At 44.5% G+C, this 121,896-nt stretch overlaps 3 protein-coding genes across 3 annotated transcripts; 1 reads left to right on the top strand and 2 right to left on the bottom strand.

Moving 5' to 3' along the window:
- The first annotated feature begins 4,466 nt into the window (after window positions 1-4,466).
- On the top strand, window positions 4,467-27,442 carry LOC116986996 (guanine nucleotide-binding protein G(i) subunit alpha). The gene is made up of 9 exons (XM_033042879.1): window positions 4,467-4,948; window positions 16,244-16,286; window positions 18,693-18,834; window positions 19,704-19,861; window positions 21,187-21,315; window positions 23,345-23,474; window positions 24,009-24,162; window positions 25,052-25,264; window positions 25,487-27,442. Exons 1-8 carry the CDS (start codon window positions 4,831-4,833, stop codon window positions 25,240-25,242), a joined length of 1,065 nt encoding a protein of 354 aa, XP_032898770.1. The 5' UTR covers window positions 4,467-4,830; the 3' UTR covers window positions 25,243-25,264; window positions 25,487-27,442.
- Window positions 27,443-33,322: 5,880 nt separating this feature from the next.
- On the bottom strand, window positions 33,323-53,951 carry LOC116986627 (guanine nucleotide-binding protein G(t) subunit alpha-2-like). Its single transcript, XM_033042205.1, is given in 7 exon segments — window positions 33,323-33,463; window positions 33,466-33,530; window positions 33,858-33,943; window positions 33,945-33,988; window positions 42,941-43,070; window positions 43,995-44,123; window positions 53,875-53,951. Coding segments are annotated over 7 exon segments (672 nt in total).
- A 5,684-nt stretch (window positions 53,952-59,635) lies between these two features.
- On the bottom strand, window positions 59,636-76,006 carry LOC116986626 (EF-hand and coiled-coil domain-containing protein 1-like). Its single transcript, XM_033042204.1, has 7 exons — window positions 74,744-76,006; window positions 66,430-66,656; window positions 65,038-65,161; window positions 63,833-63,995; window positions 60,889-61,047; window positions 59,942-60,011; window positions 59,636-59,847 (listed from the first exon to the last, which is right to left on the bottom strand). The coding sequence occupies exons 1-7, from the start codon at window positions 75,754-75,756 to the stop codon at window positions 59,717-59,719; spliced, it is 1,887 nt and encodes a 628-aa protein (XP_032898095.1). The 5' UTR covers window positions 75,757-76,006; the 3' UTR covers window positions 59,636-59,716.
- Window positions 76,007-121,896: the final 45,890 nt, after the last annotated feature.

The following is a 121,896-nucleotide window of genomic DNA, read 5'->3' as shown; positions in this document are numbered from 1 at the left end:
CCAAACCAGGAAGTAATGCCGTAGGTCAATATACTCTCGATGGTGCCCCTGTAGAAGGTCCTTAGATAAACAGTAGGGAGACCTGCTTTCTTTAGTCTCCGGAGGGGGTGGAGCCGCTGCTGATCTCTTTTTATCACTGCTGTGGTGTTGGTCGTAGAGGTCAGATCATCCGCCAGGTGAAGTCCCAAGAACTTCACATTGCTGACCCTCTCCACAGCAGCTCCATCAATATGCAGTGGAGTATGATGTTGTTTACCAGCCCTCATTGAACAGATGATCGACGATCAGCGTAGACACTATGGTCCGAAGGGCCTGTTCCCATGTTGTATCTCTAAATAATTGTGGGAAAATGGAACTAATGGAATTGCTCCAACAGAAGGAGAATGGATGAAGAATCAGGTGGCCTCCTTCGGTGCTATAATAATTGAATGATTTTATTATTACGACCCTCTCACTAATCATCTAGAGATTGATAGATATGATTCTGTTTATATCATTTCCCAGACGTGTAATAATACTTATCTGCTGCATCAATGCATTCTCTGGCGGCTGCACTGGCAACGCTTGATTTAATGCAATAAATTGCACCATTATATTCATGCAATACTCACAACTGTACATATAATTTTTGTATTTGCCAGCTGATCTCTGATTGCACACTGGCAATCAAGGCATGCCAGTTCAGAGTAAAGGAAATCCAGATAGAATTCAATCCACAATTTAAAATTCACTTATTTACAAGAATTCTATTATAAACATTCAATGTCTGCACGTGTAATTAAAATGCCAAATGCAAACTCAAGCAGGTTGTAATTAGCATCGCCTTCTTTCTTTCAATTCCCTTCCTCTCAAAACAAACTCTTCTTTCTCAGTGCATTGGATATCCTTCTCTAACCATCATTCTTTATTAACTGTGTGCAGAGATTCCTATGTATAGAAAGGAAGTACAGATGCTGGTGTGTCCCGAAGATAGACACAAAGTGCTGGAGTAACTCAGTGGGTCAGAAAAAGGATGAGTGACGTTTCGGGTCAGAACTCTTCTGAAGTTAATGTCTTCAAAATTCAGAGTCTGAAGAAAGTTTCCGACCCGTAACATCACTTATTACTCTAGCACATTGCGTCTATCTTCATTGTCCTATCTGGGACACATGACAATAAACTCTCTTGACTTGACTTGACTTGACTTGACTTGAGTATCTGCAGAAATTCCTATGTCCTAGATGTGCTAGGAATGGCTTGTAGGTGCACATGTGTAATTGGGAAGCATAAGCTGACCAAAATATTGTGTTCTTACGTAAACTAAGAATTATGTCCTTCACCCAAGTGACATTTCTTACCAAAGAATTACAAGGGATAAAGGATAATTTAACAGCTTACATTCAATTGCGCTATTGTGAAACCACATATTTTAAAGTAGGTTAAACCCTTATTTAGAACCTTTGGAAAAATATGAAAGTCTTCTGAAAGAATTCTTGGAAGGCAGCAGACAGATTTCATGATCAGCCTAAAAGGATTATATTTGCATTTTCCGCAATAAATGCGTGCCTGAAAGTAAATAATGGAAAATGTTGATAAAAAAAAACATGTGACCAAGATAAGATAACCGAATGTCGCACGCTCTGAAAGGAACTATGAACATTGCATTTAGTTTGACAATACAAATCAGCAATCTTAGAAACAAGGAACAGGCAGGTGGTGGTTTACACAAAAGGACATTAAGTGCTGGGGTAACTCAACGGGTCAGGCAGCATCTTTGAAGAACATGGATAGGTGACGTTTTCTGTCGGGACCCTTCCTCAGTCTGAAGAAGAGTCCCGCCCTGAAACGCCGCCTATCCATGTCCACCAGAAATGCTGCGTGACTCGCTGAGTTGCTCCAACACTTTGGAGCTGACAGACGGGGAAATAAAATGAATCTAGGAAAGGGGAAGTAGGAAAAGCAACAAATGCTGCTCAATATTGTGTCCGCTCACTGGTTCTACAAAAAAAATGTATAGGTGTTGGCCGTAGTTAGGATTTAGGCTCATTTCTACCAATCTTTTAGTTTAGTTTAGTCTAGAAATACAGCATGGAGATACCGTAGGCTCTGCAGATGTGTCGAAAGGGACTCCAGATGCTGGTTTACACCGAAGATAGACACAAAATGCTGGAGTAACTCAGCGGGACAGGCAACATCTCTGGAGAGAATGATTAACAGCTGGACAAGCAGCATCTCTGGAGAAAAGGAATAGGTGACGTTTCGGGTGGAGACCCTTCTTCAGACTGAGTCAGGGGAAAGGGAAATGAGAGATACAGATGGTGATATAGATAGAATGGCTTTTTTAAAAAACATATTGTACCCAAATACAGTTTTACAAGAATAGAATTGCCATACCATGGTGTTTCGTTGGCACCTTCCTCCAGCTAACAATGATCTATGCTACATTTTCCTTGAGCCTCGTTCCCTTTGAGGTATTGTTTTCACACCTTACCCTTCAATTTATCCCTTAACTCTCAGTCTGAAGAAGGGTCTCGACCTGAAACGTCATCCATTCCTTCACTCCAGAGATGCTGCCTGTCCCCGCTGAGTTACTCCAACATTTTTTGTCCATCTTCAGTGTAATTCAGCATCTGCCGTTTATGGGATAGCTGGAAACGAGTTACAGAACTGCAGACGAAATGTAGAGGGAGGAACTGCAGATGCTGGTTTAACCCGAAGATATACACAAAAAGCTGGACTAACTCAGCGGTACAGGCAGTATCTCTGGAGGTGACGTTTCAGGTAGAGACCCTTTTTCAACTGAAGATGGACACAAAAGATTGGAATATCTCAGCGGAACAAGGGTCTCTGCCCGAAACATAACCCATTCCTTCTCTCCAGAGATGCTGCTCGTCCCGCTGAGTTACTCCAGCATTTTGTTTCTATCTTTGGTTTAAACCAGCATCTGTAGTTTCTTCCTACACTGCAGTTCGGTAGATAGACACAGTTCTGCAGTTCTGTAAAGGTAGCATCTCTGGGGAGAAGGAATGGGTGACGTTTTGGGTTGAGACCCTTCTTCGGGAAAGGGAAACAAAAGACGTAGACTGTGATGTAGTGAGATATGGAATTGAATGAATGATATGCAATAAAAGTAACGACGATAAAGGAAGCAGGTCAAATTATAGCTGTTTAAGAAAGAACTACAGATGCAGGTAAAATCGAAGGTAGACACAAAATGCTGGAGAAACTCAGCGGGTGAGGCAGCATCTATGGAGAGAAGGAATTGGCAAGGTTTCGGATCTGAAGAATGGTCTCGACCCGAAACGTCGCCAATTCTTTCTCTCCACAGATGCTGCCGCACCCGCTGAGTTTCTCCAGCATTTTCGTGTCTACCTTCAAATGATAGCTGTTTAAGAAGGAACTGCAGATGCTGAAAAATCGAAGGTACACAAAAATGCTGGAGAAACTCATCGGGTGCTGCAGCATCTATGGAGCGAAGGAGATAGGCAACGTTTCGGGCCGAAACCCTTCTGAGTGCCCCCCATCCCCCCTGGACTGTCTCCCTCGGATGGTCACGTCGCACAGACACATCTGCACTTTAGTCTGTTGAACTGTTTTGACTATTTTACTAGGTACACAAAAAGGTTGGAGAAACTCAGCGGTTTTGTTTTGACTATTTTACTGTTCTTTTTACAATCCATGTTCTCGGGGTATCTAAATCTAAATTGTATTAGTTATTTATGTTACGACATCGGATGGAAGCTGCATACCAAATCTCGTTGCGCTTATGTGCAATGACGATAACATATATTATTATTATAATTATTCTTCAAATGATAGCTGGTGCACAAAAATCCTGGAGAAACTCAGCGGGTGCAGCAGCATCTATGGAGCGAAGGAAATAGGCAACGTTTCGGGCCGAAACCCTTCTTCAGGCTGCACCCACTGAGTTTCTCCAGCTTTTTTGTGCACCTTCGATTTTCCAGCATCTGCAGTTCCTTCTTAAACACTTCAAATGTCAGCTGTGTTCAAGAAGGAACTGCAGATGCTGGAAAATCGAAGGTACACAAAAACGCTGGAGAAACTCAGCGGGTGCAGCAGCATCTATGGAGCGAAGGAAATAGGTAATTTCGGGCCGAAACCCTTCTTCAGACTGGCAGTCTGAAGAAGGGTTTCGGCCCGAAACGTCGCCTATTTCCTTCGCTCCATAGATGCTGCTGCACCCGCTGAGTTTCCCCAGCAATTTTGTGACCCTTCTTCAGACTGATGCTTCTTCAAACCCTTCAGACTGATGCTTCTTCAGTCTGAAGAAGGGTTTCGGCCCGAATCGTTACCTTTTTTCCCTTCGCTCCATAGATGCTGCTGCACCCGCTGAGTTTCTCCAGCATTTTTGTGTACCTTCAAATGTCAGCTGCCTGTTTGCCAGAATTGCACCGGCGGGTGACTACAACTCCCGTGGTGCCCCGCGTGGCTTCCGCCGTGTGGGCCGGATGTGAGGTCAGTGCAGGGCAGGGTTTCCGTTTTCAAACGCTGACTGTCAGGGCTCGTGGCGAGCGGTCGCTTTGGTTTTTAAACCGCCAACGGTCCGCTCCGGTCCGGGAGCTCGAGCGGCCGCTGAGCCGCTGGACGGCGGGAGCCCTCGGCAGGTCGGCTCCCCTCAGGACTTACTCCGTGAGGAAAAAAACTCGCCTTTTTATTGTGTGTTTGTGTTGCCTTTCGATCTCCGAGCCAGGGGGGGGGAACCTCAAGAGCCCGGTGGAAGCAACAGTAGCCGCTGTACCTTCCTTCCTTCGCTCCCTCGGGGGGGAAAGACTCCCGTTGCCTCGACTCGCTCCCCTCGGGAGGAGAGTGACTCCCTCCCCGGTCGCCGCGATGGGCTGCACCATGAGCGCCGAGGACAAGGCGGCGATGGCCAGGAGCAAGATGATCGACCGCAACCTGCGAGAAGACGGCCAGAAGTCGTCGCGGGAAGTCAAGCTGCTGCTGCTCGGTAAGAAAAAAAACAAAGACTATGGCGAACGGCCGGGTAGGGGGGGGGAGGGAGGCGTCCAGTCGGCGGGTGGGACAGACCTGCACTGGCGGTCGCGCCTGCCCCTTCGCCGCCTGTGCCCCAGGGGACGCTGTGTCCGGAGGTCCGCTTCCCCGGAAACGGTGGCAACATTTAATTCCGCAAAGTTGTGAACAACCCCCAGCTCAGTCCGCCTAAACCTTCACGATCTTACCCATTTCCTTCGCTGCATAGATGCTGCTGCACCCGCTGAGTTTCTCCAACATTTTTGTGTACCTTCGATTTTCCAGCATCTGCAGTTCCTTCTTGAACAAACCTTCGCGGTCTGCTGGTTGCGAAACACTTTTAACTCTCCCCTCCCATTCTCACACTGGCCTTGTAAAGTAAAGTAAAGTAGCCTTTATTGTCATTCAGACCTTGCGGTCTGTGTGCAGGGAGGTACTGCAGATGCTGGTTTAAACTGAAGTTGGACACGAAAAGTTGGAGTAACTCAGCGGATCGGACAGCATCTCTGGAGAAAAGGATTAGATGACGTTTCGGTTCTTCTCGATCCGAAACGTCACCTATTCCTTTTCTCCGCAGATGCTGCCTGACCCGCTGAGTTTTATTTCAGCTTTTTGTGTCAACCCACACTGACCTTTCTGTCCTGGGCCTCCTCCTATGCCAGAGTGAGGCCCAGCGCAAATTGGAGGAACAGCACCTCTTGGACAGCTTACACCCCAGCGGTGTGAATTTTGATTTATCTAACTTCAAGTAATCATCGATTCCCCTCTCTTCATGTAAGCCGCCCCCCCCCCCTGATTAAATTTTAGCTCTGCTTCGGTGTTAATTCTTGCTAGCATGGTCTATTCTACATTTTCCTTGATTTTTCATCCCCTTTTGATGTCTCGTTTTCACACCTTACACTGCCTTTTCCCTGTCTCCCCCTCCCCTGACTGAAGAAGGATCTGCCTGTCCTGACTCCAGTCATGAATTTCCTGCTTAAGTAGGATCTGCAGATGCTGGAAAATCGAAGGTAGACAAAAATGCTGGAGAAACTCAGCGGGCGAGGCAGCATCTATGGAGCGAAGGAAATGGACCACGTTTCGGGTTGAGACCCTTCATCAGGTCTCCTCATCCGCTGAGTTTCTCCAGCATTTTTGTCTACCTTTTATTTTTATTAATATGTTTTTGTTCGTCTTTTATTATTTTTTATTTTCATCTTAAATTGAACGTATTTAAAATACCAAAGCGTAAAAGAAGATTCAACGAAATGATCCTCCCCGACTGACGACCACAATTAAAACGTTAGTAAGTCATGAGGGCTATTTTAACACGTGTTATGCTCATGATTTAGTTCTAATGCGACTCTAGAATGTACGTTAACCTCCCTCCCTGCCTGACTGGCGCAACCACCGCCTGAAGCTGGTTGACGAGAGGGAAAATGTCGGGGAGCGTCCGCTGGAGAAAAGGATTGGGTATGGGGGGGGGGGGGGAAGGGAAGCCATTTAGCGATATAGAAATCGTAAAAGAATGCATTGTCGAAGTTGTAGGATTCTTGGTTCTTGGTTTTTTTGATCCTCCAAAATATTCCAAATGGAATTTAAACTGGAGGTGGTGAAGGGAGGGCTTGGTCTCCAAATCTGAGGAAGGACATTATTGCCATAGAGGGAGTGCAGAGAAGGTTCACCAGACTGATTCCTGGGATGTCAGGACTGTCTTATGAAGAAAGACTGGATAGACTTGGTTTATACTCTCTAGAATTTAGGAGATTGAGAGGGGATCTTATAGAAACTTACAAAATTCTTAAGGGGTTGGACAGGCTAGATGCAGGAAGATTGCTCCCGATGTTGGGGAAGTCCAGGACAAGGAGTCACAGCTTAAGGATAAGGGGGAAATCCTTTAAAACTGAGATGAGAAGAACTTTTTTCACACAGAGAGTGGTGAATCTCTGGAACTCTCTGCCACAGAGGGTAGTCGAGGCCAGTTCATTGGCTATATTTTAGAGGGAGTTAGATGTGGCTAAGGGGATCAGAGGGTATGGAGAGAAGGCAGGTACGGGATACTGAGTTGGATGATCAGCCATGATCATATTGAATGGCGGTGCAGGCTCGAAGGGCCGAATGGCCTACTCCTGCACCTAATTTCTATGTTTCTATAAGGTTTCAAAGTGCAAACAACTGCCTCTTTCAAGGAGAACTATAACTGATCGGCAGCATGAATTAGCCCTCAACGTAACAGAACGTTTTTCCTAAAGGAAAATATATATTATTCAATCGCTTTCGATGAATCAACTGATACTACTGACTCGGCGCAGGTTTTATACTTAATTCGGGCCATAACAGAAGATTTTCTTTGCTATGAAGTTACTTGCTTTGGGCAGTCTTACGGGTAGATCGCGAGGAATAGACTTTCAAGATAAATGTCGTGCAGTTGGACTGGATATGGTTAATTTAGTGAGTGGATGTACAGACGGTGCACCTTCCATGACTGGAAAACGTGAAGGGTTTTATTGCACAGATAAAGGTATTATCAGATCCAGATGCTCATTTCATTTAATTATATCTTACATCAGCAAAATCTCTGTGCTAAATCTACTATTTTAAATGACACTTTGCAACAAGTTATGAGTATTGTTAACTATTTTCGTGCAAATGCAACACGGCACGTCAATTTCGTAATGTGCTAAAGTTAGACGATGAGGGATTCAGTGTGGATTTGCTGTATCATTGTAAAGTGTGTTGGCTATCGCAGGGACTGGTGTTAGCAAAAAAATTATCGTTGCGAGAACAGATAGTTAAATTTCATGAAGAACAGAATCAGCTATGCGAATTATTGAAAGAAGATTTCTATAGAAATACTGCATTTCTGTGATATCATGTCAAAGCAAAATGACTCGAATGTTTCTTTGCAAAGTAAAGCTAAGTCTATATTTGATATGTGGCAAAACAATCCAAGCATTTCGAAAAAAGCTATCTTTTTTCAAAACTGCTTCTTCAAAATGAAATTTTGGATGGACATTTTCCCCAGTTAGCAAAGGTCATTGATGAGCAGGAGGATTCGTGCGAATCATTTGAAGAATACGCAGCTGTTATAGACTTATTAATTAAAGAATACAATGAAAGGTTTACTGTCTTTTAGAATCATGACATCACACTCAAATTAGCATTTGAACCTCACCTAGTTGATGTCTCCCAAAGAGCTACAGATGGAATTGATTGAGCTCAGAAAATGAAATTTTAAAGTCCATATTTGACGCTAAGAAAGATCCGATTAAAATATGGAGAAATGCAATAGAATACCCACGTCTTCGGCAACATGCACGATAAATGCTTTCTTGCTTTTCAACCACTTATTGCTGCAAATCTACATTCTCCTACCTAACCCAAATCAAGATTCCCTGAAGATCACAAATTACAGATACCCATCTAGAAGATCAGCTGAAACGGCGTACCTCCATCTTGCAGCCAAATATTTAAATGCTTTCCCACAAAAAGCAGTCACACCAAATTAATTAAAAGGTTTGTTACCTTTAGAATAACTTTTTTTTTCATTTACTTGAAGTTAGTACATAGTAGTTAGATTTTTACTAAATAATGTACATTTTGAAGTATATTTAAATGAAGTTTCTTGGATGCGGCATTCCAACATGAACAGGTTCCCCATCCCTGCATTGTCAGTGCTAGTAATTCTGGGGTAAAACTGAATAAAATCTTTAAGCTAGACCATGTTGCACAGAGTTGCACAGTGTAGAAATGCACAGCTTGGAGCATTTAAAGAGGAAGTCCTGCGAGTATAGCAAGTTTGTAATTTATTGCAAAAACCTATTAAAATCACGAAACTGCTAACTTGGCATTTTTTCACTTGCATATTTGAGCCATTTGTAATATTTTTGTAAAGTGCAGTGGGTACATGAAAATAAGAGCATTTACTCGGGCACATTTATGACCATTTATGAACATCTCTAAAATATATATTTGGATTCCGATGGCAATTGGATTATGGTGATTGATTGCATTCTGACCAAATATGTGTGAGAATGTCTGTTCAGAAGCAGTTCACAAATTAATCTTACTAGCGCATAGGTTAACATTGGTTTGCCAATGAAAGTGGTGGATCTGTGGAATTCTTTGCCACAGAAGGCTGTGGAGGCCAAGTCAGTGGATATTTTTACGGCAGAAATAGATAGATTCTTGATTAGTACAGGTGTCAAAGGTTATGGGGAGAAGGCAATAGAATGGGGTTAGGAGGGAGAGATAGATCAGCCATGATTCATTAGGCCGAAAGGCCTAATTCTACTTTTATTCCTTATGACCTTATGAAAGTTGGCTGTAAATATTGACCCTACTATGGCAATTCTATTCTTGTAAAACAGTGTATTTGGGAACAATATGTTGAAATAGCCATGCATTATTGTTTTGTCTTCCTAATTTGTGACAATTTGGTCTGCCTGAACAAACAATTAATTATCTATACTCTTGGGTATTATATGTTGCTATGAATTTTGTCATTGTATATTTTAATTCATCGACTGAGCATTTATTTCTTCCACCATCTACATTTTGTTTTATGAAGTGGATCGTGCATGTGTATGTGAGAGTAGCAGGAAAGAAGTGAATGGATTTCTGTGAATAAATGCTTATTATGAAATGAATGAAGCACTTAGACTTAGTTCCTCCCATACTGAGTACATTTGGCAGCAAATTTTTGCCTTTCTGATCAGTTATGTGCAACGTCTTTCACCCTCGATAGGCTTGCACCCCGGGCTTCCAAATCTTTCTGGAATGTTCTCCATGTGAGTTTTGGTCGGTTTCTTTTCCTTCTTCCGTCAGGTTGCCATGTCATTGCTATCTTAGGTGCACGTTCTGGTGACATTCTGAGTACATGTCCTGCAAATTTCATCCTGTGTACCTCTATATCCTGGCTGAGAGGCTTTGTTGTAGTTGCAGAATGAAGCACAACGTGCTTTAATGTAAATTATCGTATGGTATAGTACTCAGAAAAGGTATACATTCGTCAACCACTATCGATTTATTATTGTCATGTGTACAGAGATGCTGTGAAATTTACATGCTCCCAGGGTAAACCATACCATACATTCAAATCATACAAAAGTACAACATGTAGTGCAAGGAAAAAATAGACAGAATACAAAATATAGTGTTACAGCTACAAAGGAATTAAAATAAATCGCTCCGTAATGAGCTAGATTGGCACTACAACCTGAGGGGTTTCTTCAATAGTTTAATAACAGTAGGGATAGGGGAAAGCTGCTTGTGAGTCTGGTGGTATGTGCTTTCATCTTCACAGCAAGAAGGCCCTGAAAATTATCGGACTCGCTGCAAGGCCATAAATGGGCCCCGACCTCGGGTGTTTCACAGAGGTAGGGGACTTAACTTTCTGGTGCCTTTCCCCACAGTGGAAATTTTTGATTCTGCTGTGGGGGGACGTTTGTGTTGAACTCTATAATGTGTTGTGTCCATTTTCTTTATTTTTTTAACCTTTTTCTATGGTTTGTATGGAAACTTATTATCTATTTTATGTAAAGCACTTTGGTGTCAATCTGAGTTGACTTAAAACGTGCTATATAAATATTTATATAGCTTGCTTACTTACTTACTTACTTACTTCTATGCACTTACTGATGAAGACTGTGATGTCACTTGCATACTCATTTGATTCGCTGCAGGCTCCTTGAATATGGACCAGTCCACCGACTCAAAGTATCTTATCTGTTTCCTTATGACACTCTGTACTGGATACACCAACGTCAGCATCAGCTGTAAGCAATGAGTAGAAGCTCATCCTGTTTGTCAGATTTATCAAAGCGCAGTGGGGGAAGGTGGGGGAAGGAACAGTGTGTATTGATGATTATGTAGCAGTGGTCGAGTTAGTTCAAGCTCCTGTTGGCCATTGCTTATCAATTTCCATCTGGAGGTTCCACATTACCTCCAATAGAAAAGCCGACTATTATAGGGCTTTTTGAATTTATTGTATGAGCATTTTATTGAATTGTACAGGTGTGATTGTATGTCCCAATATTTGAAATGGCTGTGGGAAATTAATAATTGAGTTGTCTGAGATGTGTTTTCTGCAAGAAAATAGCTTGAAGCTGTAACTTCAGAAATTTAAATGCGAAATATAAAGCAATAGGCTTGAATGAGTGCTCTGAAAATAATTGCTGACTAGTAAATTTTAGGTGCTAAATTCATATTCTGATACTTCTGTTGAAGTATCCTTGCCAAATCAGTGAATTCTCATTAGTGCTGAGAAGATAAATGTATTGTAAAAGTTATGACTGTATTGATCATTTGCTTTCATTACAATGAAATAGTTTGCAAACGATACATAGCTTACCTGTAATTCCACATTAAATGTCCAAGAAGAAAGATGGTTTATTTGTAAAATAACAATTTCAACATGTTTCCTGTCTTGGGCTAATAGCTGTTTTAGGTTGCATTTGTGGTTCCATTTACTTTGTGCGTCATTTTGAGATCTTACTTCCCTTTTGTAAACAGTAACAACACCAATGGTCACATGATCTAGTTTGTAAGAAAGAAAATGAACTAACTGCGTATTACAAAATGGGAATTGTCCTTTTTTTTCCTCACCACCGCTTCACCTCCCCCTGATCTCTTTCTGGGACGTTGGCCATAAATGTCTTCTATTTAATCAGTCACACATGAGAGGGATACAGGAGGAAGGGAATTGTAGAAGTTATTTTGAAACTTTGCACGTCTAATTTTCACATAAAGATTGCCCGAATATATGACTCATCTTTGGTGTTCACTTCCTCTCTGCTGAGACCAGTATGCACTCTTCCTCTTCCATACTGGCTGGCTAATCTGCTGATCTCTTTGTGGTTTGGACTTGAAGCATCAAGACAGTTCAGTTTGGATAAACCTGAGGGGGGGAAAAAACTCTTTCCAGAAGGTAATTTCTATTAGATGAAGGATATGTAATTTTGCAAATAAAACTATTTGCAACAAGTTTCCCTCATCTTGCGTTATCTGGCTATCTGATTGAAATAAAAACAGAAAATGCTGTCAATATTCAGCAGGTCTCGAAGCAAGTGTGGAGAGACGAGCAGAATTGCCCAATGAAAAGGCATTGACCTACAATATGTACTCTGTTTCTAGTCGAGTGTTGTCTGACCTGCGTATTTCCAGCATATTCTGTCCCCCCCCCCCCCCTCCCCAATTTTACAGCATCTGTAGTTTCAGTTTTGTGCTTTTCAATATATAGTTATTGACTTTGCTTGCTGCTTGGAGATTTGAATGCTAGGCGTTCACATTTAAACTACACCAGTTCTTTGTATGGATGCAGTCTGTCCTGAAGTATCTGTTTCTATTGTACAAAATAATATGATGGTACAATGTAAGTGTCCAATAACTCAGTAGAATGTTCAACCATTGTGAATTCTATAACAGTCCGAGATGAAATGGACAATTTCTCTTACATTGGAGTTCTGGAGCTGATTGTTAAGCTTGCCTTTTTTGGTTACAATGGTGTCATGTGAATGTTTCCTGTGTCTGAGAGAGCATATTGTGATATCTCCATATTTCCAGATGGAAACGGGTTTGATAAAAAATGAGTCTTGAAACCTATGAAATTAGTTATTGATTTATGACATTTCCAACAAAGATAATATTGTGGTACAGTAGGAAGCTCAAAGAAACATAATGCAATCATACCTACACTGATAGGAATGTTGAGGTTTACAAATTTAAATGTTTTCTAAAGCTGAAAGAGTTGAATTTCAAACTGCCTAAATAATATAGCACTAATGTGTATATCACAGCCTCTTTAACATGTCAGAGTACTAATCACATTGCCATGTGCAAACATTGATGCAAGTCTATCCCCTATACTTAGAGCTTGTATCTTAACAACATGTATCCCATCATTAAGGAGCAATGACTCATTATTTATTCACAAATTTGGAAATATAGTTAGATTTGTTAATTACAGTATGGAATTAGACATGTTCTATAATGAATTCATTTGGGTTGCTGCACAAGTTTTAATAACATGGCTGTCTCTGCAAAAACTCACTTTCAAATGCAAAAGCCCATATTTTTCCTCTAAACAAGTTTTGTTCAAGGTTGCATCTGTACAGATGCCATGCTTGGAAAGGACCTTAAAGCTGCAACTGCCATCTTACAAAAATAAATAATGCTAACAAAGTGCATCCTCTTAGCTTCCATTTGTCAGCTTATGTTAGTTATAATTACCACTGTCCTACCACGGATAAAACATTGAAATCTTTTATTATTTTTAAAATTTGCTTCAACTGGAACAGATGGTTAACTAGCTGAACCTAAATGAGTGCTCTGTGTGGCACATTTTTGTTTTGTATTTGATGTATTTGTTATTGTGATAGACATGTTTTTTACTTGGTTCTTCTGCGTTAAGATAGGAGTCACCAAGGTTTTACAGTTTTTTTGGCACAAAGATTCAGTCAAATGTTTAAAAAGAACATTTCTTTCATTAATTCGAATGCTGCAGGTGGTGGAATTTTTTTTCAGAGATATCAGTGAAAAGAGGAGCAGTGTTAGTACTTGGGTAAGTTTGCATTCATTTTGAATGAATTCTGTGGTGAGATGGAATAGAAAGAATACTTATCCAGTGGTGAACTGGAATTGATTGAAATTCAATTGAAGGTGTTATGGGGCTCCAGTGTTGGAATGAATTTGTTTTAAATGGAGTGCAAGCTGGAAAGGAAATCCTGAAATATTTATTTACTTAAATAACAAACCATTCTTCTAGGATCCGTGTAATGTGAAAGTAAAAACAATTGCATCAATAACATGCTATCAGCATGCCAAACTATGCACTCACTGGGCCTTTGCAGATGTGAATCTTTCTGGAAACTTGTTTAAAACATTTGAAGCTCCTGATAAACAAGATATTTTCTCCATTCAAAGCACCTTTTCTTGGACATTTAGCACAATTTAAAAGGTATTTGTGAATAAAATCATCAATAGTGTGATCTTTTGTTAGTATTGTTGAAGGAAAAATGGCTGTTTTCAAGAGTTTTCAAAGAAAGACCTCGCAAGAAATCAGAGGCAGAATAGCTTGTGTGGTTGGTTTGTGTTTTGTCTTAAGTCAACAAGGGTTGAAGAATATGTAATGTTTTCAGTTGAAAAGGTAGTTTGCAAAGCAATTGAAAACTAGATTGACCACCTGTAAAAAGAAGGGTGGGTAGTGGGTGACAAGAGGGAAAGACCAAGAGATAAACAACTATATTGAAGGATGTAAGTAAGATACAGCATTCAGAGCTCCTATTCAAGTGCAATAGCTTGCAACATCTTTCATCACACCATTTGGCAATTTCATGTAATGTATTATTGTAGGTGTTTAATTCGGGTAAGTGTGTGGTGTTGCATTTTGGGAAGTCAAAACTTGGCTGGGCCTTCACAGTGAACGGCAGGGCCCTTGGAAGTGTTGTAGAGCAGCGGGTAGTATAAGTGCATGGTTCACTGAAAGTTGTGTTGTAACTAGAGAGGGCGGTAAAGGAGGTTTCTTGGCATGTTGGCCTCCGACAAGGAATTGAGTATAGAAGTTGGAACGTTATATTACAGCTGTACAAGGTGCTGGTGAGGTTGCACTCGTAGTGTGTTCTCTTTTGGTCACCCTGCTTTATAAAGGATGCTATTACCTTGGAAAGTGCAGAGAAACTTTTCAGAAAATGTTGCCAGGACTCTAGGTCCCGAGCTACATCCAAGGATTGGGCAGGCTAGGACTTTATTTCTTGGAGTGCAGGAGGCTGTGGGGTAATATTATAGAGGTGTATATATAATCATGAGGGATTAGATGGTGTCTTTGCATAGTCTTTTTCCCAGGGTAGGGGAATCAAGAACTGAAGGGCATGGGTATAAGGTGAGAGGGCAAAAGCTGTAATAGCCTGAGGGTCATTTTTTTCACTGAGGTTGGTGGCTATAAAACGAGCTGCCAGAGGAATTAGCTGAGGCATGTACAATAACAACATTTAAGACATTTGGACTTTTGGTACGTGAATGGTAGAGATTTAGAAGGATGTGGGACAAATATACAGGCAAATGGTTAGATGCTGTATCTTGGTCGGCATGACGAAGGGTTGGCATAGACTTATTGGGCTGAAGGGCCTGTTTCTATACTATATCTTTCAATCAATAGGTCTGTGGAACAAATGCACCATATCTATTACATGTGCTCCTACCAATAAACAGTCCAGGTTTTGTGTATTCTAAAACTGTTCAGTGTGTTCTGATTGGATATACATCATTTTCTAATGGCATTGGAACTTTTTTTTGCAGCTTTTTGTTAAGCTTAATTGGATGTCAATTGTTTGGGGAGGCTGTAAATGATAAATAGGAAATGCCCAACTTTCTCTCCCTACTTTCTACATTTACTTATTATTAAACACTTTTATTATACCTGTAATGTTGAGGAAAGTTGTAACGTAAAATATTTCAGAGATCAATTTGTGAACAGTGGTTTCCACGTGAAATTGGATCGTAGAGTGGAGAAATGTAATTGTAGTGCAGAATAGCGGCCTCTTGTTAATCTTATTCTCCACCACCCATTATTTTGAGGATTTTGAAAACGCTTACTACAGACCATCTGAAATGTGAAAGACTTGGTGTAGAATTCCAGACAGAGCTAATGTCATACTCTGAACTGCAGCAAGGCTGCAATTTCTTATGTTAACATTTTTTAAATATAATCGTAATCCTCTACTTTCAATTCTAACATGTTTGCCATTTGTGGTTAGTCGTAGCTAAAATAAGCAGCAAGTAATATAACTTGAAATAACTTTGCTCACTCAATCAGACAGCAACTCCCAATTAAATACTTAAATCGGGAAGCCTTACACAGCCTTCATCCCGAAGAGTCTTTTGAAACTCGCCATTAAAATATGCTTTATGTATTTAGTTTCATAACTGCATCTCTGGCATTTTTCTTGCATGCTGTAAAATCTAGTCACCAAAATTTGATAAAAAATAATTTATTCCTTGTTCACATCAGAATCATATTGTTCAATTGCTTGAATATTTAATTTTATTTGCTTTTAAAAATAATTTACCTATGTTTTTATGAGCCTGAACTTGATTTTTGGACCCTGTCATTTTATATGACAATGGGTTCTTCAAAAATTGACAGATTGCAGATTGTTTGTGAAGTTTGATCCATCTGGATATGGATGGCCATTTTTGCGTACACCTGGCTAAACTGAACATTCAGGCTTGATCACAGTCATGCAAAGACTTGCAATTAAAAGTTGTGAAAGTAACTGGGTTTTTTTCCGATTTACAGGTGCTGGCGAATCTGGAAAAAGTACCATTGTGAAACAAATGAAGTGAGTATGAAACCTTTATTTTGATATTGATCTTGATTTCAAGTTTGGCTTAGTTTGGAGATACAGCAGGGGAAAGGGCCCTTCGGCCCATTGCTGACCATTGATCACCTATTCATACTAATTCTACGTTATCTCACTATCTCATCTACTCCCTACACATTAAGTGCAGGTAATGAATGACTCCCTATAGTCAACTGTTAACTATAGCAGTCATTATTTTTTACAAAATAAAGCCATCAATAAAATATAGATTGCTTTGTTGCTCAAATTGTTATTTTAATGAAGCTTGTGAACACATCTCCTGTTTGACCATTTCTAACGTATTTTCTTGCCTTCTCATTTGATTCGAAGAGCAATATAGGTGAAGGTTGTGATTAGATTCAGGGATTTTGCATTCTTAATCTAAGATTCCTCGCATAACTTCATGTAACATGTGCTTTCATATCGCAAATTGGATATAATGCAGTTGACTTTGCGAATGTTTTTTGTGTTGCATGGGTATGGTTATAATGTCTATGGGGAACTAGAGAATCACATATACATCTCATTGAGAATTGACAAGCAGAAAATAAAGCTGTCTTGGAAAATAACTTCCTATCTCTTTTTAGCTTGCAAAATTAAACTTGCAAGTCTTTAAAAATACGTATTTTTGAAAATCCCGAGAGCCTAGAAATTTTGTTAATGCAAGTTGGCCAGGTGGAATGGTTGATGAAATTTAATACAGAGAAATGTGAGGTGTTGCATTTTGGGATGTCTAACAAGGACAGGACCCACACAGTGAATGTTAGGCCTCTGGGGGAGTGTTGTAGAGCAGAAGGATCTAGGCGTGCAGGTGCATGGTTCCTTCAAGGTCGAGTCGCAGGCAGATATGGTGATCAAAAAGGCTTTTGGCACATTGGCGTTCATCAGTCAGAGTATTAAGTATAGAAATTGGGAGGTCATGTTGCAATTGTATAAGATGTTGGTGAGACTGCATTTGGAGTATTGTGTCCAGTTCTGGACACCATGTTATAGGAAAGATATTGTCAAGCTTGAAAGAGTTCAGAGAAGGTTTATAAGGGTGTTGCCAGGTCTAGAGGGTCTGAGCTATAGGCAGAGGTTGAGTAGGCTGGGACTCTATTCCTTGGAACGCGGGAGGGGTAATCTTATAGAGGTGTATAAAATCAGAGGAATAGATCCAGTAGATGCACAGAATCTCTTGCCCAGTGTGGGGGAATTGAGGACCAGAGGGCATAGGTTCAAGGTGAAAGGGAAAAGATTTAATAGGAATCTGAGGGGTAACTTTTTCACACAAAAGGTGGTGGGTGTATGGAACAGATCAAGTCAATTTTATTTCTATAACACCTTTAAAAACAACTCTCGTAGACCAAAGTGCTTTACATTAGTGCAGGTACTAACGTGCTACAGTGGTACATAGATCAACCATACATACATAGATATATACAAACAGCGCTCCCTCTGAGGACCTCAAGAAAGGCTTGAGAGTAGAAATAAGTTTTAAGAGTCTATGGTGGGGGCATTCCGTTGGGAAGAGGGATGCTGTTTCATAGTCTAGGAGCTGCAACCGCAAAAGCGTGGTCGCCCCTGAGCTTATGCCTAGACCGCGGGATGGTCAGTAACTCCAAGTCGGCCGATCTGAGGGACCTGGAGGTGGTATGGTGGGTAAGCAGATTTTTGATGTAGGTGGGAGCAAGCCCGTTAAGGGCTTTGTATACATAAAGAAGGAGCTTGAAATTGATTCGGAACTGCACAGGGAGCCAGTGGAGAGAGGCCAGAATCGGGGTGATGTGGTCCCTTTTTCAGGTGCCCGTCAGGAGTCTGGCTGCGGCATTTTGGACCAATTCCAGGTGGGACAGGGATGATTGGCTGATGCCAGTGTAAAGGATATTGGCTGCCAGAGGACTATCCCAGCGTTTAAGAAACAGTTAGACAGGTACATGGATAGGACAAGTTTGGAGGGATATGGACCACAAGCAGGCAGGTGGGACTAGTGTAGCTGGGACGTGTTGGCTAGTGCCAGTGTAGCCAAATAGTTTTGATTGGCTCCAAAATATTGAAGCTGTTTACCAATATCAAATGAGTGGCCGATAAACGGAAGGCACAGATTTGCAGTATGCATTGAAAACATGGATCTGTGTGGGAGTTCCAAAATATTGGGTCACCATGGAGTCGAAGCAAAGATTACAACTGCAAATTATTATTTTGTAGTTCTCACATATATTACCCAGGTAGAGATTGAGAATCGCAAAGCTGATGGAAAATGTTTTGGCCTTATTCAAATAAGACTTTTTTAATATTGTCTGATGTGATTTCAGTTTGATGTTGTGGCTTGACAGTAATCTATTGGAAAATTAAACCCGCTTGTAATCTTGCAATATCAACTTTTCTCTTCTTTTTCTGTTGCAGAATCATTCACGAAGATGGGTATTCTGAAGAGGAGTGCAAGCAATATAAAGCAGTGGTTTATAGCAATACAATTCAGTCCATCGTTGCTATTATCAGGGCCATGGGGCGGTTGAAGGTTGATTTTGAAGATCCATCAAGAGCTGTGAGTTTCAGTCTGGGTGTTTTTTTTAATACACTGCTGAGCTGAAGGGCATTAAATGTTATGGGGCAAAAGCAGGAGCATGGGGTTGTGAGGGGAAAATAGATTAGCCATGATCGAATGATGGACCAAACTTGATGGGGTGAATGGCCTTATTTTGCTCCTATGTCTTATGAACTGTTTCATGGCTGTATTAAATACCGTGGCTGTAATTCTTTGGGTGACGTTTCAACAAAAATAAGCATTGTTTTCTATCTTTAATTGACTTGTGGGAGGGCAGGTATGGATAGCAAGTAAGGACACAATCAAGCTAAGTCATTCATTGTATTTTCACATGTCAAGCAGGTTGCTAACACTCGCTATATAAATAATACCACCTTATATATGTTGCCAGTGAACAGAACCTTTCAAATCTTACCCAGGAGTGTGCCATTGACAAGAGAAAAATGATAGTACTTGCTGTAGCATTGTAAACAAACTGTGGCCAACATTCAGAACAGAAATTGTTGGATATTCTTGCAACTATATGGTCTAGCATCATCCATAATTTTATGAACAGAAAATACTTTTTTTTTTTTTGCTAAGGACACTGGAATTGCTAATGATAAAACTACAATTTTTACCATTCTAAACTAACTTAAATTAAGTAATATTGTGTATGCAACCGAAGAAATGTGAAATGTCCACAGGTTATAATTGAACATCTTGCCGTGAAAGTGTACAATTTGTTTTGATTTGGCAAACTCATTTTGATGCTATTGTTTTGTTACATTGAATGAGGGTGGAAAACAATGTCTTGTGTTTAAATGAACAGTTTTTGTGTGTGCTTTAATAAGTTCTTATCACCTTAAAGCATTTTTGTTTGTACGTAGGATGATGCACGCCAATTGTTTATTCTAGCAGGGACCACAGAGGAAGGAATCATGACAGCAGAACTTGCCGGAGTTATCAAACGGTTATGGCAGGATAGTGGTGTTCAAGCTTGTTTTGGTAGATCTAGAGAATATCAGCTGAATGACTCTGCATCATAGTAAGTATGGTCATAATTACAATAATCAAAGTTCTTGTATCTAGTACATTAACAAATTGGCATTTAGTTCATCTACCTGATACAGATTAAATGAAATTTGAAAGCTTTGAGAAATCTTGGAGAATTTGGCTGTAGGAATAGAATTAAGCCATTCAGCCCATCAAGTCTACTCCGCTATTCAATCTGACTGATCTATCTCTCCCTCCTAACTCCATTCTCCTGCCTTCTCCCCATAACATCTGACACCTGTACTAATCAAGAATCTCTCTACGTCTTTAAAAATATTCACTGACTAGGCCTCCACAGCCTTCTGTGGCAAATTCCACAGATTCATCACTTTCTGATGAAATAAATGTCTCCTTGCCTCCTGAAAAGAATGTCCTTTAATTCTGAGACATTTAGTCCTAGACTGTCTCACTAGTGGAAACACCCTCTCCACATCCACTCTATCCAAGCCTTTCGTGATGAAAGTCAAATCTTGATGACATTTACTGCAAAAGATTCACAACACATAACATGAGCTATCTCTGGTCAGTTAAACTATTTGTTACTGTTTTTATTCAGAATGCAAATACTGCTTGGATTAGATTTTAACCAAGGTCCCTCTGCTTGTGCAGCTGTCTAGAATAACCAGTTTTCATTCTTGTATACCATCCCCATTACACTGCTCAAAGGAAAAAAATGACCCTGATATATTAGATAATATTCTTCCATGGATGGTCAAAACAAAAACTAATTTTCTTCATTTGGTATTATTATTATAACTATAAAGTACTTTTGGTGTCATGTGCCACTGTCGTAATGCTTTAAACACAAGTTGTTTTTAAACTCATTGTCCACCTCACCAGAGACAGGAATGGTACTTCGATGCACAAACAAATTGTTTTCCCAATAGCTAAGTATTATATTTGGCTAATCAGAGTGAAAACTCTGAATGCATGAGTAACCTGAAGTTTTGTTTTGAATATATTATTGGAGATGTACTTATTTTGTAATCAATCAGTCTTGATTTTATACTTATTTTGCAATTGGTCTGAAGAAGGATCTGAACCTGAAACGTCACCCATTCCTTCTCTCCATAGATGCTGCCTGTCCCGTTGAGTTCCTCAGCATTTTGTGTCTATCTTCTACTTATTTTGCAAAGGAACTGTTGGTTACGTTCACTTCATTTATAGCCGGAAAATAGTGTTTGTTCTATTTCAGTTATTGTCCAGACCCAAAACAACATCTGACATTCTCTGCACCTCGGCTACCTGACCCAGTGACTTCCTCTAGTATTCTTTGCTTTGTATATTTTCTTCATTGACTATAGATTTCTTTTTCAGTTATTTGAACGATTTGGATAGAATATCCTTACAAAACTATGTCCCCACTCAGCAAGATGTTTTAAGAACCAGAGTAAAAACTACAGGTATCGTAGAGACGCACTTTACCTTCAAGGAGCTGTATTTTAAGTGAGTAATATTGTTCTTTAATCACATTGAAGTGCATGTTATTATTGTACTAACTATAAAATGTGGTATTTCATTCATAAAGTTGCGTCAATCTTGTTTTTTTACTTTCATTACATGTGAAAATATAAAATATAGTAGACAGAAGGTTGTGGTGGAAGGACAATATTCAGACTGGATATGCAGGGAATGGAGGATAGGGATTATGTACATGCATATACAAATTGGCCTGGGCATAATGTTGGCACAGATGTTGTGGGCCAAAGGGCATGTTCTTTTGACCTGTACTGTTCTATGTTCATGTAAAAATGGTAGATGATCTTTTTAATTTGAGATGCCTTTGAAACCCTAAAAATGGTTGTCGCTAGGATAATGTACTGGAAATCCATAGGAATCACTTAAACGTTCCTTTCTGAACATGTCACCTTGGGTATATGAATGCCATTGAAAGTCTACACAATATAAAATTACCAATTGTACATTTTATTGCCAAGAATGGCATAAATTCCATTTTACAAGATTATTGACCAGTGACTTGTTCTTGTTTTTAAAACCTTGTCAAAGTTTATTACAAATATAAAATGGTAACAAAACAGGCAGTATCCATTCGACCTATTAAGAATTTGAAGGTTCTCTACAAGAACATGAGCAGTTATTATAATTCCCCAGACATGCATTAAAAAAAAACATGCATTTATTTCTGCACCCCATCCCCTCCAATCCCCCAAGTATTAATCAAGTCAATACTGGCTCAATCAAAGAAATCTAGCTGGTCTTATCCCTCTAATCCACTCCCCATTATCGTGCAATTTCTTTCCTTTCTTGTACTTGTCTACTTTCCTGTGAGTGCTACAATAAATCTGTTTCTTTCTATGCTAAGTATAGGTTACTACTATCAATGTAGGAATAAATGCTTCTAATATCAAAGATTTCAGAAAGAGGTCTTGTATGTTCAGTATTGGTCAGTTGCATAGAATTTGAATGAGCTGTTTAAAAACTTGCATGTTGATATTTTAAACTTGCTGCATCAAGCTGTTTTCTAAAATACAATACAATACAATACAATTCAATTTATTGTCATTTGGACCCCGTGAGGTCCAAACGAAATGCCGTTTCTGCAGCCATACATTACAACAATAGACCCAAGACACAACATATTTTACATAAACATCCATCACATTGCTGTGATGGAAGGCCAAAAAAACTTCTCTCTCCACTGCACTCTCCCCCCCCCCCCCATGTCAGAGTCAAAGTCAAAGCCCCCGGCGGGCGATGGCGAATTGTCCCGTGGCCATTAAACCACGCCGGGTAATACAAGTTCGCGTACCGGGTCTTGGTGTTAGAGCCCCCGGCGTGCGCTCGCAGCCCGCCGCCATTCCAAGCCGCGCGGGGCGGTGATGTAAGGCCCCGCTCCAGGAGCTCTTCAACCCCGCAACTCGGGCGGGAGAAGTCGCCGTTGCGGAAGCCCTGAAAAGCGGTCTCCCTCCAGGGACCCGCGGGCTCCCGGTGTTACCGTCCGCCAAACCCGCAGTTGCATCCACCGAATCTCCGGGGGTCGGGTCGCAGCAGCGTCCACCACAGCTCCACCCGCTCTGGACTCGGCCAGCTCCGCGACGGTGAGGTGAGTGTCGGCACTGGAGCCCCCGGTCTTCATGTTGGAGGCCGCTCCTCGTTGCAGCCCCAACGACAACGGAGACCCGACAAAGAAAAGGTCGGGTCTCCCGTGCAGGGAGAGATTTAAAAAGTTTCCCCCTCCCCCCCACACCACCCCCACCCCCCCACACACATACCCCAACAAAAATAACAAAAACTACATTAAAACATAGACATAAAATAATAAAAACGCAGACGGACTGCAGAGGCCGCTGCTGGCGAGAGCCGCGCCGCCTACCGGATGTACAGATGACACAAAATGTACAGATGACACAAGTATCCTGTTGACTCTTGGTGTTTGGGAAGATTTTTACAAGGTTCATAAATGTAGGTTTTATTTGTCAGATTAAAAAAATCTTTTAATGTTATCACCATTAAGGATGTTTGACGTTGGAGGACAAAGATCAGAACGGAAAAAGTGGATACACTGCTTTGAAGGTGTAACTGCAATAATATTCTGTGTGGCATTGAGTGATTATGATCTTGTGCTTGCTGAAGATGAGGAAATGGTGAGTAACTCCTGTATTTTATTTTGTATTAATTTTCCAGCAAAGTAGACCAAGGTTGAGTACTTATTTGCAGGATTTTTCAAAATGGCTGCTGTAATGGTGTAAATGCTGAAGCTGTGTGTTATAGAATTTAAGGTTACTGACATATTCTTTTTAAAGTGACAAATGAACTTCAGAAATACAACTGACATTGAGATCGATACTTTTAACTTTAAAAAAAGGATTCATTGTTGATTCTTGATGATTGGCGTGCCAACTGGCCTTGTACATTTATCAGTTACGCTCCTTATAGATAAATGTCCAATTGATATCAAGTACCATGGAATAATTTAGGAATTTGGTGGGTTGGGTGCAGTGGGGCTTACAATTTATGTTTCTGGGAAGCATTTAGACAATTTTAAATTTTGTTTAGAAAAAAAAAATTTGGATTATATCAAGAGTATTTAATAAAATTGTTCAGGGAATAATAAATTAATGACGATCACTACGTTGCCTATTTTAATGTACAAGATTGTTTAACTTTTATTCCCTCAGAACCGAATGCATGAGAGCATGAAGCTTTTTGATAGCATCTGCAACAACAAATGGTTTACAGACACATCTATCATTCTGTTCCTGAACAAAAAGGATCTATTTGAAGAGAAAATTACGAGAAGCCCTTTGACAATATGTTATCCAGAATACGCAGGTACTATTGACCAAATAATCAAATTTGGATTTATTGATTTACTTGCATGAGTTTTGTGCATTAATCTCCCTAAACCTCGTACATTCACAGACGGGAAGCAGTATGTTAAGCCCCTGTCCCACTTTCCCGAGTTACTCACGAATTCTCCCGAGTTTTCCCCTTGCTTCAAACTCTGAGAATGTCCGTAGCGAGGCCGTAGGTGTCCGTAGATATTTTGTTGCGTGTTGAAAAATGTCCACGAGTTTAAAAAAAATAGCCCCGAGTACCTACGGCTGGCTATTACTGTAATTCTCCGAGTTTGAATCAAGGGGAAAACTCGGGAGAATTTGTGAGTAACTCGGGAAAGTAGGACAGGGGCTTAACTGTCCTGTGCATCTGGAAGTGTTAAGACTATAAAAGCCCTGTCCCAAGAGCTCTCCCGAGTTTAATAAAAATCAAACTCGTGGTAAGCACGGAGAATGAACGTAGCGGGTACGTCGGAGTTCGGGGACGTCTCTTAGCGCTAAAGGCAGGCACACGGGAAGACTCGCTAACGGTCCACGAGAGTCCTGAGTACCGACGAGTGGCCATTACCGTAAATCTCCGAGTTCGAATCGGGGCAAACTCGGGAGAGCTCTTGGAATGAACTCGTACCGTGGGACAGGGCTTTAACATTGTACAATTTCAGTTACCATCCAAGACATTTAGCAATTTTGCATATTGTGACCCTGTTATTCATATTCTATTATCAAAACTAAATTTTGATAATAGAATATGAATAACAGGGTCACATTCAAAACTAAATTTTACTGGTTGTAAAATGGATTATGGATTTACACTTCTATCAGAAATGGTAGAGATTCCTATTAGCTGTCTAACGCAAAAATAACTCTTCACCACATCTAACCAGGATCCAACACTTACGAGGAAGCTGCAGCATACATTCAGTGCCACTTTGAAGATCTGAACAGACGAAAAGAAACCAAGGAGATCTACACCCATTTCACATGTGCCACAGATACGAAGAATGTGCAGTTTGTGTTTGATGCTGTGACAGATGTCATCATCAAAAATAATTTGAAGGAATGTGGATTGTACTGAAACATATTAACAGCGTGTCCAGGTAAAAGCCATGAGCTAACAGCAGATTTACTACCTACATGCAAAATATTTTATTTCTACTGGTTTATATTTTAGCATTGGAAGTGGGGTGAAGAGGGAGCTGGAATTGACTAAATGTATCAACTTGGCATTTTTAAACAATGCTCTGCTGAATGAAAAGTCTCATTTTGTTCTGTTCTACCTTAATTTGAAACTGAACAAAACTACTTTTCTCTTTTAAAAGGTATTTTGTTACTGCAAAGGATCTTGCGAGATGGCCATCTTATTCCGTGGTTATGCTGCCTGCCAAATTGGGAAAGAACATTGATGAAATATGGCTGTCATGAGTCAAAATTGCATGCAATATATTAATTTGATATTAATTGTATTAAGGACCATTTTTAAAACTGCATTTTAAGCTGAAACCAATAAGTACATGCCTGTCCTGATTCAGACCCAGTGTTCAAGAAAGTTCTTCACATTCCTTTATAATTAAGTTGTTTACCTAAGTGTTGATAAGATTGATGGCCACTAGTTTTATTTCTCTTAATGGCATTTCATTAAGTGTTCTGATGTCCATTTGTTGCCATTTATATTAACTTTTGTATCATCATGAATCGTTGAAATTTGTTTTTACAAATAAGCTTTTGCTGATTCTGAAGGATCTGTATACATACAGTGCCCTCCATAATGTTTGGGACAAAGACCCATCATTTTTGTTTATTTTCCTCTACTCCACAATTTGAGATCTGTAATAGGAAAAAATCACATGTGGTTGAAGTGCACATTGTCAGATTTTATTAAAGGCCATTTTTATACATTTTGGTTTCACCATGTAGAAATTACAGCCCATTTTAGGGCCCCATAATGTTTGGGACACAGCAATGTCATGTAAATGAAAGTGGTCATGTTTAGTATTTTGTTGCATATCCTTTGCATGCAATGACTGCTTGAAGTCTGCGATTCATGGACGTCAGTTGCTGGGTGTCTTTTCTGGTGATGCTCTGCCAGGCCTGTTTTGCAGCCATCTTTAGCTTTTGCTTATTTTGGGGGCTAGTCCCCTTCAGTTTACTCTTCAGCATATAAAAGGCATGCTCAATTGGGTTCAGATTGGGTGATCGACCATTTTTTAGCTTTGAAAAACTCCTTTGTTGCTTTAGCAGTATGTTTGGGATCATTGTCTTGCTGTAGAATGAACTGCCAGACAATGAGTATTGAGTCATTTGTTTGAACTTGAGCAGATGGGATGTGTCTATATTCTTCAGAATTCATTATGCTACTACCATCAGCAGTTGTATCATCAATGAAGAGAAGTGATACAGTACCTTCAGCAGCCATACATGCCCAGGCCATAACACTTGCATTAAGGAGGCAATTAAACACACCTGGGCAATTACAAACACCTGTGAAGCCATGTGTCCCAGTATTATGGTGCCCTGAAATGTGGGGATTATGTATAAACACAGTTGTAATTTCTGCATGGTGAAACCAAAATGTGTAAAAGTGGCCTTTAATAAAATCTGACAATGTGCACTTTAACCACATGTGATTTTTTTCCTTTTTCTTTTTTTTTTTCTTTTCTATTACAAATTTCAAATTGTGGAGTACAGAGGTAAATAAATAAATGATGGGGTTTTTTGTCCCAAACATTATGGAGGGCACTGTATGAAATGTTAGGTTTTTGTATATCTTGGTAGAATGGACTCTACCTGGAAAGAGAACCATGTTCTGCAGAACACAATTTCTGTTTGCTAACACAATGTAAAGTATATTTGTCCATTTCTAAAACAGTATTAAGATCAACAGAATAATATAGTAGTGTGATCCAGTATTTACTTAAATTCTCAGCAGCTTTGCTTAATTCTAAGTGTTAGCCATTGTTCAATTTGCCAAATGTAAAATGTCTAGCTGTTTAAAATTGGGCCAAATCTTTCGAAATGCCCATTATGCAGCTCCATCTTACTGCTTTTTAGTTTATCTTTTTGTGAATGCAGTGACAGTAACCTTGAATTTGATACAAATATTAGTTTCTCCTATTCATTCCAGAATTTTAATAGAATCGGCCAGCACAGAAAGAATTTAAAGATTTTAGTTATGATCTGTGAAGTGGCATGATACTACTGTCACTTGATTATTTTTATAATACAGCACTGCCATGTAAACCACAACTAATAAAACCATAAAGTGACTAATTTTTTGGCAGAATGTGTGCAAGTTATTTTTTTTCCTCACTTAACAGTTGTTTAACTGAAGCATTTTTGTCTGTGCCTGTTCTCTCTGCCATTTTATACATTCAAAATTGATTTCACAACTGTTAGTTGTATTCCACCATTAGTTATACTTGGGCATTCTTTGACATCTTTTCTTTGTCCTTCCAAAGACAAGTTGCATTAAAAAATTAACGTGAACTGAAGTACCAGCAACTGTGATTGTACTTTTAGAGCGAGCTTAGAATCGGAAAAAACTTTCTTTGTTGTGATGCTCCATTAAAATGTTTCATTCTCTTGTGGAGGGTTGTCTTGGTAATTGTGGTTTGAGGTTAAAGTGGTGATCTGATTGCTGGTTTACAAGCCTGCATTAAAAGCCTCCAGCAAACACTACTTGGGGACTAAAATTAAAATCAAGCTCTGTTTTGCATATTTTTTCAAGTGATATTCGTGGTAACGAGGTTTGAATTTTTAAGTGAATGTTGACCATAAAAGTTGGAACCTTGCTGACTAAGACCTGGCATTGGTACTTAAGATTTTATTCCCATGTAACCATGCATTAATTTTGGTTTGCATCATCAGTCATTCGATGGTCCATCTTTTTCCCCCTCTTGCATCTGAATGAAAGTGTTTTCTATTTAACATCCTATCTGTCCTCCATTTGAGATGGAAAGTGGTTTTTAGGACCATTTCCAAGGAAGTGTCTACAATCATTGCCTGTAGATCCCTCCCCTCCCCAATCGGACCTTAAAGTGCTACGTTTTTCTCCCCACGAATTGTATCAAATGCAGGTGACCTTCACGTTAGTCGTGTAAGTAACAGAAATTTGTCCTTAAAGGATTCTTAAAATTAGAGATATTAAATAAAATGCACTTGGAATTCGTGGGAGGAAAAATAAAGGAAGCTTATAAACTTTTTTAGGAATGCGCAGATGCCATGGTTCTGCATTGTGAAAAGTTACAATATGGACTGTTTTCTAGTCACGCAACCTCTTGTAACGTGAGGAGCCGCCTGTATACAAGGGAATTGGAGACAAATATTGAAGGGTATGGCTGGGAGCTGGAGTGGGGATACATGCAAAATAGATACAAAAATACTCTCCCCGCCCCTCTCGTTTAAGCATGCTGTTAATTTCTTTCAAACTCAACACATCCTTGCATTCTTTCGCCCACCCTGCATTAAATAACCCGACCAAAATTGGCTCATTACTTGTGAGAGCTTTATTTTCTCATGAACATTGCAGCTCTGGAAGTTGCTAATGAGGTGCTGATATTTGAGCGAAATAAAGCAAACCACGACAGTGGTTAGGCAAGTCTCGGAAAAGAGATATCGAGTTACGAGTTTCCGAATTAAAAAATAATTGAGTTCAGATGTCTGTTTTTGGGGCATGATTTATATTAAGGTCACCAAAGATTTGGCTGCTTTGAGTGGGTTTTTTTAAATGTGGATAATGGATAAAACTAATTATGGAGAATGTAACTAAACCCTGTAGGAGTTCTAAAATGTAAGTTCATGAAACATACAGTGAAAGAACTGAGGATTTATTGCTTAGACTCGAGGTTTATATGTGAGCATTGTACTTCTGGGATAATTTCATTGATATTTTTATTCTGCTCCAGTTGTTGCATACTATTACTGCAAGAAGAGCTGAGTCCTGTAAAGAATCATGGGCTGGTTCTTGTTAGAATGAGTGCAAACTACAAATACTGCTCAGTCTTATTGAGTGCCAGAAAGTAATTCGAGAGGCGATTCATTTCATTTTTTCCTTTACATCACTGTCATAGCCTTTATTGCAGCTCTCAGCATGACAGTGCCTTCTGTGAAGTACAGGTTAAACAAGTGTTTCAGTTTAATAACAGTTTAGCAACCTTGGCACCTTAGTACACGTTAAATAGTAACTCCCCTGCCAACTCGCCTTCCCCCCCCCCTCACCATTCTCCAGTGGACAGCTTGCAAGGAGGTAGAAGAATCGAGCAGCCAGTTCACACTGCTTCATATTACAAATTGCAGATAAGTGTTGGAATATTCTTGAGCCAATATTGTGCTTGTCTTTTGAGTATTGAGAGGAAAAGATTGTTGCATATTCTTTTGTATGTCCATTTGATCTTCATAATTCCTCAACATGTCACAGCTAATTTATGGTTATTTGATAACTTTGACAAATGAACTGTGATATCTTATAATGGTTCTTAAATCTTCCAAAATATTGATTTCCATTTATTTTTTTTAAGAAGCTTTGATTTGATGCCACAATAATGTGTACAATTGTACCAAACTGTAATTCAATCCATTTTTGTTTGATTAAGCAATTGAATAGTGGTTGAACTTCATTGAAGCTTTTGCTGGAAACGCTGCACTTAGAATTAGACTAATTACTTTTATTTTGTACCAAACCTATTTGTTAAGTGGTTATTTTGAATGGAAATATATAAACCATTGAGGCTTGAGATTGTTGCTGGACTCTGTTCTTGCTTAGACTGTCTCCAAATGGAAATAAATGTGGCTAAATTTGCTTATAAAACAAAAATTAAACTGCTGGATGAGCTGTTTCTTATAAGCACCGTATGCAGGGAAAGCTAAACTAGCAAGGACACCACAAAAATCATATCTAATAACTGAATAACACATCAAAGGTAAAGATCCAATCTGATAACTATATACTGAATCTTCCTAATATACAAGAATGTCTTTGTTTTTACATTTCATGTAGTTTATTGGTCATAGATCTGATGTCATGTCTGATCTAATTATACCATATGTTTAGCTACCAGCTTTAATTTTGTGTGGCGTAAGGAAAGGTTCCCTTTAATTTTCTTTTCGATTTGTGGTAACTATCAATGATGCTCTTTATGATGCGTGGTGCAGAGTTATGCAGCACAAAAAACAGGCCCTTTGGCTCCTTGCACATGTGCTGACCAAGCTATTGGTTTCCCTCCGAACAAAGCCTAGACTCTACCACTCACCTCTTACTTCTGGCCAAATAACCAACCAACCTGTACTTTGGAAGTACAGAGCACCCGGGTAAAACCCATGGAGTCACAGGGGAAAAGTGCAAACTCCACAAAGACAAGAGTTCTTAAGATTAAACGTTGGTTACTGGCATAGTGAGGCAGCAGTTCTGTGAGGTGTACATCCTAACATTGAGCAGTCTCTTCCTCTTTTCGCATCAGTGATGTGAAAGATGCCTCTTCCTTCCTGTGGTAACATAACGGCTACTAATTGTTGGGCTTTGCTGACAAACTCTCATTTTATACAGTGGATCTCAAAGACCCCCATTATTATTCCCTAAACCGAACCAGTACTAAATAGAATTATCACCTCATAATGCTCTCACTTTTGGTCATATTTATAAATGACCTTGTAAATGACTACTGCTTACAAACTCTCAACAGAATGCAGATTGTGTAACATCATGAATATTGAAAAAGGAAGGGTTATATTTTGCATGCTGCTTTAGTTTGCAATTTTTTATTCTTGACCCCAGACTATTAATCAAGTAACTCTGACTAACATTATGCCTCAATGGGATGGGAAACCGTAAGGACAAAATATTATTTAAAGAAAGAAGCAGGAAACTTGAATTAATTTTGACTTCAAAAAGAAAGCATAATTCTATTTGGTTAATGAATTGTTCTGAATAACCTCCCTCCATTTCCATACGTTAAATGCTGTCCCTTAGAAGTAATATTGTCACTTTCCCGTAGCTATCAATGATCTATTCTGCATTTTACTTGAGCCCCTTTGCTGTCTTGTTTTCACACCAACCCTTCCATATCTCTATCATCCTCTCCCCTGACTCACAGTCTGAAGAAGGGTCACGACCTGAAACGTCACCCATTCCTTCTATGCAGAAATGCTGACTATCCCGCTGAACTACCCCAGCATTTTGTGTATATCTTTAATAAAATAAACATTTGGATCTTTTTTACACTTCAAGTATAGATAGAGGTGAGTAACAACAAATGCCTGACCAGTTGGCACATCAAATAAAAATGTCATGTCTGGTATTTTAAATACCTTTCAGGAGAGTGTTTGTCGATACACAAAAATGCAATCAAGGTGGTTGAAATACAAAAAAACAGGAGACAATTGGCATTAATCTTTGTCTAACTGCATTTAAAAATCTGCCACAATCATATTTACATCAATCATTCTAGGTTTTTTTTAAAAATTGTTATTAAACACAACTTTTCTGCAATGAGTTTGTTGTCTGGAGGTGATTTTAAAACAGAAAGTTACACTACTGGAATGCCCTTTGCCCCATAAAGTCTTGCCGAACATAATGCTGAGATGGACTGATCTCATCTACCGACACAATCCATACCCCTCTAGTCCCTGCATATCCACGTGTCAGTCTAAAAGCCTCTGAAATGTCACTATTGTCTGCCTCCTCCACCATCACTGGCAGCATCTTCAGGCACCCACCATTGTGTGTGTGCGTATGTGTTCTTGCATTACTCAATAGGATTGTGATTATTAAAATAAAAGCAAAATAGGGTTAACATTTCAAAGGCAATAATTGATTTTCCTTTGATATAGCTTCACGCTTAATGGATATGGACATCAGTTTTCTTATGCTGGCTTTAACAATAGTGAAAAGCAATGCAATAAACCCACTAACTGTATTTCGCTGCTTGTTTCGCAGACAAGATTAGATGGCTCTATAAAGGGAGTTTTCATGCAGAATCGCTCATTGTTCTAATGCATGCTCAACGTGAAATCTGTACAGGCTAGAGTCGGGGGATCCTGAGGGGAAAGAACGAGTGCATTACGTTTCCAGTCTTGAGACAAATAAAATGAAAGAACATTACAACAGCAAAATGGAAGTACACAGCAGGGCAGGCAACATGGATTATATTTATAAATATCTGCAATATTGGCGCAAATGCATTTTCAAAATTCTGCCCATCGATCCTGAGCTGTATAGGACATCCCTCCTTTGTCAACGCTGCATCAAACTGCTGAATTGCCCCACTTTGCACCATCACAGCATCATTACCCACCTTCAGAGCAACAAGAGTCAAGCTGGCCAAGAAGATAATAATAATAATACATTTTATTTATGGGAGCCTTTCAAGAGTCTCAAGGACACCTTACAAAAATTTAACAGGTAGAGGAAAAACATGTAAGGGGAATTAAATAAATAGTAGAGACATGACTAGTACACAAAGTAAAGACAGAATTCAATACAAAACACAATATGAGGCAATTAATGCACAGATGAAAAGGGAAGGGGACGTGGGGCTAAGGATAGGCAGAGGTGAAGAGATGGGTCTTGAGGCGGGACTGGAAGATGGTGAGGGACACAGAATTGCGGATCAGTTGGGGGAGGGAGTTCCAGAGCCTGGGAGCTGCCCTGGTGAAGGCTCTGTCCCCAAAACTGCGGAGGTTGGACTTGTGGATGGAGAGGAGACCGGCTGATGTGGATCTGAGGGACCGTGAGGGTTGGTAGGGGGAGAGGAGGTCAGTGAGATATAGGGGGGCCAGATGGTGGAGGGCTTTGTAGGTGAGGATCAGGATTTTGTAGTTGATCCGGTGGGAGATGGGAAGCCAGTGAAGTTGTTTGAGGACTGGAGTGATGTGATGCCAGGATTTGGTCTCCAGCCAACATCTGCAAACCAGTCTGTAAACCACAGCAGCCTCTCCTGATAAAAGTAAGGTAATGCTTACATTTAAATTTTGCTAAATTTAAGAAAGGTTTTAAGATGTTCTTCACTCTAAAAGTATTCACAATTAATAGTATTAGAGGTCAAACATGAAGACCCTGAAATAATGTTAAGTACAAAGAATCCTGCACAGATGAGTTCCTCCAGCACTTTGTGTTTTGCTCAAATACCTTAACAATGTGCACCGACATACCTCTTGATAATACTTCAAAGCTGAAATATTTGGAAAAGTCCACAGTCTTTAAAATTTTCTTTAATGATGATATCTTTCACAGCATCAAACACAAACTTGATGGGTTTTGAGTCAGTGGTGCATGTCAAGTGTGCATAGATTTCTTTGACATTTTTTTGCGCATGTTGAGGTCTAGGAATTGGATCTTGTTGCAATTGCTCACATCTTCATATGAATTGGAACCTAGTATTGGAAAGTAATGGTTACTCCACATGTAATGAACAACATTGATTGATGGTGAGTAGAACAGTAATAGTCACAAGGATCAGGTTGTTATTTAGATGGAACAACGATTAAGTGGCCTGACCACAAGAGCTAGTGTTTAGTTTAGCAATATAGCATGGAAGCAGGCCCTTCGGTCCATAGTGTCCATGTTGGTCATCAATCTGTTCAATCTCCTGTACAAACTTATCCCACTTTACTACTCCCTACACACTAGGGGTAATTTACAGAGGCCAATTTACCTACAAACCTGCAGGTCTTTGAGATGTGGGAGGAAACTCAATGTACCGTCATAGTCTGAGTCTGGGAAGCAGATGCTCAAGTGAACTTTCTTGACTTTTTCTTTGTCATCATGGCCAAGGGGCCTATCTGTGGTTGCAAATACTGTCGAAGAGATGGAGACTCTCGTGCATTCGGTTCTAGTGTAGAAAGAGTAGGCTGAGATCCTGAAACAGTATTGCTTTGTCTGAAGAAGGGACATGACCCAAAACGTCACCTATCCATTTTCTCCAGAGGTACTGCCTGACCTGCTGAGTTACTCCAGCAATTTGTGTCTATCTTTGGTATCAATAGTTTTATTATTACTTTGTTCATATTATTTTTCCAACCCCCCCCCCCCCCATTGTCCACAATCAGGTTCTCGGGGATACTCCCTGCCTGAGGTAATCTGTCCCCAGCCCTGGATAATCCTGGTATTTTCTTGCTTTCAGTCCACCGCCCATCCCAATCCGAAATGTCACCTCCATTTGCTCCAGAGATACTTCCTGGCCCACTGGGTTACCCTGGCATTTTGTGCCTATCTTACTCTGCTCATACTTTCTTTTCCGCTGCTAAATAAGGAGTTGAGGTGAAACTTTCTTGCATAAACGTGGAGACCAACATGGATCTAAAATTAAAACCCAACCCAACCGCAGCCACCCCATAACTAATCCATGCCTGGGGACTTGTCAGTTCAATGTTTCACCCATTCCCTCTTGTTTATAGAATCATAGAAAGTAGGTGCGAGAGTAGACCACCAGGTCCGTCGAGCCCGCACCGCCATTCACTCATGGCTGAACACCAAACAGACACACTTACCCACAAACAGTAGACACAAGACACAGAACACAAGACACTACCCTCCCCTTTATACCGCTATCACCCCTCTCCACCCCAAGAACCGCGTGATCTCCTGGGGGAGGCAAAAAACCGGATAAAAACCCAGGTCCAATTCGGGAAAAAAATCCGGGAAATTCCTCTCCGACCCCAATCCAGGCGATCGACACTTGTCCAGGAGATCACTCAGGTCTACTATACTAACCATACCTAGGTCCATATCCCTGCCCTCTCCCCGTAGCCCCTTATCCCCTTGGCAGCTAAAAAACCATCTATTTTTGACTTAAATATATTTAACGTTTCTGCTTCCACTGCTCCCTGGGGCAGTGAATTCCACAAACTAACCACTCTCTGGGTGAAGAAATGTAACACTGCTAGAGATGACCTAGATCTTTACGAGGATGTCTGGGTTGTTCAGAGCAGAGGAAATAACAAAAAAGTTAATGTGACCTGGATCGCGCACTGAGATCTCAACCAATACATTACGGTCAGCCACCCCTATTCCAAATGTTTAATCCGAATGCACCAACACAGGCAACAAGGTTCTGTTTAGAATGTGAAACTTGCGTTACAGGCTGCATAGATCAGGCTGTACAGCAGAGGAAACATAACATAGAAACATAGAAATTAGGTGCAGGAGTAGGCCATTCGGCCCTTCGAGCCTGCACCGCCATTCAATATGATCATGGCTGATCATCCAACTCAGTATCCCGTACCTGCCTTCTCTCCATACCCTCTGATCCCCTTAGCCACAAGGGCCACATCTAACTCCCTCTTAAATATAGCCAATGAACTGGCCTCGACTACCCTCTGTGGCAGAGAGTTCCAGAGATTCACCACTCTCTGTGTGAAAAAAGTTCTTCTCATCTCGGTTTTAAAGGATTTCCCCCTTATCCTTAAGCTGTGACCCCTTGTCCTGGACTTCCCCAACATCGGGAGCAATCTTCCTGCATCTAGCCTGTCCAACCCCTTAAGAATTTTATAAGTTTCTATAAGATCCCCTCTCAATCAAACAGGCCCTTCGCCCTACAATATCTGTGCCGAACATGATGCCAAGGTAAACTAATCTCCTCTGCCTGTTGCATATCCATATGCCTGTCTAAAAGCCTCTTAAATGCCGCTATGGTAATCTGCCTAAAAAAATACACTGTCATTTAGACACGTACATGGATGGACAGGATAGGTTTAGAGGGATATGGGCCGGTGGGACTAATGCAGATGGGACATGTTGGTCGGCGTGAGCAAGTTGGGCCAAAGGGCCTGTTTCCACACTGTATGACTGTCTCTATGGCCATACCTGGCAGGACGTTCCAGGCACCCACCACTCCCTGTGTATACGAAACCTGTCCCGCACATCTCCTTTAAACTTTGACCCGCTCATTTAATGCTATGCCCTCTCGTCTTTGACATTTCCACCCAGGGAAAAAGTTTCTGACTGTCTACCGCGTCTATGCCTCTCACAACTTTATATTCAACTATCAGGTCTCCCCTCAATTTTGACGTTCTATAAAAAACAATCCAAGTTTAACCACTAATCTAGCCACTAAACTAATCTAACCACTAAACAAATGTCCACTAAACTAGGCAGGCAGCAATGTAGTTAATAATATAAATGCATCCAGGAGGAAAGCTGATGGTGTGAGATAAAGAGTGGTGAGAAGGAACTCATTAACACTGAGTAGGTCAAGTACCAAATTGTAAATTGCATTTAACAGAACTGTTCCTCTTTCATCTCACACTATCATTTTAACTGTTAAATGTGAGACCTCGCCTCATTTTCTCCTCATCTGCTACTTTCACCGTCTGGTGTTGGAACATGCTTTCATAATAATGGAGCTCTTGTCTGTAAAACACACGGCATAAAAGGAGTCTGTGCTCCACCGTATTTAGAATTATTCCCCTGTTCTTCCCCCCCGCAACTCTTTTTTTCCTAATCAAGAAACCTTTTGGTTTAGTTTAGAGATCTGCGACGACCAGTGATTCTCCCCCCAACCTTAACACCATCCTACACACACGAGGGGTAATTTGCATTTTAATACCAAGCCAATTAACGAAAGTTAGAGCTGCGTTTGCTCCAGCCATTTATTTAGGCAGCACATTCCACGTCAGCTTACTGATGTCTATCAATATTAATTTTTCCACTTTTTTATGGCTGCTTATTTTAATTCTGTGTCTTCTAGCAAATGAAGGGGGGGGGGGGGGTAGTAGGCAATGGCAGGTAATAGGCAATGGGGTTTTTTTTGACAGCCAAATTGTTGGAACAAAGGCCAGAGATAAGAACATTAGGTGTGAGACAGGTTTGAAGAGTTGCGGATTGTGAGGCTAGAGGGAGGAATTTAGCTTGGGGGAGGAGAGGGCAGAAATACGAATCCAGATGGAGGTGGGGGCCAGGGAGGGGAGGAAGGATAACAGAGAAGGTGGGGGGGAATCAGTTAGGTCACCTAAAATTGGAAAAATTAAATGTTCTAACTGACCTGTTCCAAGAAGAACATTTCAAATCTCTCCAGATTCTTCACCTAAACAACATCCCTCATCCATTCTAATGAATCTGCTCCACAATCCCACAATGCAGAGACTAGCCGCCACGGAGGTATGAGGTGGGGCTCGGCGGCAAACGTGGCGAAGTCGGTGCAGCAGTGGATGAAGGCGCCGGCCGACAGACGTGGGAGTGAGGGTGTTGCTGCCGTGGGGAGGATCAAAGGAGGACCAGGCCTGGGGGAAATGCAGGGGAGAGGGGGGTGGAAGAACAAAGGTGCACCCGGCGCAGGATACTTTGTAACTTTGTCGGCCCCCTTTATGTGGTGACTGTTGTATACCTTCGGTATACAAGCAAAGAATTTCACAGTTGTCAGGTGACGATAAAATATTCATCCAGTATTAATTAATTTACAAAGACCTTGAGTGTGATGCCCGGAATTGGACACAATTATGGCTGAAGCTCAACCAGCGAGAAGTAGAATTTTCTGCCATTTGACTCCACATATAACTACGGATTGACTTTTCCCTTCAGCAGTGGACTACAAGCAAAGATTCTGTAAACTGGATTAAAACACTTGGCTTATTAAGAGTTAAGTGAATTTGCAAGCATGAAGTAGATGAGGAAGCTTGGAAAGCTGAAGATAGCATTAAAGTACAGATTCTTTCCTAGTCCCACAGGTGTCTGGACAAGTGAGAACTACGTCATATAGCAAGGCGTTGGGGAGGGGAGGGGAGGGGGGGGGGGGTGGATGGTGAGGTGTGGAGTCTGCAAATCTCTATTCGTTGCTGAACCAAAGAGGTATTTAGATGAGCAGAGATATCGGCGATAGATTCTTGATTAGTACGGCTGTCAGAGGTTATGGGGAGAAAGCAGGAGAATGGGGTTAAGAGGGAGAGATAGATCAGCAATGATTGAATGGTTGTGTAGACTTGATGGTCCAAATGGCCTTAATCTGCTCCTACCACGTGATCTTATGAACAGATTCAATGCAATGACATAAAAAGATGAAGGCTAATACTGGGAAATAGGATTTGATAATAATAATAATAATAATAATAAATTTTATTTATGGGCGCCTTTCAAGAGTCTCAAGGACACCTTACAAAAATTTAGCAGGTAGAGGAAAAACATGTAAGGGGAATGAAATAAATAGTAGAGACATGACTAGTACACAAAGTAAAGACAGAATTCAATTCAAAACACAATATGAGGCAATTAATGCACAGATGAAAAGGGAGAGGGACGTGGGGCTAAGGATAGGCAGAGGTGAAGAGATGGGTCTTGAGGCGGGACTGGAAGATGGTGAGGGACACGGAATTGCGGATCAGTTGGGGGAGGGAGTTCCAGAGCCTGGGAGCTGCCCTGGAGAAGGCTCTGTCCCCAAAACTGCAGAGGTTGGACTTGTGGATGGAGAGGAGACTGGCTGATGTGGATCTGAAGGACCGTGAGGGTTGGTAGGGGGATGATTAATGATCAGCAGGAACACGGAGGCTGAGGGGCCTAATTCAATGCTGCATGACTATAATTCTATGATTGACAGTGAGCAAGGAGGTGAGACTATGCATCAGCAGTGTGTTCGGAGAGTGAAAATTGGGAATGTTAATTTCAGCAGGCTTTCCTAATTAAGACTTTAATATATAGCCCGAAATGACCAAAGTGCTGCTTATTCCTTGTTCCGCAGGTCACGTGTTGAACTGTGGCCAGGCAAAAAGTGACGAACACTGCCCAGTCCATCGCGGGTACTGATCTCTCCACCGTCGATGGGATCTACAGGAGTCACTGCCTCAAAAAAACCAGCCAGCTTCATCAGGGGCCCACACCGCACTGACCACGCTCTCATTTCACTCCTGCCATTGGGAAGAAGGTACAGGAGCCTGAAAATTGTAACGTCCAGGTTCATGAACAGCTTCTCCCCAACAGCCATCAGACTATTAAACACTTGTGTTTAAGAAGGAACACCAGACTGATTCCTGGGATGGCAGGACTTTCATATGAAGAAAGACTGGATGGACTCGGCTTGTACAAGCTAGAATTTAGAAGATTGAGGGGGGATCTTATAGAAACTTACAAAATTCTTAAGGGGTTGGACAGGCTAGATGCAGGAAGATTATTCCCGATGTTGGGGAAGTCCAGAACAAGGGGACACAGTTTAAGGATAAGAGGGAAATCCTTTAGGTCCGAGATGAGAAAATCATTTTTTACACAGAGAGTGGTGAATCTGTGGAATTCTCTGCCACAGAAGGTAGTTGAGGCCAGGTCATTGGCTAGATTTAAGAGGGAGTTAGATGTGGCCCTTGTGACGAAAAGGATCAGGGGGTATTGATTTGGATGACCAGCCATGATCATATTGAATGGCAGTGCAGGCTCGAAGGGCCGAATGGCCTACTCCTGCACCTATTTTCTATGTTTCTAACTGCAGATGCTGGAAAATCGAAGGTACACAAAAATGCTGGAGAAACTCAGCGGGTGCAGCAGCATCTATGGAGCGAAGGAAATAGACAACGTTTCGGGCCGAAACCCTTCTTCGCTCCATAGATGCTGCTGTACCCGCTGAGTTTCTCCAGACTATTAAACACTACAACCTCCAACTAAGTTCTGAGTAGCATAGACTTGGGGTTGCATTGCTGTTTAGTTGAGTTTGATTCAGTTTGTTTTTTGGTTTCGTGTTTAGTTTAGTTTGGTTTGGATTGGTTTGATTTAGCTTGGTTTAGTTTGATTCAGTTTTTAGTTTGGTTTAGAGATACAGTGTGGAAACAGGCCTTTCGGCTGACTGAGTCTGCACTGACCAACAATCACGTACACGACACACTAGAGGCAACTTACAAAGCACTATTAATCTAGAAACCACGTATCTTTAGAGTGTAGGAGAACAATACAACACTCTTGACTCGCAGGTAGTTAATCAAAATTCAATTAACGTCTGCCGAGGCAGTGAAGCGTTCAATTGAATATTAATTTGTGATTAATATGCCAGCAACACTTTGCATAATGTAATATTATTGTTCAGTCAAAGTACCATGGATGGTGAAGGACTGACTACATATTACAGCTGAGTATACTCAAGCTTTGCTGTGAACTGATTGCTGCACCAATTGGAGTTTAGTTGTGGTAAATAGCCTTTGTGTAATCCTAGCGACCACTGGAGTTAATTAGTCCTTGGCAGTTTGCATCGCAGTAGGCGAAAGCACTGAATAAACCCTTCTACATTCTGGTCACGCAAGCAATGTTCTTCCAAGCGAGGCCCAAGCACAACAACTCCGCGATCGCACTGAATGTACCTGACATAATTACATACAGACGTCATACTGAATTAAATCCAGCATTATGCGGGCACAGGCTGAGGCGTGTTAATGACCCAAGCTCAGATATGCATATAGATTGACATCACGCCGAATTAGCACCCTGTGGCAAATATACACAAGTTGTATTGAATAAACCTCACCTCGGTTATACTCTTTTAACTGTACATCTATTACAGAAGAGAAGAGAGTGTAAAGGAGATGTACAAGGAGACACAAGAAACTACAGATGCTGAAATCTTCTGCAAAGATCCTCTCTCTCTGTCCCTCCCCACCCTAGTTCTCCAATTAATTTTACTGTCCTTCTGATTCATTTTACTGATTGTATGCCCCCTTGTCACCTTCCCCTCAGCTAGCAATGAATAATTCTGCATTTCCTTATTATCGTCTGCTTTGATCGTTCATTTTCACACCTTACCCCTCCATATCGCTAGGCTCCCTCTCCCCTGACTCTCAGTCTGAAGAAGTGTCTTGACCCAAAACATCACCTATTTCTTCTCTCCAGAGATGCTGCCTGTTCTGCTGAGTTACTCCAGCATTTTGTGTCTCCCAAAGCCTCTGGATGTTTGGTAAATTTTTTTAATTATTTGATTCTAAGGTATCTTGTATGTAAAACTTTCACCATTCATTTGAAGTAAAAGATTTGTCGATTTCTCCCCAGCATGGAAGGAATATTTAACCAGTCTAATTGGGCCTAACTTTTGCTCATCCCTTGAGGATTTAGATCTGAAATCAGTTTTGTTCTCAAGGTTCTTGAGACCAGCTGTTGCCGGCCCTGAATATTCTGGTATTTTCTCACCTCCAGGTTCCCCCCCCCCCCCCCCACCTCTCCACCTCTACATTGCTAGGCTCCCTATATAAACTAGTCACTAAGCTGGACCACCTGGGCCTCAACACACACCTGAGCAGCTGGGTCCTGGACTTTCTCACCGGCCGACCACAGACACCACGGCATGGGGAGGCAGGTCTCCTCCAGCATCACCTTGAACATCGGTGCACCACAGGGCTGTGTGTTGAGCCCCTTCCTCTTCTCCCTCTACACTCTCGACTGCAAACCCACCCACGAGGCCAACACCATATTTAAGTTTGCAGATGACACCATCGTGGTAGGCAGGATCACGAGTAACAACGAGGCCGCCTACAGGACAGAGGTAGAGAACCTGGTGAGCTGGAGCCGTGAGAACAACCTGATCCTCAACGCAAAAAAAACAAAGGAGATGATCCTGGACTTCAGGAGGAGACCGAAGACCTTCGTCCATCAGCCCATCACCATTAACGGCGAGACAGTGGAGGCTGTGCAGAACATCAGGTACCTCGGGGTCAACATCAGCCACGACCTGACCTGGACCGTCAACACCACGGCGACGGCCAAGAAAGGACTTCAAAGGCTTCACTTCCTGAGGTGCTTGAAGAGGGCACGTCTCCCACAACAGCTGCTGGTGAGCTTCTACAGGTCAGCCATTGAGTCAGTTCTTACATACTGCATCACAGTATGGTACTCTGGCTGTACCGCAGAGAACAGGAAAGCTCTCCAACGCGTCATCAAGACTGCTGAGAGGATCACTGGCACCCAGCTCCCCAGTCTGGAGGACATCTACCGGACCCGCTGCATCCGGAGGGTCAAGGGCATCCTTAGAGACAGCACACACCCTGGACACTGTCTCTTCACCCTTCTGCCCTCAGGAAGACGATACAGGATACTGAGCGCCCGCACGACAAGACTGAAAAACAGCTTCTACCATAGAGCTGTGACACTACTGAACTCTATCCCCCTCCCATATTGATCCCCCCCCCTCTCTCTCACACACCCGCCAATACTCCTGTATGTTTATGGTTATAGTTAAATTTTTTAATAGTTCTTTTTTTTTTAAATTGTATTTTTATACTTATATTCCTGTGCAGCTGGAGGACTGCTCCAACAGAATTTCGTTGTCTTGTACAATGACAATAAAGATTATCTTATCTTGCTTGAAGAACCCTCACCTATTCTTTTTCTCCAGAGAAACTGCCTGACTCGTTGAGTCACTCCAACATTTTATGCCAACATTCTTCAAGGGTCGTTATAGAGTCATAGAGTGATATGGTGTGGAAACAGGCCTTTTGAGCCAACTTGCCCACACCGGCCATCGCGTCCCAGCTGCACTAGTCCCACCTGACCTGCCCATGTTTGGCCCTTATACCTCTAAACCTGTCCTAGCCATGTACCCAACTAACTGTTTCTTAAATGTTGGAATAGTCCCTGCCTTAACTACCTCCTCTGGCAGCTCGTTCCATACATCCACCATCCTTTGTGTGAAAAAAGTACCCCTCAGATTCCTATTAAATGTTGTCCCCTTCACCTTAATCCTATGCCCTCTTGTCCTCAATTTGCCTTCTCTGGGCACGAGACTCTGTGCATCTACCCAATCTATTCCTCTCGCGATTTTACACATTGTTGTGTGTGTTGTTGTTGTTTATGTGATTATCCGTGATTACGACGTACATTTAGAGTTACGTACCATATTGTCATCTTCCACCAACACCATGTTATACGCACTGAGTGCACCGCAGAAGATAATACAGGTAACTCCCTCGAAACAGTGGATCCACCTCTTCCGCTCAGACACCTGTCCACCGACGTCAAGCATTCTGAGACGGGAGCAGAAATGGGCATTTCACCACACCAGTGTATCACAGATCAATGAGAGAAGGACACTGGTGTATCCAACCATGGACTATATTTAAATGCTTTACTTGGAAAATAGTTTGCTTATGGTTGAAGAAGATGCTCCAACCCGAAGCGAAATGTCTGGATTGTGGATGTAGAGAGGATGTTTCCACTCATGGGCGGGTCTAGGACCAGAGGTCGTAGCCTCAGAATAAAAGGACATTCCTTTAGGAAGGAGACGAGGAGAGGATGAATTTCTTGTTAGAGGGTGGTAAATCTGTGGAATTCTGTCACAGAAGGCTGTGGAGGCCATGTTGATGAATATTGTTAAGGCCGAGATTGACATATTCTTGATTAATACGGGTGTCAGAGGTTATGGGGAGAAGGCAGGAGAATGGGGTTAGGAGGGATAGATCAGACATGATTAAATAGTGTAGACTTGATGGGCCGAATGGCCTAATTCTGCTCCGATCACTTATGAACCTATGAAGCATTGCCTATTCTTTATCTCCAGAGATGTTGCGTGACGCGTTGAGCTCCTCCAGCTTTTTGTGTCTATCTTCTGCTATTGACTTACTGTTCCTGTTCATAAGAATTAAGAAGGAACTTCAGCGACTGGTTTACACTGAAGATAGACACAAGTTGCTGGAGTAACTCATGTTTGAGTGGCAGAGTGTACTTGATGGGCTGAATGGCCTAATTCTGCACCTATAACTTATGAACACCCATAGTCAGGACCAAACCCAGGTCTCTGGCACGAGACCTGGGTTTGATCCATTTGGATCTGTGTATGGTTCTGGGATACATCGGAGATCTGTCACTGATGGTAGGTCAGGACCAATGACTTTAATTGCTTGCACTCTGCAAGATGGGTGGAATAATTTGCAGGGTCACCGAGCCCTTACCTGACGTTCAGGTCCTGGCAAGCGAACTGTTCTTCAATAATACCTGTGGTATTAACTCTGGACCTCAAGACATCTTCTTCATTTGGAATATAGCCAGGAGAAGTAATTGTGACCAGATTGTTCAAGTAGCTGATGAAAAGAAAGTTATATTTTTATTCACGCTTGTCGAAGCTAAATGTGTTAATAACGCCCTTGTTACGTCTAAGGCTCCTGCGCCCGGCACAGCATTTGTCCGGAAAAGCCCCACATAGGAAAGAGATGAGGATTCAACTAGTCTGAATCTTTTAACCAGTCTGAAGAAGGGTCCTGACCCAAAACATCACCTATCCATATTCTCCAGAGATGCTGCTTGGTCCGTTGAGTTAGTTCAGTTTAGTTTATTGTCACATGTACCGAGGTGCAGTGTAAAGCTTTTGTTATCCCAGCGCTTTATTCATGTTCACAAGTTATAGGAATAGAATTAGACCATTCGGCCCATCGAGTCTTCTCCGCCGTATATTCATGGCTGATCTCTGCCTCCTAATCCCATTTAACTGCCTTCTCCCCATAACCCTTGACGCCCATTCTAATTAAGAATTTGTCTATCTCTAAATTTAAAATATCGCTAAAATGTCCCTAGTGTGTAGGATAGAACTAGTGTACGGGTGGTCGTTGGTCGGCACAGACATGGTGAACCAAAGGGCCTGTTTCTCTAAACTAAACTAATGTGCAGCAAAAATAACACAAAATGTTTGGTGAATGTCTCTGCAATTGAATGTCTTGGCCTCAGGGTCCTTCGGTTTAATGGGATCACAGTCAAATTAGTGTCAGCCGCAGAAACCTCTGCATCCCATACAGCTATTTGATTATGGCGGGTTTCTCCGGGAAGCAAAATATACCTTTTTTCCTTCAAGCATCTCTTGTAAAAAGAAATACAAGAACTGTATCAAATAAAGTAATGCCGTTGGATTACTTACTGGTTTGATATGGTAACATCTTGGGCTGTTTTTCAGTGGGAAAAAAAAGATAACACAAACTCTGCACTTATAATTTCTGTACTTGTATAAGCTATCGGCTCCTTTCCCCAGTCCAGCATTATCATTCACACCGTCACTTACAGTGCTAGGTGTTTTGGTTCACTTATTTAAACGTGCATTAAATTACACTCATTACCAGCATGACCAGAGGTGTTGATGTTCACACCCTAAGTTGTTCTCCACACTGGAAGTCATTAGAATTAGCAAATAACTTTGTTCCTGCCATTAACAGAGAGAGCTGAAACTCACCAATCGTTTAACAGTACTACCTCCACTGCCCCATCTCTGACTTTGGCTTATATTAGTAGCCAACATATGTTTAGTTTATTAGTGTTTAAGAAGGAACTGCAGATGCTGGAAAATCGAAGGTAGACAAAAATGTTGGAGAAACTCAGCGGGTGCAGCAGCATCTCCCTGATGCAGACTCCCCAAGCGGAATATGAGGTGCTGTTCCTCCAATTTCCGGTGTTGCTCGCTCTGGCCATGGAGGAGACCCAGGACAGAGAGGTCGGATATGGAATGGGAGGGGGAGTTGAAGTGCTGAGCCACCTGGAGGTCAGGTTGGTTATTGCGGACCGAGCGGAGGTGTTCGGCGAAACGATCGCCAAGCCTCCGCTTGGTCTCACCGATGTAGATCAGCTGACATCTAGAGCAGCGGATGCAATAGATGAGGTTGGAGGACTTTAACATATGTTTAGTTTAACACAGCGGATCAGGCAGCATCTCTGGAGAAAAGGAATAGGTAACATTTTGGGTCAAGGCCCTTCTTCAGACTGAGAGTCAGGAAAAGGGAAACAAGAGATATAAACAGTGATAGAGCAAATGAATTAAATATATGCAAAAAGTAACAATGAGCCCACAATGGTCCATGGTTTCTTTCATTCATTTGTCTCTCCCTCGATATCACCGTCTGTGTATCTCTCGTTTCCTTTTCCAAGGGCGTTTCTGTGCTGTATCTCTAAACTAAACTAAACTAGGATATTTGCTCACAACACTGGTTGTACTTCTGTAATTAATCCTAATGGTGGACATGGCTTGAATAATGGCCAGGATGGACTGAAGGGTGTTGCCGTTTATAATAGGTATGAAAGCTAAAAATTCCTCCTTTGAATAGCCATCTTGATGGATAATTCTACAGGCAAAGTCAAAGCATCAAATAAATGATTAACTATTCACTTCAAGTTACATATTCTTTGCCTAAATTCCTGTTTTAATGATTCCTTTGTACCTTTAATGCTTCCTATTGCCATAGAGTCATTGAGTCCTAGTCACACTGCGTGAAAGCACGCCCTTCGGCCCAACTGGCCCACACTGACCAACATGTCCCATCGACACTAGTCCCACCTGCCCGCAGCCGCTCTTGGTCCATATCACCTCTAAACCTGTCATATCCATGCACCTGACTAAATGTTTGTTAAACGTTGTGATACCTGCCCCAACTATTTCCTTCAGCAAATCGTTCCATTCACCCACCACCCTTTGTGTAAAAAAAGTTGCCCCTCTGGTTCCCATTAAATCTTTCACCCCCTCGCCTCAAATTCCAGCCCTGAGCTCTATTCCATGTTTTAGAATTTGCCCAAATGCCTGCTTTAAAGATTCCTTCGTACCTTCAAAGCTTCCTATTTTCATTTTGGATTACCTGCATTTACGTTTAGATATGCAAAATATCTTTCTCAGTGAGTTATTCGACCCAAGTATCAAAAGAGACAAAATGATCATTAAATCTGTGGTGGACAGATTTTCCAGCATCTGCAGTTCCTTCTTAAACATTCACTGTGGGATTCTTTGTCACAGAAGGCTACGGAAGCCGTCAATGGATATTTTTAAGCCAGAGATAAATAGATTAGCAGGGGTTATGGGGAGAAGGCAGGAAAATGGGGTTAGGAGGGAGAGATAGATCAGCCATGATTGAATGGATGGGCCGAATGGCCTATCATATGACCTTATCTGAAATTGTGCTAAAACTAGCTAAAAGCAACAACAATTTGGCTGGGGCTTAAATTAAGTTATTAACTAAAAGGATTAGAGTGAAGTTGAGTAGAAATGTCCTCCTTCAAAGAGTAGTGGGGACATGGTCCTCACTAACTGAACTTCTCCTCACAATTGCATTGTGTGAAGAGCACTTAATTTGGAATAAACTGCGGACCATGAGCTGAAAAGACAGATACGTTTCTGTAGCAAATTATTGGTTGGCATGACATTGATGGGCCAAAAACCCCACTTGTATCTGGTGAGTTTCTATCATAGAGTCATACAGTGTGTGGAAACAGGCCCTTCGGCCCAACTTGCCCACACCGACCAACATGTCCCATCTACACTAGTCCCACCTGCCTGCATTTAGCCTGCATCCCTCTAAACCTGCCCTGTCCAAATGTTCTTAAGCATTGCAATAGTACCTATCATTTTATGATTCTATGAATTAGCTTTTGATTTTTTTAAGATCCTGTATACTTTCCACATTTTAGAACATATACATAGAACAGCACAGAACAGGAATGGGCCCTTCGGCCCACAATGTTGGTGCCAAACATGATGCCAAGTTAAACAGATCTACCTGTACATAATCCCTCCATTCCCTGCACTTCCATATGCCTATCTAAAAGCTTCTTAAAAGCCACAATTTCTTCCCAGCTGTTATCGGGGAACTGAATCATCCTATCAACAATTAGAGAGTGGTCCTGAACTACTACGCACCTCATTGAAGACCATTGGACTATCTTTAATCGGACTTTATCTCGCACCAAACCTTATTCTCTTTGTCATGTATCTGTGCACTGTGGACAACTCGATTGTAATTGTGTATTGTCTTTCCACTGACTGGTTAGCACGCAACAAAAGCTTTTCACTGTACCTGTGACATGTGACAATAAATGAAACTAAATGAAAAATTTAGTGAGAGATCGATAGTTTACAGGGTAATAAGTAGGGGAATGGAATTGATGAGCATAGACTCAGTGGCAACATGGACGAGCATAGGCTCAGTCGGCTGAATGGCCTCCTTTATTGTTGTAAGAATGATCCATGCAAATTTTTATAATATAAAGATGGTTGATTTTCTGTGCAATTAACAGTTAAATCTCAGCATGGATGGAGCATTGCAAATTTACCTCTTAAGCGTGAATTATCAATATGAATTATCTAAGTTGGCGGAAATGTGCATTCACAGTGTAATTCACAGATGTTGTAATAGTTCGATGTGTGAATTGTGTAAATGGTACGTGACCAGGGCAAGCAGCATAAAAAAGTATGTTGTTTGCAATTGCAGAGCTAGCTTAACACTGGAGATAGACACAAAATGCTGGAGTAACTCAGCGGGTCAGGCAGCATCTCTGGAGAAAAGGAGTCGGTGACGTTTCGGTCGAGACTACTTCTTCAGCCTCGACCCAAAACGTCACCTATCCATTTTCTCCAGAGATGCTGCCTGACCTGCTGAGTTACTCTGGCATTTTGTGTCTCACTTCAGTGTAAACCAGCATTTGAAGTTCCTTCCTTCACATGACTTGGGTGGGGGAAGGAGGGGAGTGAGGACAGGGGAAACCCTGGAGCGTATCGTTGCGTCACAACTTCATTCCCACCTCCTTGCGTATAACCTATTTGAACCCCTCCAATCTGGCTTTCGCCCCCTCCATAGCACAGAAACTGCTCTCCTCAAAGTCCTCAATGACCTCCTCACCTCTGCTGACACTGGTTCCCTCAACATCCTCATCCTCCTCGACCTGAGTGCAGCCTTCGATGCAGTGAACCATAACATCCTGCTTACCAGACTTGGGGACCTTGGCATTGAAGGTTCTGCACTCAGCTGGCTCTGTTCCTACCTTTCCAACAGATCCCACTTCATCTCTCTCCATAACCACACCTCTGCTACAGCCACAGTCACTCAAGGCATTCCCCAAGGCTCCATACTCGGCCCCCTCCTCTTCATCATCTACATCCTCCCCCTTGGTCAGATACTCCGCCACTTCAACCTGGAATTCCACTGTTACGCCGATGACACCCAGAACTACCTCGGCACCAAATCCCCCCACAACCCCCCCTCTCCCATATCAACTCCTGTTTGTCAGCAATAAAAACCTGGATACAACATAACTTCCTCAAACTCAACAGCGATAAAACAGAATTCCCCCTCATGGGCTCCAAATCCACACTCAGCAAAATCAATAACCCCACTCTCACCATCGACGGCACCAATGTCTCCCCATCTCCCCATCTCCCCAGGCCCGCAACCTTGGCGTGATCTTTGATTCCACCCTCTCCCTTGAGCCTCACATCCGCCATGTCATTAAAACCTCCTTCTTTCACCTCCGCAACATCGCCAAAATCAGACCCTCTCTCACACCTCCCGCTGCTGAAAGACTCATCCATGCCTTCATCTCCTCCCGACTGGACTACTGCAACTCACTTCTCCTTGGCATCAGCTCCACCTACATCAACCGACTCCAACTGGTCCAGAACGCAGCCGCCCGACTCATCACCCACACCAAATCCTGGCATCACATCACTCCAGTCCTCAAACAACTTCACTGGCTTCCCATCTCCCACCGGATCACCTACAAAATCCTGGTCCTCACCTACAAAGCCCTCCACCATTTGGCCCCCCCATATCTCACTGACCTCCTCTCCCCCTACCAACCCTCATGGTCCCTCAGATCCACATCAGCCGGTCTCCTCTCCATCCACAAGTCCAACCTCTGCAGTTTTGGGGACAGAGCCTTCTCCAGGGCAGCTCCCAGGCTCTGGAACTCCCTCCCCCAACTGATCCGCAATTCCGTGTCCCTCACCATCTTCCAGTCCCGCCTCAAGACCCATCTCTTCACCTCTGCCTATCCTTAGCCCCACGTCCCCCTCCCTTTTCATCTGTGCTTGAATTGCCTCATATTGTGTTTTGAATTGAATTCTGTCTTTAATTTGTGTACTAGTCATGTCTTTACTATTTATTTCATTCCGCTTACATGTTTTTCCTCTACTTGCTAAATTTTTGTAAGGTGTCCTTGAGACTCTTGAAAGGCGCCCATAAATAAAATTTATTATTATTATTATTAGGGGAAGGAATGCGGGATTTACTTGAAATGAGAAAAATCAATGTTCATACCGCTGGGTTGTAAGCTGCCCAAGCGAAATATGAGATGTTGTTCCTCATCTTATGACAATGTACAAACTCCGTACAGATAGCACCTGTAGTCAGGATCGAACCTGGGTCTCGTGCTGTGAGGCAGCAACTCTATCGCTGCGCCATTGTGCTATTGCCACACAGATCAGGTCAACAAACACTTCAGGTGCAAAACTACCACCCCAGCACCTGAGATACCTATTTGCTGCAGCTTTGGAGACTCTTTAGGCTGACTGCAATAAGGTGCTGCCTGACCCAGTTAGTGACCCCAGCAGTCTGTAATAATGCGCGTCTATCAGTGTGACGCACGTTGTCGTTGAACGTGACAACGCAGGCATGGTAGTTTATTCAAGCGATCATTGAAAAGAGGCAACGGAAGGATTGTATAAATAGTGCAGGAGGCATTTGTGTGTGGTCTGCTGTAATCCATCATCTCCGTTGGATAAAGAGTGGGAGGGTTAAAGCATTAAAAACAGGTAAGTAGCAAAGTGACTGTGAGCTTTGTTCTCGCTGCCCCTCCTTGCTGTCTTTCTGTGAAAACACCGGAGATACACACCTAGTTATTACTAGTTATTGGACAATAAAGTATTCCATTCCATATCGCACACACATTGAATTGTTCTGTCTCCATTCTATTTTCTTCGCCCAAAATCAAGTTACTGAACTATAACATCACAATATATGTAGAAAGGAACTGCAGATGCTAGTTTATACTGAAGATAGTCACAAAGTGCTGGAGTAACTCAATGGGTGAGGCAGCATTTCTGGAGAAAAAGGATGGGTGACAAAGGCTGGGCCCCTCAGAGTCATAGAATGTCATAGAGTGTGGAAACAGGCCCCTCGGCCCAACTTGCCCACACCGGCCAACATGTCCCAGCTGCACTAGTCCCACCTGCCAGCATTTGGTCCATATCCCTCCAAACCTGTCCTATCCATGCACCTGTCCAACTGCTTCTTAAATGTTTGGATAGTCCCTACCTCCAGTGGCAGCTTGTTCCATACACCCACCACCCTTTGTGTGAGAAGGTTTTGGTGTTGTACAGACAGCACCAGTTGTCAGGATGGAACCCGGGTCTCTGGCGCAGTGAAGCAGAGACTATACCGCTGCGCCACCGTGCCAACCCCAATATTGAACCATATCAGTTCAGTTTCTGTTCAGTTCAGTTTAGTGTCATGTGCACAGGGGCTACAGTGAAAAGCTTTTGTTGCGTGCTGACCAGTCAGCAGAAAGACAGTACATGAACACGATTACAATTGACCCATTTACAGTGATGAGGGAACAACGTTTAGTGCAAGGTAAAGCCATTAAATCATTTCAGAGGGCATTTAGGAGTGGACCACCGTGCTGAGTGTTTAGAGTCGCAAGTAGCAGACCAAATGCGGACGGCAGATTTCCTTCTCCGAGGAGCATTAGTCTTCCAGATGGTGCTTCTATATTTATGCCTGTGAGGCATGGTGAGTAAATGAAATCAGCATCGCTAATTGACTCATGAAGTTTCCATCGCTGGTTTAATGAGATTTTAAATTGTGTTTTCTGGGCAAAAAATGAAGACCAGCAACAGAACTCGAATCCAATTATTTGTTTGTCTGCTTGAGTTCCTTTTTTCACTGTTCTTCCTTCCCTATGGCTCATTTGTGACTCAATACTAATCCGTAGGTATTTTTGCTCCAGGTTTCCTGGTTGTAGACCCTTTCAAGAAGCTTGAGTATAAGAGCCAATGTGACTGCAAGTACTTCAATTTGTAGCATGGAGGGAACACTAAGTTGTCAGAAGGGATGACGTCAAGATGAGATGTTAAACCAAGGACCCCACAGGACCATAAGACACTGGAGGAGAGGGACGGCAAGGTGGCGGAGCGGTAGAGTCGCGGACTTACATCGCCAGAGACCAGGGTTCAATCCTGACTATGGGTGCTGCCTGTATGGAGTTTGTACATTCTCACTGTGACCGCGTGGGTTTTCTCCAGTTTCCATCCACTCTCCAGCGAAGTACAGGTTTGGAGGTTAATTGGCTTTTGTAAAAGTGTAAATTGTCCCAAGTATGTAATATAGTGCTAGTGTGTCGGTGATCGTTGGCCGGCACAGATTCTGTGGGCCGAAGGGCCTGTTTTTTGCACGCTACCTCTAAAGTCTAAATAATTAGGCCATTCAGCCCATCAAATCCTACTTTGTGGCGGCACCTGGTGACAACCCAAGGTCACAACGAACCATCGGCTCTAGAGGGCGGCGTCTTGGTGTGGGAGGCGCTAGTCACGGGGTCGATACCTGATTTGGTATTTAAGGCCAGGCAACGCCCGTGTCCTTGGAGGAGTAGGGAGCTGTATTAGAGAGATTAAACACGTCTAGTGCACACAACTCGAGTCCGACTAGTTTTTGGCTGGACTCCTGCGAGTCCTCGCTACAACCTGGCCATTCTACTTTTCCCTCTCAACCCCATTCTCCTACCTTTTCCCCGTAACCTTTGACACCCTGACAAATCAAGAACATCTCCAGCTCTGCTTTGAATCTCCATCTCTCTGCTCTCTTAAGTAAATTCTCACGATCCACTGGCATAACGTTGAAGAAAAAAAAGATATCCACTGATATCTTGGCTAAAAGTTATTCTTCAATTAGCTTTACATGAAATAGATTACTCAGTCATTATCATGTTGCTATTTCTGGGGATTTGTTCGGTATAAAATTGGCTGAATACATTGCAATCCCAACCACAGTCCAAAAATATGTCATTTGCTCTAAGGAACTGTGGGACATAACAGATGCAATGTAGATGTGAGTCTCTTCATCTGTCCGAAGAATGGCGCTGTAAGGCAGCAGCTCTACCACGGCACCTCTAATTTGAAGCAATAGTGGTGAGCTCCAACGATGATGTGGCCAAAGTACAGACCTCATTGGTAAAAGTACCATGTGATAGAGGTTAGACAAAAATGCTGGAGAAACTCAGCGGGTGAGGCAGCAACTATGGAGCGAAGGAAATAGGCAACGTTTCAGGTCGAGACCCTTCTTCAGACCGACAGTCTCGACCCGAAACGTTGCCTATTTGCTTCGCTCCATAGATGCTGCCTCACCAGCTGAGTTTCTCCAGCATTTTTGTCTACCTTAGATTTTCCAGCATCTGCAGTTCCTTCTTAAATCCCAGGTGATAGAGGATATTCATCTTGGGGCTGTCACAGCAAATTAAGCAGCCTAGAATGTAAGGAAGCAGGGGCAGTGATTACATAATAGATCACAACCTTCAACAAACAGAAACTCTAAGTAATTTTAAATACATTCTGTAAAAATAGATTGACAAGGTTAAAATATGGTCATAGAGTCATACAGTGTGGAAACAGATCCTTTGACCCAACTTGCCCACACCGACCAACTACCACCTCTGGCAGCTTGTTTCCGTACACCCACTTTCTTCTTCTTCCTAGGCCTCCTTCGGTCGTGGCTGACCATGGGTGGCTCCAGGGTTCTATTCCGTATATGGAGCACGCCTGTGCGTGACTTTGTTTAACGTGGGGAGACTGGTGCACAGACAGCCACCCCACGGTCCTTGACACATCTGGGTCAGGATCCAGTGGCATGGAGTCCAAGTCGACCGGACTACCGACTACCCTCTGTTTAAAAGAGTAACCCCTCAAGTTCCTATTAAATCTTTCCCCTCTCACCTTAAACCTATGTCCTCTGGTTGTCGATTCCCCTATTCTGGGCAAGAGACTCTGTGCATCTACCCAATCTACTCCTCTCATGATTTTGTACACCTCCAGATGATCACCGCTTATCCTCCTGCGCTCCAAGGAATAGAGTCCTGTCCTGCTCAACCTCGCCCGATACCTCAAGCCCTGGCAACATCCTCGCAAATCTTCTCTGCGCCTTTTCCAAATGAATTCATTCAAATGAATTGAGAGTAATTATTTGCCGAAACATATTTGCATACTGCCCTGATCAAAAGATCTCAAAAGGTCACAAAGGAGATAAAACCACAGTGCAAGAGTCAACAGTCTTAGTGGTAGCAATCTGGCTTCCGAATCGATAGGTTGTGGTTTGTAGTCTCGCTTAAGCAATGCTCTTGTCTAACTGCAGCTGCACCAGGACTTTGAAAGAGCAACCAACTGAGTCTCGTTCCTAAATACTTCCCTGAGGCTCCTTGTTTATCAGCCCTGTTTCCTTTTAAAATTGAGTTTAATTTAGTTTAGAGATACAACTGGAAACAAGCCCTTCAGCCCACTGAGTCTGCGCTAACCAGCAATAGACTAGTCTAGTTTAGTTTAGTTTAGAAATACAGCCCGGAAACAGGCCCTTCGGCCCACTGTGTCAGTGCCAACCAGTCATCCCGGCACACTAACATTATCCTACTTACTAGGGACAATTTCTTGGCGTGGGTAAATTTCCTCGCTGGGAGTCATAGGGTCAAACAGGGTGGAAACAGGCCCTTCGGCCCAACATCTCCTCACCGAACAACATGTGCCACCCACACTAGTCTCACATGCCTGTGTTTGGCCCATGTCCCTCTAAACCTTTCCTATCCATGCCCCTGTCTAAATGTTTGGGATATTCCCTGCCTCTTTAAGGGTAGGTTTAGTTTAGTTTAGTTTACATATACAGCATGGAAACAGGCCCTTTGGGTCACTGAGTCCACACCAACCATTAATCACCCATTCACACCAGTTATCCCACTACACATGGGGGCAATATCCAGAAACCAATTACCCTACAAACCTACACGTCTTTGTAATGTGGGAGGAAACCGGAGCACCCGGAGGAAACCCACAAGGTTTGATTTGGGAATTTATCCTGTACAGTTCGAAGACAAATTCACTCAAATGAAACTAATTTACCTTTGCATAATCAAAGTCAAATTGATACGCAAGCTCAGTGTGGAGCAGATTTTCACAGTCCCAGTAAAGAGCAAAATCAGGCCAGTATATCCTAATGATCTTCATCAGGCCTATGTATGGAACCCGGTTAAAATCTGATGTTTTCCTTGCGAGCTTTAGTGGATTTGACTCTGCTGGTCTTCAGATGTGATCAACGTCACCCTTGGTGCTGGCTGACAGCTGTCGAAGCATCTTGCCGTCAAAGCAAACTTCATCACCCCCAAGGTGTTAGTCCGACGTGAAAGCTGGCAGCAGATGAATTGCATTAAAGGGGCAGGGAGCTGAGGAGAAACAATCAAACCAAGGCCATTCACCAGCTGTGGATTCCTGTTCTGAGTTATTCGGCGATCGGGTGGCACAGTGGCGCAGCGGAATAGTTGCTGCCTTACAGCGCCAAGGTACCGGGATTATCCTGACCACAGGTGCTGTCTGTACAGAGTTAGTACGAGATGAGAAAATCATTTTTTACACAGAGAGTGATGAATCTGTGGAATTCTCTGCCACAGAAGGTAGTTGAGGCCAGTTCATTGGCTATATTTAAGAGGGAGTTAGATGTGGCCCATGTGGCTAAAGGGATCAGGGGGTATGGAGAGAAGGCAGGTATGGGATACTGAGTTGGATGATCAGCCATGATCATATTGAATGGCGGTGCAGGTTCGAAGGGCCGAATGGCCTACTCCTGCACCTATTTTCCATGTCTATGGTTCTATGTTTCTTCATGTGAGGGTGTGGGTTTTCTCCAGGTGCTCCGGTTTCCTACCACACTCCAAAGATGTACAGGTTTGTAGGTTCATTGACTTCGGTAAAAATTGTAAAATTGTTCCTAGTGTGTCCAATAGTGCAGGTGTAGGGAGAATCGCTGGTCGGCGCAGACTCGATGGGCCGAAGGGCCTGTGTTCACATTGTATCTCTAAAGTAAACTATTGCCTGCCTCCCAGCAATGATAATGCCGTTTGTTGGCAGAGTTTTGTTTAAGATACAGCGCGGAAACAGGCCCATCGGCCCACCAGGTGCGCACTGACCATCGATCTCTCGAACTCTAGTTCGATTCGACATATTGGGGAGAATTTACAATGTTACTGAAGCCAATTAACTATACAAACCTGCAGTTTTTTGGAATGTGGGAGGAAACACCAGCACCCGGAGAAAACCCACGCGGTCACAGTGAAAACGTACAAACTCCACACAGGCAGCACCTGTAGTCAGGATCGAACATGGGTCTCTGGTGCTGAGGTAGCAGCTCTACTGTGTCACCTTACTGGCTCCTAGTAATCAGATCTGGCTCTGGGCATCAGTCGATGACAGATTTTTGTATGAGGACACTATTTTTAGCTTAGAAGCCAAAGTGCTGGAATAACTCAGCGGGTCAGGCAGCATCTCTCAAGGACATGGATAGGTGATGTTTCGGGTCGAGGCCCGTTTCAGACATCTGCTAAGTTATTCCAGCACTTTGTGTTCTATGCAAGATTCCAGCATATCTGCAGGTTCTTGCGTCTTTTATGTTTAGCTTGTTGAAGTTCTTTTGCCAAATCTTCCCAACTTCACCTTCTTTTGAACATTGACTCCTTGTTGACTAATAGTTCCATAAGTCTTCAGTGTTCTCCTAGTCTCGCATAAACAATGATCACAGTGCCTTGTCTACAGACGGCACAGTGGCACTGCGGTAGAATGACTGCGTCACAGCGCGAGACCCGGACTACGGGTGCTCTCTGTACAGAGTTTGTAAACGATCACCCTGTGACCACGTGGGTTTTCTCCAGGTGCTGCAGTTTTCTCCCACACTCCAAAGACGTGCAGGTTTCTAGGTTAATTGGATTTGGTAAAATTGTAAATTGTCCCTAGTGTGTAGGATAGTGCTAGTGTAGTTGAAGTTTAGTTTATTGTCACGTGTACTGAGGTACAGTGAAAAGAAGATACACAAAAATGCTGGAGAAACTCAACGGGTGCAGCAGCATCTATGGAGCGAAGGAAATAGGCAACGTTTCAAGCTGAAACCCTTCTTCAGACTGATGGGGGGGGGGGGGAGAAGAAAGGAAAGAGTAGGAGGAGGAGCCCGAGGGCTGAGGGAGAGATAGGAAGGGGAGGAGACAGCAAGGGCTAACAAAATTGGGAGAATTCAATGTTCATGCCACCAAGCGGAATATGAGGTGCTGTTCCTCCAATATCCGGTGGTGCTCGCTCTCGCCATGGAGGAGACCCAGGACAGAGAGGTCGGATACGGAATGGGAGGGGGAGCCACCGGGAGGTCAGGTTGGTTAATGCGGACCGAGCGGAGGTGTTCGGCGAAACGATCGCCAAGCCTACGCTTGGTCTCACCGATATAGATCAGCTGACATCTAGAGCAGCGGATGCAATAGATGAGGTTGGAAGAGATGCAGGTAAACTTCTGTCGCACCTGGAACGACTGATTCTGTTGCATGTAAAATTGTCCCTAGTGTGTGCACGTTAGTGTATAGAGGTGATCGATGGTCGGTGCGGGCTCGATGGGCCGAAGGGCACATTTCCACGTTGTATCACTGAAGTAAACTAAAGTAAAAGCATGGATATGCAAGTGAAATGAACAATACATAGAGACATAGAAAATAGGTGCAGGATGAGGGCCATTCGGCCCCTCGAGCCTGCACCGCCATTCAATATGATCATGGTTGATCATCCCGAATCAGTACCCCGTTCCTGCTTGTTACCCATATCTCTTGATTCCGTTATCCCCAAGAGCTATATCTAACTCTCTCTTGAATACATCCAGGGAATTGGCCTTCACTGTCTTCTGTGGCAGAGACACCTCGGCCCAAGCTTGCTGCAAACCTAAACCACACTCACTGGCTTTCAGTGTGAGATATCAGGGTCAATTGTCTGAATGGCAATTACCTTCTCCCTGCCTTCTCCCCATGACCCCCGACATATTATATATTCTTTGCTAAATAAACCCGTCCACACACACTGTGCGATCAAAGGAACATACATCTTATTCCAGATTAGCAACTGAAATAATAGTGGGCTTCAACCACCAGTGGGCAACAGTTGCTGTTAAAAATAATAATTCCTTGTGCAATGTTTAACAGTAACAGGTCCAGGCAGCCAGTGTGAAACAGTACCATGAACACATGGATAAAAAGACGTTGAAAATTACGCAATTGCAGAAATGAAAACTGTCGTTTGCAATATGAAGCCAGCATTTGTTTATGCGCCGATGAGGAATTTAACGTATACGACTTTATTTCAGATACTTTACAGCGCCATTTTCAATGGATGTTTTCAGTCAAATAATGTAGAACATTAATTGATGGTAGTTCTACCCAAGATCTAAGCTTATAATCCTGTGCTCATCCTTCAGTGAAGATAGACACAAAGTGCTGGAGTAGCTCAGCGGGTCAGGCAGCATCTTTGGGAAAAAAAGAATAGGTGACGTTTTGGAGGTCAAATCACTGGATGGATTTAAGAGAGAGTTAGATAGAGCTCTCGGGGCTAGTGGAATCAAGGGATATGGGGAGAAGGCAGGCACGGGTTATTGATTGGGGACGATCATCCATGATCACAATGAATGGCGGTGCTGGCTCGAAGGGCCGAATGGCCTCCTCCTGCACCTATTTTCGATGTTTCTATGTTTCTATGGGTCGAGGCCCTTCTTTCTTCACTCGACCCAAAACGTCACCTATTCCTTTTCTCCAGAGATGCTGTCTGACCCGCTGAGATACTCCAGCGTTTTGTGTCTATCTTCAGTGTAAACCAGCATCTGCAGTTCCTTCCTGCACATCTGATATTTCAGTTCCGTTCTGAATGATGAAGAGGCTGAACCTTTTGAATTAAACCATCTTTGCTCTCCTTTTGAAGAAGAGTCCCAACCCAAAACGTTGCCTGTCCACAGATGTTGCTTGGGTTTATCCAGCACTTTGTGTTATGCTCATGATTCCAGCATCTGGAGTGTCTCACATCTCCAGATAAAAGCATCATCAGTCTGTTTTGATGGACAAGATGCGGAAGGCAATGAACTGCCCATCTTTCCAGTGTCTTTACCTCCCTTCACTCTCAATCAGCTTGATAGAAACAAGTCAACTAGTTATTCTTTATCCTCCAGAGATGCTGCCTCACCCGCTGAGTTACTCCAACACTTTTTGTCTATCTACCCATTGTAACATCTTACTGTGCAGAATATTTTTTATTCCCATTTCCCTACAAGACAGACTCAAAAGTTCATCCATAGCTACAAAGTTCATTTGGATATCTCCAGATTTTGCAAGTCCTTTCATTAGCTGTCCCTATTTAATATTGTGTGGGACATGAAAATGTTTGGCAGATTCTCTCCCTTGGAGATAAATGTTTGGGGAAATCTCCATGGCAACATGAAATGGACAACCCTTAGAGTTTGGATGTTAGAGAATAGCATCTTTCTGGCCAACAGCTAACCTTTTGTGTGCTTACATCTCCAGTGGCTTCTGGTTATTGAGCTTAGTTTAGCTTAGTTCAGTTCATTGTCATGAGTACAGATGTACGGTGAAAAGTTTTTGTTGCCTGCTAACTGGTCAGCGGAAAGACTATACAAGATTTCAATCGAGCTGTCCACAATATTCAGATACAGAATAAAGGGAATAACATTCAGTGCAAGATAAAGTCCAGTAAAGTCTGATTAAAGATAGTTGGGGAGGTCTCCAATGGGGTAGATGGGAACTCAGGACCGATGTCTAGTTGTTGATGGGATGGTTTGGGTGAGGATTAAGGTCGGAGTTCCACCTTCGTCCATAACTAACATGTTATCACCAAGGAGGTTTTCAAGACTTGTTGACTTTCTCTTCGGGATGAACCTTTGCCCAGTAGCTCGCATGACACCAACTCTTTATGGAGCACATTCAACATGTCCAAGGAGGCCATTGTCCCTGGCAAAGCAAGAAGTGTTTATCGTTAACTATGATAGAAAGTAAATCTGCTATTTCTCCATTTCCAAAATGACACACTGCTGTGACCACTCACCATGTCCAGTTTGGTAACAGGCAGCCAAAGTGCTCAATAACATCTTTCCCAAAGCTCGTCTTGATATATTCTGTTGGCAAAATGAAGAGAAAGAGTGAGTTAGTGGGGCAGCTCTTTGAAGGATGTGCGATCAGGCATTATGTGAACTAATTAAAACTGGCCTTGGGTTCAAAACAGAATCACTTGTCCAACAGCGAGGAGAATGATCGGTTTATTCTGAAGGTTAGGACTCACAATCTGCCAGCACTAATGAGAAATGAAATGTCCTTCAGCATAGGAACCCAAACTGCCCGAGACCCAACTCCCCCCCGAAGGATTTAATCGAATCCCACAGGCGTGTATTATATCACGTTAACGGCGCAGAGATTCTTCTGAAAAATATAAAATTCTTAAGGGATTGGACAGGCTAGATGCAGGAAAAAAATTCCCGATGTTGGGGGAGTCCAGATCCAGGGGTCACAGTGTAAGAATAAGGGGTAGGCCATTTAGGAGGAAGATGAGGACATTTTTTTTCACCCATAGAGTTGTGATTCTGTGGAATTCTCTGCCACAGAAGGCAGTGGAGGCCAATTCACTGGATGCTTTCAAGATAGAATCAAATATAGCTCTTAGGGCTAATGGAATCAAGGGATCTGGGGAGAAGGCAGGAACGGGGTACTGATTTTGGATGATCAGCCACGATCATATTGAATGGCGGGGCTGGCTCGAAGGGCTGAATGGCCTACTCCTGTCAAAGTCAAAGTCAATTTTATTCGTCACTTACACCCGAAGGTGCAGTGAAATGAATTTGCCAGCAGCGATACACTTAAAAAGAACACACAATACACAATAAGATTCAACACAAACATCCACCACAGCATTCTTCTCCTAAGGCACAAAGTTCAGCCAGAAAATTCTGCACCTATTTTCTATGTTTCTATGTCTCTGGGAAGGTCGGAGATAATTACCAGCAATCGCAGTTGTTGCAGAAGCTGGAGGACATCGGTCAGCTTCTCCTCGACCAGCAAGAGTCTCACGCGGTCCGCTTCCACCATCTGCACCTCCATCCGCAGCATCTCCACCTCCTCTCCTTTCAGCTGAAGCTCCTTGGTCATGGAACAAGCCAACTGCAAGAAGAAGCGGTGCAGCTCAGATCAGGACTGCGGCCATAGAGTCAGAGAGGTGACGGCACTGGGCCTGTGGTCACTGGAGTTTTAGAAGGACGAGGAGGGACCTCATTGCGACTTACCAAATAGTGAAAGGCCTGGATAGAGTGGATGTGGAGAGGATGTTTCCACTAGTGGGACCACCTAGGATGGGAGGACCAGAGGCCATACCCTCAGAATAAAAGGACGTAGCTTTAGAATGGAGGTGGAAGAATTCCTTCAGTCAGAGGGTGTTGAATCTGTGGAATTCATGGCCATAGAAGGCTGTGGAGGCCGTCAACAGATATTTTTACGGCTGAAATTCTTGATTAGTGGTTATGGGGAGAAGGCAGGAGAGTGGGGTTGAGAGAGAAAGATAGATCAGCCATGATTGAATGGTGGAGTAGATTTGATGGGGCCCAATGACCTAATCTGCTCCTATAACTATGAACAGTCATAAGGCACAGAAACAGGCCCTTTGGCTCAACTTGCTCACACTGACCAACATGCCACATCTATAACTAGTTCCACCTGGCTGCGTTTGGTCCTTATCCCTCCAAACCTGTCTTAGCCATGTACCTGTCTAAATGCTTCTTCAACGTTGTGATAGTACCTGCCTCAACTACCTCCTCTAGCTGCTAGTTCCATACACCCACCACCCTTTGTGTAAAAAAGTTGACCCTCAGGTTCCAATTGAATCTTTCCCCCCCCTCACCTTAAACCTTTGATCACTGGTTCTTGCGACCCCGACTTTGGGTAAAAGACCACACATTTACCCTATCTGTTCATTGATTTGAAGTAGAAGTTCCTCACGGAGAGCAGGAAAGGTGCCATTGGGAAGAAGGTAGAGAAGCCTGTGACCTCCAGGTTCAGGAACTGATTGAACAATTCTCAAAGAGGGTCCCAACCCAAAACGCCACCTGTCCATTCCATCCACAGATGCTGCCTGACCTGTTGAGTTCCTCCATCGCTTTGTGTTCCAATTCCAAGGTATTTACTTCCAGTCCTAAGCTCAAGAATTCCATCTCTGAGCTCCTGCTAGTAACTAAAAAAGGGTTGGCGAGTCAAGGTCGATGGAAGTTTAAAGTTTAATATATTGTCTGGTGTACCGGGGTACAGTGAAAAGCTTCTTTGTTGCTTCTATCCAGTCAGCAGGGGGATTGTATTCATGATTAGAATCCTGCACAGTGTACAGATACATCATAAAGGGAATAACGTTTAGTGCAAGACAAAGCCCAGTAGAGCCCGATTAAAGATAGCTTGAAGGTCTTCAATGAGGTAGATAGTAGCTCAGGACCGTTCTCTAGTTGGCGAGAGAGTGGTTCAGTTGCCTGATGACAGCTGGGAAGAAACTGGCGCTGAATCTGGAGGTGTGCATTTTTGGATGTGTTTTTGAAAGATCTGGGGAATGGAGGGTTATGTGAGCTGGAGTTGAGACCTGGGGCAAATCAGCCATGATCCAATTAAATGGCGGGGCTGGTTTAGGCGGCCAGGGTGACCTATTCTTGCACCTTTTCCCATGTGTACCTGTGGCTGTCAGACTTCCAATACACGGCGGTAGAGACGCTGCTTTACAGCGCCGGAAACCCGGGTTCGATCCTGACCACGGGTGCTGTCTGTACGGAGTTTTTATTTTCTCCCCGTGACCTGCGTGAGTTTTCTCTGAGATCTTCGATTTCCGCCCACGATACAAATGACATGCAGGTTTGTAGATTAATTGGCTTTGGTGTAAATGTAAAACATGCCGCTAGTGTGTTTAAGAAGGAACTGCAGATGCTGGAAAATCCAAGGTACACAAAAAAGCTGGAGAAACTCAGCGGGTGCAGCAACATCTATGGAGCGAAGGAAATAGGCAACATTTCGGGCCGAAACCCTTCTTCAGACCCTAGTATGTGTGTGTGCGTGTGTCAGGCAGTGTTGCGGTGATCGCTGGTCGGCGCGGACTCGGAGTGCCGAATGGCCTATTTCCGCGCTGCATCTCTAAAACTAAAATTAAAAAAAACAAAAACACAGCCTGCAGGATACATACTTCTAGGAAGCACAATCCATCTGTGTTACTCTGACAGCCAGAGGGCAATGTAAAGGAGGCCATTTGAATGCCTGACATTAAATGCAGAGTTTAACAAAATCACTTGACTACTGGCGTTGGCATACATTGAGCAAATAAAGACACGAATTCAGGCGATCAAACTGAACACAGATGTGTCAAATCATGTCTGAACAAGACAGTTTGTTTCTCATAACAACCGCTTGCAGTTTTGTATAAAATGTTTAGTTTAGACGCAAAAATCTGAATCTTATCTAACCCCAAACTATTTGTTGAACAAATTAATCTCACCCTAAACCATTTGAATCTTTCACAAAGCTCGTCTTAATATATTCTGTAGGCAATCTGAAGAGTTATCTATACCTCTCTATTTAAGAAGGAACTGCAGATGCTTGAAAAATCGAAGGTAGATAGAAAATGCTGGAGAAACTCAGCGGGTCTATGGAGTGAAGGAATAGGTGACCTTTCGGGTGGAGACCCTTCTTCAGACTGAAACGTCACCTATTCTCCAGCATTTTTATCCACCTATATCTCTCTATATCACTGTCTTTCCCTCTGGTTTCCCCGACTCTCGATCTGAAGAAGGGTCTCGACCCGAAACGTCACTTTTTCCTTCTCCCCAGAGATGCTGCCTGCCCGCGGAGTTACTCCAGCTTTTTGTGCCTATCTGCGGGTCTATCTGCAGTTCCTTCCTGCACATGCCTCGAACACCGTCCCTACCTGCTCCACGTCAGCCCGCAGTTTTGTCACTTGTCGCTCCTTGTTCTCCAGTTGCGCTGCGAGTTCCACTTCCCTCTCCCTGGAGACCACAACTCCTCTGCCTTGGCGACGGCCACTGCCGTTACACGAGAGCAACCGCCGTAAGGTGCTACTGGGACTGCTACTGAAAGCGAGATAGATTTAACGTCAAGACTTACGAGGATGTTTTTGCAGGACTCAAGGGCCTACCCTGTCCCACTGTGCGAGTTCATTCCAAGAGCTCTCCCGGGTTTAAAAAAAAATCAAACTCGTGGTAAGCACGGAGAATGAACGTAGCGGGTACGTCAGAGCTCGGGGACGTCTCTTAGCGGCTCGTAATGCTAACGGCAGTTACTCGGGAAGACTCACTAACGGCAGGTAAGCTCGGGAAGACTCGTGAAGATTTTTCAACTTGTTGAAAAATGTCCACGAGAGCCCCGTGTACCGACGAGTGGCCATTACCGTAAATCTCCGAGGTTGAATCAGGGCAAACTCGGGAGAACTCTTGGAATGAACTCGTACCGTGGGACAGGGCACAACAGGGAGCGGTTGAGCAGACTCGGAGTATATTCGCAGGTAGACAAAAGTGCTGGAGAAACTCAGCGGGTGCAGCAGCATCTATGGAGCGAAGGAAATAGGCAAAGTTTCGGGCCAAAACCTTTCTTCAGACTGATATCTACACTATATTCGCAAGTGATAGGAGCAGAATTAGGACATTTGACCCGTCAAGTCTACTCTGCCATTCAATCGGGGGGGGGGGGGGGGGGGGGGGGGGGGGTGAAAGAGAGGGAATGCAGGGGTTACTTAAAATTTGAGAAATGAACATTCATTTCACTGGGTTGTAAGGTGTTTTCAATCTGAAGAAGCCTGAAACATCACCTGCTCTTATTCTCCAGAGATGCTGTATGAGATGCTCTGTGTGAGATGCCTAGTTACTCCAGCACTTTGTCGGTATCATCTACTTTGCAGCGAGTGGACGCGAGAGTGGGGATAATGTAGAACTAGTATGAGCGGGTGATCGCTGGCCGGAGTGGACTCGGTTGGCCGAAGGTCATGTTTCCATGCTGTATCTCAAACTATACTAAGATCAGGACAAACTCTGTTATCTAAAGGACACATAAAAGGAAATTCAGGGCCTAGTTTTTTCCTTTGAGTTTTAAAAAAATCTGTGAGAATCTTTCACTCACTCCGCACTGCTACAGCCGTCTCCACTCAATGCCGGCATTGGGCAAGGTTGATCTTCCGAACCTCTCTCCTCTTCCTCGTCAGAAGCAGCCCGACCCTCCACTGCCCTCAGCAACCGGTCCTCATCTGTGGAGAGAGCAGGTTAGGGTGAATGTAGACACAAAATGCTGGAAAATCTCAGGGGGACAGGCAGCATCTCTGGAGAGAAGGAATGGGTGGCGTTTCGGGTCGAGACCCTTCTTCAGACTTAGAGTCAGGGGAGAGGGGAAACGAGAGATATGGAAGGGCAAGGTGTGAAAACGAGAGAGTGAAGAGGACGAAGTTCAAGGAAAATGTGGAATAGATTAAGGGGAAGGCGACAATGAGGCACATAAAGTAACATTTAATCAGGAGGACAGTCAAGCTAGTCGGAGAACGAGGGTGGGGGACGGACAGAGAGAGGGAAAGCAAGGGTTACTTGTAGTTTTCCTCAAATGCTTTCCTCGAGTCCAATCTGACTTGGTCCCAGCCAGGAATTATCTCAATACTATTAATGGCATTAAGGTTTTGAGATATCAGACAGCAGTGGATGCCACAGTGGCACCAGCTGGTAGAGTTGCTGCCTCACAGCGCCAGAGACTGGGTTCGATCCTGACTTCAGGAGCTGTATATGTGGAGATTGCATCCTCTCCTTGTGACTACATGGGTTTCCTCCCACATCCCAAAGACATGAGTGTTTGTAGGTTAATTGTCCTCTGTTAATTACCCCCTAGAGAGTAGTTTAGTTTAGTTTAGAGATACAGGTCAGAAACAGGCCCTTTGGCCCAATGAGTCCACACCGACCAGCGATCCCCGCACATTAACACTATCCCACACCCACTAGGGACTAGTAGGCAGTGGATGACAAAGTTGGGTAACATAGAACTATTGTGATCGGATGATCGATGGTCGACAAAATTGCTGGAGAAACTCAGCGGGTGAGGCAGCATCCATGGAGCAAAGGAATAGGTGACGTTTCGGGTCGAGACCCTTCTTCAGACCATCGATGGTCAGCATGGATTCGATGGGCCGAAGGGACCCATTTCCATGCTGTATCTCTAAACAATGACTGACAACAGAATGATTTGGTACATTATCTCACTGTTGCCACCCGTCCTTGGGATGTGGGATGAAGCCGGAGCACCTGGAGAAAACCAACGTGGTCACAGGGTGCAAACTCCAGGGTGCTCCAGTTTCCATCCACACTCCAAAGACGTGCAGGGGTGTAGGATAATTGGCTTCGGAAACAATGTGAATTATCCCTAGTGTGTGTAGGATAGTGGCGGTGTACAGGGTGATCGCTGGCCAGCGTGGACTCCGTGGGCCAAAGGGCCTGTTTCCACGCCGTATGTCTAAAGACCAAAGTCTTTGTCTGCTAAGTGAGATAATGTTTCCCTCATTACCGGAATCACCTCCATTGCAGGAAGAAGACTTCATCTGCGGTCCGCAGTAAATCCCGGTCTCCATGGCTGATTCCGCTTTCCCAGCCGGAGATATCCGTGCTTGATGCTGGATCGGACTCGGACTGCATGTCCCGGGCTTCCGGGCATCCTGTGGAAGGTTCTCTGCAGCCGAGACCACTTTGCTCTGATCCCCTTGTGATCTAAGTGAACGAGAAGAAACATGGAAACATAGAACCTAGAAACATAGGTGCAGGAGGAGGCCATTCGGCCCTTCGAGTCAGCACCGCCATTCAATATGATCATGGCTGATCATCTAAAATCAGTACCCCGTTCCTGCTTTTTCCCCATATCCCTTGATTCCTTCACCCCTAAGAGCTAAATCTAACTCTCTCTTCAAAACATCCAGTGAATTGACCTCCACTGCTTTGTGTGGCAGAGAATTCCATAGATACACAATTCTATGGGTGAATTTCTTTTTCCTCATCTCAGTACCAAATGGCCTACACCTTATTCTTAAAATGTGACCCCTGGTTCTAGACTCCCCGGAGAAAGGGTGCTGTCAGTATTGCATCTATTGTGCTTGAACATTGGCTATGATACTAATTTAGTATTATTGTAGTACTAACTTACTATTGTGTAGGAAGGAACTGCAGATGCTGGTTTAAAACGTAGACACAAAAAGCTGGAGTAACTCAGCGGGACAGACAGCATCTCTGGAGAAAAGGAATGGGAGATGTATTGGGTCGATACCCTACTTCAGACTTAATATTAATATTAGTGCTCAGTATTAATTTTGTATTAACTGTTGTGCCTTCCCGAGGTTTGTGGGCCTAACTCAATGAAACACTAGTGAATTAGAGAGAGATTGAGCAGGCTGTGACTCTATTCCCTGGAGCGCAGGAAGATGAGGGTTAATCTTATAGAGGTGTACAAAATCATGAGGGGAATAGATCGAGTAAACGCACAGAGTCTCTTGCCCAGAGTTTGGGAATCGAGGACCAGAGGACACAGATTTAAGATGAGGGGGAGGATGATTTAATAGGAACCTGAGGAATAACATTTTCACACGAAGGATGGTTGGCGTATGCAACAGGCTGATGGAGGAGGTAGTTGAGGCAAGGATTATCGCAACGTTTAAGAAACATTTGGACAGGTACTTGAATAGGACAGGTTTAGAGGGATGTGGGCCAAACACAGGCAGGTGGGACTAGTGTAGAAGGGACATGTTAGCTGGTGTGGGCAAGTTGGGCTGAAGGGCCTGTTTCCACGCTGTAAGACTATGACTCTATAACTCATGTCCTTCCTTTACTGCAGTGCAGCATTAAAAAAAAGTAAGGCTTGCATTAGTCAGGAGATTGTCATCTATTTGTGAGTTACCTATTTCATCTATAAGTGAGACATCTACTTGTTCTATCAGGATTAAGAATCTCAGCTGCCTCAGAGTGGATATTAACAGATGGATATGTGTGGGAAGGAACTGCAGATGCTGGTTTACACTGAAGATAGACATAAAATGCTGGAGTAACTCAGCGGGGCAGGCAGCATCTCTGGAGAGAAGGAATGGGCGACATTTCGGGTCGAGACCCTTCTTTCGACTGAGAGTCAGGGGATAGGGAGAAACAGAGATTTGGAAGGGTGAGGTGTGAAAACGAGAGATCAAAAGGGACGATGATCAAGGAAATTGGAGAGTAGATCGTTGTCAGCTGGGGAAGTTGACAACGATGCATATGAAGATAAAATGTATTCAGGAGGACAGTTAAACTGGTCGGAGAACTGGGATTTAGGAGGGGTGGAGAGAGTGGGAAAGCAAGGGTTATGAAGTTAGATAAGTTAATATTCATAATGCTGGGTTGTAAGCTGTCCAAGCGAAATATGAGGAGATATTTCTCCAATTTGCGTTGGGCCTCATTCTGACAGTGGTGGAGACCCAAGCCAGAAGGGTCTGTGTGGGTACACAAAATTGCTGGGGAAACTCAGCGGGTGCAGCAGCATCTATGGAGCGAAGGAAATAGGCGACGTTTCGGGCCGAAACCCTTCTTCAGACTCTAATAGGCGACGTTTCGGGCCGAAACCCTTCTTCACTCTGTGTGGGAATGGGGGGGGGGGAGTTAAAGTGTTTAGCAACCGGGAGATCAGGTGGGGCTAGGTGGACTGAGCGGAGGTGTTCAGCGGAACGATCGCCGAGCCTGCACTTCATTCCTGCCAGCTAATGATGTGTTACAAGCTGCTGTGGGCTTGCTGTAAAGCAGCCGTCGATGTTTCACAAATACCTGTTGGAAAACACAAAGGAGGTGGAAGCCCACTTCACTCACTTGAAAGACACATGCGATGACTTTCATCGCAGTATTGTTCATGGGGTTATGAGAGATGCACAAGTCCCTTAGCAGCTGCCTTGTTCAAAGATGAACCTCACAATACAGACTGATTGCCATTTAATGCATGCGTGCATGGTAGAACGAGCATTGATTCACTGGATTAGATCCATTCAATTATTTTCAATGTCATCATGTTCATTATTTCACTGTACACAATTGATTATAGAAACATAGAAAATAGGCGCAGGAGTAGGCCATTCGACCCTTCGAGCCTGCACCGCCATTCAATATGATCATGGCTGATCATCCAACTCAGTATCCTGTACCTGCCTTCTCTCCATACCCCCTGATCCCTTTAGCCACAAGGACCACATCTAACTCCCTCTTAAATATAGCCAATGAACTGGCCTCAACTACCTTCTGTGGCAGAGAATTCTGCTGAAGGTAGACACAAAAATGCTGGAGTAACTCAGCGGGTCAGACGGTATCTCTGGAGGAAAGGAATGGGTGATGTTTCGGGTTGGAGCTTCTCGACATCAGTCTCCACCCGAGACTGCGAGCTCCTCGATGTTGAAATCCACAGGCCACAGTTGGAGCTGCGATCCCAGGCAAGGGGTCGCAGGCCCCGATGGTAAGTCCATGGCCCCGCGGTGGGGCTCAAAGTCAGTCTCGAGCAAGGCCGCCAGCTCCATGATGTTAGGCCGCAGAGCGACCGGAGATACGATCCCGATAACAGTCGCATCTCCGGCAAGCTAAGAGATCGAAAAAAAATTCCCCCGACCCGCTTCCCCACCCCTCACATAAAACAAACCAGAGAACTTTAACACATACTTTTAAAACGCACTAAAAATAACAAAAAATACGAAAAGACAGACAGAATGTTGGTGAGAATGAAAGATATGTAAAAATGTAATGATGATAAAGGAGACAGGCCATTGTTAGCTGTGGATTAGGTGGAAATAAGTCAAAGACAATGAAACTCATCAAGATGACTTTAAACCCAGTGCAAAGACTTGGGTAGGGGAGGAATTGAGAGAGAGAGGGGATGCAAGGGTTACTTGAAGTTAGAGAAATCAATATTCATACGGCTGAGTTGAAAACCGAAACGTCACCTATTCCTTTTCAGAGATATGCTGTCTGACCCGCTGAGTTACTCCAGCATTTTGTGTCTATCTTCAGTGTAAACCAGCGTCTGCAGTTCCTTCCTCCATATTTCATTCTATTTTGCTATTCCCCCACACAATTACATTTGATCCCTCAAATTAGCACCACTAGAAAATGATTAGTCAGGAATTTGCAGCTAGCCGAGGTTTACTAGCTTATTGATTTTTTTAAATTATATGTTACATGAATTAATGATATACATGATTATCAGGCCTGTAAACATAGAAACATAGAAAATAGGTGCAGGAGTAGGCCATTCGGCCCTTCAAGCCTGCACCGCCATTCAATATGATCATGGCTGATCATCCAACTCAGTATCCTGTACCTGCCTTCTCTCCATACCCCCTGATCCCTTTAGCCACATCTAACTCCCTCTTAAATATAGCCAATGAACTGGCCTCAACTACCTTCTGCGGGAGAGAATTCCACAGATTCACCACTCTGTGTGAAAAAAAGTTTTCCTCATCTCGGTCCTAAAAGATTTCCCCTTTATCCTTAAACTGTGACCCCTTGTTCTGGACTTCCCCAACATCGGGAACAATCTTCCTGCATCTAGCCTGTCCAACCCCTTAAGAATTTTGTACGTTTCTATAAGATCCCCCCTCAATCTTCTAAATTCTAGCGAGTACAAACCGAGTCTATCCAGTCTTTCTTCATATGAAAGTCCTGACATCCCAGGAATCAGTCTGGTGAACCTTCTCTGTACTCCCTCTATGGCAAGAATGTCTTTCCTCAGATTAGGAGACCAAAACTGTACGCAATACTCCAGGTGTGGTCTCACCAAGACCCTGTACAACTGCAGTAGAACCTCCCTGCTCCTACACTCAAATCCTTTTGCTATGAATGCTAACATACCATTCGCCTTCTTCACTGCCTGCTGCACCTGCATGCCTACTTTTAATGACTGGTGTACCATGACACCCAGGCCTCGTTGCAACTCCCCCTTTCCTAATCGGCCACCATTCAGATAATATCTACTTTCCTGTTTTTGCAGCTGTAAGCAGCTGCAAGTAACAAATTAATTGATCCATTGTATATTTATGTGACAATTAATCCCACTCTTGACTTTCAATTCCCTTATCATGTATCTAGACACTGTGAATGGCTCGATTGTAATCATGTATTGTCTTTCCGCTGACTGGTTAGTACGCAGCAAAAGCTTTTCACTGTACCTCGAAAATAAACTGAGCTAAAAATCACATTTTATCCTTCATTTGGCGCAACTAAAAAATATTAGACAGGAATTTGCAGATAGCGGAGAAGGGGTTTTATTGGTCTATTGATTTTTTTTTTGTTTATTATGTTCACAAATTATAGGAGCAGAATTAGGCCATTCAGCCCATCAAGTTTACGCTGCCATTCAATCATGGCTGATCTGTCTTTCCATCTCAACCCCGCTCTCCTTCCTTCTCGCCATAACCCCTAACACCCGTACTCATCAAGAATCTGTCAATCTCTGCCTTAATAATATTGATTTGGCCTCCACTGCCGTCTGTGGCAATGAATCCCACAGATTCATCACCCTCTGGCTGAAGAAATTCCTGCTCATCTCCTTTCTAAAGGTACGTCCTTATATTCTGAGGACATTTTCTCACTAGACCTGGGCGGCGTGGTGTCGAAGCAGTAGAGTTGCTGCCTTACAGCGCCAGTGACCCGGGTTCGACCCCAATCATGGGTGCTATCAGTAGGGAGTTTCTACGTTCTCGATACAATACGATACGATTAGAACTTTATTTATCCCAGGAGGAAAATTGATTTGCCAGCAGTCATAAAAACACAAAATACATGAAATATGAAATTAAAGTGATGAGTGGAAAGAATTGGGGATGTGCAAAGATTGTGGGGTGGAGGGGGGAGTCAGTCTTGGTCTACCCCATGACAGAAGGGGGAGGAATTGTACAGTTTGATAGCCACAGAGAAGAAGAATCTCCTGTGACGGTCTGTCCTGCTGGTGGAACCAGTCTGTTGCTGAAGGTACTCAGGTTGGCCAGTGTGTCACAGAGGGGGTGAACTGTATTGAGGAGCATCCTCCCCTCAAAGACCATCTCCCATGAATCCAACTCCATCCCCAGGGTGGAGCCAGCCTTCCTGATGAGCTTGTTGATCCTGTTGGTGTCCGCAGCCTTCGCCCTGCTGCCCCAGCACATGGCAGCGAAGAAGATGACACTGGCTACCACCGATTGGTAGAACATCTGCAGCATCTTCCTGCAGATGTTGAAGGAGCGGAGCCTTCTCAAAATGTACAGCCGGCTCTGTCCCTTCTTGTAAACTCCAAGGTATTTGCACTTTTGAGACAGGTTTGTAGGTTGATTTGGCTTTGGTTAAAAATTGTAAATTGTCCCTAGTGTATAGGATAGTGCTGGTGTATGGGGATTGCTGGTCGGCACAGACTCGGTGGGCTGAAGGGCCTGCTTCCCACACTGTATCTCCAAACTAAACTTAACCTGAGCCAGCGTAGAGCTGGTTCTGTGTCTCTAGAAAAATGTAAGACAAGGGAGATAGCTACGTTTCCAAGTAATTGAATTTTCTTTATAATTAATTGAATTAATTTCAAAGTATTTAATCATTAACATGCGTTAATTTAATTTAAACATATTTAACACGAGTCAATAATCATTAACATAAGTAACCTACACTCTCTCTATCCTACACTCTGGGGACAAGTTACAGGAACCAATTAACCTACAAACCTGTAGGTTTTTGGAATGTGGGAGGAAACCGGATCATCCAGAAGCAACCACAGGGAGAACATACAAACTCTGTACAGGCAGCACCCGTAGTCAGATTTAAACCCAGGTCTCTGGCACTGTGAGGCCGCAACTCTGCCAGGGGCCCCTGTAAAATTGCCCCGATGGATTGGATGAGACAATGAGATAACAGAACAAGTGTGAATGGGTGAACAATGATCGGAGTGGACTCAAGGGCCTGTTTCAATGCTGTATCTCTAATTTTTTAGTTTAGTTTAGAGATACAGTACGGAACCAGGCCCTTCGGCCCAACGATGTCAAGTTAAACTATTCTCCTCTGTCTGCACATGATCCAAACCACCCTTGTTTCTTTTGTATACAGAGGGTGGTGGGAGCTTGGTGGTGGAATACACTGTCAGGGGTGGTGGTGGGGGCAGATATGATCTGTACATTTAAGAGGTTTTTAGACAGACACATAGATATGCAGAGAATGGAGGGATATGGACCACATGAAGGTAGATGAGATTAATATATCTTAGCATTATGTTCAGCTGAAAACATTGAGGGACTTAGGTCCTGTTCCTGTGTTGTACTGTTCTATGTTCTGTTCATTGGAGAAGTAAATCTGCCACCCTTACCCAGGCTGGCATCGTGTTTGGCACAGGCATCTTGGGCTACAGGACCTGTTCCTGTGCTGTACTGTTCTTTAGACATTAGAGATACAGCATGGAAACAGGTCCTTCGGCTAACCGAGTCCATGCCAACCAGCGATCACCTGTACACTAGCACCAACCTCAAGGGACGATTCTACAATTTTCAGAAGCCAATTAACCTACAAACCCCGGTGGACGTTTGGAATGTGTGAGAAGCCCGATGTTGGGGAAGTCCAGAACAAGGGGTCACGGTTTAAGGATAAGGGGGAAGTCTTTTAGGACCGAGATGAGAAAAGCATTTTTCACACAGAGTGGTGACTCTCTGGAATTCTCTGCCACAGAAGGTAGTTGAGGCCAGTTCATTGGCTATATTTAAGAGGGAGTTAGATGTGGCCCTTGTGGCTAAGGGGATCAGGGGGTATGGAGAGAAGGCTGGTACGGAATACTGAGTTCGATGATCAGCCATGATCATATTGAATGGCGGTGCAGGCTCGAAGGGCCGAATGGCCTACTCCTGCACCTATTTTCTATTTGTCTATGTTTCTAAGACCAGAGCACCCGGAGAAAACTCACGCGACTCACGCGGTCACAGGGAGAACGTACAAACAGGTTTGGAGTGGAAAAGCAGGCGTGATGATCCTTGGTCGAGAACAGATCTGATAGAGGTGCACACGACCTGGATGAGTGGAACCCGAGGAAATATGTTCCCATTAGGAGGTGGGTCGAAGACCAGGAAACACAATTTAAAAAAAGCAAGGCAAAAGATACAAATTTACTAAGAAAATACAGTGTGGAGTCATACAGTGTGGAAACAGGCCCTTCAGCCTAACTTGCCCATGCCGACCAACATGTCCCAGTTATGCTAGTCCCACCTGCCCGCATTTAGCCCGTATAGCTCTAACCCTGTCCTATCCATGTACCTGTCCAAATGTTTCTAGGCGTTGCAACAGTCTCTGCCTCGACTACCTCCTCTGGCAGTTCGTTCCATACACCCACCACCCTTTGTGGGGAAAAAATACCCCTCAGATTCCTATTATATCATTCTCGCTTCGCCATGAACCTATGACCTCTGGTCCTCGAATTATGGTCGTTGTGATCTGAAATGGACGATTGGGCAGGTCGGGCCGAGCGGCCCGTTTCCCCTTGCCCCGTGCGTGGGCTCATCTCTCCTGTTAGCGGGAGAGTCTCGGACTAGAGGTCATATGTCAGAATTAAAGGACGGGAGACGAGGAGTCACTTTTTTAGTCAGCGGGCGATGAATCTGTGGAATTCTATAGGTCAGGTCAATGGATATTTTGAAGGCAGAGATAGATAGATTCTGGATTAGTACAGGTGTCAGGGGTTATGGGGATAAGGCAGGAGAATGGGGTTAGGAGGGAGAGATAGATCAGCCATGATTGAATGACGGAGTGGACTTGATGGGACCGAATGGCCTAACTGCTCCTATCACCTATGACCTCGCACTGACCTGCACCGTTCCAGTTCTTCGACTCTTCGCTGTAGGAAGGGGATCCGTTTGGCCTCGGCTTCCAGCAGTCTCACCTTCTCCAGGGCTTCCAGTAGCTGGGATCTCGCCCTCTCCGCCTTCCTCCTGACTTGGGCAAGGCAGCCTCGGAGCGTGGCCACCGACTGCTCCCAGCGGTCTAGCAAACCGTGAGCCCGCTTCATCTCCTCTTCCAGTTGCTGGTTGAACCTCATGGCCTCCAGGATCTGCCCGTCTCTCGATTCCCTGATCAGCTGCAGTTCCCTCAGCACGCTCCTGAACCCCGGGCAACCGCGCACCGGCGCCTCCCTCCGCTCAGGAGGCTCCTTCTCCGGGCAGGTGTAGACCTTCTGCAGGGCGACTTGGAGCGCCAGGCACCGCGCGTCGCTGCCTTGGAGAGCGCCCCGTAGATCCTCCACCAATTCCCGCAGGCTGGCGTTCTCCAACTCCAGGGCACTGGGACTCGCCTCCCCGTCTCCAGGGGGATTAGGTCCCGGCTGGAGATCAGGACCGGACCTCCCGTGCGCCTGGCTCTCTCCCCAACCTTTGGAGAGGTCGAACGAGACGCACTTCTTCTTCCTCCGCCGCCGGGGACATCTCAAACGGATTTGTCTCTCGATGTGCTCCGTCTCCTTCCCCACCGGGAGCCTCCCAGCGTTTTCGCCGGCTCTCTGGTGGAAATAGCCGCAGAGCCTGGCGTGGAATTGGCGGAAAGTGACCGCGTCTGGTAGCCCGCTCAACAAGGTCTGCCCCTCTTCGTCCCGCACCAAGTCCAAAACGGAGCAGAGCAGCCGAAAGTCCTCCGCCGAGACTAGCCCGTCTCCCTGGTAGCTCAAGTGATGGAAGATCTCCTGCAGGTACTGGTCGGCCCCCGTCGCTAGCACCACGATCTCGTTGTCCTCCTGAGCGCCATCCGAGCCGAAGTAATAGGTCAGGGCGCCAACTATCCAAGCGCTCCTGCGGGCCGGGCGCGCCAGCGGCTCCGAGCAACACCACATATCCTTAGACCACGGCCGTCAGCCGATGAGGAGGTCGCATTAAAACTTTCCCAATTACAGCCACCAACCTCAATGGAGCGCAGGTTGATACAAAACTTTGAAAAACACGTTGTTAAAATCAAATAAAATGTTCTATACTTATGTCAGTAGATAAGGAGGTCACAAAATGTCCCAATTGCTGCCGCGAACCTCAACGGACCACAGGATGATTGAAAACGTTCTTTTTTTTAAAAAGAGTTACAGACTTTAAGAAGTTAAAGTTTTAAAACAAGTCTTTTAAACGTAAAAAAAAACTTAAAGGAGGTTGTGTTGAAATCTTTTTTTCTTCTAAGTTCAAAACTTTAATAAGTTTAATAAATTTATATTAAACCTTTAATAAGTTAAAGTTTTAAAATAAATCTTTGAAACGTTAATAATAAGTTGATCTCCTTGCAATTTCCGAGGCTGCAAATTTTTGCAAAAACAAAACACAAAGTACTGGAGGAATTCAGCGGGTCAGCTACAAACTTCGCAAAAAAACACACACAAAGTGCTGGAGGAACTCGTGTCGGGAAGGAACTGCAGATGCTGGTTTAAACCGAAGATAGACTCAAAATGCTGGAGTAACTCAGCGGGTCGGGCAGCGCCTCTGGAGAGAAGGAATAGGTGGCGTTTCGGGTTCAGGACCCTTCTTCAAACTGAGAGTCAGGGGGAAGAGAAACTCAGTGGGTCAGGTAGCCTCTGTGGGGAGGGAATGCACAGGGCGACGTTTCTGGCCAGGACCCTTCTTCAGATTCTTGCTGTCGTATACACAAAATGCTGGAGTAGCTCTGCGAGACAGGCAGCATCTGTGGAGAGAAGGAACGGGTCTGCTTGCTGTTACAATTTGTAGTCTCAAGTCCCAGTGGTTCCCTCTGCGTCGGTGTTGGTGCTGGTGCTGGTCGGGAGCGGTTTAACACACAGCCTTTCCCCGGAGCTGCCGGTCCTGGCAATGCCGAGCTGAGCTAAGCCGTGTGGATGTGAAGAGAAGGCAGGTGATATGTCCTGGGGTTCCTTCTACCTTGTTGGCATGGGGCCCAATTTTGGGTGGCGCGGTTTGTTTGTGATAGCGCCACGCAGACCAGAACTGGCTCCAACTGTTCAGTTCAGCGTATTGTCGCGTTACTGAGGTACAGTGAAAAGCTTTTGTTGCGCGCTGAGCAGCCAGCGGAAAGACAATACATGGATACAATTGAACCATTTACGATATACAGAAACGTGATAAGGGAATAACGTTTAGTGCAAGATAAAGCCAGGAAAGTCTGATCATAAGTGATAGGAGCAGAAATAGGCCATTCGGCCCATCAAGTCTACTCCGCCGTTCAATCATGGCTGATCTATCTCTCCGGCCTAACCCCATTCTCCTGCCTTCTCCCCCTAGCCCCTGACACCCGTACTAAGCACGAATCTGTCTATCCTTGCCTTAAAAATATCCAATTTGGCCTCCACAGCCTTCTGTGGCAACGAATTCCACAGATTCACTGCCCTCTGATCAAGTTAGATCATAGATAGTCTGTCTGAGGGTCTCCAATGAGGTAGAAAGTGGTTTAGTTTACAGATACAGCGCGGAAACAGGCCCTTCAGCCCACCAAGTACGCGCCGACCAGCGATCCCCACACATTAATGCCCCTGTCCCACTTAGGAAACCTGAACGGAAACCTCTGGAGACTTTGCGCCCCACCCAAGGTTTCCGTGACGTTCCCGGAGGTTGCAGGTGGTTGCCGCAGGTTGCAGGTAGTGGAAGCAGGTAGGGAGACGGACAAAAACCTCCGGGAACCGCACGGAAACCTTGGGCGGGGCGCAAAGTCTCCAGAGGTTTCCGTTCAGGTTTCCTAAGTGGGACAGGGGCATTACACTACCCTACACTTATACCAAGCCAATTGACGTATGGAATATGGGAGGAAACCAACGATCTTGGAACAAACCCACACGGTAACTGGAAGAACTTAAAATCTCTGTACTGACAGCACCCGTAGTCAGGATTGAGTTGGTTGGTTTGTGTGATGGTCTGGGCTGCGTCCACAATTCGCTAAGATTTCTTGCGGTCTTGAGTGGAGCTGGTCCCAAACCGTGCTGTGATGCATCCCGATAAAATGCTATTAACTGTAATCATACGACTGGAATGGGATCGTTTTATCATCTCTCAAGGATTGTCCTGACCCGAAATGTCAGACATCCTTTTCCTCCAGAGATGCTGCCTGACCCGTTGAGTTACTCCAACACTTTGTGTTTCACCCTCCCCATTGAATCCCTTTACCGTTTACCCACACCAGCAGCTAATTCACTTACCAGCCCCGTTTTGAGATGTGGGTGGAAACTGGAGCGAATGTGCAAACTCCAAATAGACAGCATGCAAGGTTTAGTTTAGTTTATTGTCTCGTGTACCAAGGTGTAGTGCAAAGCTGTTTTGTTGTGTACTATTCAGTCAGCAGGAGTCTGAAGAAGGTTTTCGACCCGAAACGTTGCCTATTTCCATCACCCCATAGATGCTGCTGCACCCGCTGAGTTTCTCCAGCATTTTTGTCTACCAGCAGGAAGACTATGCCTGATTACACACAAGCCGTCCACAGTGTACAGATGCAATAAAGGATACAGAATTCCCTTATTGCACTAAAGGGAATAACGTTTAGTGTAAGATAAAGTATAGTCCCATTAAAAAATAGTCCGAAGGTCTCTAATGAGGTGGATGGAAGGTCAGGACCACTCTCTAGTTATTGGTAGGATGGATCAGTTCTGGCGCAAAGCTAGGCCTCTCCCTCTACCAAAGATGGACACGGAGTGCTGGAGTAACTCAACGGGTCAGGTGTAATCGCTGGAGAAAAGGAATAGGTGACTTGTTGGGTCGAGGCCTCTTGTGTAATTGCAGAACGTCGAAAATCCCTCGGCTTCTTAGTTTACAATTCACCGCATTCTCTCAACAATAACATCCACCAAATCTTTGTCTCACTCCACTTTGTACAACTGCCTGAGATAAGCCTTTTAGATAAAATCAGGTCTGGAGATTATTATTTAAGTTTGAGAAAGATGAATGCACCTCGTCTCAACAAGACGTGTGTGTGTGTGTGTGTATGTGTGTGTGTGTGTCTGTCTGTCAACAGGATATTTCTGTACTGCCTTCTCTGTGCCCCCCCCCCCCCCCCCCATATCTCTCTCTTGTTCCTCTCGTCATTCATGTCTCAATTTTCTGGGTGATTTTTATCTCAGTTAATAAAGGTCTCCATCTGTCAGAACAAAATGTGTGTCTGTCTTGCAGAGTCTCGACTCAATGATTCTACAGGGTGCCTGTTAGTCTCAATAAATCTGCCTGAAGCAAAGAGATAGAATAACTAGGAAGGATGTGGTATTCTTAGTGGAGGGGTAAAAAAAACACACACACACAAGAATATTATTGAAAATAAATGATAGCAGAATTAGAGTGAATAGGGGGACACAAATTTCCACCCAGAGGGGGTTGAGGGGTCTGGAACTCTGCCGGACAGAGCAGTTTAGTTTAGTTTATGATTGTCACGTTACTTTTCTTTTGTTTACTTTAAAGATTAAATTACCTTAGAGATACAATAGACAATAGGTGCAGGAGTAGGCCATTCAACCCTTCGAGCCAGCACCGCCATTCACTGTGATCATGGCTGCTCATCCACAATCAGTACCCCGTACCTGCCTTCACCCCATATCCCTTCACTCCGCTATCTTTAAGAACCCTATCTAACTCTCTCTTGAAAGCATCCAGAGAATCGGCCTCCACTGCTTTCTGAGGCAGAGAATTCCACAGATTCACAACTCACTGTGTGAAAAAGTTTTTCCTAATCTTTATTCTAAATAGCCTACCCCTTATTCTTAAACTGTGGCCCCCTGGTTCTGGACTCCCCCAAGTCGGGAACCTGTTTCCTGCATCTAGAGTGTCCAATCCCTTAATAATCTTTTATGTTTCAATAAGATCCCCTCTCGTCTTTCTAAATTCCAGTGTATGCAAGCCCAGTCACTCCATTCTTTCAACATATTACAGTCCCGCCATCCCGGGAATTAACCTCGTGAACCCACGCTGCACTCCCTCAATAGCAAGAATGTCCTTCCTCAAATGTGGAGACCAAAACTGCACACAATATTCCAGGTGTGGTCTCACTAGGGCCCTGTACAACTGCAGAAGGATCTCTTTGCTCCTATTCTCAACTCATCTTGTTATGAAGGCCAACATGCCATTAGCTTTCTTCACTACCTGCTGTACCTGCATGCTTACTTTCAGTGACTGATGTACAAGGACACCCAGATGTCATTGCACTTCCCCTTTTCCCAACTTGACACCATTCAGATAATAATCTGCCTTCCTGTTTTTGGCACCAAAGTCGATAATCTCACATTTATCCACATTCAACTCCATCTGCCATGCATCTGCTCACTCACCCAACCTGTCCAAGTCACCCTGCATCCTCATAGCATCTTCCTCACAGTTCACACTGCCATCCAGCTGTGTGTCATCTGCAAATTTCCTAATGTTACTTTTAATTCCTTCATCTCAATCATTAATGTATATTGTAAATAGCTGCGGTCCCAGCACCGAGCCCTGGCGGTGCCCCACTAGTCACCGCCTGCCATTCTGAAAGGGACGCATTAATACAGCGGGGAAACAGGCCCTTCGGCCCACCGTGTCCATGCCGACCAGCCATCCTCCCATACACTACACACTATGGACTATTTAGAGAGGAATTTAGAGAGATGAGATAAATAGATCAGGTGGACTCACAGAGTCTCTTGCCCAGAGAAGGGGAATCGAGAACCAGAGGACATAGGTTTAAGGTGAGGGGGGGGCGGGGGGAAGTCGATGATTTAATAGGAATCTGAGGCGTGTCTTTTTCACACAAAGGGTAATAGGCGTATGGAACAAGCTGACAGAGGTAGTTGAGGCAGGTACTATCTTAACATTTCAGAAACATTTAGACAGTACATGGATAGGACAGGTTTAGAGGGATATGGTCCAAATGCGGGCAGGTAGGACTAGTGTAGAAGGGACATGTTGGCCAGTGTGGGCAAGTTGGGCCAAAAGACCTGTTTCCACATTCTATGACACTATGAGTCCACACTGACCAGCAATCACCCCGTACACTAGCACTATCCTACACACTAGGGAGAAATCACCATCTTACCAAAGCCAATGAACCTGCAAACCTGTAAATCTTTGGAGTGTGGGAGGTAACTGGAGCACCCAAAGAAAACCCTCGCGGTCACAGTTAGAATGTACAAACTCTGTAGCCAGGATCAAGCCGGGGTCTCTGGTGCTTTAAGGCAGCAACTCCACTGCTCCGTCACCCTGTGCCGAGGTACAGTGGAAAGCTTTTGTTTGCATGCTATCCAGTCAAAGAAATGACTGTACATGAATGCAAACAAGCCGTCCACAGTGCACAGATAAAGGATAAAGGCTACAACACTTTGTGCAAGATATATCATCGAAGTCTGAGAAAGTGCATTTAAAGATGTGCAGTTTAAGAAAGAACTGCAGATGCTGGAAAAATGCTGGAGAAACTCAGCGGGTGAGGCAGCATCTATGGAGCGAAGGAATAGGTCACACTTCGGGTCGAGACTCTTCTTCAGATGTGCAAGTTTGTAGGTTAATTGGCTTCTGTAAATTGTCCCTCGTGTGTAAGATAGGTGATAGTTGGTCGGCAAGGACCCGGTGGGCCGAAGGGCCTGTTGCCATGCTCTTTATCCTCAAATAAAACTAAAACTATGAAGCCTAAAGCACAGAAATTTAGTAGCCAGGCTAAATCTATGAAAGGTTCTGTACCTTCCCACACTTCAAGTGTCTACCTCCCTGACCCTCAGTCTGATGAAAGGTCTCGACCCGAAACGTCACCTATTCCTTCTCTCCAGAGATGCTGCCCGACCCGCTGAGTTACTCCAGCATTTTGTGTCTATCTTAAATCTATTAAAGGGTCGCTCATGATATGTGCAATTATCAATAGTATTGAAATTACGGTATCAGTATATGAGAGCTTGTGCTTTTAAATTAAATCGGTTGCCCGGACTGAAAAGACAGCGGTAAAATCCACATTCCTTCCCAATGAATTTCAGAATGACTCCTGCTCCCAGAATTGAACCTCAGACAGGTATCTCCCCTTTGATACAATGAGGCATCATATTAGTTGGCCTACGCAGCCACTGACTAATCGTTAGGCAGAAAGTTAATCCATCGGACAAAAACGCACACCTGGATTGCAGGTAATGTTTCTCTCCCGCACAATGCATCATTTACCAACTACCTTCTTAAGGCATTGGTTAAAACAGGAAGTACAGCTGAAACATTTGGTGTCCCTTTTCATCTTTTGTAAGGATAGTTTCAGCGTTTGGTCACTGTGACAGTTTTCTTTTGTGTTTCTGTTACTCTTTTTTTGTTAATCTCCAACGTGCCACAGCCAAATAAAACCCACATCCTATGCTCGTGGATACAAAGAAGCACAGCTGGTAATTTAGCTCGCACAGATGTAGGCTTGCTGGAGATAGACACAAAAAGCCGGAGTAACTCAGCGGGTCAGGCAGCATCTCTGGAGAAAAGGAATAGGTGACATTTCGGGTCGAGACCCTTCAGACTTTAGAAGTAGGGTCTCGACCCGAAACATCACCTATTCCTTTTCTCCAGAAATCCTGTCTGACATGCTGAGTTGCTCCAGCTTTTTGTGTCTATCTTTGGTTTAAAGCAGCATCTGCAGATCCGACCTACACATTTTGTAGACTTACTGGCCTGTGGTTCCAGGATTTTCCTTGCAATCCTCCCACGTCCCAAAGACATGGATTTTTAGATCAATTGGACCCTTGTAAATTAATCCCTAGCGTGTAAAAGTAGATGCTAGAGTGGATAGGGGAGAACCAGTAGATGTGTTGTATCTGGACTTTCAGAAGGCTTTCGACAAGGTCCCACATAAGAGATTAGTATACAAACATAAAGCACACGGTATTGGGGGTTCAGTATTGATGTGGATAGAGAACTGGCTGGCAAACAGGAAGCAAAGGGTAGGAGTAAACGGGTCCTTTTCACAATGGCAGGCAGTGACTAGTGGGGTACCGCAAGGCTCAGTGCTGGGACCCCAGCTATTTACAATTTATATTAATGATCTGGATGAGGGAATTGAAGGCAACATCTCCAAGTTTCCGGATGACACTAAGCTGGGGGGCAGTGTTAGCTGTGAGGAGGATGCTAGGAGACTGCAAGGTGACTTGGATAGGCTGGGTGAGTGGGCAAATGTTTGGCAGATGCAGTATAATGTGGATCAATGTGAGGTTATCCACTTTGGTGGCAAAAACAGGAAAGCAGACTATTATCTAAATGGTGGCCGATTAGGAAAAGGGGAGATGCAGCGAGACCTGGGTGTCATGGTACACCAGTCATTGAAAGTAGGCATGCAGGTGCAGCAGGCAGTGAAGAAAGCGAATGGTATGTTAGCTTTCATAGCAAAAGGATTTGAGTATAGGAGCAGGGAGGTTCTACTGTAGTTGTACAGGGTCTTGGTGAGACCACACCTGGAGTATTGCGTACAGTTTTGGTCTCCAAATCTGAGGAAGGACATTATAGCCATAGAGGGAGTGCAGAGAAGGTTCACCAGACTGATTCCTGGGATGTCAGGATTTTCATATGAAGAAAGACTGGATAGACTTGGCTTATACTCGCTAGAATTTAGGAGATTGAGAGGGGATCTTATAGAAACGTACAAAATTCTTATGGGGTTGGACAGGCTAGATGCAGGAAGATTGTTCCCGATGTTGGGGAAGTCCAGGACAAGGGGCCACAGCTTAAGGATAAGGGGGAAATCCTTTAGGAGCGAGATGAGAAGAAACTTTTTCATACAGAGAATGGTGAATCTCTGGAACTCTCTGCTACAGAGGGTAGTTGAGGCCAGTTCATTGGCTATATTTAAGAGGGAGTTAGATGTGGCCCTTGTGGCTAAAGGGATCAGGGGGTATGGAGAGAAGGCAGGTACGGGATACTGAGTTGGATGATCAGGCTCGAAGGGCCGAATGGCCTACTCCTGCACCTATTTTCTATGTATCTATGTATCTATGCAGAAAATGGGATGGCCTCCTTCGTCAGTTCTGGGGCTTTGCAATTTTCTTTTTCGTGTTTTTCTTGAATTTCTTTATTTTCTTTTTCTTTTCTTCTTTCTTTCTCTTTTTTCCTTTTTCGTTTTTTTCCAATCTAGTTATTAGTTTATAAAATGTTAAAACTGAAGCAGTACAAAAATTGCATAACTGTTATGTCGATTATTTTCTCTTTGTACAATTGCTTCTAATAAAAAAATTAAAATTAAAATAAAAAATAAAATGGGATGGCATAGAACTAGCAATCAATGGTTTGCGTGGACTTGGTGAGCCGAAGGGCCCATTTCCATGCTGTATCAATACAATTAATCTATAATACTGATGGTGGAGAAAATATTCATGTTCATAAATGATAGGAACAGAAAGAGATAAGTTTGTAGGCTCATTGGCTTTGGTAAAAATAGTAAATTGTCCCGAATCGCCACCGTGTCAAAATAGAGTTTCTTCACAAGTTCATGTGGTAGGAGCAGAATTAGGCCATTCGGCCCATCAAGTCAACTCTACAATTCAATCATGGCTGATCTATCTCTCCCTCCTAACCCCATTCTCCTGCCTTCTCCCCGTAACCCCAGACGCCCATACTAATCAAATGTCTGGATAAATCAATTTGACTAATCAAAATATTCATTCCTTGCACTAAATTAATTAATTAATTTCAACCATTCTCTTTGTTTTCTGTGCTATGATTCATTATTATTTATTCTTCTCTTTCGGCTCCAGTCCTGGAACTCTGCAGAACAGTTAAAGTGTTAATTCAGAATTACTTTCTGGTTTCCAGGTCTCAGAGTTATTGTGTGATGGAAATCCCCCTTATCAGCCACTTGGCAGCAATTGTGGTTAGCGATGTACAAGTCCTCACCACAGAGGTCGATAGATCTTTGCAGGAAGCCCTGACTGAGGTTAACTGCAAGTATTATTTCCTAACCACTGACTACAACCACTGAGCCATTTCAACAACTACCAACCCACAGAGTCATAGGGTCACATAGCGCGGAAACAGGCCCTTTGGCCCAACTTGTCCACGCCGACCAACATTAGTCGTCCCACCTGCCTGTGTTTGGCTCATATCCCTCTAAACCTGTCCTATCCATCTACCAGTCCAAATGCCTCTTAAACATTATGATAGTACCTGCCTCAACTACCTCTTCTGGCAGCTCATTCCATGCACCAACTGCACTTTGTGTAAAAAAGTTAAGTAGCTATTAAATCTTTCCCCCTCACCTTCTACTCAGCGGCTGTGGAAAGCATCTTGTCCGGAAATATTACAATCTGGTTTGGGAACTGCTCTGCCCAGGACAAGAAGGCTCTGCAGAGAGTAGTGCGTTCAGCCGAATGCACTATGGGAACTTCACTTGCCCCCCTGCAGGAACTATACATCAGGAGGTGCAACTCCAGAGCCAATAAAATCATGGGAGACCCCTTCCACCCCTGCAACAGACTGTTCCAGCTGCTACGGTCAGGCAAACGCCTCCGTTGTGCCATGCTGTGAGAACGGAGATGTTGAGAAGAAGCTTCTTCCCAGAGGCCAATAGGACTGTAAACCCCTATCTCACCAGGGACTAACATTACTGAACCACTCTACTGCTTTTTTTTTTTTAATTGCTGTTTTTTTCCCTTTTTCCTTCCGCCCACAATATTTAATATGAAAAATAATATGTGATTCTGTTCCATTCTGTTTGTAGTTTGTTTGGTTGTTTGTTTGTTTGTCTTTTTGCACAAAGTCCGCGAGCATTGCCACTTTTCATTTCACTGCACATCTCGTATGTGTATGTGACGAATAAACTTGACTTGACTTGGCTTAAACCTATGTCCTCTTGTTTTCGATTCCCCGACTCTCAGCAAAAGACTCTGGGCATTTACCCGATCTATTCATTTCATGATTTTGTACACCTCTAAAAGATCAAGGAATAAAGTCCTAGCCTGCTCAACCTCTCCCTATAGCTCAGGCACTCGAGTCCTGGCAACATCCTTGTAAGTCATCTCTGTACCCTTTCAAGTTAATAACATCTTTCTTATAACATAGCAACCAAAGCTAAACAGAAATAAGTGTGACCTCACCAATGTCGTGTACAACAGCAGCAAGACCTCCTAACGTCTATACTCATTACTCTAACTGATGAATAACAATGTGCCAAAAGCCTTCTTGAGCATCCAATCTATTTTTAGTTTAGTTTAGAGATACAGCGTGGAAACAGGCCCTTCATCCCACCGAGTCCACGCCGACCAGCGATCCCCTCACACTAACACTATCCTGTACACACTGCGGACAATTTACATTTAGAAACATAGAAACATAGAAAAAAGTGCAGGAGGCCATTTGGCCCTTCGGGCCAGCACCGCCATACATTGTGATCATGGCTGATCGTCCCCAATCAATAACCCGACACTTCTTTCTCCCCATATCCCATGATTCCACCAGCCCCTAGAGCTCTATCTAACTCTCTCTTAAATCCATCCAGTGATTTAGCCTCCACTGCCCTCTGTGGCAGGGAATTCCACAAATTCACAACTCTCTGGGTGAAAAAGTTTTTTCTCACCTCAGTCTTAAATGACCTCCCCTGTATTCTAAGACTGTGGCCCCTGGTCCTGGACTCGCCCAACATTTGGAACATGTTTCTGGTATCTAGCTTGTCCAGTCCTTTTATAATTTGATATGTTTCTATAAAATCCCCCCTCATCCTTCTAAACTCCAGTGAATACAAGCCTAGTCTTTTCAATCTTTCCTTATATGACAGTCCCGCCATCCCAGGGATCAATCTCGTGAACCTACGCTGCACTGCCTCAATCACAAGGATTCCTTCCTCAAATTAGGAGACCAAAATTAGGAGACCAAATTAGGAGCCCAATACAACTGCAGAAGAACCTCTTTACTCCTATACTGAAATCCTCTTGTTATGAAGGCCAACATTCCATTAGCTTTCTTCACTGCCTGCTGTACCTGCACGCCAACTTTCAGTGACCGGTGTACAAGGACACCCAGGTCTCACTGAAACGCCCCCTTACCTAACCTAACCCCATTGAGATAATAATCTGCCCCCTTGTTTTTGTTGCAAAAGTGGATAACCTCACATTTATCTATATTATACTGCATCTGCCACGCATCTGCCCACTCACTCAACCTGTCCAGGTCACCCTGCAACGTCCTAGCATCCTCTTCACAGTTCACACTGCCACCCAGCTTTGTGTCATCCGCAAACTTGCTAGTGTTGCTACTAATTCCCTCTTCCAAATCATTAATATATATGGTAAACAGTTGCGGCCCCAACTTGCGGCACTCCACTCGCCACTGCCTGCCATTCTGAAAAGGACCCGTTCACTCCTACTCTTTGCTTCCTGTCTGCCAACCAATTTTCCAACCATGTCAACACCCTATCAAGCCGATTAACCTACAAACTTGTACGTCTTTGGAGTGCGGGAGGAAACCGGGTTAAATCCACACAGGTCACGGGGTAAACGTACAAACTACGTACATACAGCACCCGTAGTCAGAATCGAACCTGGGTCTCTGGCACTGAAAGTAAGGCAGCAACTCTACACACTCTACTCCACCATGCTGCTACTTTGAAAGAAGTGAACTCTGCCTAACGGTAGAAGTGTTGCTTTCTGGCTTCCTGTTCTCATTGTGGTTGTGGGACGGAAAACCCCCTTCAATTGAGACTCGACAGCATTGAGGTCAGCGATGTACAAGTTCTCACCACAGAGGTCGATAGATCTTTGCAGGAAGCCCTGTTTGAGGTTAACTTCAAGTCTTATTGCCTAACCACTGACTACAAGTCCTGAGCTATCTCAGCAACAACCCAATCCAACCCTACAGTGCCCCCTGGTTGATTCTAGCGTCTAATTCTAGATTGATTCTAGATTCTAATAGGTTCTAGCGGCAGAATTAGGCCATTCGGCCCATCGAGTCTATGGCTGATCTATCGTCCCCTTTCAACCCCACTCTCCTGCCTACTCCCCATAACCCCTGACACCCGTACTAATCAAGAATCTGTCAATCACTGCCTTAAAGATGTCCATTGACTTTGCCTCTGCAGGTCTGGCATATCAATAATAATAATAATAATACATTTTATTTATGGGCGCCTTTCAAGAGTCTCAAGGACCTATCAATGTTCAAATGTCAGGTGGATACAGAAATGACAGAACAAGGGGTCACAGTTTAAGGGGGAAATCTTTTAGGCCCGAGATGAGAAAAACATTTTTCACACAGAGAGTTTGGAATTCTCTGCCACAGAAGGTAGGTGAGGCCAGTTAATTGGCTATATTTAAGAGGGAGTTAGATGTAGCCCTTGTGGCTAAAGGGATCAGGGGGTATGGAGAGAATGCAGGTACAGGATACTGAGTGGATGATCAGCCATGATCATATTGAATGGCGGTGCAGGCTCGAAGGGCCGAATGGCCTACTCCTGCACCTATTTTCTATGTTTCTATGACAGCACCAATTTTAATTCTGAAACTTTAATTTTCTAGATGTTTTTTGTGATAAAAACTGATTGTGTTTGACTGGGCATCCCATCCTTTGTGTAATGTTATTCTACCGCAGTGGAAATATAGAATGAGACGGCAATCGGATACTCAAGAGTCAAGAACATAATGAATATAATCAACATTTTTGTAAGGAGAACAGTATAATTACCTCAAATATAATGCCTTTTGGCAAAGTATTCAATGCATTCCAATTCCAGTAAGGCAGCAAACACAAGCTATTATATCTCAAATTTCTTACTGACTATCATATAACTAATCCTTATGGGCATATGAATTTAGATAAAGGGCGTCTCTTCAATTATATATTACGAAATGTCGCTGTGGGACTCGAACTAAATGACTTTAGTGAGGTAACACATAAGATCTGTGCCGATGACCATGCGTAAATGCAACTGGTGATCTTTTCCACAAAGGATTACTGTAAAACTATGATTTTCTACTATCAGACTATTCGGAAATCCCAACAGTTTCGCAATGCCACACGAGGTGATGTTTACACAGTTCCCTGAAATTCACCGGGATTCCAATTCTGATATTGGTGGCACAGCGGTAGAGCTACTGCCTTAAAACGCCAGGGACCCGAGTTCGATCCCGACTACGGGTGCTTGTCTGTAACGAGTTTGTACGTTCCTATTTCCTTCGCTCCATAGATGCTGCTGCACCCGCTGAGTTTCCCCAGCAATTGTGTGTACCTCCCCGTGACTTTTGCGGGTTTTCACCAAGATCTTTCATTTCCTCCCGCACTCCAAAGACGTGCAGGTTTGTAGGTTAATTGTCTTGGTATAAATGTTAGAAAAATTTGTCTCTAGTCAGTGTGTGTAGGGTGGTGTTAATGTGTGGGGATCGCTGGTCGGTGCAGACCCGGTGGGCGGAAAGGCCTGTTTCCGCGCTATATCACTAAACTAAATTAAACTAAACTTTACCGTATAACATCCAGAAATACTGAATGGAAGCAGTTAGTTAGGTTAGGTTTATTATTGTCATGTGTACTGAGGTACAGTGAAAAGCTTTTGTTTGCATGCTATCCAATCGAATCAGGTAATACTATACAGGAATATAATCAGGCCAAACTCAATTACAAAACTCAAGTTTCTGCATTTTTGACTGCAGAATGAAATCTCCTCAAGGTATGAGAAGGTGGTGAATCTGTGGAATTCATTGCCACACAGCTGTGGAGGCCAAGTCAAAGGATAATTTTATGGCAGCGAATGACAGATTATTGATTAGTCCGGGTCACCCTCGATCTTCATTATGCCAGTTTGTGATTATCCCAAATGCCCACCAATGTACAAATTGCTGTTGAATCCTACATTAAAAGAAATAAAGCAAAGAAAATGGTTTCCTTTTAAGGGCAGCCCGGTGGCACAGTGGCAGAGTTATGCCCCTGTCCCACTTAGGAAACCTGAACGGAAACCTCTGGAGACTTTGTGCCCCACCCAAGGTTTCCGTGCGGTTCCCGGAGGTTCCAAGAGGTTTTTTGTCAGTCTCACTACCTGCAACCTCCGGCAACCACCTGCAACCTCCGGGAACCGCACGGAAAACTTGGGTGGGGCGCAAAGTCTCCAGAGGTTTCTGTTCAGGTTTCCTAAGCGGGACAAGGGCATTACAGTTCCGGAGACCCAAGTTCGATCCCGACTACGGGTGCTGTCTGCACAGAGTTTGCTCGTTCTCCCCGGGATCTGCGTGGGTTTTACCCGCGATCTTCGGTTTCCTCCCACACTCCCACAGGTTTGTAACGTAATTGGCCTGGTGTACATGTAAAATTGTCCCTAGGGTGTGTAGGATAGTGTTAATGTGCAGGGTGGGACGAAGGGCATGTTTTCGCGCTGTATCTCTAAACTAAACTAAAATATTCGACAAGTCAGGACAGCACCTATGAAGGAGGAACCAGAACTAACTTTTCATGTCAGAGATTATTCATCAGATTGTCCACAGTGTGTGTGTAGATTCAGTATAGTCTATATAGTCTATAATGATATGTTAATTATTATATCTCTATAATTAACTCTATTTAGCTCATCTGCAATTTAGGTTTTTGTGTTCAATATCACATTTCTGGCATCTGTAGTGTTTTATTTTGCCTGGGTGGCACGGTGGCACAGCGGTAGAGCTGCTGCCTTAGCGCCAGAGACCCAGGTTTGACCCTGACATCAGGTGCTGTCTTTGCGGAGTTTGCACGTTCTCGCTGTAGCCGCATGGGCTTTATCCGGGTCCTCCAGTTTCCTCCCACACTCCAAAGACGAAGAAGGGTCTCGACCCTTCACTGGAGTTTAGAAGGATGAGGGGGCTCTTATAGAAACATATAAAATTATAAAAGGACTGGACAAGCTAGATGCAGGAAAAATGTTCCCAATGTTGGCGAGTCCAGAACCAGGGGCCACACAGTCTTAGAATAAAGGGGAGGTCATTTAAGACTGAGGTGAGAAAAAACATTTTCACCCAGAGAGTTGTGAATTTATGGAATTCCCTGCCACAGAGGACAGTGGAGGCCAAGTCACTGGATGGATTTAAGAGAGAGTTAGATAGAGCTCTAGGGGCTAGTGGAGTCAAGGGATATGGGGAGAAGGCAGGCACGGGTTATTGATAGGGGATGATCAGCCATGATGACAATGAATGGTGGTGCTGGCTCGAAGGGCTGAATGGCCTCCTCCTGCACCTATTTTCTATGTTTCTATGACCCTTTTCTCCATAGATGCTGCCTCACCCGCTGAGTTTCTCCAGCATTTTTGTCTACCTTCGATTTTTCCAGCATCTGCAGTTCCTTCTTAAACAGGTTTGCAAGTTAATTGTTTTCTGTGAATTATCCCTAGTGTGTTGGATAGTGCGAGCGTAAGGGTTGATCGCTGGTGGGCGCAGACTCATGGGCCTATTTCCGTGCTTTATCTCTAAAATCTAAAGTCTAGTGGCAGAGTCTAGGGTCAGGGATTGCACCCAATCTCTTAGTCCACTGAGTCCATGCCGACCAACGATCACCATGTACACTTATGCCCCTGTCCCACTTAGGAAACCTGAACGGAAACCTCTGGAGACTTTGCGCCCCACCCAAGGTTTCCGTGCGGTTCCCGGAGGTTGCAGGTGGTTGCCGGAGGTTGCAGGCAGTGGAAGCAGGTAGGGAGACTGACAAAAACCTCCGGGAACCGCACGGAAACCTTGGGTGGGGGCGCAAAGTCTCCAGAGGTTTCCGTTCAGGTTTCCTAAGTGGGACAGGGGCATTACACACAATTTACAAATTTTGCGATTTTATCGAAGCCAATCAACCTACAAACCTGTACGAATTTGTGATGTTGGGGGGAACCGGACCACCCGGAGAAAACCCATGTGGTCACAGGGAGAACACAAACTCTGTACAGACAACACTCATAGTCAGGATCGAACCCGACCCTTGGGGGCAACAGGTTCTACCAGCTGCGCCACTGTGCCGCCATTCGTTAAGGTTTTTTCTCACTCTCATTTCTAAAACAAGAGGGAGACAACAGTATAGAACTGATTCTGCCTGATTGCATGTTCAGGATGGTTCAATTACCCGGTGAAGAACAGAAAGCAAGATTCTGCAAGGAAAGCCAGGGTTCTTGCTCACAACCACAGGGATAAAATGTCAGTGTGATATAAAGTATTTTGAACAATGGAAATCCAAGAACCTGCCATTATACAAAGACTACCTGATGCATTTGGAATGCATAGCGCTGCTTGCAGAAAGGTAACAGGCTTCCTGCCAGAGTGTGTGAGCAGATTTCTTGGCACACTGCACGCACAAGTCAGAACTAGCGACAATTTATCATCTTTCCTTTTGCTATTTTGTTAACATCAGTGCAAGATCGTAGTTGTCTGGCACGGTGGAGCTGCTGCCTACCAGCGCCAGTGACCCAGGTTCGACCCTGACCACGGGTGCTGTCTGTACGGAGTTTGTGAGTTCTCACTGTGACCACCTGGGTTTTCACCGGTTTCCTCCCACACTCCAAAGACGTGCAGGTTTGTAGGTTAACGGGCTAAAATTGTAAGCTCTCCCTAGTGTGTGCAGGGTGATCGCTGGTTGGCACAGACTCAGTTGGCCGAAGGGCCTGTTTCCACGCTGTATCTCTAAAGACTAAAAACTAAAGATGCCTTTAGAACTATGTGGGAATGCTCACCATCATACTGCTATTTGGTTAGGTTATTTGTTACATTTGTCATTTCTGCTTTGGACATTGTTTTTTGTCTAAGTATCTGATGCACTTCAATTGATGTATGGTGTAACTAATCTGTTCGGATAAACTGCAGAATAAAATGTTTCACTTTACCTCGGTACAAGTGACAATTATAAACCTAAAATTAAATCTAAAACAAAACCTAAAGTCAGAGGAAAGGATGTGGGAAAGGAAATGATCAGGGGAAACATGGCATTACAGGGAGATGGGGGTAAATAAGTCAGCCATGATCAGCATTGAAACATATAAGATTGTTAAGGGTTTGGACACGCTAGAGGCAGGAAACATGTTCCCGATTTTGGGGAGTCCAGAACCAGGGGCCACAGTTTAAGAATAAGGGGTAAGCCATTTAGAACGGAGACGAGGAAACACTTTTTCTCACAGAGAGTGGTGAGTCTGTGGAATTCTCTGCCTCAGAGGGAGGTTCTCTGGATGATTTCAAGAGAGAGCTAGATAGGGCTCTTAAAGATAGCGGAGTCAGGGGATATGGGGAGAAGGCAGGAACGGGGTACTGATTGGGGATGATCAGCCATGATCACATTGAATGGCGGTGCTGGCTCAAAGGGCCGAAGGGCCTACTTCTGCACCTATTGTCTATTGTCTATTGATCGAATGGCAGAGCAGACCCGATGGCCCAAAAGGCCTAATTTTGCTCCTATGTCTAAGGGTCTTCTTCCTGAGAAGGGTCATGACCCGAAACCTCACGTATCAATGTTCACCAGGGATGCTGTCTGAACTGTTGAGTTACTCTACCATTTTGTGTCTACCATAGAACTAGCTCGTGTCCCCAATGTTGATGCAATGAACTGCAGAAGCTGGCTAATACAGAAAAGAACACAAAGTGCTGGAGTAACTCAGCGGGTCATAAGATCATAAGGTCATAAGATCATAAGTGATAGGAGCAGAATTAGGCCATTCGGCTCATCAAGTCTTCTCCGCCATTCAATCACGGCTGATCAAGCTCTCCCTCCTAACCCCATTCTCCTGCCTTCTTCCCATAATCAAGAATCCATCTATCTCTGCCTGAACTATATCCATTGACTTGGCCTCCACAACCTTCTGTGGCAAAGAATTCCACAGATTCACCACCCTCTGACTAAAGAAATTTATCCTCGTCTCCTTCGGAAAGAACATCCTTTAATTCTGAGGTTATGACCTAGACTCTCCCACTAGTGGAAACATCCTCTCCACATCCACTCTATCCAATCCTTTCACTATTCTGTACGTTTCAATGAGGACCATCCTCATTCTTCTAAACTCCAGCGAGTACAGGCCCAGTGCCTACAAACGCTGGGTCAGGCAGCATCTCTGGAGAACATGGATAGTTGACGTTTCGGGTCAAGAGGTGACGTTTCAAGTCAAAGAAGGGTCTTGACGTGAAACGACAACCATCGATGTTCACCAGAGATGCTGCCTGACCCGCGGAGTTACTCCAGCACATACACTCTCCAATGTTTCCATTAATTAATTCCTGTATCCTACAGGTTGGATTTTTTTAAGTTCCCGGGGCTGGACTCCAAAATCGCAAGTGAGCTCATGTTTATTATAGATTTAAACATAGCCTCGTACTAAATTAGGACAGATATTATGCACGAGCCAGATACGCATCAGCTGATTGAATCTGCCTCAGATGTGACTGCTGCCAACAGGACTGTGGTTAACAACATGCCTCAATGACCCAGACAATTCAAGGATAGTCATGCATGCATGCTCAATATTAGGAATGCAGAGCGAGATGTCTGTCGGGGAATGTTGCCGACTTTTTTGGCCCGCTCCAGACTGTAGGAGTAGGTGCTGAGGGATGCATTGAAGCTCGGTGCAGCCAACGCCAAGGCTCTGTGGGGAAGGACCACAGTCTAGGGTCCTTCTGCTGCTGGACATTGGAGTGCAGGGTGTGGTGGAGACGCCCCTCAAAATAAGGGAAAGGATTTCACGCCAATGGGCCACATGAGTGGGAAAGGCGTGGGGTAAAATTGTATTGAATGTTTGTATAGCCTCCGCAAATATCCGATGAAGTTTTATGCACGGTTCCTGTATTGTATATAGTTATTTTAAAATAAAATAAAATCTATTTTGTTAGAAAGAAAAATTATAGGAATGCAAGATAAATACCGGCCTTGCATTTAGTTTAGTTTAAAGATACAGCACGGAAACAGGCCCTTCGGCCCACCGAGTCCGCGCCGTCCAGCGACCCCCGCACACTAACACCATCGACATACACATGGGACGATTTACAATCTTAACGGACAGGCCTGTACGTCTTTGGAGTGCGGGAGGAAACCGGAGCACCCGGAGAAAACCCGCGCGGTCACGGGGAGAAAGTGCAAATTCCGTACAGACAGCGCCCGTAGTCAGGATTGAACCCGGGTCTCTGGCGCTGTAACGCAGCAACTCTACCGCTGCGCCACCGTGCCGTCTAATATCTGCAAATGAGTGCACCATATCATCTGTCCGTCACGGATAGATTGGTACTTTATTGTCACATGTGCTTGTTACGGTGACATTCTTTGGTCTGGGTACAATACACATGTATGTTAAGAGCCATCATGTAAAGGGAGCTGGCAAAGTTACAAAAAGTATTAAATATAGTCCGTATAGTCCATGTGGTCCCCCTTCCTTCCCCCACCCCGCGCCCTCCCTCCCCCGCACCCCCCGCCGGGCCCTTCGATGTTCTCGTTGGAGCATCTTCGACCAACTGCTGGGGCTCACATGGGCGATGGTTCTCCGAAGGCTCTCCTCGCTCTCCGATGACCCCCCTTGTTCTCCGATGACCCCCCTAGTTCTACGACGGTTCTCGTCACTCTCCGATGGTCTCCACCATTCTACGACGTTCCCTAGCTCTCTGACAGCCCCGCACGCTCTGTGATGGTCCTCCTCTCTCTCCGACACTCCCCCCTCGCTCTCCGATGGTCCCCACTCTCCAACAGCCCCCCTCACTCTCCAACAGCCCCCCTCTCTCCAACGGCCCCTCACTCTCTCCGATGGTCCCCTCTATCCCACGCCCCCCCCCCCCCCCACCCCTCCATTCGGCCGCTGGGCCAATCCTAGTCCCTTGTTGCCCTTCAGCCGCAGTGTTGGCCCCAGGCCAGTCTTGACCGGCTCCGTGCCAGAGGCTGGGACACATCTAACTAAACAAGTGTTGCAACAAGGATTAGCATTAATCACAGCTCCAGCTGCCGAGAGGAACTACGGAAGGATTTAAACATTAGACAAACAATTAGTCATAAAAGTATGCTCTAACATCTTCAAGCAAATGTGGCAGTCATGTTTGGTCATGTTTTAATAAGATAAAATTGCATTAAAGATCCCCTGTATTTTGCAGTGTGGTTTTGTGTAGAGATACAGCCTGGAAACAAGCCCTTCGGCCCACTGGGTCCACATCAACCATCAATATGTTATTATGCTATCCCACTGTCTCATTTTTTGTTTGGAGTTACAGTAGGAAAAACAGGCCATTCAGCCCACTGAATCCATGCTGACCATCAATCGCACTAGTTCTATGTTTTCCTACTTTCTCATCCACTCCCCACACATTTTAGTATAGAAATTAGGGCAGCACCCTATGGCATAGCGGTAGAGCTACTGCCTTACTGCTCCAGCGATCGATCCTGACTACGGGTGCTGTCTGTACGGAGTTTGCCCGTTCTCCCCGTGGATTTTGTCCGAGATCTCCAGTTTCCTTCCACGCTCCAAAGATGTACAGGTTTTTTTTTTCAAAATATTTATTCAATTATTTAAAAATAATATTTACACTACAATAAAACAAGGCAGAACCCACCACCATAATTCAATACAAACATATATTCATAATAAACTATTATACAATTATGATACAATCCTTATTGAGGATACATTCAACACCCTGCGGAGCCCAGCGGTCCCGGAACCCCCTCAGGGTGCCCGTAGACAGGGCGTATTCCCTTTCTAACCCCACCCGGGCACGGACGTATCCCCGGAAAAGGGGCAGGCAGCCGGCTCGGGTAGAGCCCTCCACCGTCTGGCGCCTTGACTCGCGGATGGCCAGCTTGGCCAGGCCCAGGAGCAACCCGACCAGGACATCTTCAGCCGGACCCTCTCCCCTACGCACAGGGTGTCCAAAGATGAGGATGGTGGGTGAAAAATGCAGCAAAGATGTACAGGTTTGTAGGTTAATTGGCTTGGTGTAAATGCATAAATGGTCCCTAGTGGGTGTAGTCTACTGTTAATGTACAGGGATTGTTGGTCGGCGCGGACTCGGTGGGCCAGAGGGCCTGTTTCCGCGCTGCATCTCTAAGCTAATCTACACTACACCAAACTGAATGAAATGCTGAATGAACCACTTGCTTGAAGCAGCAGTCTGCTGAATGCGGTCAAACAAGCAAAGCTTCCTGATCATTATCAGGTGTGAAACGTACAGGAAACCAAAGATCCGCTATAGGATCTTTGCGGGAAACCTAAAGGAAACCACAGTGCTTTGAACAGGCGACATCATTCACACCAGCAAACACACATCAAACACTGAGAACGAGCAGTTTCATATTTTCAGGGCAATAAAGATTTAAGCTTCCTCCACCATAGAACCACACCACCCCCTAGATCTGAGAATGAAGTGAAACTGCAGTTAAAACCCATACATTGTGAGAATGCATTCAGTTTTCAATCAGACTATTCAAGATCTCACCCATTTAACATCAGTCAGATGCAAGAGCATTTATTTTAAATATTTGTGTATTGCACATCATATTCAGTCATATGTAATTTAAACCAGTGACAAGTTAGAATGGATTTGGAAATCTAACCTGAGTACCATATCCGTTGTGTGATATGGTTTTATCTAGACACAAGGAACTGCAGATGCTCGTTTTACCAAAAAAAAGGCACAAAGTGCTGGAGCAACACGATGGCACAATGGTAGAGTTGCTGCCTTACAGCACTTGCAGGACCAGAGACCCTAGTTCAATCCTGACTACGGGTGCAGAGTTGGTACATTCTCCCCGTGACCGCGTGGGGTTTTCTCCGAGATCTTCGGTTTCCTCCCACACTCCAAAGACGTGCAGATTTGTGGGTTAATTGGCTTGGTATAGGTGTAAATTGTCCCTAGTGTGTGTGTAGGATGGTGTTAATGTGCGGGGATCGCTGGTTGGTGCAGACCCGGTGGGCCGAAGGGCCAGTTTCCGCGCTCTATCTCTAAACTAAACTAAACTCGACAGTCACATCAAATCAGTAACAAAATCGGCCTACTATCACCTCAAAAACATAGCAAGATTAAGAGGACTCATGTCAGCTCAAGACTTAGAAAAACTTGTACATGCCTTTATTAATAGTAGGCTAGATTATTGTAACGGTCTCCTTGCAGGTCTTCCAAAAAAAACTGTCAGGCAGCTACAGCTTGTTCAGAATGCTGTTGCTAAAGTTCTAACAAAGACCAAAACATTTGAGCATATTACACCAATTCTTAAATCCTTACATTGGCTCCCTGTATGTCAGAGAATTGATTTTAAAATCCTGCTGCTCACCTATAAATCACTACATGGTTTAGGGCCAAAGTATATCACTGACATGCTTCCACTATATAAGCCTTCTAGACCGCTAAGATCTTCTGAAACCAATCTGCTAGTGATTCCCAGAGTAAATACAAAACATGGGAAAGCAGGATTTAGTTACTATGCAACAAATAGCTGGAATAAACTTCCTGAAGATTTAAGACTTGCCTCAACTTTGACCACTTTTAAAACAAGACTGAAAACTTTTATGTTTACTTTAGCTTTCAGCTAAATCTTAACTACATTCCACTTTTAACTTTTGCACTTTTTATAATGCATTTTTAATTTTGCTTTTCTTTTCTTTTAGTTCTTCTATTTTATTTCATTTTATTATTTCATTTATTGTATGACATGTTTTTATGTGAAGCACTTTGAGTCTGCCTCGTGTATGAAATGTGCTATATAAATAAAGTTGCCTTGCCTTGCCTTGCCTAAACTCAGCTGGTCAAGCATCACAGCGTAGGTTTGATCATGGCCTTTTTTAATGAGATATAACTGAGAAACAGGCTCTTCAGTCTAACGAGACCGCACTGACCAGCGATCCCCGCACATTAACACTATCCTACACACTGGGGACAATTTACAATTTTACCAAAGCCAATTAACCTAGTAACCCGCATGTCTTTGGAGTGTGGAAGGAAACCGGCGCACCCGGCAAAAACCCACGTGGTCACAGGCAGAACGTACAAACTCGTGTTCAGGATTGAACCTGGAGCTCTGGCGCTGTAAGGCAGCAACTCCACCGCTGCGCCATCATGACGCCCCACTGGTTCTATGTTATCCCCTCCCTGCACATTAGGGACATAGAAACATAGAAACATAGAAAATAGGTGCAGGAGGAAGCAATTCGGCCCTTCGAGCCTGCACCGCCATTCATTGTGATCATGGCTGATCGTCCCCTATCAATAACCCGTGCCTGCCTTCTCCCCATATCCCTTGACTCCACTAGCCCCTAGAGCTCTATCTAACGCTCTCTTAAATCCATCCAGTGACTTGGCCTCCACTGCCCTCTGTGGCAGGGAATTCCATAAATTCACAACTCTCTGGGTGAAAAAAGTGAAAAGGGGACAATTTACAGAGATCAATTAACCTACAAACCCGCACGACTTTAGGATGCAGCAGAAATCCAGAGCACCTGGAGTAAACCCACAGGGAGAACGTGCAAACTCCACACAAACAGCAGCCGAGGTTAGTATCGAACCCAGATCTCTGGCGCTGTGAGGCAGCAACTCTACCACTGTGCCACAGTGCTTCTTTGCAAAGTACATCTACCTCTTTCTTCTTATATTTTTATTAATATATAATTAATAATTATATATTTCACTATTATTTCAGACATGATTCTTCCCTATGTTCATTTTTTATTTGATGTTTATTTGTTTGAAATTGCGAATCTGCTCAGACTGAGTTACACACCGATATGACTGGATCGAACAAAAGTGAGCTTTGAAGGTACACAAAAAAGCTGGAGAAACTCAGCGGGTGCAGCAGCATCTATAGATGTGTACCTTCGATTTTCCAGCATCTGCAGTTCCTTCTTAAACAAAAGTGAGCTTTGGTTCAACAGCTCCACAGCACCACCACTAGTTGGAGAGTGGAATTACAGCATGGCCATTTGGTGACTGAAATTTGTTTGTTTAGTTTAGAGATACAGTGTGGAAACAGGCCCTTCGGCCCACCGAGTCCGCGCCTACCAGCGATCACCCGTTCACACTAGTTCCATCCTACACACATAGGGACGACTTTACCGAAGCCAATTGACCTACAGACCTGCACGTCTTTGGAATGTGGGAGGAATGCGGAGCACCCGGAGAAAACCCACACACGTCACAGGAAGAACGTGCGAACTCCGTACAGACAGCACCAGTGGTCAGGATTGAACTTGAGTCTGGCGCTGTAAGGCAACAACTCTACCGCTGCGCCGACCTTGGAAGAAGTTTAGTCTTAGATGTAGAGATTCATCATGGAAACAGACCCTTCGGCCCACCGAGTCCATGCTGACCATCGATCACCCGTTCACACTAATTCTATGTTATCCCACTTCCACCTCCACTCCCTCCGCACTAGAAGATTTTTTACACAGGCTAATTAACACTTAAGGATGTGTAGGCAGGAACTGCAGATGGTGTGCAACACAGGAATTGCAACTGCAGAACCGAAGAGAGACACAAAAAGCTGGAGTAACTCAGCGTCCCTGGAGAAAAGGAATAGGTGACGTTTCGGGTGGAGACCCTTCTTGAGAGTCTAAGTTTGATTGTGCATATTTATTGTATTATTATTACTGAATTGTAGGCAAAAATAAATTCCACTGTACCTAGATACATGTGACAATGGAGTACCATCGAACCATTGAAACTCCTAACCTGCAAGTCATTGGGATGTGGGGCTCACATTCACCCTTCTATTTACTCTGTATTCAGAACCAAAGGAAACGGTGGCGCAGCGGTAGAGTCGCTGCCTTAGAGCGAATCCAGCGCTGGAGACCCGGGTTCGATCCTGACTACGGGTGCTGTCTGTACGGAGTTTGTACGTTCTCCCCGTGACCTTTGTGGGTTTACACCGAGTTCTTCCGTTTCCTCCCACAATCCAAAGACGTACAGGTATGTAGGTTAATTGGCTTGGTAAATGTAAACATTGTCCCTGGTGGGTATAGGATAGTGTTAATGTGCGGGGATCGGTGCAGTGCAGTGCAGACCCGGTGGGCCGCTATATGTCTAAACTAAAAAGGAATCGAAACCAAGAATTTGGCCACATTTAACTCTATCCCCATGTGGTCAAAACCATTCTGACCACAATTTAAACCACATGGTGTAATATTTCCTCTTTATGAATCTAACTTTGTTTCACATCCTCCCAGATGATTCTTGCTGTGCTAAAAACATCATGTTCGTGGTACTGTACAGGAAGGAACTGCAGATGCTGGTTTAAACCAAAGATAGGCACAAAATGTTGGAGTAACTCAGCATGTCAGGCAGCATCTCTGGAGAGAAGGAATGGGTGACGTTTCAGGTCAAGCACCTTCTTCAGACTGAGAGTCGGGGGAAAGCCTGATCCGCTGAGTTACTCCAGCTTTTTGTGTCTATCTGACGTTAACGTTACTGTTGAATAGCTGTGGTTTAAAACACCGCTACATCGGGCAACACAGCGGCACTGCTGGTCGAGCTGCTGCCTCACAGCGCCAGTGACCCAGGTTCGATCCTCACCTTGGGCTCATCCGTTCATCAGCCATAGGAGCGGTAGTAGCCCATTCGGCCCGTCGAGTCTTTATAAGTGTATTCGGGTGCTGCCTGTGTAGAGTTTGCATGTTCTCCCTGTGACTGCGTGGACGCTCCTGTTCCCACCCACATCCCAAAAAGTTGTGGGTTTGTAGGTAAATTGGACTGTAACTTGTCCCTGGTGTGCAGGGAGTGGATGAGAAGGGATGAGAAGTCTGAAGAGGGTCTCGACCTGAAACATCGTGTTATCCATGTTCTCCAGGGATGCTGCCTGACCCGCCGAGTTAAGCCAGCTCTTTGTGTCCTTGAGTGAATGGGAAAGTGGGATAACAAAGAACTAATGTGAGCGGCTGATCGATGGTCAGTGTGGACTCATTGGGTCAAAGGACCCGTTTCCATTGTGTATCTCTAAACTAAACTAAAGTAAACTAGAATTGAGAAGGACGGAAATACATATCAGATTTGCAAGTGGGGTGGCACAGTGGCACAGCGGTAGAGTTGCTGCCTTACAGCGCCAAGGACCCAGGTTCGATCCCGACTACGGGTACTGTCTGTACAGAGTTTGTACGTTCTCCCTGTGACTGCGTGGGTTTTCTCCGGTTTCCTCCGACACTTGTGCAGATGCTAGTTAGTGCAGAGGACTAGTTTATGCAGATACTAGTTGACCATAAGTTAGTCTTTTACACCATACTATGTTAGAGACCTCACTGACTAGTTGAATCATGGCCTGGTTCGGAACGCCCAGGAATGAAGGGGATTACAAAGAGTGGTGGCCACTGCCCGGTTTGTGCAGGATACTGGTTAGCGGAGGATATTAGTTAGTGCAGAATACTAGTTTGTTAAGGGTACTAGTTAGTTTAGGATATTAGTTCAGAATACTAGTTTGTTAAGGATACTACTTTGTGCAGATCTAGTTAGTGCAGGATGAAATGTGTAAGAAGGAACTGCAGATGCTGGTTTAAACCAAAGATAGACACAAAATGCTGGAATAACTCAGCGGGGCAGGCAGCATCTCTGGAGAGAAGGAATGGGTGACGTTTCGGGTTGAGATGCCTGAAGAAGGGTCTCCAGCTCTTTGTGTCTATCTTCGGTTTAAACCAGCATCTGCAGTTCCTTCTTACACACTTCTCCAGTGCTTTTAACCCCATCCGGCCTGCGCAGCTAGGGAGCAAACTGACGAAGATGCAGGTGGATGCTCCATTGGTGGCCTGGATCACCAACTACCTGACTGGATCACCACAATATATCAAGGTAACACAACTGTGTCTTGGACATGGTGGTGAGCAACACAGGGGCCCCACAGGGGACGTTCCTCTCTCCCTTCCTGTTCACCATCTACACCTCGGACTTCAGATATAACTCCGTCTCCTGCCACCTCGGATGGCTCTGCAATTGTGGGTTGCATCCACTCCACACACATCTAGATCTGCTGCCATCAGGAAAGAGGTACTGCAGCATCAAAGCCTGGACAACCAGACTGCTAAACAGCTTCCTTCCACAGGCTGTGAGGCTGCTAAACAGTCACACCACCTGATTCTGCTGCTTTTGCACTGACAATTTAATAACTGGCACTGAGTAATAACTCTGGCACTGGCTCAGGCCACTTAAATCAGCTGCCCTGGACATTTTATGACTGTTTTTTTTTTTAACTTGTATTTTAATGTTGCTTTTTTTACCTGCACTTTTTTAAACTATTCGTACTGTTTTTATCAGGAACTGGATTGTTTTTATTTATGCGTGAAATGTTTAAGTTTTTATGTGCGATGCTCCGGTATTCCCTGGGAAACGTCTTCTCATTTTGCACTGTACAATTGTTGCTTTGCATGATGACAATAAAAGGATGATAATGATAATGCATCAGTGAGGGGAGGGAAGCTGAACACAGAGGTGTAGTCAACGACTTTGTTGAGTGGTGTGGGCTGAATCACCTGCAGCTCAACAACGACAAAACTAAGGAGTTAGTGGTGGACTTTAGGAGGAGAGGAACACCCCATGTTCCCTGTCTCCATCGATGGTGTGGATGTGCGGTTTACCAGGGAGTACAAATACCTTGGAGTTTACCTGGACGTTAAACTGGACTGGTCCAGGAACGCTGCGGCTCTGTACAAGAAGGGACAGAGCCGGCTGTAGTTTTTGAGAAGACTCCACTCCTTCAATGTCTGCAGTAAAATGCTGCAGATGTTGTACCAATTGGTGGTAGCCAGTGCCATCTCCTACGCTGCCGTGTGCTGGGGCAGCAGGGCGAAGGTCGCGGACTCCAACAGGATTAACAAGCTCCTCGGGAAGGCTAGCTCCGTCCTGGGGGCGGAGTTGGAGTTGGATTCATGGGAGGTGGTCTTGGAGGGGAGGATGCTCCTCAAACTGTGGAGCATCCTGGACAATACAGCTCACCCCCTCCATGACACACTGGTCAACCTGAGGAGCACCTTCGGCAACATACTGGTTCCACCAAGATGCAGCACAGAACCCCACAGGTGATCCTTCTTCCCTGTGGCTATCAAACTGTACAATTCCTCCCCCTGTTTTGGGGTAGACTAATGCCCCTGTCCCACTTAGGAAACCTGAACGGAAACCTCTGGAGACTTTGCGCCGCACCCAAGGTTTCCCTGCGGTTCCCGGAGGTTTTTGTCAGTCTCCCTGCCTGCTTCCACTACCTGCAACCTCTGACAACCACCTGCAACCTCCAGAAACCGCTCGGAAACCTTGGGTGGGGCGCAAAGTCTCCAGAGGTTTCCGTTCAGGTTTCCTAAGTGGGACAGGGGCATTAAACAAACTCCCCTCCCCAATCTTTGCAAGTCCCCAATCCTTTCCACTCGTCACTTTAATTTCCTGTTTCACATATCTTGTTGTGTTTTATGAATGTCGGCAGACCAATTTCCCTCCTGGGATAAATAAAGTTCTTTGGTATGGTGTCATATCGCATGGTTCACTTTTCTGGACGCCAGCAAAGGTCCTCTCCGTCTCTGGACAATAACTGGTCTGTGTCGCCCCCTTGAGCTGGAAACGACGACTGCAGGAATTGTTCCCAATTTAACTTTCACTTTAAACTGAAAATACTGACGTCGTCTCTGAGTAGTTATGCCCCTGTCCCACTTAGGCGATTTTTAGGCAACTACAGGCGACTAGGCTGTCGCCACATGGTCGCCAGGGTGTCGCCTGTATTGTCGTGAGTCGTCTCCTCAGTCGCCCAAAGAGTCGTAGCATTTTTCTGGTCGTCGCTAGATTTTGAAATGTTCAACATTTTTCGGCGACAGTCGGCTTGATGCCAGTGAGCATATCTTGACTTCTCTTGACATAGGCGCTGTCGTAGGTTGTCGCCAGGATGGCGTTGGTTGTCGCCGGGAGCTGACTTCGGTACATTCCATTGGCGACTACCTACGTCAACCGGCAACAGGTACTGGCAACTGAATTGTCTTAAGTTGTCTTCAGTTGTCACCGACAGAGTCGTACCTTGTCGTGGGTGGACATAGGTTGTCGTAGGAGTGGTCGTAGGTGGACGTCCTAATGGGTCGCCGGTTGTCGGTAGCTTGCCGTAGCTTGACGTCGACTATGTGGTAGGCTGTCGTAGATATTGTCGTAGACATTGTCGTAGGGGGGGTCCAGTCACCATAAAAATCACCTAAGTGGGACAGGCCCTTTACCTGCAAGAGTTAATTAGGGCTGTCACTATTGCAAGGGCATTAACTACTGGGTTTTGCAGTGACACTGATACTCAGGGGTGAATAAAAATTCACTGAACGAAAACACTGAAATATCAACCGTATGGGATGGGTTCAACTATTTGAGGGATAATAGAAAGATTATTGATGAAGATCAATATAGTTTCATCAGTGACTGGGGTTCTGGGGAGAAGGCAGGAGAATGGGGTTGAGAGGGAAAGATAGATCAGCCATGATTGAATGGTTTGATGGAGTAGACTCGATGGGCCGAATGGCCTAATTCTGCTCCTATCACTCATGAGCTTATGATAATAAATAATAAAAGATAGGCACAAAATTCTGGAGTAACTCAGCGGGACAGGCTGCATCTCTGGATTAAAGGAATGGGTGACGTTTCAGGTCGAGATCCTTCTTCAGACTGAAGAAGTCCTGAACTACTATCTACCTCTTCGATGGCCCTCGGACTATCTTTGATCAGACTTTGCTGGCTTTACCTTGCACTAAACGTCATTCCCTTATCATGCTTTTCTATACACTGTAAATGGATTGTAATAGTGCATTGTCTTTCTGCTGACTGGTTAGCACACAACAAAAGCTTTTCACTGTACCTCGGTACATGTGACAATAAACTAAACTGAACTAAGCCTATGGCCTTTTGTTCCAGATTTCCCTACCCTGGGATAAACACTGTGCATTCACCCAATTTATGCCCCCTCATTTTTTCATGCACATCTATAAAATCACTCCTCGGCCTCCTGTGCTTCAGGGAATAAACTCCTAATCCGCCCAATCTCTCTCTATAGCTCAATCCTTGTACATTTTCTCTGCACCTTTCCAATTTAATGGCATCTTTCCCATTGCAGGATGGCCAAAACTGAATAAAATACTACAAATATGGCCGCACCAATGCCATATGAAACTAGGTCCCAAATAGCTCAGTTGGTAGAGCACCAGACCTTTAATCTGAGGGATTAGTCCCTGCTTGGGTGCTACACATGCCTTTGTTATAGGCACAATTTGAATAGGGATAGACAGGAGATCATGTCTGGAGTAACTCAGTGAGTCATGCAGCAAGTCTGGAGAGCATGGATCGGTGACGTTTCGGGTTGGGACCCTTCTTCAGACTGATAGAAATATAAGGGGAAGAATGCCGGAAGAAAGGTGGGGCTGGGCCATTTAGTAATAGGTGGAGGAGATGAATAAGGGCTACGAATTCGAGATTTAACATTGTGCCACAGGAGGTTGTGGAGGCCAGGTCGATGAATATTTTAAGGCAGAGATAGATAGATTCCTGATTAGTACGGGTGTCAGGGGTTATGGGGAAAAGACAGAGAATGGAGTTAAGGGGGAAAGATAGATCAGCCATGTTTGAAAGGCGGAGTAGACTTGATGGGTCGAATGGCACAATTCTGCTCCTTTGACTAGTGAGTTTATGAATACCTGTGAGGGATAATCATGATAACACGTTATCTGTGAAGAATGCGAGGTGTTGACAATGAAGAGTATTTGTGATAATAAATTAGGGAAAACCAAAGAGAGAATTGTTGATGAGAAGTGTTAGTTCCATATCACACCCCAGATAGAGTGTTGTCTGCTCATATCATTTGTTATTTGTGTAAAACATTGTTTTTTCATTCAATTTACCTTGCTCTCAAGTAGTAACAAATAAACAACATACTTAGAACTAAAGGAGAGGAAGCATTGACGTAACATCACCCACAGGGGTGACAGGGGTTACGGGAAGACAAAGGAATGGGGTTGAGAGGGAGAGATAGATCAGCCATGATTGAATGGCAGAGTTGACTTGATGGGCCAAATGGCCTAATTCTTCTCCTATCACTCATAGTTTTAGTTTAGTTTAGAGATACAGCACGGAATCAGGCCCTTCGGCTCGCCGAGTCCGCGCCGACCAGCGATCCCCGTGCATTTACGCCATCCTTCACAGACTAGGGACAATTTGTAATTTTACCAAACCAATTAATAGGCAATGGACAATAGACAATAGGTGCAGGAGTAGGCCATTCGGCCCTTCAAACCAGCACCGCCATTCTGAAGAAGGGTTTCGGCCCAAAACATTGCCTATTTCCTTCGCTCCATAGATGCTGCTGCACCCGCTGAGTTTCTCGAGCTCTTTTGTCCACCTTCAATGTGATCATGGCTGATCATCCACAATTAACCTGCAAACATCTACGTTTTTGGAGTGTGGGAGGAAACCAAAGGTCTCGGAGAGAACCCACGCAGTCACGGGGAGGCTGTTGAATTCTCTGCCTCAGAGGGCGGTGGAGGCCAGTTCTCTGGATGCTTTCAAGAGAGAGCTAGATAGGGCTCTTGAATATAGCGGAGTCAGGGGATATGGGGAGAAGGCAGGAACGGGGTACTGATTGGGGATGATCAGCCATGATCACATTGAATGGTGGTGCTGGCTCGAAGGGCCAAATGGCCTACTCCTGCCCCTATTGTCTATTGTCTACTGTCTAATCTCTTCTGTGAAGAGCTAAGTGACTGAGGATACAACTGAAGAGCAATAACCAGCTGTTTAGTTTCATTTAGTTTAGTTTAGTTTATAGATACAGCGCGTAAACAGGCCCTTCGGACCACCAAGTCCGCACCGACCAGCGATCCCCGCACATTAACACTATCCTACACACACACACTAGGGACAATTTTACATTTATACCAAGCCAATTCCCCTACAAACCTGTATGTCTTTGGAGTGTGGGAGGAAACCGAAGATCTCGGAAAAAAACCCACGCAGGTCACGGGAAGAATGTAAGGCAGCAACTCTACCGCTGCACCACCGTGCCGCCCGCGGTGTGTAAGGTCATTAACGGCAGGTGGGTGAAGGTTGGAGTTTGCTGACTGGAACTTGAAACTGTTGCCAACTTTATGGTGAGTTTAAAACCACCAACCAGAAATGATAGCCAAATAAACTTGCAATGAACCAGAAAATTCCTTGCCTCATCTGGCCACCAGAGGGAGCTTTGTATTGGCAATTTATCAAAGTCAGGGGTAACATTTTGGCATGTTGACCTGCAGTATTCTCCTTCTCAGCTGCTGCTGAATAAATATCACCACGGGTGGCACAGTGGCGCAGCGGTAGATTTGCTGCCATACAGTGCGAGAGCAGTTGTACTGGGTCTTGGTGAGACCACACCTGGAGTATTGCGTACAGTTTTGGTCTCCTAATCTGAGGAAAGACATTCTTGCCATAGAGGGAGTACAGAGAAGGTTCACCAGACTGATTCCTGGGATGGCAGGACTTTCATATGAAGAAAGACTGGATAGACTTGGCTTGTACTCGCAAGAATTTAGAAGATTGAGGGGGGATCTTATAGAAACTTACAAAATTCTTAAGGGGTTGGACAGGCTAGATGCAGGAAGATTGTTCCCGGTGTTGGGGAAGTCCAGAACTAGGGGTCACAGTTTAAGGATAAGAGGGAAGTCTTTTAGGACCGAGATGAGAAAATCATTTTTTACACAGAGAGTGGTGAATCTGTGGAATTTTCTGCCACAGAAGGTAGTTGAGGCCAGTTCATTGGCTATATTTAAGAGGGAGTTAGATGTGGCCCTTGTGGCTAAAGGAATCAGGGGGTATGGAGAGAAGGCAGGTATGGGATATTGATTTGGATGATCAGCCATGATCATATTGAATAGCAGTGCAGGCTCGAAGGGCCGAATGGCCTACTCCTGCACCTATTTTCTATGTATCTATGTTTCTATGAGAGACTTGAGTTTGATCCTGAAGACAGGTGCTGTCAGTACGGAGTTTGTACGTTCTCCCCGTGACCCGCGTGAGTTTTCTCCGAGATCTTCAGTTTCCTCCCACACTCCAAAGACGTGCGGGTTTGCAGGTTAATTGCCTTGGTATCAATGTAAAATTGTCCCCAATGGGTGTAGGGTAGCGTTAATGTTCGGGGATCGCTGGTCGGTGCAGACCCGGTGGGTCTGTTTCCACGCTGTATCTCTAAACTAAACTAGACTAAACCAATTCATCAGTCGGGCTATTAAGTATAGAAGTTGGGATGTAGCATTACAGTCGTACAAGTTGCTGGTGAGGCCGCTTTTGGAGGCTTGTGTTCAGTTTTGGTCGCCCTACTACAGGTAGGATGTCATTAAGCTAGAAAGAATGCAGAGAATATTTATGAGGGTGTTGCTAGAACTGAGCTACAGGGAGAGGTCGGTCAGGCTAGGACTTTATACCTTGCAGTTCAGGAGGCTGAGGGGTGACCTTATAGAGGTGTATAAAACCAAGAGGGAAATTCATAGTCATGGCGTCATAGAGTGATACAGTGTGGAAACAGGCCCATTGGCCCAACTTGCCCGCAACAGCCAACATGTCCCAGCTACACTAGTCCCACCTGCCCGCGTTTGGTTCATATCCCTGCAAACCTGTCCTATCCATGTACCTGTCTAACTGTTTCTTAAATGTTAGGATAGTCCCAGCCTCAACTACTGTACCTCCTCTGGCAGCTTGTTCCGCACATGCACCACCCGTTGCGTTAACAAGTTACCCCTCGGATTCCTATTAAATCTTTTCCCCTTCACCTTAAACCTATGTCCTCTGGTCCTCGATTCACCTACTCTGGGCAAGAGGCTGTGCACCTAATTCATAAGGTGAATGCACAGGGTACTTTACTCAGGGCAGTGGAATCAAGAACCAGATGTTGTTATAGTACCAGCCTCAACTACTCCCTCTGGCAGCTTGTTCCATACACCCACCGTGTGAAAAAGCTGCTCCCTAGTTTCCCCGTTAAATCTTTCTTCTCTCACCATAGAACAATGTCCTCTGGTTCTCAATTCTGCTACAATAGACAATAGACAATAGACAATAGATGCAGGAGTAGGCCATTCGGCCCTTCGAGCCAGCACCGCCATTCACTGTGATCATGGCTGATCAACCCCAATCAGTACCTCGTTCCTGCCTTCTCCCCATACCCCCCGACTCCGCTATCTTTAAGAGCCCTATCTAGCTCTCTCTTGAAAGTATCCAGAGAACCGGCCTCCACCACCCTCTGAGGCAGAGAATTCCACAGACTCACAACTCTCTGTGTGAAAAATTGTTTCCTCATCTCTAAATGGCTTACACTTTAATCTTAAACTGTGGCCCCTGGTTCTGGGCTCCCCCAACATCGGGAACATGTTTCCTGTCTCTAGCGTGTCCAAACCTTTAATAATCTTATATGTTTCAGTACTACCCTGGGTGAAAGTCTCTCTGCATTCACCTCATCAATTCCCAGCTGTTACCAAGCAATTGAACGGTCCTCTCATCAGCCACGTGCGGCCCTGACCTCCCATCTACCTCATTGGAGACCTTTGAACTATCTATAATCGTATAGTCATGATATAACATTGAACATCAGACTTCAATGCTGTATCCTGCACTAAATGCTGTATCCTTTATCCTTTATCTGTGCACTGTGGACGGCTTGTATTCTTGTCTGTTCTTGACGGGATAGGTATCAGAGGTTACAGGAAGAAGGCAGGAGAATGGGGTTAGGAGGGAGAGATAGATCAGCCATGATTGAATGGTGGAGTGGACTTGATTCTACTCCGATGCCAAATGGCCTAACTCTACTCCTATTCCTTATGACCTTGTGGATAGCACCCAAACAAAAGCTTTTTACTGTACAGGTGACAATAATAAATTAAATTAAACTAAACTAAACTAAATAAAGATCACCCCTTCGGCCTAACTTGCCCAATCTCTCCCTAGAGTCCTGGCAACATCCTCGTTAATGACGTTTCATGTCGAGACCCTTCTCCTGGTCTCTAGGTGACGTTTCGAGCCGAGGCATTTCTCCTGGTCTTGACCCGAAAGGTCACCTACTCCTTTTCTCCAGAGATGCTGCCTGACCCGCTGGGTTACTCCAGCTTTTTGTGTCTATCTTCAGTCTGAACCAGCATCTGCAGTTCCTTCCAACACATCCTCGTTAATCTTCTCTGCATTCTTTGCTGCTTAATGACATCCTTTGTTAGAGCAAGGTGACTAAGCTAATGTGTCAAAAGCCTTCTGAATCACCTGTGACATCACTGTCAGGAAATCGAAAAGCAAATACTGCAGCTGTTGAAAATATTATTTTTTGGTTTAAATTCCTTGGAGAGATAGTGACTTTATACATCACAAAAATGCCCCAGAACATATAATTATGAGTCACGTTCTTGGTACAGCTGTATTCCACATGCTCTAGTCCAATTTGGGATGGCCCAGAATTCTGTCTCAGAAGTTTAGTTTAGTTTAGAGATACAGCATGTAAACAGGCCCATCGTCCCACCGAGTCCATGCCGACCAACCATGCCGTTACACCAGTTCTATCCCACACACTAGAGACAATTTAGTTTAGTTTAGTTCTGTTCAGTTTGAAGATACAGGCCCAGCGAGTCCGCACCGACCAGCGATCCCCGCACATTAACACTACCCTACACACACTAGGGACAATTTTACACTTTGACAGTTTTACCAAGCCAATTAACCTACAAACCTGTATGTCTTTAGAATGTGAATGGAAACCGGAGCAACCGGAGAAAACCCACCTGATCACAGGGAGAACGTACAAACTCCGTACAGACAGCACCTGAGGTCAGGATCGAACCTGTGTCTCTGGCGTTGTGAGGCAGCAACTGCACCATTGCAGCCACTGTGTGGCCCACTTACTAATAGCAAAGAATTAATTATCTATGTTACACACAGGATGGCACGTCTGACGTGGAGGCGGAAGGTTCCAAAGTGCACGTTGGAAGAATAACAGGCCTGTAAACCCAATGGACCTAGATAATATACAGTCACAGAGTCATCGACTCATACCGCACGGAAACAGGCCCTTCGACCAACTTGCCCACGCCGACCAAAATGCCTCAACAGAAGAAGGGTCTCGACCCGAAACGTCACCCATTCCTTCTCTCCACAGATGCTGCCTGTCCCGCTGAGTTACTCCACACTCCAAAGACAGACAGGTTTGTAGGTTAATTGGCTTGGTATAATTGTAAATTGTCCATAATGTGTGTAGGATAGTGTTAATGTGCCAGTCGGGGCGGTCTCATTGGGCCGAAGGGCCTGTTTCCATGCTGTATTTCTAAACTAAACTAAACTAAACTAGTCCCCCCCTGTCCATTTTCAGCCCATATCTAAACCTTTCCTATCCATGTACATGTCCGAATGTGTTATAGTCCCTGCCCAACTATCTCCTCTGCCAGGTCGTTCCATATACCCATCACCCTCTGTGTGATAAAGTTGCCCAACAGGTTCCTATTAAATCTCCCCCCCCCCCACTCCACACCGCACCTTAAACCTATGTCCTGTTCAATAATTTAATAAATGAATAACCCCAATACTTGTGCAACAACCCTAAAGTCCTTCGTGTAACCAGAGGCGCTGTCCATTGATGTTCACAGTTGCTGCGGTTAGTCTTGTAGTCTTGGTTGTTGGTAAGAAGCTGTATGATACCAGTTTTCAGACTCCTGTACCTTCTTCCCGAAGGTAGGAGTGAAATGAGAGCGTGGCCAGGGTGGTGTGAGTGTTTGATGAAACTGCCAGTCTTTTTGAGGCAGCCAGTGTAATCAAAGTTTTGGAGATGCTATAACTGAAGTTTAATGTAGAAATTAGTGTGGCCACGATGGCGCAGAGGTAGAGTTGCTGCCTTGCAGCGCTAGAGACCCAGGTTCGATCCCGACTACGGGTGCTGTCTGTATGGAGTTTGTACGTTCTCCCCGTGACCGTGTGGGTTTTCTCCGAGATCTTCGGTTTCCTCCCACACTCTAAAGACGTACAGGTGTGTAGGTTAATTGGCTCGGTGCATACCCTAGTGCATGTAGGATAGTGTTAATGTGCGTGGATCGCTGGTCGGTGTAGACGCGATGGGCAGCAGGGCCAGTTTCCGCGCTGTATCACTGAAACTAAAGCTAAAAGATACAGCGTAGAAACGGGTCCTTCGGCCCAACGAGTCACAGCCAACCATCGATCACCCACACACTAGCTCTATCCTATACACTAGGGACAATTTACAGAAGCCAATTATCCTACCAACCTGCACCTCTATGGGATTTAGTTTAGTTAAGTTTGGAGATACAGCATGGAAACAGGCTCTTCGGCCCACTGAATCCGCTCCGACCAGCTCCCCCCCCACACACTAACACTATCCTACACACACTAGGGACAATTTACATTTATACAAAGCCAACTAACCTAAAAAAACCTCTACGTCTTTGGGATGTGGGAGGAAACCGAAGATCCCGGCGAAAACCCACACGGTCTCGGGGAGAACGCACAAACTCCATACAGACAGCACCCACCGTCAGGATAGAACCCGGGTCTGTGGCCTTGTAAGCGCTGTAAGGCAGCAACTCTACCGCTGCGCCACCATGCCGCCATATTGTGTACTTGTGCTGGAGAGGGTTAACCAGCATCTTAATTGAAGTTGGGACTAGTGTATTGAACTACATTGCTGCCTTGTACATTGGGGGTGAATCATTTGCCGTGAAATATCTCATGATTCATCTAATTATCTCATTATCCATGTGGTTAGTCTAATTAGGCTTGTGTTCAGTCACAGACCAGAGGTAAGCTACATCACAGTAAATCCTCCAATGTTTCTTTCTGTTCACCGAGGTTATAGTTGGTACAGTTTCCTTTGTCAATTGTTTTATAAATTGGCATCAATTGAGTTTTCATCGGCTGAGTTTGGCCATTTCTGTTCACTCAGTGTGAGAAAATCTTCAGATTTGGGGGGTGGGGGTGCACGGTGGCACAGCGGTAGAGTTGCTGCCTCAATGCGTCAGAGACCCAGGTTCGATCCCGACTATGGGTCCTCTCTGTACAGAGTTTTCACCTTTCCCCTCTGTGACCGCGTGGGTTTTCACCGGGTGCTCTGGTTTCCTCCCACACTCTAAAACTAGGTTTCTAGGTCAATTGGTTAAAAATTGTAACTTGTCCCTAGTGTGTAGGATAGTTTAGTTTAGTTTAGAGATACTGTGCGGAAGCAGGCCCTTCGGCCCACCGAGCCCATGCTGATCAGCGATCCCTGTACACTAGCACTATCCTACCCTCACCAGGGACATTTTACAATTTTTACCAAGGTCAATTGACCTTCGAAACCTGTACGTCTCTGGAGTGTGGGGGGAAACCGGAGCAGCCGAAGAAAACCCACACGGTCCCGGGGAGAACGTACAAACTCCGTACAGACGGCCCAGTGGCAACTCTGTAATTTTGTCGGCACCAGAAACGTGGCAACTCTTGTGTATTGCCCGGGTGAGATCTGCTGTATGAATTTACTGGGTTGATGCAAATCAAAGCATTTCACTGTACATGAGACATGACAGTAAAGTATCAATTTTCATTGAAATTAACTCAACTCTTGCGTATTTCCCAAAAAGATTAAACGACATGCGGCATTGTGGCGCAGCGGTAGAGTCGCTGCCTAATGCCCCTGTCCCACTTAGGAAACCTCTGGAGACTTTGCGCACCACCCAAGGTTTCTGTGCGGTTCCTGGAGGTTTTTGTCAGTCTCCCGACATGCTTCCACTGCCTGCAACCTCCAGCAACCACCTGCAACCTCCGGGAACTGCACGGAAACCTTGGGTGGGGCGCAAAGTCTCCAGAGGTTTCCATTCAGGTTTCCTAAGTGGGACAGGGGCATTACAGCGCCAGAGACCCGGGTTCCATCCTGACTACTGGTGCTGTCTGTATGTAGTTTGTATGTTCTCCCCGTGACCACATGGGTTTTCTCCTGTTTACTCCAACACTCCAAGGACGTGCAAGTTTATAGGTTGATTAGCTTCTGTAAATTGTCCCTAGAAGGGAGGACAGATCTAGTACATGGGGTGAATGTTGGCTGGTGTGGACTCAGCCTGTTTCTACGCTGTATCTCTAAACTGGGGCCAAGGAAAGAGCTTTCACGTCGCGGCCCTGTTTCAACCAACCTTTCCACCACCACCACGCACAAGAAGCCACAAGCCAGACACCGTTGTGTGCAGATGCCGAGAAGTGTGTTCAGCTCTGGCTGAGCAACTTCTAATCTTGCGTGTGGACTCGATAAGAAGAAGAGATCTTTAAACTAAACTAAACAGCTCTGCCTCAGACCATGAGAAAATGCAGACAGTTGTCAAGTCAAGTCAAGTCAAGTTTATTCGTCACATACACATACGAGATGTGCAGTGAAATGAAAAGTGGCAATGCTCGCGGACTTTGTGCAAAAAGACAAACAAGTCTTTGTGCAAAAAGACAAACGAGTGCTGCGGCGTGTGATGTCCATGTCATATCCACAGAGATGTGGACTCCCAGGTATTTAAAACAGCTCACTCAATCCACAGTATCCCATTTATCCTCAATGGTGTGTACGTCCTCGGATGATGTGCCCTCCTAAAGTCCACGATTAGCTCCTTAGTTTTTTTGATGTTCAAGAGGAGGCTGTTGTCCTGACACCTGAGTGCCAGATCAGCCACCTCCTCCCAGTAGGCCTTCTCATCGTTGTCAGAGATCCGGCCCACCACCACAGTGTCATCAGCAAACTTGATTATTGAGTTGGAGCTGAACCTAGCCACACAGTCATGTGTGTACAGGAGTACAATAGGAGGCTGAGGATGCAACCCTGGGGCGATCCTTGTAGTTGTGCCCCTGTCCCTCACACAGATATCTAGACAATATTCTGATCTTCTTTTACTTAATACTCTACTTATTATATCTAAAAGCAAGAAATTGTAGACGCTAGTTCACCAAGGAAAGAAATAAAGTGCTGGAGTAACTCGGCAGGTCAGGCAGCATCTCTGGAGAAAATGGATAGGTAAAGTTTTAGGTCGGGACCCTTCCATATATAATAACCATATAACAATTACAGCACGGAAACAGGCCATCTCGACCCCTCTAGTCCGTGCCGAACACATAGTCTCCCCTAGTCCCATATACCTGCGCTCAGACCATAACCCTCCATTCCTTTCCCATCCATATAACTATCCAATTTATTTTTAAATGATAAAAACGAACCTGCCTCCACCACCTTCACTGGAAGCTCATTCCACACAGCTACCACTCTCTGAGTAAAGAAGTTCCCCCTCATGTTACCCCTAAACTTCAGTCCCTTAATTCTCAAGTCATGTCCCCTTGTTTGAATCTTCCCTACTCTCAGTGGGAAAAGCTTTTCCACATCAACTCTGTCTATCCCTCTCATCATTTTAAAAACCTCTATCAAGTCCCCCCTTAACCTTCTGCGCTCCAAAGAATAAAGCCCTAACTTGTTCCAAATTTACAATTGTTATACCAAGCCAATTAACCTACAAAGCTGTTCAAAAGGGAACTGCAGATGCTGGAATATCGAAGGTACACAAAATTGCTGGGGAAACTCAGCGGGTGCAGCAGCATCTATGGAGCGAAGGAAATAGGCGACGTTTCGGGCCGAAACCCTTCTTCAGTCTGAAGAAGGGTTTCGGCCCGAAACGTCACCTATTTCCTTCGCTCCATAGATGCTGCTGCACCCGCTGAGTTTCCCCAGCAATTTTGTGTACCAACCTACAAAGTTGTATGTGTTTGGAGTGTGGGAGGAAACCGGAGCTCCCAGAGAAAACCCATGCAGGCAACCCACACAGTCAGGATCTAACCCGGGTCTCTGGCACTGTGAGGCAGCAAATCTATTGCTGCACCACTGTGCCCCCACCCCCCCCCACACTCCCCAGAGATGCTGCCTGACCCGCTGAGTTACCCCGGCACATTATGTCTTTTCCTCATTTTCTTTTTGACTATCTGACGGAAGCTATCTTCAAAGTAATTGCTGAATGATTTAGAAATGTCATTAGGTTGCAATTTCTGATCGCATTAAGCTTTCGTGGAAACTCATTTGTTACATTTCCGCAGTGAGAGATTAATCGTCAAAACTGTTTCTAAGAACTATTCATCTCAGACACTTTTAATTTCTCTAGCTCCGTCTAAACATAGTTAGACTGATAACAGACTGAATTGAATTTCCACCTACTGATCAATTAGAATCTTAGACACAAAATGCTGGAATAAACTCAGCGGGACAGGCAGAGTTTCTGGAGAGAAGGAATGGGCGACGTTTCGGGTTCAGACTGAGAGTCAGGGGAAAGGGAGACGTGGAGATATGGAAGGGTAAGGTGTGAAAACAAGAGATTCTGGTTCTCGATCAAAGGGGAGAGAAGTTCATGTAGAATGGATCATTAGTAGCTGAAGGGAAGGTGACAACGAGGCACACAAGCAGTAAAATGTAATCAGGATGACAGTCAGACTGGTTGTTGAACTAGGAAGGGGGAGGGATGGAGAGAGAGGGGAAGGAAGGGTTACCTGAAGTTAGAGAAGTTAATATTCATACCACTGGGGTGTAAGCTGCCCAAGCGAAATATGAGGTGCTGTTCCTCCAATTTGTGTTGGGCCTCACTCTGACTGTGGAAGAGGCCCAGGACAGAAAGGTCAGTGTGCGAATGGGAGGGGAGGTTAAAATATTTAGCAACCGGGAGGTCACGGATGGACAATGGCTCTTAATGAATCTTAATGGTTGCTTCTCTGTAGCTCGGATGTCTTTTGATCGGAGTACGTACATCAAACATATATTCCACAATTAGGGAATATCCACAATTTTCAGGGAATCGCCATTAGTGACCTCGCCCAGTGTTTAGAGAATCATTATTCCCAGGTTTTTTCCCCAGTGTTAATGTGAATTCCCAACCAACTCAAATTGTAAATTGTAAAGCCTGTGACTATTTACTTCTCGTGACAGACTGGTCAACTATTCTGCAAAAACAATTTCCAATTAGTCATTTGGTCGGGAGAAAAATCACGTGGATTCTAGGATTTAACTTTAGAAAACCAAGTCAAAGGATATTTTTAAGGCAGAGATAGATAGATCCTTGATTAGTATGGGTCAGAGGGTAGGGGGAGAGGCAGGAGAATGGGGTTCAGAGGGGACCATAGATCGGCCATGATTGAATGGTGGAGTAGACTTGATGGACCAAATAGCCTTATTCTGCTCCTATCACTTATGAACTTATGAACAAACTCTATTTTGGCACAGTGGCAATTAGGGACAATTTAAAGTCTTTGGAGGAAACCGGAGCACCCGGAGAAAACCCACGCGGTCACGGGGAGAACGTGTAAACTCTGCACAGACAGCACCCGTAGCCGGGATCGAACGGGGGGTCTCTGGCGCTGTAGGCAGCAACTCGCCATTAAAGGAAAAACGCATGAACTTCTAAGCACGAGCATTCATGAGTCCAAACAAGATCTTCTCCCCAGTCTTGTGACTGATCTAAAACCAGGGGGTTGATCAGGCATCTTGGGGAAAATTTCTTTCTGGTGCAGAATGCGTGCGGAAAAATATAAGATTTGAGAGTTTCTCCAGAGGTCCCCAGTGTTTCCAGGCAATGTTTCAAAATGCTGGAGATTTCAGATCAAGGCAACTGCATTCCTATGAGAGTCCGAAAGATTACGGGAATGAAGCAGGTCCGTGAGGAATCCAAGGGGGTGACATACAACCAGCGGCCGGCACAGATTTTTCCGAGTGTCTCTGCAGGGAGTTTAGATTTGAGAATTTAGAGATACAGCGCAGAAACAGGCCCTTCGGCCCACCGAATCCGTACTGACCATCAATCAATCAATCAATCAGTTTTATTCGTCACATTGCACATAAAGTGCAAGTGAAATTAATTTATCAGCCAGCACCCAGCACACTAGCATTATCCTACACACTAGGGACAATTCACACACTTTACCGAAGATTATTAACCTACAAACCTGTGTGTTTTTTGGGGGGGAAACCAGAGCATCCGGAGAAATCCCATGCAGTCACAGGGAGAACGTACAAACTCCGCACAGACAGCACCCGTAGTTTGGATGGAACATGGGCCTCTGGCGCTGTAAGGCAGCAACTCTACCCCCCAGAGCAGCATGGTAGCACAGTGGTAGAGCTGCTGCCACACAGCGACAGAGACCCGGGTTCGATCCTGACCGCGGGTACTGCCTGCACGGAGTTTGCAAGTTCTCCCCGTGACTGCGTGGGATTTTCTCTGGGTGCTCTGGTTTCCTCCCTCACCCCAAAGACGTGCAGGTTTGTAGGTTAATAGGCTTCGGTAAATTATTCCTAGTGTGTAGGGTAATGCTTGTGTACGGGTGATCACTGGTTGGCGCGGACCCGGTGGGCCGAAGGGCCTGTTTCTGCGCTGCATCTCTAAACATTGCACCCTGGTGTGTATGTCAATAGAATAACCTGAATCAAGATAACTGGGAAATTAGAGGCCTTCTAGGATGCACCAACGAGTACTGTAGGTACACAAAAATGCTGGAGAAACTCAGCGGGTGCTGCAGCATCTATGGAGCGAAGGAAATAGGCAACGTTTCGGGCCGAAACCCTTCTTAAGTACTGTAGGCAGGATGGACTTAACATTGGGCATCATTCAAGTACGCACTTGTCAAGCAGAGCAGTTTTTAGATTCCACTACTTGTTGCCCTAATTGACGATAAATAAATTGGAACAATTCAAGATTTTTAAGCTAAAAGATTGACAGGCAGATTCATGCAAATAGTAGCCTTTTCACCCTTCCAAAGTCCTTCAGGAACAATTAAAGGTCTCTCAACATGAGTGTGACTGGTTCTTTACAAAATGTAAAGTCACCACAGTGTATCTCAGAAGGTAACAAACATCTTTAGTTTATTTTTTAGGAAATGTTTAAGAAGGAACTGCAGATGCTGGAAAATCGAAGGTACACAAAAATGCTGGAGAAACTCAGCGGGTGCAGCAGCATCTATGGAGCGAAGGAAATAGGCAACGTTTCGGGCCGAAACCCAGAAGGGTTTCGGCCCGAAACGTTGCCTATTTCCTTCAGGGTTTCGGCCCCAAACGTTGCCTATTTCCTTCGCTCCATAGATGCTGCTGCACCCGCTGAGTTTCTCCAGCATTTTTGTGTACCGTTTAGTTATCTTAGGTTTAGTTTTAGAGAAACAACGCGCCCACCAAGTCCGCACCGACCAGTGATGACCCCGTATACTTTTGTCAGTTCAGGTTATGTTCTTAAGTTCATGGGTTCACTCGTTTAGTTTAGTTTAAAGATGCAGCACAAAACAGGGCCTACGGGGGCGCTGACCTGTGCGCGGCTGCCCAGCCTGCAGCTGTCTGTCTTTTCATCTTTTTTTTATTTTTAGTTAGTTAAAGTGTTTTTGTTTCTGGAGTTCTAGACTTTTTATGTGGGGGGTGGGGGGGGGGGAAGGGGGAAACTACCTTTCAGGTCCCTACCTGGTCGGAGAGGCAGCTTTTCTCCGGGCTGCAGCTTCGACCCGTCCTCGCGGCCTACCAGCGGGCCTGGAGCGACGTTTCCTGTCGGGCACTGCCCAGAACCACGGCTTCGGCAGCGGCACAGCGCTGGAGCGCTATCGTGGAGCGGGCGATGCCTTGCCTGGGTCGCCGCGCTGGAGCTCCGGTGAGCTGAAGACCGCCGAGTAAAACATCGCGGAGCTGCGGGTTTGAGGAGCGGCCAGCTGCGGGCGGCGGCGCTGAACCTTACATCGGGAGCCTGGGATCTCTAGATGAGATCGCCAGTAGTGGAGCTCCAACCGGCGCGGCCTTGTTGGCTTCGGAAGTCGCGGCCTCCAGTGCGGAAGCGGCCGTTCCAGGTGTCCCATGCCGCTGCGAGGATTCTCCCGACGCCGGAGCAACATCACCCGGCGAGAACGGCCAGGAACATCGGGCCTCCGTAGAGGCAACTGTGGAGGCCTCAATGGGCCCGACTATGGGTGAACTGGGGTTGGGGACTGGACATTATGCCTTCCCTCATGGTGGGAGCCATTGTGGGGGGATGTTCTTTATGTTTAAAACTCTTATTAATGTTATGTCTGTATTCCTTCTTCATGTGCTGCATTGGCAAGAAGCATTTCACTACACCTAGGTGTATGTGACTAATAAATAATCTTTGAATCTTTGAACCTTCTCACTGAGTCCGCAATGATCAGTGATCCCCACACACTAACACTATCCTACACACAATTTACACTTGTACCAAGCCAATTAGCCTACAAAATCTTATATGTTTCATTGAGAGGGGATCTCATTGAAACATATACTATTGTTAAGGGTTTGGACACGCTAGAGGCAGGAAACATGTTAATTCGCGGGATGGCGGGACTGTCATATGCTGAGAGAATGGAGCGGCTGGGCTTGTACACTCTGGAGTTTAGAAGGATGAGAGGTTTTCTTATTGAAACATATAAGATTGTTAAGGGTTTGGACGGGAAAAATGAGGCAGGAAAAATGTTCCTGAAGTTGGGGGAGTCCAGAACCAGGGGCCACAGTTTAAGAATAAGGGGTAAGCCGTTAGAACGGAGATGAGGAAGCACTTTTTCTCACAGGGAGTTGTGAGTCTGTAGAATTCTCTGCCTCAGAGGGCGGTGTATGCCGGTTCTCTGGATACTTTCAAGAGAGAGCTAGATAGGGCTCTTAAAAATAGCGGAGTCAGGGGATATGGGGAGAAGGCAGGAACGGGGTACTGATTGGGGATAATCAGCCATGATCACATTGAATGGCGGTGCTGGCTCGAAGGGCCGAATGGCCTACTCCTGCACCTATTATTGTCTATTGTCTATTGTCTAAAACCTTTTCGGCTTTGGAGTGTGGGAGGAAACCGAAGATCTCAGTGAAAATCCACGCAGGTCACGGTGAAAGGTACAGACAGCTCCCATAGTCAGGATCGAACTCTGGCGCTGTGAGGCAGCAACTCTACCGCTGCACCACCGTGCCACACCAGTAACCTAAGGTCATTAAGCCTCTGCTTTCGAGGGGGTTGAAGAAATAAATCGTTGAAGCCAAAACTAACAGCATGGGGACAAAGCTGGTTATTAAGAGTGAAAAACATTGCTTTGAAAGGACATCAGGTCCAGCCTCAATTATCCTCACCACTTGTGTATTAACAGGATTTCCTGATTTATTTTAATCTGCATCTTTCAGCGGCACAAGGCTGGCGTGTGTTGCCTCTAAACTGAAAAGCAGTC

This window comes from Amblyraja radiata, chromosome 24, assembly GCF_010909765.2.
Source record: "Amblyraja radiata isolate CabotCenter1 chromosome 24, sAmbRad1.1.pri, whole genome shotgun sequence".
Lineage (NCBI taxonomy): Eukaryota > Metazoa > Chordata > Chondrichthyes > Rajiformes > Rajidae > Amblyraja > Amblyraja radiata.
This window is presented reverse-complemented; position numbering and strand designations above follow the sequence as displayed.

What these genes read in the sequence shown, in the direction of transcription:
- LOC116986996 (XM_033042879.1), top strand. Translation starts at nt 4,831, where the DNA reads ATGGGCTGCACCATGAGCGCCGAGGACAAGGCGGCGATGGCCAGGAGC. An exon ending in CTGAATGACTCTGCATCATA is followed by an intron (nt 19,862 to 21,186) that starts GTAAGTATGGTC and finishes TTTCTTTTTCAG; the next exon opens with TTATTTGAACGATTTGGATA. An exon ending in TTGCTGAAGATGAGGAAATG is followed by an intron (nt 23,475 to 24,008) that starts GTGAGTAACTCC and finishes TTATTCCCTCAG; the next exon opens with AACCGAATGCATGAGAGCAT.
- LOC116986626 (XM_033042204.1), bottom strand. Translation starts at nt 75,756, where the DNA reads ATGTGGTGTTGCTCGGAGCCGCTGGCGCGCCCGGCCCGCAGGAGCGCT. An exon ending in TGCAACAACTGCGATTGCTG is followed by an intron (nt 60,012 to 60,888) that starts GTAATTATCTCC and finishes TTTTGCCAACAG; the next exon opens with AATATATCAAGACGAGCTTT. An exon ending in CTGTTACCAAACTGGACATG is followed by an intron (nt 59,848 to 59,941) that starts GTGAGTGGTCAC and finishes TTGCTTTGCCAG; the next exon opens with GGACAATGGCCTCCTTGGAC.